The 142,951-nt window shown below is 41.1% G+C and overlaps 9 protein-coding genes across 11 annotated transcripts; 1 reads left to right on the forward strand and 8 right to left on the reverse strand.

The window, feature by feature from the left end:
- Nucleotides 1-16,468: 16,468 nt before the first annotated feature.
- LOC111226217 (transforming growth factor-beta receptor-associated protein 1-like) lies at nt 16,469-21,822 on the reverse strand. Its single transcript, XM_022751334.1, has 11 exons — nt 20,998-21,822; nt 20,610-20,804; nt 20,298-20,452; nt 19,241-19,323; nt 18,775-19,122; nt 18,607-18,664; nt 18,381-18,524; nt 18,056-18,190; nt 17,826-17,970; nt 17,326-17,747; nt 16,469-17,213 (listed from the first exon to the last, which is right to left on the reverse strand). The coding sequence occupies exons 1-11, from the start codon at nt 21,683-21,685 to the stop codon at nt 17,079-17,081; spliced, it is 2,508 nt and encodes an 835-aa protein (XP_022607055.1). The 5' UTR covers nt 21,686-21,822; the 3' UTR covers nt 16,469-17,078.
- A 970-nt stretch (nt 21,823-22,792) lies between these two features.
- Nucleotides 22,793-25,911, reverse strand: LOC111225524 (four and a half LIM domains protein 2-like). Its single transcript, XM_022750457.1, has 5 exons — nt 25,750-25,911; nt 25,303-25,477; nt 23,957-24,126; nt 23,603-23,789; nt 22,793-23,429 (listed from the first exon to the last, which is right to left on the reverse strand). The coding sequence occupies exons 1-5, from the start codon at nt 25,909-25,911 to the stop codon at nt 23,278-23,280; spliced, it is 846 nt and encodes a 281-aa protein (XP_022606178.1). The 3' UTR covers nt 22,793-23,277.
- Nucleotides 25,912-33,553: 7,642 nt separating this feature from the next.
- On the reverse strand, nt 33,554-39,375 carry fut9 (fucosyltransferase 9). Its single transcript, XM_022751079.1, has 3 exons — nt 39,126-39,375; nt 37,010-37,255; nt 33,554-36,717 (listed from the first exon to the last, which is right to left on the reverse strand). Exon 3 carries the CDS (start codon nt 36,707-36,709, stop codon nt 35,627-35,629), a length of 1,083 nt encoding a protein of 360 aa, XP_022606800.1. The 5' UTR covers nt 36,710-36,717; nt 37,010-37,255; nt 39,126-39,375; the 3' UTR covers nt 33,554-35,626.
- Nucleotides 39,376-42,089: 2,714 nt separating this feature from the next.
- On the reverse strand, nt 42,090-46,457 carry LOC111225671 (glycoprotein endo-alpha-1,2-mannosidase-like). 3 transcript variants are annotated; one of them, XM_022750680.1, is made up of 5 exons: nt 46,327-46,457; nt 44,650-45,268; nt 43,512-43,621; nt 43,262-43,338; nt 42,090-43,143 (listed from the first exon to the last, which is right to left on the reverse strand). In XM_022750680.1, the coding sequence occupies exons 2-5, from the start codon at nt 45,158-45,160 to the stop codon at nt 42,510-42,512; spliced, it is 1,332 nt and encodes a 443-aa protein (XP_022606401.1). In that variant the 5' UTR covers nt 45,161-45,268; nt 46,327-46,457; the 3' UTR covers nt 42,090-42,509. The 3 variants fall into 3 exon arrangements, with proteins under 3 accessions (XP_022606401.1, XP_022606400.1, XP_022606402.1); XM_022750679.1 differs by having other exon boundaries at nt 46,162-46,457; XM_022750681.1 differs by having other exon boundaries at nt 46,384-46,400.
- Nucleotides 46,458-47,549: 1,092 nt separating this feature from the next.
- Nucleotides 47,550-64,351, reverse strand: LOC111225507 (serine/threonine-protein phosphatase PP1-beta catalytic subunit-like). Its single transcript, XM_022750431.1, has 8 exons — nt 64,280-64,351; nt 57,171-57,302; nt 50,896-51,126; nt 50,700-50,804; nt 50,494-50,565; nt 50,034-50,185; nt 49,219-49,353; nt 47,550-49,102 (listed from the first exon to the last, which is right to left on the reverse strand). Exons 1-8 carry the CDS (start codon nt 64,329-64,331, stop codon nt 48,998-49,000), a joined length of 984 nt encoding a protein of 327 aa, XP_022606152.1. The 5' UTR covers nt 64,332-64,351; the 3' UTR covers nt 47,550-48,997.
- Nucleotides 64,352-65,456: 1,105 nt separating this feature from the next.
- plb1 (phospholipase B1) lies at nt 65,457-81,018 on the reverse strand. Its single transcript, XM_022750406.1, has 44 exons — nt 80,969-81,018; nt 79,281-79,464; nt 78,288-78,343; nt 78,108-78,171; nt 77,875-77,938; nt 77,739-77,773; nt 76,944-77,010; nt 76,764-76,812; nt 76,002-76,067; nt 75,848-75,913; nt 75,707-75,762; nt 75,523-75,595; nt 75,312-75,419; nt 75,113-75,166; nt 74,666-74,734; nt 74,343-74,429; nt 74,197-74,257; nt 74,038-74,096; nt 73,524-73,597; nt 73,381-73,424; nt 72,772-72,880; nt 72,607-72,658; nt 72,415-72,495; nt 71,798-71,863; nt 71,567-71,667; nt 71,390-71,471; nt 71,150-71,254; nt 70,960-71,055; nt 70,777-70,848; nt 70,582-70,659; nt 70,440-70,500; nt 70,289-70,347; nt 69,554-69,621; nt 69,418-69,461; nt 69,163-69,262; nt 69,018-69,069; nt 68,769-68,849; nt 67,835-67,900; nt 67,592-67,686; nt 67,251-67,332; nt 67,062-67,166; nt 66,834-66,929; nt 66,624-66,698; nt 65,457-66,482 (listed from the first exon to the last, which is right to left on the reverse strand). The coding sequence occupies exons 2-44, from the start codon at nt 79,342-79,344 to the stop codon at nt 66,162-66,164; spliced, it is 3,363 nt and encodes a 1,120-aa protein (XP_022606127.1). The 5' UTR covers nt 79,345-79,464; nt 80,969-81,018; the 3' UTR covers nt 65,457-66,161.
- A 1,765-nt stretch (nt 81,019-82,783) lies between these two features.
- Nucleotides 82,784-84,558, forward strand: LOC111225493 (protein yippee-like 5). Its single transcript, XM_022750407.1, has 3 exons — nt 82,784-82,944; nt 83,777-83,948; nt 84,071-84,558. Exons 2-3 carry the CDS (start codon nt 83,808-83,810, stop codon nt 84,293-84,295), a joined length of 366 nt encoding a protein of 121 aa, XP_022606128.1. The 5' UTR covers nt 82,784-82,944; nt 83,777-83,807; the 3' UTR covers nt 84,296-84,558.
- Nucleotides 84,559-88,895: 4,337 nt separating this feature from the next.
- Nucleotides 88,896-100,977, reverse strand: lclat1 (lysocardiolipin acyltransferase 1). Its single transcript, XM_022750209.1, has 6 exons — nt 100,662-100,977; nt 94,716-94,883; nt 94,045-94,243; nt 93,616-93,762; nt 92,309-92,425; nt 88,896-91,369 (listed from the first exon to the last, which is right to left on the reverse strand). Exons 2-6 carry the CDS (start codon nt 94,881-94,883, stop codon nt 90,843-90,845), a joined length of 1,158 nt encoding a protein of 385 aa, XP_022605930.1. The 5' UTR covers nt 100,662-100,977; the 3' UTR covers nt 88,896-90,842.
- A 7,300-nt stretch (nt 100,978-108,277) lies between these two features.
- Nucleotides 108,278-117,896, reverse strand: lbh (limb bud and heart development). Its single transcript, XM_022750210.1, has 3 exons — nt 117,653-117,896; nt 112,060-112,162; nt 108,278-109,158 (listed from the first exon to the last, which is right to left on the reverse strand). Exons 1-3 carry the CDS (start codon nt 117,679-117,681, stop codon nt 108,928-108,930), a joined length of 363 nt encoding a protein of 120 aa, XP_022605931.1. The 5' UTR covers nt 117,682-117,896; the 3' UTR covers nt 108,278-108,927.
- Nucleotides 117,897-142,951: the final 25,055 nt, after the last annotated feature.

The raw sequence follows: 142,951 nt of genomic DNA on the forward strand, positions 1-142,951 counted from the left end.
ATTTTGTCGTCTGACCTTCCTGCAGAGGACATATGCTGGCATTCTGAGGTCCTGCTCGCTGTTCAGGCCTTCATCCGTATCTAACAGCAGCCCATAGATTTCACTAAATTCCCCCGAGAGTACTGCTGGACAGTGTTACTGGCAATGTTGGTGATGTTTGTGCTTGTACTCTACAATGATAACAGTGTTTGAGGAAAGGTTTTCGCATTTTCTCTGTTTTTGTTCGCTCCACTGCCCAGGAATTGATGTTTCTGGTTTCTTTGCCTTGCTGACCGAAGCTCAACCCACACCCAAGAGGAGAACATAATTGGCGGTTGATGTAAGGGGACTCGACTGAGCACGTGAGTTAAGCAACGGCTAAAGATACACCATCACGGCTGGGATACAAATTTAATGTTTCAATAAACTCCATGGACCACTAAGAGCTACTTTAAACTTTATGAATGGCAGACTTGACGGGGGCCCTTGTGAGTGACTGGTGGGGAAATTACAGGGTCCTGAAAACAAACAGGGACCCAAATGGAGCCGGACGTGTAAAAGTAACTGAAAAATGGTGGTAGTGGCGGTAGCCTTAGAGATGAGGGCTGGTGTCTAGGAGATCACCAGTTTGAAACACCAGAAAGGCAGGAAAATGGGGGGATGAATGAGAAAGTAACAGTTGGGTGTTCGTCAACAACTGTCAGGTGTGAATGTTGTAGCTTGATGACTGTGGAGCAGGTTCCCTGGGCTTTGACAAACGGTGGCACACCAGTAAAGAAATAAGTTTAAAATTTTACTTTTAGGGTGTCCTGTTGTGTAAACACATGAAATTTACTTTGTAATTTAGTTGATAGGTTGTCAAGAAATGGAAATTTGTGCTCACGTGCTGCCTGCGATGTTATCACCAGTCGGAAAACAAGAGCTTGCTTATTGCCAGTCAACCAAGTCAAGTGCTGCTTTATCTGACTTGGTTGTTTCTGCTTTCATAGTTCAATTTGCTGTAAGTTTATTTCTGGAAAGGTCTGACTCAGCTTCTGGTTTGAGGCGGCTTTCTTGGCCTTTGTTTGGCCGAGGAAATCAGAGTTTCAGAGTTGCAGCAGCCAGAAACTAATTTAACAAGAAGTGCGCAGCCAGACGGTTTATGAGGTGCTGCAAAACAGCACTTGTGCACACAATGTACTACAAAAGGTAAGAAGGTCAGAATAACACATATAGATTTTTTTTTATTATTGTTTTTTTTCCTCTAGCAAGGAACCAATCTTTGCTGGTTATATTATAACTTTCCACTACTCTCTTTTTATCATCTCGCTTTGTTCCAGATCTCTGTTCAAAAGTAAGAAAAAAAAAATCCCAGTCAAACAGTAGACATACTACTCGAAGTGTCTGCTTATTATGGGATCATTTAAAGATATCAAAGTTAGATAAAACCACCTTAATGGGATTTCTGGTGCTTAAGTGTAGGTGGTGGAGTTCTGTATTTAAGGATAATGACTAATCCGCTACATCAAGCCTGCAAAAATGTAAGGTTTCACTGTCTGTATCAGGCAGCGCAAGCCATTTCACAACAAATGTCACAAAAAAAAAATAAAACACAACTTGTCAAGTCTTTGTGAAAGTCAGGAGGATGACAACGCTCAGCTCTCTTACCATAGAGTAAACTGCATCAGAGCAGAGGTGGGTTTATATTTGACTTGTCAGTTCACAATTACATTTGACACTTTCTGTGCCTGAAATGCAGAGTGACAACCAAGACAGTGTTTATACATCACAAAGTCACCTCACCATGGTTAGTGCTACACCATAATGACTGAGACAAGACAAGTGTTCTGCTCATTATATTTGGTATTTGGTTTTAGCCAATGTCTGCCTCTAAATAGGCTCTGGAGCTAAACTGTTAGTTAGTGCCCACACAATTTGCACATGTCTCCTCGTTCTGTTCATATATAAAGACGTGACCACAGGCAGTTAGCTCAAGTTTAACACACAGAATGTCCAAAACAATGCCGGGGTCGAGTCTCGGTCTGGTGCGGTTTAGAGGATTGTTTTGCTGGCTGATGGACACTGTGTGGGCTGATATTCTGACCAGAGCCAGAAACAGTGGCTTAACTGTGACTAAATGGGAATCATTCCACATTATGTAATATACACAAACAAAATCATCCTGTCTACTCTCCAGAAATAACATATTAATAGCTCAAAAAATGTGTTTTTCTCATTGTTTCTCATTGTGACTTTCACTGTGTGCAGAATGATGTATGTGCAAGGTTTGACACTTTAAGGCTGTTTTGATATTCATCTGCTGAAATGGTTTCTCTGTGCTCACATTAAATCTCAGTTTTTTAACAGTTGTATGTACAAATGTGATTTATGGCTCAGAGTTAGGAGGCAATCGTGGTCCAATATGCAACTTAAAAGAGTGTGATGTGGAGACTTGAAGCCTCTAGTGCACACACACTGAGAATGGACTTTTCAGTGAGGAAGACATTCTTGTTCACATTGATGTCCTATGTAATTCTGAGGTTTTTTCCCCACAGTGAAAAACAAATTAGTGAACAGTAAAAAGAACATAAAGGTTCCATGTGAAGTTTTCTTTAAATTTTTAACCTTATACTGAAAATTAAAAGAAGCTCTTGGCAAGACTGGCAAGTAAGCAGCTGTTAATGCTAACGTATAGCAATAGTCAAATTTACACATAGCTCATTTAAAGTTTTAAGTCTGTTGGAGCAAACATAATGCGGGAATGTCAATTTAAGGATTACGTTTTCTGCTAAAATATTGGCTCTTGCAGAGATCGGCATCTAAACTAGGAGATACTTGTGAGCAGGGAATGATTTATTGAGAATAGTTTTAGCACAGCATTAACCTGCCCAAGCATGCAGCACATATTAAACCATCTATTTAAGCCCTACTGGTTCAGCCCTCTGGTTGCCCCAGTTAGTGCACCTTTGGACCCTGGTATACCTGTTGGCATGTCTGGTTTTTGTGATTGGAATTAGAGGAATTAGAGAACAATCAAAGCCGCTTGGCTAAAATGTAATTGAAACATCAATAAAACCAATAACAAGTCACCAACTAATCTTTAGAGAATTAAAGTATTATAAAAATGGCAAATATGCAGCTGGTTTTTCAACCAAACTCAGATGTGACCAAGAAGTCTCTCCATAAAACCAACACCAAAGTACTCTATTGGCCTGCTCTTTGAAAGTATTAAAAAAAAAAAAAAAAAAAAAAAAAAAAAAACCCACACTCATTCAGTGACACGGTGCAGATGTTTTGGAGTTTGTTATTGGTAATCCACAGACACAAGAACATCCCAGAATAAATCAGGACAAACTGAAGTTTCATTCCATATGGTTTTCATGGTGGCAGCTGGCTCCTCATTGTGTTTGTTTAAGGGGTTCAGGGGACTAGACTTCGTATTTGCAGGATATTTTGAAGAGACGCGCCAAAGGTGGATGCTGAATGCAAAAACATTTGTGTTGTTAGTTTGTCCAGAGCCTCACGTGGCCTTTGATTGTGGACATGGAAAGCTGTCTGACACAGCATGGGTCCAGGGTATTTCTGACTTCACAGTATCTTTTGAACACCCACCATAAAGGAAACCATAGAGCATTAAACATGTCTAACCACAGGTCATCCGAGACTGGCCCTGACAAGCAGACAAAACAAATCTCAAGTCAAAGTGTAAAAAGGCTCACAGGCTAAATTTGATTTGTTTGGTGGACATTTACTCTGAAGTGTAACGGACACAGATCTTTGTGTTTGTAGTTCTGCAGGATGCTTTCAAATTACGAGTGATTTAAACTTTCTTTTCACAAAGAAAAATCATGGTTGAGTGCATCTTTAAAGGAGTTATTAGACCTGCATTTAAATTAAATGAGCCATAACCCCCCCTCCGTATTTGAACAGGTAATGCTGGCGTTCAGGATGATGTACAAGAAATGTGCACCCTTTTATTTCTCTAGCTTTTTACATGCACTTGTTAATAAAAGGCTTTTCATGAAAAGGTTAAGGCTGAGGCGTCTAATGGGCTGAAAACTGGTGTATGTGAGTCAGCTGCATTACATACATTAAAGCTATGGAAATGTAATTTCATAAATGCAAATCAGAGTAGCTTCTTGTGGGGTCTAGATGATTTATTTTCCTCACACAACTTCATAAATATACCAGCGTGGCCTTCCTCCTGCAGAATCTAGGCTTCATATTTCTCTTAGAGCTGATCAGCATACAATGACAGAAATAATAAATGCTTCCAGGTGGTCTGCAGGGCCAATGTTGCAAAGCAGAACAAAGAGTTTGTTATTTTGATGAGCCAACAGTTTCTCTGTGGAGAGCCTGTTTTACTGCGAGGGCTCGTCCCGGCCCGAGCAGAGCCAAGTGGTCTTAAACACAGAAGGAGTGTGAGTCATTGTGCTCTGTAATTTCGGCACACTGCAGCTGTCTTAAGTGACCGCGGCTGTAGACCTGTTAACCAGCCTGATCCACATGTAAAACTTTCCCTTCCTTCTAACATAATAATTATAATGTCACTTCCCAGAGCTCTCTCCCTCAATTGCAGCATGTATAGGTTTAACTGCAATGACAGCTTGCTGGAAGATCTTTCTAGGACAGGCCTGATGACTATTTTGGGTCTCTGACCTTGTTTCCCGACAAAGAGCCTCTGTTAATCTCTTCTATAATTCCTGTACCAAATCTCTTTTTTTCCTGGATAATGCAGCTACTGTAAATACCATTTTTCTAAGGTTACGAGCTTTGCTTTTAAGGCACATCTAAAGCCTGTAAGTATAGGCCTATGTCTTTCTCTCTAGAGCTGGGGCTGGACAGTCGAGTCTGGATGGCACAAGGTGAACTGCTAATTCTGCTTAATGGCACACATACTGTATGAGACTTTGAAGAGTTTCCAATTGGTATTTTTCTCAGCTATTTACAGTTCTATATTTTAAACAAAATCTCCAAATGTGGAAGTTTGAGGTCCTGTGGTAAAGGAAGAGAGAATTACAGCCCTAATACTGGTGCACTTTTTCTGCTGCAGTGTTTACATTGGTCTAGTCACATTCTGGTCAGTGTGCAACAGCTCGTGGTTGAATAAAACTGTGGTTGCAGCCGCTGCTTCAATCTCATCTTATGCCAGACAGACAGGTGGACACAGACAGTGTCTGGAAAATCCTGTAGCAGAATCTAAATGGCAGCCGCTTTCTCTAGTGGCTGTTTAATAAAGGGACAGACATTTGATCAAACATGTTTCCCAAAGATGGAAAAAGAAGGCCTCACTAACATGGTGAACTACTGGTGCGTGCATCTCACTCAGCCAAACCAGCCATTTCCAGGAGGCTGTAACCACTTTGGTTGTGGCAGTGAAAAAAAAATATTTTTTTGTTCAAAACCGTTTGTTATATTATTGTTGTATGTAACCGTTGTATTTCAACTAATTATTTGTTTTACAATATACAGATCATACATGATTATAGCATCTTGCTAATTATTTTGATAGAACAAGATTTTGTTTTTAGTTTTTAGTTTTAATAGTTTGGGGTTTGGAGCAAGTGATTTTGGTCCTTTTTAAACTGGGTGCACTTTTATGACTGATCTGAAATTTGGCCACGTTTGCTGCACAATGAGCAGCTTCAGACATGTTGTAAATTTAGCCAGATTGGGTTTATTAAAGTTTAATACGTCCCTCATACAATATAAACCTGAGCTACTAGAACTACACAAAACACTCTTCAACAGACCAACCCCACCACTATCCATCTGCGGTCATACTGTATTTCTAAAAGTGGAAGTTGGCTTACACAGCATCAGCAGTCATTGTGTGCAGCCTGAGATGAGAGAAAACGGAGGGAGCTGCTGCCTGCTGCAGGGACGGCAAACAGCAGCTGGATATAATATTCATATTTTATGGGGATAAAATTTGTTTTTGACTTTCTGTCTATCCCACATCTCCCTCCCATGCTCACAACTTCTCACGAAGAGGCTTAGACTATGTTAATTGGCTTGCTTGTTACCTACCCGAAGTGACCATATTTAAGCATGTACATAAACTTTTTATCAATACTATCAAGCATTCAGCCACATTTGCTAGCGAGCAAACACAGTATATGGACTGGACTTGCGCTTTACAAATTTATTATTGTCATATGGCCCGCCAGCTCCTCCATGGGCCCATCAGAAGGGTCTAAACATGCCCTGACAGAGTAAACACTTAAAGTACGTCACTACAGACGGGGTGTACCTCACTACAGACAGGGTGTACCTCGTTAGATCGGTTAGATTTTCGGTTAGATTTTGCGCTAACCATAAGCACATTTATCAATATCTACCAGCATTGTGTACCAGCGAGCCAGGTGACTGCCTACCTTTTAAACGTGTAGAACTCCGATTCTCGCTCCATTCCTCCGTTATTTGTACTCCTTTAGTCCGTAAGGGTCCACAGATCACAAAAATCAAAAGGGTTTCTTCATGAAAGTATTCCTGGTTATGAATATCGTCCAGAGAAGTCCAAAGTAGACGACCGAGCGATTCTGTCCGCTGCTCTTCCCTCATTTCTCCTCTGTCCCTCTCTGCGGCAGTATTAGCGGGTCTGCTGTTGTTTGTTAGCTTTCCGGCTACAAAATGGAGGCCTCCATGTAACGATCCAATCTGTTTTCACTTCAGGGGCTTCGGGGCAGAGCCCTTTGGGTCGGGAAGACAGCGATCATAACCGAACGTAAGACGTGATGACGTCTTTTCCGTCAGAAAAAGCCTGTTTTTTTTCCACAGCTTCTATCTACCTTGTAGATAGACATCTCCTCTGACCAATCAGAGCAAACTACGGGGGTGGGCACTTCAGAGAGCTTTTTTTTTTTTTTTTTTTACACCTCTTGACAACTGTTTGATACGTTGCGAACTTCACTCCTTTATCCGTCAAGAGCTAGAGCTGTCTCCTGTAGTGGAAAGCATCGCCAATATTAACTCTTGTCTCTACCACGTCTTTTCTTCTACTGAAGTTGGCAAGCTAACCAGCTAGCTCTGGACTGTCTCGTCAATTTCACCTCTCTCAGTATTTGGTCGTGTTGAAAAACGTGTTGTGTTGTAAAGACAACAATGTCCGAAGCTCTTGTCATTCCACAATCACTACTGCCCGCCCCCAGCAAAAAACCAGCGGTAGAGAAATCTTATAAATTGCCCCATTAAACCTGCATTAATTGAAGATTGGGGCAGAGCAACAGGAAGCTGACATACCTTAAATTTATGTAGAATTGTGTTTCTGGACATGATATTCTCCCTTCTTTTAACGCTAATATTTTGTTTTTTACCTGTTTAGTACTGGTGTTCACCTGTGGGTTGCTAACTGGTTGTTGCTGGGCAAGTGTACACTGGATTTTTAGAAATCTTTTCTTTCGCCCTCTGTGAAAATGATGCTGATGAGAGTGACTATAAAACAGAGACATCAAGCTAAAAGATCCTCTGTAGAGCTGAGTGGTAGTGCAGTCAGGTGAGTCAGGTGTGGGTTAGTCACTACAAAACCACACAGATTAGAACCCACTATGACTCCCTTTCAATTTACACATAGTAAAAGCATGGATTACAGCAGCTAATTCTGCTTAATGAACATTTGTCATTTGATATCAGGTCATGACAAATATCACTCAGATAATGAGTGCATGTATTTATTTCTGGTGTCATTGTGTTATTGCAGAGTGAACAATGACGGCCTGACGTCACAGCAGGTTGAAGTACTTCTAAAATAGTGTGGAGTCATCTTGAAAATATACACCACTGTACACCATCTCTTAACGTATGCTGATTATAACAATGCTAAATATATTTTTTGCTGAACAAGAGCATGCGAGGATTTTCAGCTAACCCAAACTTAATGGTTTATGAGGAATTACACACAGACGCAAAATGTTTGAAGTCAGGTTTTATGTTGCATTTCTAATGACAGATGATTGTCTTTGTCTCCTCCTGTTGCTCTGTTGTGAAATAAGAGATTTCAAACCTAAATGAGATTAGTTACATGTCTGGACTCTTTATCTCAAAGCCCTTCACTTTCACTTTATACACATACGTGAAGCCCCTCAGTTGATTGCACAGTTTGAGCCCACCTATACTTCACAGACAAGTGGTTTGCTTCATTGAAATTAAGCTAATTATATTCCACGCCTGTACACATGCAGTTACTGTAAGCTATATTTTCACTCGCTATTATCTCTCCAAGCTTTCGTGACTGTGAAACACCCATTCCAAATTAAAGGTCGGAAATGTGCCAAAACCTGACATTATGAGCTGAGGAGCTTTTTTTTGTTGGAGTAAAAAAAAAAAAACCTGCCCAGTTTCTCCAGTCTGTCAGTCTGTCCTGGTTTGACGTCAGCTGCCAATTGAGAGCTGAACATAAGCTTGAGCTTGTTGAGATCAGACTTCTCCTCCAGTCTGTGCAGAGAGCAGGAGAGCTGAGGTGAGCTCCTCTAGACGATTTAAGCTTTCTGCTCTGTGATGAAATGCAGCAATAAACTGTAAATGTCAGTAATCACCTGGGGATAAGAAAAGAGACTGGTATGTGCAGTCACACAGAGGTGCACAGACACACACGCACCTTGTCAAACACACTTTCAAAGCAGAAAGCTGGGAGGTATTTTTCAGCCTTTTTAAACCAACAACCATCATAAATAATTAATCACTATATTTATGATGCAGCTGAAGCTTTTCATTGAGTGTGGAGCATTTCTTTTTTTATCATTCACGATTTGGATGAAAAAAGTGCAACAATCAAAAGCAACAAAATGATTTGGACACAATCATCCTGCTGTAGGGAAAAGGGAATAGTAGGGAATTTTAGATGACAGAACGCAGACAAATAAAGCTATTTATAACAGTTCAGTATTGTATTTGGTGTCATTATGCATAAAGAGAAAGACTTGAAAGATTTTAAAATATCTGAAGCACTTTTTGCCTCAGGATTGGAGCAAATGTACTTCCCCAGGTTTTTATTGGCTTTAAGAACATGCTTATTCTGGTTTACTCATACATATAATAGTGGCTGTTGCTATGGTTTTGTTGCTTCATTAAGCAACATGTTAAGCATACAAAATGTTATGTTATAGAGCTCTGAGTTGGTTTCGGTGTTTAGACAATGGAAAGCGAGGGAGCTTTATTTAGGACGCTGTGATTCACCGTGCTGTCACCACAATGACGACTGCTCTTTGGTTTATTGTTGTATCTGGACCCACAGGGTTTGAGCATGTGCTGAAAACTGACTGAACGTATCAGTCAGCAAATGATCCATCATACTGTAGATAGCATGGGTTCGACCAAGCAGAGGTGGAAGTAGTATTCATTATCTTTTACTCAAGACCAGTAGAACACTGTAAAAATATTCCATTAAAAGTTAAAGTCCTGAAGTATTATCTGCAAAGTGTACATAAAGTTTGAAAAAATAAAAGTAAATGTTCTAATGTTTCTGTTGACTGATAATAAAAAATATATGCCATTGTTAAATTGTAAACACTGATGCATCAGTGTGCATGTTGCAACCAACCTGATGGGGGTCTGGCCTCGTCCGGAGGAGTTCAGGTTGGAGGACTCGTTGGAGGATGATTAATGGGGCAGAAAACAAGAAAAACTAAATTCTGCTGTACAAGTTTATACTTTCTCAGATCTTTGCTTTTTTGTGAAATATTGGACAATTTTATATCTTTGAGCGTCAACCTGTACTTCTATTTTCTAACAATTCTTGACATCTGATATATAACAAAAGGATTCAACCAGACTAGTGGTTCCCAATCTTCTCCAACACATGGCCCACTTGAAAATCTCAAAAATGTTGGAGACCCACTGCCATAACAATACAAGGGCCAAATTATGCATCCTCACTTTTTATTTTAATGATAACAATTAAACATTCAGGTATGAACTGAAAGCAGGGGAAGCTCAGTTTTTCCTATTTACTTGATATTAATTCTTCCTGTTGCTAACCATTTTGATACTCCAGTTTTTGCCATGGATGTAATCTTTTACACAATCTCAATCACAGTCAGACTGTGATAGCAAAGAAGTATACAATGTGGTGCGGCTGGCGACAACATAAAAGTTCATATCATTGGCAGTGACAGGACTTAATTTAGTTTAGTTTTTAACCAATTTTAATGTTTTTAAAGATCATTTCATTTTAAGATGTTTAAAACATTATCTAAAATTTTATCTTTATATTTTTTAATCTTTATAAGTACATCTTTTCACCAAAATTGTACTGTTTGCAAATGATTTGTCAGCCCGCTTTGCAATACTTTTGCAGCCCACCAGTGGGCCCCGGCTCACAGGTTGGGAGCAGTTGTCAGAAACAAAAACAATTAGGAATCACTGGTTTAATTTTTGTTGTTTAACAGTTGTTTTTACAAGGTCATCAAATGTTTAAGTAGAATTTTACTTTAATTTTTATTAGACTTTGTGCTTCTTCCTCTGAAGCCACAAAAGGCTTTACACAAGTTTTTCACATATGCAGTAGTCCTGCCCAAGACCTGTAAAGACTTTGATGTGTAAAACCGGCATGCTTCCTCTTTAAGTATAGTCTTTAAGTAAATGCACTTACATAGGTTACTGTCCACAACTGACACCAAGTTAACAGATACAGTGAGTAGAAGTGAATGTCACATAAATCCATTTAATTAGCAGAAATAGTGTACACTTTGGTTAGAGAGCATCTTGTACTCTTTTGGACGTGTTCTTTGCATTTTTTTTTTTAGATGCAAAGTGATGCTCAGGCGCTCCTGAAATACCCTCAAGTATGGGTATGTGTTGGTGCATGAAGCCACAAAATGCAGAGATGTCGTGCAGCTTCACGTCAGCTGAGAATCGTTCCATTCTGCTGCGCTCCAGGGTAGTTAAGGTTCATGAAAGACTTAATGAAAGCCTTGAAATATCCTTCATTCAATGCTTCCAGAGATGTTCGATCTGTAGAAATAGAATTGTAATTCTATGCTAAAACACAATATACCTCTAATTTGTGAGCTCTGATTCAAGCTTTGATTGCTATATATAAGTTTATGATAGTTCATGGGACTCTTTCTGCTCTAAAATACAGATTACTTAACATTTCTGCTGCAATTTCTTCAGCTCGATGATTGAATGAGGCCTTGTGGGGTTAGTATTGGATTTCATGTCACCCCCTGGGCCTTTATTGTGTGGGTTACAGTAAGTTCAGACCTAGATAGCAGAGGGAGGGCGTTTTAAACTCCAGTGGTTGATATCAGGGGACATTTTTAACTCCCTGGCCTATCTGTTGTGGTGAAGGGTGTGTTCATCTGTGGGGAGGACTGGCGCTAAATGTCTAATTATGCGTGATCCTATGTTCTCAACTTTCCCAGGGTATACTAACAGTAACTTAATGCAGCACATGCTCTATAATCAGTGATCTCAAACACCACACGAGGCACAGTCTCACAGATAGAGCTCAGAAACTAGGAACTAGGAACCCTGCGGCGCAAAACACACGTCCCTTCTGTTGTCAGAGCTTTAATTATGTTCATTTCACACGAGACAGACCATGAAGCCATTTTTGCGGGACTACATTCATCACCTGCAGCTTGCTAAATACACCTCTTTGAATATCAGCAATAGGATGCGCTGAATAAAAGATGTATTCGGCTTACTTGAAGATAAGAGTTGATGATATATGTGTTTAGCAGTGAAATTAATTCATAATGACAGGTGTGATCTAATTTGTTGTGCTGCTAAAACCTGACCATAATATAGATAATAAAATACACGAATAATGAATCAGTTAGACTGCCAGATTGCACTTCCAACTTTTGGACTACTGAGCTGAACTGAAACTCTGTTTCTGTTCCCAGAAACCCAAATGGTCCAGGGATGAAAGCTGCCAGACCTGGAAATGAGACACAAGCCTCCAGATTAAAAGAAAAAAACAGGTGGACGACCACAACTAGACCCCTTGGGCCGAGCACTTAACTCTCCACCTGAAATTCACTTTTAGAAAAGAGTGCTGTAAACACATGAAGCTGCCAAAAACCTTACACTTTACACTTTCCAAAAAATGAGCCCTCATTCTTCTTCCAAAATTGAGTCATTAGTCGTATACAGTACAGATCATTACGTTAATGCCTCTTAAGTTATTTAGGAATACATCTATTTATGGTCGACTTTGGGTCGGAGAAAGAAGTGAAGTTTCTGTGTTTGATGTTTCTGTGAGCTTTATGGCAAGTTCATTGAAAAATGGAATCTTTGAGAGTTACCTAAGAGTTTGCTTGAAAATTGCTGTGGTGTGAAGGCAGGCTGAACATAGTGTTTCACTTTTTTTTAAATTTTAACCTGCCTCCACACTCCCAACCGTCTGTTTCACTTTTTAAAATAGCAAGAACCCCTCATTTTACATATAAGGGAATATGGTTTTATGTGGAAACTGATATATAAACAAAACTTTAAAGCAGCTATGATTTATATTTTTTAAAATAACAACGTATCAAATGACAGTGGGTATGAGAGGCGTCACTCGTAGTTATTAACCTACACAGAATTATCATCCGATCTCTTGCTCCCCTCAGCTTTATAGAGCTTTATGGCGAGTTCCAGCTTGTTGCTTAGCAACTTCACAGTTTTAGTTCACTCTCACTTCTCTAATAGCATCATTTCAGCTGAAATGCTGTAAAAACCAATTGTACATCTGACCAGCACCAAACAGCAGACAAGCACAGTTAGAAACTAGCTGGACAACCAGAAGACAGTGAATATTGGACTTATATTTATCAGTTGGCCAGAAATACATCTTCAAATGCAAGATAATGTTGCTCCATATAAACGGTATGTGCGAATAAGTAACTGTTTCTACTGTTGGTTCTCCAGTAGTAGCAAACATTTGCACCAGTTGGTTCACCAAGTTGGTTCACCAACAACAACTTAAAAGGTGATGACATGTCAGCGTTGTTCCGCTGCCCTGAAGTGGCGACAAAGTGGCTATTGCATGTTAATGTCTCCTGGCTGCAGTTTGATTAACTGCAGAAGTGTGAGTGACTGTGTGAGTTAAAATCAGACCTGGACAGACATGCATGTACAACCTTTCACATATGATGTAAACAGACATGTCATGGCACACAACCATCTTTTTGATGTAATTTTTTTTCTTTCTTTCTTTTTTTTTTCACATAATAACGGACTGCTGTATTAAAATGTAAGAATGGGGAAGGAAAAAACAACCTGTCTCTGTTCCCCTCAAAAAGTCAGACTATATAACCATCAGTCAAAATAATACCCTCCCTTTTCTGACCACCTTCTCCCCCAAAATAATTTTCATACAATCTCTGAACACTTCACCCATATTTGTAATAATATAATTTACTTCTTGGGTAAACTAATTATCTTGAGGCAAATAAATTATATTTTGAGAGTAATGATATTTATTCTAAAAGGGCAGGTACATATTATATCCAGTCAAACAAACTGTTTTGAGCACTGAAAGAGACAAACAGTGAACAATATTGTCCCTGGAGACATGGTGTGACTTTCTGTACCATACAGTAGCTATGATGTATATAACCCATGCTTCCATGGAGCAGGGCAGGGTGGGTGTCTGTGGTCTCTGTCTCTGCCCTCTGTGTCTCCAGTGGGCCACCCTACACATTTCTCCCAGTGGCATTCTGCCAAACCCCAAGGTATCAAGTCATGAAAATGAGAACGTTGCCTTAGGAGTTAAAAAAAGATATGTTTTGATCATCCTCTTTGGCTATTTATTCCCATACTTGTTCTGCTACATCTACAGAATTAGTATTGCTGGGGAGAGTGGGAATTAAAGTTCAATCGTTTAGGTTTTCTGCTACCTTACCATTATTGCTACCATGAAGGGTTGCAAATTAAGATTCTCCTTGTCTTTCGCCAACCACTGAAAGACTGAAAAATGCGTCATAAGGGACATGATACAGTAATTTGTGGCTTTGACTATAAATATGATGCACGATGCACAGAGAAGCATTGTGTATTCATTTTTCCCATGGGCTTTATTTAGAGAGGTACCTGCTGCGGTTTTCATAATCCTGAGGCAGCATTTTCTTCATGGTCTATTTTTGAGCTGAGGCCAAAGAGTGCAAATGAAATCTATATATAACTTAATGATATTAAAAAAAATAATTGACTTAAAGGTACTAAATATTAAGACCACATATTTTCACCCTTGTGCTTTGCCAACGTTGTCTTCCTTGTGCTATATAACTGCAAAATCAACCCTTAAATATCTTTTTATCCTCTTCTGATTCTATTAAAACTCAATATGTAGAAAAGCACTGAGTTGGTAACCCTCTCCGTAAAGCAGTACCCTGAGCTTGTACATTTGATGAGTGTGACAAAAATACAGAAATGATTATGAAGCTGATTTATTACACCAAATAAGGGAATATTTCATTACTTTCTATATGTAAAATGGGATATCACTGTACAAATATATATTCATTTTGCTTGACAAAACGTTTTTACATGCAAAAAAAGTTCTTCACAGTTATCTTACTTAAAGTCATTTAGACCCCAGAGAGGTCTAACTCCCTTTTAGACCTCTTATAATCAAACAACTATAAAACTCACAGACATAGAGCATATAAAAAGTCATTGTATTAAACCATGTGTAGTTGTCTTTGAGACCCTAAATAGAGGCAAAACGCATCATTTTCTGTAGAAGACTTCTGTTCTGAAAATCTTTTCAAAATCACAGTCAATCAATACTCGTGTCATGAAGTACAAAAGGTAAAGTAAATTTTTTGAGCTGTTCAAGGGGGACCCCAAAACAGAAGATGTCAAAAACATACTGTATAGGCAAAAAGGCCCTTTGCATCTCACAACCCAACCACGTCCTTCACACTCCATATAAAACTATGTTAACATGTAAACAATTACATCCTACCCTCCAGACAGTCTGTATTTTTTCCTTTAAATTTAGAAAAGCACAAGAAGAAAATGTTCTTGTTTTCCCTCCTAGTACTGACTCTGTGGCGGCATGGATATTTATAATGGGAGACCAAAGTCTGGATGCCCACCATACTTTCCTTTATAACTGTTGATTTTTGCATCCATTCCATTCCCCTCATGTGTAAAATGACCATCTGGCCAGCACCCCATAGCACCCCAGGGCACCTCGCAGTGATCCAGAGTCCAGGCCTACTCAGGCACTTAACTCCAGATTACAAGGGAGAAGCATCTTGATGCATCAGATGAGAAAAGCTTTTAAAAAATCCTTTAAATGCACTAAATTGTTTAGGTATTTAGGTAGAAGAAAGTATATTTGCACTTGTGTCTGCTTATTTTTACCTTTGGGTTACTTATGGCTGTTGGTCAACATCAAAGATGAGAAAAACGTTTTTGAGGCACAGCATAACCTCAAGTGTTCAAAACAACATTAATGTTCCCTGAGGATGTCCGAGAGAGGGAAGGAGTGGACATAATCCTGTGGTCAATGGTCATCAGGCACGGCCCAAAGCTCAGCCAATCACACAGCAGCAGCCCTCGTAGCCAGTCCATATAAACTGTGAGAGGTTCCCTTCACATCTTAAATCAAGAAAATGAGGTGATGCTGTTTTTCTTTGCAGTGATACCTTTCAGCTGTGTTTACAATGACTGAACAGTATAGCGAAATGAAATGCCTACATTATCAAAATTACAAGGAGCTGATATGGAGGAGTGGACGTGGCAATTTTCCTGCAACCACATAAAAGAAAAAAAGCTAGGAATAAAGCTTTCTTGAGGTTTTCTGACCTATGATTCGGTCTGTTTATAGGAATCAGAGGTAAAATGTATGCACTCAAAGTGATAAATACCAAGTCAATTGTAGCTTTCTTTTAGCCCTTAATCCTAGTTGCACTCCCCAAAGGCGTCATAACACCCACACTGTGAAACATTCAATGAACACAACTCTCCATTGCCTTATAGACACTCAGTGAGAATGATGGGAAACTCCCACAAACGCCTCATTAGGAAGAAAAAATCTTGGCAAGGGCATCACAAAGAGATAATCCCATCCAACATGCTCATAATTCACTATTTATCTACATTGCAATTAGTCACTCGCCCCAGGCCAAAAACTCACAAGCAATCCAGCCAAGTCACTGTTCCAGCCCCCTTAGGCGTCTCCTTAACTTGTGTCCCAAAATGCATCAGGATAAAGAAGCACTTGCAGTTATGGTTAGCCTTAATGACTAAATTCTGACAGAAATAGACAAATATATCTTGAGTCCGGTGTCATCCGACTTAATGATATGTGTTTAAGTTTATTCGCAAGATTTCCATACTGTACATGCGGACACGCTGGAGTATGTGTGTTATTATTTTCAACACATGTCTGTGATGTTCCCTAATGATATAGGGATGATGTTGGTTAAAATTGCCTCTGATTTCATATTCCATGCAAAGCACAGACATGTCATTTAGTTGCTTGTAAAATTAGTTTATAACAGAAATGACCCAAAACTCTGCACTTCCTCGACCTTTTTGCTTTTCATTTTTAAACCTATAATTGTGGTTTTTTTTGTTTGTTTTGTTTTGTTTTTATTTTTTGGTCATAAATGTAAATTAATGCATAGATGGAATAAGAAAAGTCTCTCACGTGCAGCATGTTGACTTTCTCTTTCCAGCTGTATGCAGACAAATATACACAGTCAGTGGAAACCATGATGGTGGGGATGCATATATACAGCAGTGGAGGATGGTCAAATTCCCTCTGGTCATCAGGGTGACCACGGGTGGTTTCCATGTGAAACACCACTGTCTGATCAGTGAATATATATCCCTGAGTGTCCTCCACAATTCACTTTATAGCTATTGCTGTCTACAGTGTCTCTAGGAAATAACTCAGACATACCGCCCTGAAAAAGTGCACTGCATGCTCTTTTGCATTTTGAAACCAGTTATTTACACAATGTATTTTCTTTTTTCTAATTAGGGAACGTGTCTGGTCCAAGGTCCATGAATTGAATCCTTGTCAAGAGTTTTCCTAGATGACACAGTCTAATCTAGATAAATTATCAGGTAGGAAGCAGACACTTATCCAACTAGAAATTAATGTGATTGTCAAGAGCGCTAGAGACACACATATGTGCAAGAACAGGCCACAGGCTGGTTTATCAGTGTCTTTACGACTCAGCGCAGGTGGTGTGCATCACCTCGCCATGCAGGGTACAGGCAAACTGTGGCTCTGCAAGGTCTCTCTGACAAACCTTACACTTCTGCTCCTTGTCCAGTCCGACCTTTGTTTTTGAGGCTTGCATCTGTGAAGGGGAGAGTAAAAGGGCAACAGGGTTCGGAAAAAAAAACAAACGAAACAGGAATACACACGATGTTCACTGCAGTACAAAATGTGAAATATGTTATTAAACTCACCCAAGTGACCTTGTGCCTCATGAGCTCCGCCTGAGCCAGCGCCTTTTGCAGCATCGCCATCCGTCTCTGGTGGAAGGTCTCCCTGACAGATCCAACTAAGAACTGAGATACTAGTTGAACAGACCAGGAGTCAGGCAGGAGCTGGATGACCTTCTCAGCTGCAAAGACCTGAGGGTTGTTGTTGAGCAGATCCACCGCAGTGTTGGTGAAATCCTCAGAGCCCAGGTAGATTTGGAGCAGGGTGAGCAGCAGGGCCTGCCTGAACTGAGTGTCCCGGCCCTGGGCAGCCCTGCAGCAGTAGGCCTCTGCAGCCTGGACGTCTTGCTCCTGGTGAACGAGCACCTGCAGAGCCTGGGAGTGTTCCCCCGTCCTCCCGAGGAGAATGGCTTTCTCTGTGTGCAGGGTTGTTGACTTGACTCTCTCTGCAATGAGAAAAAAACAAGATATTAAGTGTAATTTGTTGATGATTCTATTTATGTTCTTATAAGGCATCCACACACCGTATACAGTGGAGATGTCATAGAATTTGGATTCCCATAGCAGCTGTTGAAGCTTCCCTCTGGTCGGCCTCAAATCTGTTTCCTCTTCTTCTTGCAGAGTCTGAGTAACATATGCCAAGGCCAGACGGTTGTGATGTCTCTCCTCCTGAGGGCAGATTTCACCAATCATGTCTCAGTGTATTTAATAAAGGAGTCAGGCTATTAGATTAGGTTGCTGCTGCTGTGCCTACCTCACTGCTCAAATCTTGGATTAAGAACTCAAGATACAAAACCAGCGCCAGTGGGTACTTCTCCAAGCAAACAAGGACGTTTTGTGTCTCCAGTCGATCATCTGGTGGACGCTTGGTGAAAATCTGCACACCTATCTTTTTCAAATAAAGGAAAACTTGTTTTTGGTGATTTAATAACCAATAATTGCCCCATAATCAAAGCAATTGAGTTAATGTGGTGGAGTGGGTCGCACTTTACAGTGTGTTTATATCTGAAACACATAATTGTATTGTGCAACTCTGCCCTCTGCAGTCAAGTTGAGAGCATGAAAAATGAAAAAAGCACCTCTTGGTTTCTTTGCAGAGTCCAGTCTGCAAATGTCCATACAGCATCTCTGTCTTCCAGCTGACTCAGAGTCCACACTATATGGCCATATACATCTGAGCAAGAGGGGTCCTTGTTGGGGCCCTCTGCAATCTTCACCCAAGTCTGGAAGGACGTAACAGGCTATAGCATGAAACATTTCTACATGTAGGTAGTGTGAAAGTATGGAGTTTTGGGGGAATGATACCTTTATTGCATCAGTTTGCTTCCCATGACTTTGATACAGGGAACCTAAAGCAAAAAATCTGAAAGATCAAGAAGCAGCAAATGGTCTGTTAGAAATTGTCTCGTAAATTATCATGATTTATAAGTGTGGTCACAAATCATGTATGTGAAAAACAATCTTTATTTTCACCTGCTGTGTTTCTCCAGAACAGGAACACAATGATCCAGGCTGCATTCGTTGGTAAATGTCACAAGCTGCTGCAGATTTTCACTGTCTCCCAGTTCTGCATACAGCCACAGGAGGGCGCAGTCCACCTCCGTAGCACACTTCAGGTCCTGCTCCGTCCCTCTGACTGCTCTGAGAAAATCTCCCAGGAAGGCCAAGTAATGATGAAATGTGTCTCTTTCCTCTTGCCAGAGCACCTGGAGATCCCTGCCCTTGTTCACTCGGTCAAGCCGGGACTGAAAGTCCTCGCTGAGACACGACTGCATGTCTGGGTAGAGGCGGATGATTTCTCTGGGGTCCAACTCACCTTTACTGCTCAAGTGAGAAATGAGTATTGATTTATGTCAGACAAAATTCACATATAGCACAGTTTACTGTAATTTATATTTCATTTTTTTGAATTTTGAGTGTTAGGGGGTTTTACTCTCACATGAATAGATCTCTGGCCTCAGAAAAACCCTCCTGGTAAAAATGAACAAATCCAGCCAAGCAAGCGATGGCCTTCTGCAGCTCCTGACAGTAAAAAAAAAATACTCAGGCATACATGACATGGAACAATATTTAATGCACCAATATGTGAGCTGAGGCAAAGGAATGCCCTTAAATCTCAAGGGCAATATTTTACACTTCAAAAAGCACAAAACACAAAAAAAATGACTAATGGCTCATCAGCATATTAATTCTAACATGTTCACCTCTAAACTGTAACCTGAGATATGGCACAGATTAGACTAAATCTCAGGCACCATCTGCTGTCCTCAATTGCATTCATCCAACTGGAATACACCTAGAGTAGCAGTTCACAATAATGTAGCCTGGACGTCCTGCTGCAATCTGTTCTACAGTGATGGAATATTAAATTCAAACGCTTCAATACAATGTCAGCTGGGGCTCTAATGCATACATGTTATCTACACATTAGTGCTGAGTATTATCTACAGTATGAAATGATGAAATTATGAAGCAAACCGCTAGACAGCAGGAAATGGTCATCAGCTACAGTGTTTACTGCTGATTCGCAAATGTTAGCATGCTAGCATTTGCTAATTCGCAGTAAACATGCTGGACTGAGACAGTGACCCTGGTTTACATTATGCCCTTTTAACATCAGGATGTTAGCATTGTTATAGTGACTGTGTTGACATGCTAAAGTGAGCATGCTACACTCTTCTATAGTCATGTTTCCTCTGTTTTCCTTTTTTTCTTTTTCTTTTCAAAAGATTTAGGAAAAAAACATTTTATAAGGTAAAACATCTGTCTGAAAAGTCTGGTATAGACCAGATATACAGTATATTTACTGTGGCAGGTTGTATTGTGTTTTTACATGATTAAATTAAAGAAAGGAGAAATAAAAGCAACTGGCGATGTAGTTATTCCCTAAAAGTTCTTTTTGTAACCTTTGAGAAGAAGAACTTCTTTGTTAAGAGACGGATTTCAAAGCAGGGACATGTTTGCACCATGCTGTATGACTACAATTTTCATTTCACCTTGTATGAGTCAAGTGGACAACGGCTTTGAACTCCATCCAGCAGTAGTAATGCCTCCTCGACCCTCTCTTGTCCTACAAGTGCCTGGATCTGCTCTTCGAATGGCACCAGACTCAGGCTGAAAATGTTTCTCTCTGTGAACACTAACACGCCATCTGAGGGGAGATTTGTTTTTTGGTTTCAGTGTGTAAAGAACAGTAGGTGCAAGAATGATTGAATGAATAAGTGCAAACAGACTTTTTAAAACAAAAGTACAGTTTGGCAGGCTCTGTGTCTACAATCTGCAAGGATTAGGTGGTGAGGCTGGTTTACCTGATGTGGAGAGCAGACCCTTCGCTCCATGGAGACTCACAGTCTGTTTGCACTGCTGATCTAACATGCTGTAGACAGACAACACTTGAGGCTGCAGGGTGAGGATGTAAGGGAAACATACTCCGGCTGCCAGCACCTCCAGAGGCCACTGCAGGGGAGGGCGCTGGCAAATCCCTGTCTTCATCACAAACATGCCTGAGGGATGAGGATGGAGAAGTGATATCTTGGCAAAACAAATATCCTCTGGCTAGATGAATATATGGGGGAGTGATATGAGATTATTAACTGTATAGCTGCTTTGGAAAGGAAGCATATATGACACATGGAGATGTCTGTGCTCAACAGCATGTAGAACAACATGTACCATAAACATTTTGGCAGCTCTTACCCAAAGATTCAGGCCCATTCAGGAGGAATTCCCCTCGTCCCACTGAGGTAACAATGACGCGCTGCCTGTTGCGACTGTGGGGAAAAAGCTCCTCTGTGTTCCCAGTTTTGACATCACAGAGGAGATACCTGTCGCAGGTAGCTACACACAGACTGATGCCATCTACTGCCAAGGCCACAGGATCCTGAAGCAGAGGGACTTCCTTCACAACCTCCCACCTGTCCACTCCCACCACGTGGACCCGGATCACCTTCCTGCGGCTGGAGGAAGTCACCATCTCCACACATTCTGCCTGAGCTGTGAGCGATGAGTCACACACCTCAAACAAAGACACATGCTGGATTTTCTTTAAAGCAGGAACAGGTTCTAAGGAGAACATGTTGAGGGCAGTAACGCTCCGGTCCCAGAGGACCAGCAGATGGTTGAAAAGTGGGACTACCCTCAGTTGGGCAACTGGGTTGCTTGAGCCTAGTTTCCTTGCCCTACCTTCTCTGGTTTTGCTTTGTCCTGGACTCAGATCTCCATTTGTGCTGCTTGGTAGGATGAGGTGCTGGACTGTTGCATATTTGGTCCCCATATACACATTTCGATCGTAGCACTCAAGGCATTCAATGCTGAATTTGTCCTTTTCTTTTGGGGCTTCTTGCCTTTCATAGACATGTGTTTGTGTGAATGCTTTGAAAGCCATTGCAGAAATGTATTAATGTTTTACTCTGGTTGTGCAACTCACATCAAGTGCTACTCAAGTAATAGCTCACCAGCAAGCAGAGAAGTTCCTCAGAAGTAATACTTTTCACTGTGAAAAGTCTTTACAGAAGGTATCTGCCTAAATCAAAGCCACAGCTCTACTTCAGTGAAATATGTAAAATAAGATGTCCCTACCTCTCTGCTGCTCCCCCTTACTCTTTGATTCCTCCACAGCTTTATGAAGTGTAAAGTAGTTCCACCTCCCCATGTGACTACATCCTGACAGGAAATCTATGTCAGCACTTTACGCCGCTCATCCTGCCATGTGAGGACACTTACACAACTCATCCAGCTGCCTCACCAAGAAAACCAACTTTTACAAGTATCAAAACATTAGGTATGGCAGAGAAGACGGATATTTTGAGGTGCCCACAGTTACGGTCACTTGTATTCTTGGCTTGTGAAAGAATACAAGTGGTGGCTTTGGTCAGTGGATAATGGACAAGTAGAAGAGCAAGTGATCTGCTGATCAAACCTTATATGGTCGCTCTTAGTTTGTTTACAATGGGCAATAAGCTGGGTGCTATGAGGTCAAGCGGCAACAGAAACACAGCAGACGTTTGTTTTATAGCGAAGGGTGACTGACAGGGGACAATATGGTCATAAAAACGATCTGGATTTTAAACCTACCATCACAGCTATATTTGTTGTTCTGAACTTTGTGTCTTCTGTCCTTCTGTACAAAGGAATTTCATATAAAGAAACATATGCACTCTCGTCCTCTGGATGGCATCATTGGAGTAAATAAAACATTAGGAACAGCAGGCACTAAAATGATATCCATCTCTGTGTGATGTATACAGAGTGGTGTTTATTGGAACAAGTATGAGGGAAGCATAAATCATGCATATTTTTCCTCAGTGTGAATAATGTTTCCATCAAACAAATATGCACTTAGCATAGAGAAATAGAAATAACATGTAAAATGAAAGTCAGACCAGGGCTACAACTAACCTTTATTTTCATTAACAATCTGCTTATTATTTTCTAAATTAATCTTGGTTTCCATAAAATGTCAGAAAATATAATATATCATTTTTTTCCTAAAGTTACATCCACAGATTGCTTGTTGTATTTGATCAACAGACAAAAACCAAAAAGATATTTTGTTTTTGTTAAATCGTATTTCCCGATAAGTTGAAACCAAGCATTTAGAGTTTTTGCATGAAAAACAACTAATGAATTATAAAAGTAGAATTAATTTTCTGTCAATTCACTAATCCACTACTTGACAAGTCACCCTCAGCTCTAATATGTCAAAAGTAAGAAGTAGTAAGAAGTATGCGAGGAAAAAAGAAACAAAGCAACATTCATCAATAACGGCACATATGGCGCCCTAATTTTAAATATACATGTGTGGCAGAGTTAGAGGACTAATGGTCATTTATAACAACAAAACAAGCATTTGACATTCAGCGTTTGTTTATGCATCAGACATGCTAAGAAGAAATATTCACAGGTCTACAGTATCTGTATCAGAATATGAAACCTCTGTTGTTATTTGGATTAAGCTGTGACCCCTCATTGGAAAGGTCACTTCTCCCTGCCGCAGTCGGTGCACAAGATGTTGTCACGCTGGGTGAGGAAGCCACGTCCTACCAGCGACATGGCGCACTGCACGCAGGTGAAACACTCGCTGTGCCACTGGCGCTCCTCGAACGAGATGTACTTGGCCCCTGCCAGACCTGCACACATCAAACATAGGTATTTACATAATGTTCAGGTTAATGCAAGATCTTCACCTTGTTTGTTTGACAGTTCTTACACAAATGCAAATAAAGGCATTAAATCTGAGCGGGACAGATGCATGAGCGGTGTCTGAGTGAATGAAAACATGAGCACACAACCAGTGACTCACTGGTGATGGGCTTGGTGCAGCCCACACACTTCTTTGCGTACAGGTTGCTGAAGCATTCGAGGCAATAGGGGTAGTTCTCCCTTGAGGTGAAGCGCTGACCCGACAGCTGCTTTCTACAGCCGATGCATAGGAAGCAATCGCGGTGCCAGGGCTTGTCTTGATAGGTCACTCCACCTGTTGTGATGGCCTAAAGGTAACACACAGACACACACCGAGAGACACATAATGACATTCTTCTCAATATGCATCCCTTTACTACACAGTCACAGCCTGAGTCATGTTAAAACACCAGGGTCAGGGGGATTGATTGCAGCAGTCAACATGCCCAGAGAGAACACTCAGCTGTAACACTACCTTCTTACAAGCACAGCACTGGTAGGCAAACTGCTTCTCGAAGCAGGGCACACAGAAGTAGCCGGTGTCTTTGGGGATGAAGGACTTGGTTCCTATTGGCTGCTGGCAGCGGTGGCACAGGAAGCAGGTCTCATGCCAGCTGTTCCCCTTGTATTCCATTTTGCGGGAACCTGGCACAGGGGACGAGAGCAGCTTAGTCAGCATATGGTACCTCCATGACAGAAACACACTGCGGCCCAAAATAGTCCTGCTTTATCTGTAGGGAGGGGACGATGCTGTCTTAATAATCTTGGAAAGCCTTTTGGGAGTGAAGGAAACTGCATTGCTGTCTAGTGTATTATATGAGCTTTATAGTTTTCATTTTTACATCCATGCACATCACTATAGATAAGCGTTAATTATTACATCATTTCTGATCAAACAATCTCACCAGAAAATCCATTGACTGGCTGTGAACTTTCAATTGTGTCACATGATCCCTGTTTGCAGATGCCTAGTTATCACGATATTGCAGATGTTCAAATTTCTATTCCTCTGAGAATTTATTTTCATCCATCTTTACTTAAAAGTTGAGACTGAAAGTTTGCTCTTGGTTTTAGAAAAAGTGGATTTGTCAAAACAATCGAACCACACGGTTTGTTTAGAAGCTGTTCTGGAGCTTTCAATCATATCACCAACAGCAGATGGAGTTTGCCCATTTGTGGACATTCAAAATCATCTTCTATCTTCAATCTCTATTTCATTCAATCTCAAGGCCAGCATGGACGAGAAGGTCTTTAAAATGTTCAGAAAAATGCAAATGTGATACTCCATGTCAACTGGACAAACTCCATCTGCTGAGAAAGACTGTGTGATATGATTGAAAGCTCCAGAGCAGCTACTAAATGGACCATGATGATAGATTATTTTGTTTTAAAACAAACTTGATTTTCTTTCATTTCTGGTATCATCATCATTATCATCACTGGCTGGACAATAAACCACATTATTGTACTACTGATAATATGGATTGAACGGTTCATACTTTAATTAAAGGAATAATTTGACATTTTTTGGAAGTTTGTTTCTTTCCGTCCTTCTTCTTTCTCTCTCTCTCTCTCCTACAGAACTGATCAGTTTGCTCAGATAGGCTCCATGGAGCTGGTGACGCCCAGGTTTCCATTTTGGAAAGTTTGATAGATCAGTCTTGAATTGGAGACAGCGGCAGAGTGAATGACTGAAAGCTCCAGGACAGCTACTAAATGGACCTTGTGGTGAGATAGTTTTGCATTCAACATTTCAAAGGTCAAGAATGAACTTGCAATCTCAATTTAATGTGATCAAAACAAAAGTGACAGTTTGTGTACCTGGCATGACGGTTTTCTTGCAGGTGGTACACTTGGAGGAGTAATCATGGGCGTAGCATTCAGTGCACAATAACAAATCATCCTTGGCGGCAAAGGCCTTCTCCACCAGAGAGCGGCTGCACTTGGCACACTTGAAGCACTGCTCGTGCCAATGGCGATCCTTATAGGACAAATCCTGTATAATATTTAACACATTATTTATCGCACTTGTTGTTATTCTGCAAGGTGAAGAAATAAATGGTTAGAAATAATTATGTTGGAATAACAACAGTAGCAATGATACGTTGGTGTTTTATATGGTCAACGTTAGCCAAAATGTGATCATAATATTAAATAAATATATCAAATGTTTCTCACCTTCAGATCAGAAACATTACATACATTCTTATCTTAGACATTGGTGATATCAGAGCCATTTCTCTTAGGGCAACACTGATGCTTCCTTACCTTGCAATTACAGCCAATTGGTGAAGAGCATCCCTCACAGCAGTTAGCGAACAGGTTCTCATAGCACTTAGTGCAGTACTGCGTGTCCTCTTTCATTATGTACTTCTTCCCCAGCAGGGAGTCTTTGCAGTAATGGCAGTCGAAACGCTCACTGGTGGACATTGTTATTTGCTTTTCTTAGCTGCAGGTCAAAGAGAGCAGGAGGAGCAAAACTGGACAATAAAGAAGAAAATGGAGAGATGGAAAATGCGCTTTAATGGTCCAGCCAATTTCTTACCCCTCTCATCAACCAAGTAAAGAGAACAAGCAATTTTTTTCTCTTCTTTCAAAAGAATCTGTAAAAAAAAAAAAAAAAAGAAGGAGTGTTGTATTGAGGAACTCTCTACCTCGGCTGTAATGGGGCGAGGATGAGGCTGAAGCTGGGGGCTGCAGAGAGAGAGCGGTCCAGGCACAGCGATAGGGCAGGGATGAAAGGGGGTGAGGCAGGATTAGGGGGTATCCACTGGGGGGGATCTTCTATAAATACTGGCCCTCTTATTAGCGATAATCTCTGGGGAGAATGGACATGCTCCACTACATCCTTCTGCACCTTTTAAGGGAGATGATGGTGCACAGAACACTAAGCCTTTGAACTGATTTAATCATTGTTGCTTCATCTCAAAAATGCGGAAAAAACGATGATGCATATGCAGTTTGATGACTAGAAGATAAATTATTGTCGGGCAACATGAGAATCTTCAGTGCAACTAATGCCAAGGCCAAACAATTTGATCAATTTCACACACACACACACACTCAGTAAAAGATTAGATTTAAGCTTAAAAGGTGCAAAATCACACATTTTGACACATTGTATCTTTGGATATAGCAAACACAGTTGACCATTTGGATGCTGTGACGTGTCTGGACACACTTGTGGCCTTTGTCAGTGCCTGCTACACACACAAGCAGTTGCAGATGGCTTATGAGAGGTAGGCGCCAGCAGCTTTGTGGTTGCCAGGTACTGAACTATATTGCCAGGACCTCTCAGTGGCTATTGAGAGTGCCTTGGCAGCACTTCAGAAGGGGAAAGCTGCAGGCCTGTGGATGTTCAATCCATCCACGGCAAAATAAAGGAGGAGCAGAAATGACAGCTTAATGGTGACCATCTTGTTGATAGCAATACTCTTGTAACCTCATTAAAAACCCACTCTTAGTGCGATGCTGTGGAAAAAAAGCTCCCTAGCTATGGTGCCCTGCCCATATCATTAGTACACAATAGATAATTCAAGTGCTTCATGTTCTTCTGAGTGAATGTTTGGCTCCATCAGCCACTCTAAGTAAAAGCAAAGTTGTAGGTGTCAAAAATGCATCCCTGAAAAAGAGCAGAGCCTCATTTTTCCACCTGGATGCTAATCCAAATTCTTCTGCATCTTTGACTGACAGTCGACTAATTACATTTGAATCTTGGAACATGCGCTCATATCGTTTTTCCAAAAGGATCAGGGGGCGGACATCTTCGTAAAAATAGCCTGGGAAGACCACCAGCCCAGCCCACAGGCTTAATCCCTCGTATACACACACAGGAAGGTCAGTGACAGGGATGAGGCTGAGAGGAATGCAACTCTGTCTGGATGAACTCTCTTCCCCTCTGTCTTCTCTCTACATTTGTTCAGTACCACTCCTTCTAAAACAATGTATCTAGAATTACTCTCTAGTAACAAATATATAAGGTGCAAAACATTTTTGGATCAACAAATGATGTTGGAACACGGTTCCGCTGTGTATGTAGGTGGTACCTACAGACCTCCAAGGAATAATGGAAGGCTATGTTATTTTTGACCTACAAGATGTATGTTATGTAAACCTGTCAGCACAAAATAACCATATCATACCAGGAACTCGGGTGCAGGAAAGGTTCTAGATTTGAAGCCATGCCATCCTTCAGGTTCCTCTTATTTCTAAGTAGGTGGATCCACCGGATTACACTGAGTTATCTGCTTGCCCTGGATTAAATTGCCACTGTATTGTACCCTTGCTCCCTGCTGTTGTCCAGATCAGTGACTGCAAATCACAAAGCAGTGTGGTGCAGACCCTAAATAAAGCCAGAACCAACTGTAGTACAAATATAGTCATTGCCTCTCAAAGGTCTCTAATCTTTGTTGCATTACTGCACAGTATGTCTGTCATCATGTGACATCAAGCCAGGGGTGGAGGTGACCCATATTCACCAGCAAACAAAAACTCTCATCTCATAGATTGAGCTGGCATAATATGGAAATCATGAAAAATTACTTGCATGTCAACAGTTAGCGCTATTTACTAATTATGAAAGCAGAGATTATTGTATAGTGTTCATATTGTCAGTATTAACCTGTTTTTCATGCATGCGTGTTTGTAACTTTATTATAACCCCTCTGATTCGTATCGGATAGATAACAGGTGCTGGTCTTTGTCTCTTGGATTATTAACATCTACACCAGACAGTGCCAACGCTGCAGAGCAAAAAGCTTGCTGATCTTGCATATTCCTTTTGCCTGCTTAATCCTCTGAAGTCAACTAGTGAGCAGCTGCCAACAGATTTCGTATGCGGCCTGTCTAGCCCCAATAAATAGGCCTTTATTTGACCTGGACTCGGGTGTCCTCTTATCTTAATGTATTCAGGCTTTACAATAAGGTGTCAGTGGCTGCCCCCCCCCCCCCTTAATCAAATGATCTCAGAGAAGAAGAGAAGCTTTTACTTTGGTGACTCCTTTGAGGTGGCGACTTGTTGTAGACTGAGACAGATCAACACGACACAGTTGCATTTCTCTGAAGCACAAAAGCCTCTCCACACCAGAGTTGACAGCCGGTTGGCATGGTGATGACAGCATAAGTGGGATCCATTAGGTTGAGAGGAGGGGCGGCTCTAGTAGTTAATGAGAGGACTCACACAAACCTGGCCCTTTGAGCAGGTCTCTGCTGTCTTCAGCAACATGCAGAGCTCGCTTTCAACGCTGCATATTCAACTGAACAGGATAGCCACATAGGGGGTTGCTGGGGGGCGAGGAGATACAATCTACTAAGTCTACAATCTCCCAAAACCTTACACCCCTTCAGGGAGGCCTTGGGTAATGCCTCCACTAACTCTGCCCCCACCCTCCCCCCAGTTCTCACCAAAGTGAGTCATGGTATGCGTGGGTGACAAGACCTGTCGCAGAGCCAGACATATGATCTCCACTGCTAAAGAGGAGAGAAAGTTGTCTACTCCAAGGAATGCACAACCCATTAAAATGTTCTTCTCTTCGATCCGTTGCCTCCTAGCTCACAGATTTCGTGGAGTTTGGATTAAGTGTGTAGGTGAACCTGCTGATTACCTTTTGGTGCCAGCAGCAGCAAGTCAGAGCACAAAACATACTTAAACATATGCCCTAAATAAGAACTTTACACCTAGAATTTGTAAGATGTGTTTGATAAGTCAGATAACGATCAATTATTCAAAGCAAAGATCACATTGAAAAGAAAAACACTGAAATGCTAACCTACCTGTGACAGGAAAAGTTAAAATCTTTAGAAAACTTCATACAGCTGCAGAGCCCAGAAAGAAGACTGCCTTTTTTCTCCAGCTCTCAAGTACACTGTCCAGGAATATTAACTTCTGCCTCAGTGCCTTGTGCTGAGACACTTTCCATTACACCAGTTCTGCAGCACAAATAAACAGGCTTAAGTTTACTGAAAATGCTCCAGATTCTTAGATGTTTCAAAACGCCCACCAGTCATCAATGTGTGGGAATCTAACACAATGATAACAATTGTCTACTAGGATTCTAATTTTTTTAAATGACAGCAATGACTGCTTTATGTCAAACCTATACATTGTTGTATATAAAGATTGATGTCACCCATAAGTTTCACCATGACCACACCACAGAGTGGGCTGCCCCTCCGTTGCCACCTTGGCAGTGTCTGACTCCACCTAACTCCTGGCTAATCCAAAAATGGGCAAAGAGGCGGAGCTGTAACTTAGACTAAGACTAACTAAGACTTAGATGCATGCCAGTTTGTGGCAAGTACATGCTCACCCACCTGCTTTAAACCTTAATAAAATATAAATGGGTGAGTAATATAAAAATTCACATACAGAAATTAGCTTTAAGGCCAAAGTTATTTCTTGTACCAGGCTGTAAACACGTTATATGATATTAACTAGCCTAGCAGTTTCCCCTGTTTCCTGTCTTTGAGCTAGGTTTAGATGAATACTGCTATATATTTACTGTATCAGAATAGTACGGTCTTCTCCTGTTACTTTTGGCAAGAAAGTGAAAAAGCACATTTCCCAAAATGTCAGATTATTCCTTGAAGAACAAGAGATGAAATCTATTGAGTAATATTCTGTAATGTATTTTAACCAAGCCAATGCAAAATTCACAGCTCAGGACAGTGACCTCTTCTGTGGAACTGTCTTGAGTCCTGCAAACTGGAGGGACAACCCGCCACCCTCCACCACCTGAACTTTTACATTAATCCGTGACTGACATCAATGGATTATTTGTGCCACTGATCCTGGCAACACAAACACTTATCACACACTTTGACCTGCGGCGTTGAGCGGAGGCAGTTGACAAAGATGTGTCATCTCTGCATGGTGGAGGAGATGACTGCAAATACCAGAGTGCTAGCTAGGATATGGGGTAACTAACAACAGCCGGAGGATCGAGGCGTAACCACCACAACACACTCTCTTCGCTCTCATCAATCACTTATCAAGGCTTTTGGATTGCTATTTATACCTCCGCCTGCATTACATGGCACTGTAGAACAGTGTGGGCATCAACTGTGGAAATTAAGTTTGACATAGATGCAAGAACACTGTATTAGGTGGCATCGTGTAAGATGTGTCAAGACCAACAAACTTTGTCTAACCTGAAGAACTCAAACTTTCAATGAAATGCTCCCATGTAAAGGAATGGTTTGACTATTGTCTCTTTTTTTGCCAAGTTACATGAGAAGATCAATACAACTTTCACATTTATACAGTAAATGTGTAGCTACAGCAGGTGCGGATCTAGAGAAAAATTCATGGGGTGGCAAGAGGATGGCAGAAGTATGTATGCTGATTTATTCATAAACAATCACATATATCGGTATTTGATTGGAAAAGTCCCCAAATGAAGATTTAAGATTTCTAACTCAAAATATTTTTGTGGCACGAGAAAAACATTGAAAAGACAAAAAAGCTGACTTGCCCTACCACAACATACTGTATTTTGCACTATTAGACCAATAGGGGCCACAAAATCTATGAAAAGACAGCTGCAATAATTACGCTAAACAACAAGCAAGTCTTGTTTGTATTGTTATGCAATTGCAGAAATAATGAGTTATTTCCATTCAGCTCTCAATTATAAGCCCAACTTGAGTGCAATAATCACATGATGAAGTGTGGTCGTGCTAAACACAGCAAATGGTGCTTTGATGAAGAATCTTCTGCCTCATCTTTATCTAACATAGCCATCGTTAGGTCATTGACAGGTTCAAAAGTCGTAAGTTTAGTAAGTAAGTTATAAATACAAATACTTAAGTACAGTACTCAAGAAAATGTAATTGCATCACTTATACTTTTGCATTTATACTTTTTACACATTTATTATTGCCAACGATGCAAGTTAGCCAGTGTTTATCCAGTAATGCTGATGAAATGGCAAATGTTTTTTTCTCTGAGCTTAAATTTGAAAATGTGGTGAGGGATTTTGGTACTTTTTAAACTGGGTGCTTTGCTATGTTGCACTTTTATGACTGATCTGAAATTTGGCCACGTTTGTCTGCACAATGAGCAGCTTCGGACATGTTGGTAGATTTAGCCAGATTGGGTTTATTAAAGTTTAATCCGTCCCTCATACAATCAAACCTGAGCTACTAGAACTAAACAAAACACTCCTCAACAGACCAACCCCACCACTATCCATCTGCGATCGTACTGTATTTCTACTAGTGGCAGTTGGCTTACACAGCATCAGCAGTCATTGTGTGTAGCCTGAGATGAGAGAAAACGGAGGGAGCTGCTGCCTGCTGCAGGGACGGCAAACAGCAGCTGGATAAAATCTTCATATTTTATGGGGATAAAATTAGTTTTTGACTTTTTGTCTATGTCTATCCCACATGTCCCTCCCATGCTCACAACTTCTCACACAGCTGCCTGTTAATTAGCTCACTTGTTACCTACCCGAACTGATCAGCCACATTTGCTAGCTAGCAAACACGGTATATGGTCTGGCCTGGCCTTGCACTTTACAACATTTTTCTAATTTATTAACTCATACGGCCTGATGGCTCGTCCACGGGTCCATCAGAAGGGTCTGAACATGCTCTGACAGAGTAAAGACTTAAAACGTATGTCAATATGTATAGATAAAAAGAACTGTAAAGTTCAATTAAACTATTAGGCCTAGAGGCCTTGAAGCTTCACAGAGCAGTTACTGTTACTGTTCTTGGTGAGTGCAACCCGTAGAACCTAGGGGTTCTGCATTCACTTGCAGCATGAGATGAACTGACATTTCTGCATTTTGGTTTTCATACGGTTTAAGCAAATGAGATGTAAGCTAACTTGTCAAGGTTATTGAATGCCTTATACTCCTTGTGCCTACGCAGGTAATCACAAGCCAGGCATGTGCTCTGCCCAGAAATAGGCCTTCTTCACTTTAAGTGCTGATGCCACTCAGAGTAACTGAGGTACATTTCCTCATTCTTGTCCAGGAGCAGCAGGTAATCAGCCAGCTCCTTGGCTGAGGTGAAGTTGTCCGCATGGATGAAGGCGTCTCCCTGGATAAAGTTCTTATAGTTGTTTCCCCCTGCTTTCAGCCAATATGCCAAGTTAAGCTAACACACCTTTGGTTTTTGCTATTTATTTGCTGTACCAGCACAAGACTGGTATTAATCTTCTGATAATCTCTGATAACTCTTGGCAAGTAAATAAGTATATTTGCCAAAATGTCAAACTATTATTTTCAAAGTGAGCAACAATCAGTTTTTATTGGAAAAATGGTTTCATCGTCAAATTATTTCAAACTATTACTATCAAATACATCATGAGCTCTATCTTTACAAAAAAAAGTTCAGAATACTTCCTTCGTGTTTGCTCATTTATCCATATCTTTATTTTTTTTTTTGACACTATCAGACATCTACAGTTAAAACACAACATTTGGCAAAATACATTGATTTGGCAAAAAACTTGTACTGATTGACTCACTGATCATTTCAGTGAACTGGCAGAAAATGAGCATTTTTGGAGAAATCTTCATGTTCGACCACACATGAAGATTTCGTCCTACTCAGTATACAGTGTTTTTAAGGACTCCAGCAATATCAGTGCCAGGTCAGACAGTATCCAGAGACATCCTGATTCACTCTCTGGTGCTGTGACACACTCACAGACTCAGACGGGGGTGGGGTGGGGGTGGGGGCTGGGAGCTGAGAAGCCACAGCTCCCCATTTTTGTTTTAGTGCGAAAAAAAAAAGAGAGAGAGAAAGGGAGAGAGGATGACAGAGACAGACAACACGCAGAAAAACAAATCTTTTGTTTCTTAAAGTCACCAACCACATTGGACAAGAAACCTTTGTTTTCATACATGAGATTGGACTGTACAATATGAAACCATGAGTGGCAGCTTCATAGTTAATCTGTGGGACAGGCTGAGGTCTTGGATGACAGTTTCTGAACTCACAAAAGCTCCATCTAAGACAGCCACCAGCACAGTGAGTCATACAACTCCACATGAATAAAAGTGCTATATCTCTGCTGCGATTTCGTACAACTTTTTCAATTGGGTCATGCCAACAGGATTACTGCCTAATCAGGAAAAAAAAAAAAAAAAAAACTTCTTCAGTGTAAAATTGCCTGATGAAATCGTCCACCTTACAACACTAAAACCATTGTCTCTGACGCTGGTTATCCTTTTCAAGTGTCTCTCTCCTTTCGTCTTGATTCACAGTCTCTCGAAGCACAAGCTTTACTTACAAAGATACAGCGAAATCACATTCACTGCCTGACAACACTTGCATGTTTCAAAGAGATTTGAACATTAAAAATATATACAACACACTGCTTCCTTTCTCCATGAATGCAACCACTGCAGGAGCTCCCTCAGTCTGGTTCAGATTCACAGACAGGACTGATCTGTGTTAGTGGGCTCATTGGATCCAGATGATGATTCAGTTTACAACAAGGTTTATATACAGGTTTTGTTATGGCATTTAGGGCCATATTTATATAAGAAAAATAATTGAATTCATCATAATTTACATCAATGGTCCCTTTGACAGTGAAGAAATATCAAAATGATAATAACCTGACACGTTAGAATATTTTAGAAGAAGCCACCGGTTTATCTTGCATAAAATGTTGACATGGTTTTGCACAGTTCTTGAGTAAAAACGTAACCATCGTGTCAATAGCTGCTGGGTGCTGTTGAGATGCATTGTTCAGTGAAATAGCTGTTTGACAACATTTACAAGTGGTGTGATATCAACAGATGAAGAGCTGTCTTTTTGTAGTGTGATCTTGAGTGGTGTTGTGCTGTAAACAGGATTGTATACGAACAAAAAAAAAAAAAAATCCAGAAGAATATCTTTCACATGCAACTGCCAACTCCCCAGGCAACATTGTGGTGTGATGATTCAAAGACAGAAACATGGATAATCCTACAGTAATCGTGAATATCTCCCATTTTTCCTTAACAGGTCCCAAACATGTGGGTAGAGCTCACATGGTCTGATCTGGTCAAATAGTTGAAAATATCAGTGTTCATTTTTAAAAGTCAAATTGTAGGATGAGAGTACAGTACACACAGAAAAATCGCTTAATAAAATGATTCAGTTATGTATAATTTTTATGCTCTTTCCCGTCACCGTATCAGTTAGAAATTACAGACTTTTGTAGATCGAATCAGAATGCAAAATAATGGGTTGAGTGGGACTTTCACATCGCAGTACAATGACTGTACTGTACTATCATCATCCACATGGGATCCAACTGCACTGTGACACATTACATGTGACAATGAACAATTCATAACATGATTAAAATAGTAACCTCCCTCTCACGGAGCAGAGTCACATCTGCTATTGGAGACTACCGGAGTAATGATCACCATATGTCATCAACAACCACATACTACGATGACCGTCTGTCTTACTGTACATATGTAAAGATAGGTAACAGTTGAATTAGAAGTGCAAATGCAAACATACAAAAATATGAAAAAATGACAGCTACATAATTCCAAAAGTACACAATATGTACATGACACAATTGACCTACTTTCACATTTGAGTTCAGTAAACACTGCATAGGTGACAGCATCACTAGCACAGATGAGATTGTTTTTATCATATAATGCCTCACTTGAATAAATATTACATAAATATTTTCACTTTTATGTCAGTCTCCTTCTGCAGCAAGGTCTGCTGTGTGCCACTTCATGAGAAGGTGATATTTAAAGAAAAAATGACAACCTTGCATCATGAATATTATCTGTTACACAGGAACATTCATACAATCAAGCATTCATACTAATAATACAACAAAAACATTAAAAATAGCAGCAAATGTGGTCATGTTAAGCAAAACATGGGTTGAAATAATTAAAAAAAATGTAGTGCATTTGTAATTCATAAAAAATAAATACAAATAATAACTGATAACTCAAAAGGCAAAGTAAGGCTTAGCAAAATTGGCTTGCAAATTAAAAAAAAAACAAACAAACAAGACAGACATCTCACCGGGCCACTGAACCAATAGAAAAACATCATTCGGGAGCTCTGGACAGAAGAGTAATGAACCTTCATGTCAACCGAAGGACAAAAATCTTAAAGCACTGCCTTCAACAACAAAACAAGCACTGCATAGCCCTTCAAAGCATTATCCACCCCAGTACCACTTATCAAGGTTATTGAATGCCTTATACTCCTTGTGCCTACGCAGGTAATCACAAGCCAGGCATGTGTGCTCTGCCCAGAAATAGGCCTTCTTTACTTTAAAGTGCCGCCGCCACTCAAAGTACCTGAGGTACATTTCCTCATTCTTGTCCAGGAGCAGCAGGTAATCAGCCAGCTCCTTGGGCGAGGTGAAGTCGTCCACATGGATGAAAGCGTCTCCCTGGATAAAGTTCTCGTAGTTCTGCCGGGGCGGGCCGAGAACCACTGGCACTGTCCCCACAGAGAGCGGGTTGTACAGTTTCTCAGTAATGTAGTCCTTGTGGATGGAGTTCTCAAAAGCCAGGTAGAACTTACAGCTGGCGATGGTGGGGAAGTAGTCTTGGTCAGAGATGTACTCCCCGAAGGCTTGTCCATACGCATGAACCTCGATGTGTTTGTACAGCTCATTGTAGTACTTCACCCGCACGTGATCCTGGTTCCAGTTGCTCACAATCCAGCAGATCAGCTTGTTTTTGCTGGGCGGGACAAAGTCCTCCTCGCCCTCCGCCGCTACGATGGACCCATAAGGCACTTCAATGTCAGCATCCTGACGGTAATTGAGAGTCAGATTGAACAGGTTCTCGATCCCAGGCAGCTGGGACGAGTGTGACGGCGACTCCAAGTTCATCCATATCCACTTCTGGAAGGATGGTCGCTGGAACGGCGGCAGGTTGGACAGGTCAGTGCAGATGTCTCGGTGATGGATGATGACCCCATCTGACTTATTGTAGAGGTTTCTGTCTGCAGTGATAAAACATCCCTCGATGTTGAAGAGAGAGCTGCAGACACTCAAGTCGTAGGTTTGTCCGAAAGGCCAGAGCCAGATCAGCACGGTGGTCACGTTTTTATCACTCTTGGTGGAGAAGAGGTTCTTAACCCGGTCTGTGGATGCTGTTGACTCTACGGGACCTGATAACCAGCTGGTGGATGGTTTAAAATACATCAAAAACAGAGTCACAAAGCATCCCAGGATGAACGTGCCGAGCAGAAGGGGTCGTAGGATTCTGTGAAAAGGTGCAGATGGCATACTCTGTCCTGAGAAGGGCAAAGCAAAGCAAAGCAAAAGCAAGAATAAAGTCAGGATCAAGTGGATTCAACAGCCAGAATATCACTGACTCATGTGCACGTGTTAATAGCATCTATTATACTGGATTGTTCTCTCTGAACATCATTTGTGCCTCACTTAAGTACACTTAGTTTGTGAGCATCTGCATGTGAGTGCAGTGCACCTCTTATCGCTATAATCTGTTGTGTATACGCCCTGGTATGGGATCAATACTCATAAAGAAAATTGTACTGCCTCCTCCCGGCACATTATAATACAAACCTGGTGGATTTGACTGAATGCTGAAATCCAAGCAAGAGTAGAGGTTGTGGGAATCGGAGGGAGCAGTTCCTACATCGGGTCGACGGTGGGATCAATCTTCGCTGTGATTCAGCGCTCATAGAAAAAAAACATTGCAGGTCACAGCTAAGAGATGGCTCTTTGCTCTTACGCAGAATGACAGTGATCCTTAATGATCTAATGAGGTGTGTTTGATCTTGAATGTACAGGTCTTCTTAATGATGCCTCCTTCACGTGAGCAGAGAGAGAGAATCAGAGAGAGAATCAATTAGGGCTAAGAGAGGGTAACGAAACAAACCATCACCACACACACACACACACAAAAAAACATGCATGTGTGGAGGTTATATGCAGGACAAAAACTTTATCTCCACTAACAAGTCTTCCAGATAAGCTGGAAAATAGAATAAAAACACTGAAGTTATTACAAATTTGCCAGTTAATCACGGATGTTGTTTCAAATTTGCCAGTTAAGCATGGGTGTCGGCTTCCAGCTGTTATTAGTTTTTGGCATACACCATGTATTGTAAGAGAATGCTGCCATCTTAAGGCTGAAGAGAGTAGAAAGACCCCCGGACTCTCCAGCTGTCTGGGGCTCTACACACCTGCATGTTGTATAAAGAGGCCATACAAGCAGGTCGAGTGCAGGAATGAACCTCGAGAGATGATTTTGTTTATTCCATGCATCTCTGAAAGACATGTGAATCAGAAATAGCAGCTCAAACGCTGATATTCTTCGCACCATCTGTCCAATATGCCTTATGATAATGGTTATGTACAGCAGCACCCCATCATCTCCTCCATCCACACCATCATCTGTGACTTCGGTACAGAGATCTGCAACCTAAGGCCAAATGAACTGGGGCCAGATGAGTGTGACTCCTTTTAAAGGCTTAGGGTATCAATATATTTTCATGTAAGCAAATCCTCTTACACCACTGAACCACACTTTCCGTAAGCAGCAGTGATAAGCTCTCAGCTCATACATACCTTCACATGTTGGTGTCAGGGATGTAAAACACAGTGTATGTTCAAAAAGGCTGCGCAGTGTACATTAGTGCAGGGATCAAAATCAGGCCTATTAAATATGCAGTGTGTGGTAAAGTTAATAGTCTCCATGGTGATGGTGCTGAGGTCAGAGTATGTAATATGAGAGGGTGATATGGCTGTACAGTTATTTTCCTCCTTCCTGTCCATCTGTGTGCCGACCAGAGTGAGACACGTGCAGGGCTCAAGCATTCATTCACATTTTAAATAACATAGCTGTTTTTTTTTTTGTCAAATGTATTGTGATGTATTTGGGACACGGAAGGAGCACAGCATGGGTGAGTAGTCTGCAGCGAGGCTACGTTTGCGATGACTGGAGAGAGGCAGGGAACCACACATTTTTGGAAGCATCAGCCACAGTAACGCATCAAATCCATGATGTGGTTTCAGTAACAGGTAGGCTAAAGGGCAGAAGGAAATACATCATGTAGGCTTTTTTTTTTTTAGATACTATGATTGATGTGTATACTGCCAGGAAGGCCACAGCACTGATTGTAAAAGGACACTCCATCCCAGGTGAGAATTAATTCCCAGCCATCGAGCACTGAAGGTCATTTTAAAACGCGATGCTATAGTGGAGCCAGTTTAAAATGGTTTCTCTTTCGGCTTGAAACTGCATTGAAGTTGATGAGAATAACTGGACATTCACTGGAATATTTCATGAGTTTCCTAACATAACAGCAACCCCCTTTTGCGCACCAGAAACGCGCAGAATATAAATAATAGCGTGGAGGATGATGCTGAAAAAACATGAACAGTGTTTGAGCTGCGAACACACAAGAGTGCAATCTAAATACAAGTCACATACATGGAGGAAAACCCTTTATATTCCCTATAGTATAAACTGTCCATGTGCATTTGAAATGTTAAAAAAAAATGCAGCGTAGAAATAAACACCTGAAAGAAAATGGAAATGCACCGGTCTGTGACATTCTTTTTTATGTAGACATCATTTCTAATTAGCTGGAGAGGATTTGCCGTCAAAAGCAGGTACTGCTGCTCAGCCATGGGGCGCAGTGGGGGGAAAAAAACAGCCATGCATTTCACTCACCATCTCGACAGGCGTGAGTCAAAATAGACCTTTCTTCTCATTTCCTCCGCTCCCTTTTCAAAGACACCTTGCAACATACGGAAGATGTGGATGCGTCTTGAATAAAAAAAAAGAAAAGAAAGAAAGAAGAATCGCGCCCGTCCGCCGTATTCGCAGGAATAGATCCGGATGAACCCACATCCATCGTCTTGATCCCGAAAAATGATGATACCTATCGTAGCAATGTGCGCTGAATCTTCCCCACTGCTGCACACCGACGCAGAGAATGATGGCTGCAAAAAATAAAAAAATAAAAAAATAAAAAAAGAGAGGAAAAAAAAAAAATTGGCGGCTACCCCGTCAGCCTGCACACTAAATTCATGGCTCGGTGTGTGAGGACGCCATGTATGCTCAGGGATGTGATGCGATGTGGAATAATTCCCTGCTGGCTGCCCATGCGCTACCTTGCTCTGTTTACCGTCAATGCAGCTGCAGGCTGTGGCGGAGCTCCAGTGTTGGTGTGTTGGTGTGTTGGTGTGTGTGTGTGTGTGTGTCTCTGTGTGTGTGTGTGTGTGTGTGTGTGTGTGTGTGTGTGTGTGTGTGTGTGTGTGTGTGGGATGCTGAGATTCCGCGTTAGTACATATTACACTTTAATCATCAGCTTAAGGTTGTCATTTGAATAAACAGGTGAATCATTTCTGCTGCGAGGAAGCGCGGATCAGAAGGTTCCCCCCTCGCTTGGCCTCTAACGGCTGAACATCCAAATAACAAAATAACAGGAGGTTTGTGTGATACATGGCTGCCTCTTAGTGATGTAGCGTCAAACCCGTGGTGTGACCGGTGTGACCACTATGACCGCCAGTTAGTGCTGATAATGCGCCACCATGAAACATCAGTTAAGCAGAGAAGTTTTATGCAAATTTGCATAACAAGACAATGCACATGAGCTGATAGGCTACAATAAACAAGAAGTCTCACTAAAGAAGGTGTTGAAATTATTCCACAGAGGTGAAAAATGTTATTATTTTGCACAATTAAAACTTAAAAATCAGGAGTAATGTATCAGCTCATTAATTAGGTTAGTCATTTAAAGGGCCACTCTAGTGATTTAGTGTTGTTCTTCCATTAAGTGTGGGGACCGGTGAGAGACTCCTTAAAAAGAAGGATGTTCAAAACCAGAGCTGCAGAGGCCGAGATATCCTGACTTTGCAACCAGTATCTTTCATCAGCGAGCAGACTGAAAACAGCCCTGCGTAAAAATAACGCTGTGTTGGCGGGGGTTTGTTGCTACAGGTACCTGTGAGACATGAAATAATAACAAAGTGCAGTATGGGTAACAGATGGGTTTGAAGGTTTATCAGATGCCAGAGCACTGCGCAATTTTTTATAATGCTATCAGACAGGATTTAACTGCTCTGGAAAGTTGTTGCAACAGAAGTTATTTATCTGTTGTCTCAACAGTAAACAGTAGAAATATGGGCGTTCATGTTACAAACTAATCCACCACAATGGAGTGGTTGCATGCATTTGATTAGTCACCCCATTGCTTTGCCAGATGACATTGTTGTATTGTAATCCCTGTAAAAACCTACACGCCCTGATGACATCATCGGGGTTATTTTCCCAGACCTAAAAGGAGCTATTTGTAAGTTTTGTTGTTGCTACATAGCCAACGTTAGCATCAACAGCTGTTTACTTACCAGTCTAGAAGAAACATTGTGAGTGCAGCATCAGACTTCAGCCCTTTGCTCTCCAAGAGCTGTCTCCAGATGTGGAAAGCAACACCAATGTCTCTATCACGTCTTTTCTTCTACTGTAGTTAGCACACTAATCAGCTAGCCCCGGTTGTCCTGTCACTTTCCAACAGCAGTTCACTGTAGCCTCCAATCCGCCTTGAAAACGTAGCGCTGCTCAGAGGGCGTATTATAACCTCTCGCAATAATGGCCGAAGCTCTTGTCAAGAAAACCACCCGCTCCCGGTTTGGTGGCAGAGAAAACATATAGCACCTTTAAGGCTACCCTGAGTTATTTTTTTTCTTTAGTTGTTTTAACCCCTAGTATTACTATTGAACAGGTTTTTTTTTAGCAGGTCTGCACATGCACACAGGTGACATAACACACATTCCTGCCAACCGTATCACACGATTCCACTGATCGACAGGTGTTGGTAAGGTGCCGAGAAACGTGGCCATTACGCCAACAAAGGTAGTGAAGAAGGCTGCAAGCGAGCAAACATCAATGTAAACAATTAAAATACTTAAAAAAATTTTTTTTTTTTAAATTAGCTTTGCAAATGTTTTGAGGAGGGAAATAAATTCATCAACTTTGGTACGTATCAAAAATATACATAGCACTTTTTTGGTGGGTAACAGTGAGTATAAACATATCTTTTGTTTCTTCCACAGGACACCTTTAAGAAAGTGTTTTCACAGGCTGAGTAGCACTAACTATGACAAGAGTCCTGATCTTAATGTGGAGAATCACTTAGGTGCTCTTTAGATAAGCGCATTTCTGCCAGTTTAAGTAGCACTTATATAAACTGCATCTTAATCTCATAATAGTGACGAGAAAACTGAATCTTCATATGTACTAAAGGGATTCCAAACATATATTTAGTGGTAGGGGGAATATGTTTTAAGTGATGCAAGCAGACATGTCACCACATGTTCCAGGTATGTATTAATGATAACAGGCCATGACAAAAAAAAAAAGGGGAGGATTCCAGGGATAAAAATGATCTTGATTTTACCCTGCACTCTGGCACTGAGCTGCTGCCTGATTCAATAACTGAAGTGCTGTCTTGCCATCCCTCTGCTGTTTGCATCACTGTGATTCATTTTAAGATTAAGCTTGACATGCCTTTGAAAAATCAAGATCTCTGTAGTGCTTTTTCTTTTCATGTTTTTTTGGTGTGAGACAGAGCTGGAAGCAGAGTGAGGCAACAGCTTTATACCACCAGACGGCTTTGTTTACTTGTGTCTTTCCAATCCTTTCCAGGGTGCACTTTTATTTATTTCTACTGAGGTTTATTATAGTCACAGATTACAGGAACGCAAATCATGCCAACCCACAGTTTCAGCTGGATACGTTGGAGACGGTGAGAAAACATGCTGATAAAGTTGTGAATCCCAAAGTGTGCAATGGCTGCGTAAACAGGAAATAATCAGTTACACATCAGTTAAATGAATAATAATTCACCCAAGTGTAAAAAATAACATACATTGCTGCAGCCAAAATTAAGATAATAAATTAGTTCACTTGCCAGTGGCTTTGCGAATCATTTGGCTTTTTTCATACAGTTATTCATCATTTGCATTTTGTTGTCCGTTAGGCAACTAGAACTTAGTTTTCATGTAATTATTTTATACAACCGTGAACAAATATTTGCTATGGCTCTTAGTCAGATCATTCCTGCCACTTCCGTCGCTCACCGCCAAATATCGCAGCCCACTTGCGAGTTATCTCCAGGTAAATTGCGGGTTTATTGGGCAGGTAGTCCAGATACACAGTCTGGCTTGTTTTGGGAATCGCCATTTCGATCTGAGTCCCCTCGTGCCATTCGTTAAAAGATGTTACAGAGATAAAATCTGGCCTGGCTTCTAACGCAGCACTCAGTGAGGTTTCATAGTATTTGCCGTTGACGCGGTTTCGAGTGTTTTGGAAGTTCCAGGGGCGAATGCTTGTGTCAATGTACCCCGGGCCCACGCTTGGAATGAATATCAGGTTGTTATCTTCGCAGAACGCTTTAATAGAGTCCCAGTTCCGCTGAGTTGACCCATAGGAGAACCCATTAGTAGCAAAGTAGGTGTAGATACCATCAAAACCTGCTGTCAGGATATCCCTCTTATGTTTCTCCTCTACCAGCAGGGCAATGAAGATGGCATCATATGGGGTATCCCTGATGCTGTTACTCTCTGTGTGTTTTAGCAGTTTGGTCCACTGCTCGGAGTTCATCAGATATGAGTCATACACATAGAAGAGCGGAAGAAGCTTGCCAGTGTTTGTACGGTACCTGAAGAAAGCAGGGTGCTCTCCATATCTGAGGAGATATGATGCAAACATGATCATTTTTGATTAATGCAATGAGTCACGACAGAATGATTCACTGAGAGAGTGTAAGATCATGAGACTGACAACAGTGAGGAAACTCTACTCACTTCTCTATGATGTATTTGACATTAGAGAACATACTGACTTCATCTCTCCCTTTGTACGGTTCAATGTGAAAAGCTACCTGCAAACACAGAAATGAGAGCAACATAAAAACTGGCAGCACACACATTCTTACTGGCATTAATATTTCAGATTTTTTGATTTAATCTTAAGAGACTGTATACATCAAACATTTGGTTAGCTACTGCTTGCAAAACAAATGGTTAAGAAACTCACTGCTGTCTTCATACAGACCTTAATATGGTATTTCTGTGCCAATCCCAGCAGTAAAGGCACAATGTCATCTGTTGGCTCACCGTTGTCATCCTTCGTATTAGGAGGATACCAGGAAACAGCAAGGACACCTGCGAATAAGCAGTTACAGGTCAAACATGAACCCCACACCTGAACGAAAGAAAACACTTACGTAACTGTTCATAAATATAAAAAAAATATACATATAATGTAAAGGTATTGTAGTGATATTAAATGTACGGTGGGAGCAATGCAGTAGGGTGCCACTGTGGCAGAAATGAAAATGCCAAAAATCATTATCTTCATTGTCTTAATATTTGGCTTCCACTAAGTGTGAAGTCCAAAAACCCACAAACAATAACAAAAGAATCTGTGGAATTCGAATGATTATTATGATTTAAGTATTACAGGGCTAGCCAATGGGTCAATAGTATTGCTTATCAACATATAGTAGTATAGTATAGTATAGTAGTATTATCCATATTAATGATTCCAAGTACAATGTAATCAAACATGAATGAAATTAGTTATTTGAGTTTTGTTTTATACTCTGTTTTATCTGATGCAATGCATAGCAGCGGAAAATAGTTCATTGCATTGAAGATTGGTTTGATTATTTTACCTTTGATTTACATACATCTGCAATACTGTAATATCTGATATTTTACAGGAAAATATTCTTAATAATAATGTGATGTCATTTCCTTTCCCTGATACTGATTCTGATACGTCAACTCATCTGCCAATTTTGAATACCAATCTCACACCAGTGCTGTCTTTTATTCTAATTTAAAATTTGTACACCTCCCTGCATGGATCTCATTGTTTGTATGGTGACGTGAGTCCAGGAACTACTGTCGCTCAAGTCAGTGGTTTGCTGTGAATGAATCAATGTATCCCATAACAAAAATACTGAATTTCATAATGATGCTGACGACACAGTATGTAATGTAGCTCGGTCAAACCAATACCCAGTTCACTTCATCAGAATGCAATAAACCACATTGCCTCCTCATATCCTTCCTAATATCAGAATATCATGATTTAATAACAAATTGGTTTCACTGGAAAAAAACAAGTGATGATATTAAATTACTGCCCCACCCTGGAATAAAATTCAGGCTAATTCCTCTCTTACCAATAGCTGCTGTACGTAGCTGCTGCATATGAGCCTCTATAACGTAGGGGTCCCTGGAACTGTAAGCTCCTAGAGAGGGATAGAAGTTGGACCCAATGTCATCAGGTGGGCTGTGTCTTCCTTGTGGATACCCCTGAGCCACCTTAAAGTCCCAGTGTGGCAGCTGCAGATGATCCCAGTGGACGTATTTGCCATCAAACTTGGGGTTCCCATACCATGTGTAGTAGAAGGCGTGGACATAGTAGTTTGGAGGAGGAAACTTCCTCAGTGTAGCCTCCAGTTCTTCATCTCTGTCTGACTTGGGAGAGTCATTCATTTTGATGTGGTCAGGTCTATTGTTGTTTTCTCTCGGCATCTGATTGTCATGCTCTCTGTCAGGAAACAGCTTGACACCCACAGGGCTGCTGAACGGAGAGTCCTCTGGTGTGAGCCCTTTCAAGACCAGTACAATGAGGACAAGCAACACCAAAGCAATTAATGTGATGCAAGATTTGCGTCTAAACCTTGCCATTCTTTAGTCTGTGCTTGAAGCTTTCCACAGTTCATTGTTGAGACAGCAGTGAAGGACTGTTGTTGGAGACGATGCCATTGAAACTCAGTCAAAGAGTTTTTGTTCAGCCTGGAAGTTTGAAGAAACAAAGGATCTACATCAATTAATCTGCCAGTTCTTGTCACAATTAATCAACTAATTGTTTGGTCTATAAAAGATCAGACAATTATTCCATTCCCATTAAAACCCAAAGATGATCAGTTTACAGATGAAACTAAGACTATTTTCTTGATTAATGGTTTAATCTATGAACATTAAAAATTAATCAACTTATTGTTTCAGTTTTTAAAAAATTTAGAAACACCAAGGCTGGATTACCAACCAGGCAAAGGAGACAACTGAGCAGGGGTGCTAGAACCTCAGAGGCCCCAAAATCTGAACCATTAAAGCACTATATCAACTATGATGGTGGATGATGGTCCTCCATCCTCCAATGTTATGGTCCCTAGTTAACATATTCCAATTTCTTGTTTTATCTAACCAGCTGTCAAAAATACAAAGATGTTGAGTTTATTATCACAAAAAAAGAAAAAAAGGAGAGAATTTAGTAAATATTCACATTTAAGGGGTGATAGTTGACATTTAGTCCTTCAGAAGAAGACTTAAACAATTACTGAATCATCAAACTTACTGTCAATTAATTTTAAATAACTCAATTAATCAACTAATCATCACTATTAATTGGTGTCTGGGTCCCTGGGTAAATAATGAAAGTGCATCATACAGTGGGGGTAAGTGGGGGCCCAACGACAAATCTGTGCCCTGTAGCCCCCCTATGAGCTTAATGCAGCCATGAGATAGACAGCTACGATGTAATGATGAATGACTGAAGCTATATGCGGAAGTAACAGTAGCAGTCGGTTACAATATGCTCACTTTGCTTTACCAACCACAATACAGCAGGTTAGCGATGCCTACAGACACAGTTAACAAGCCAACAACATTAGCTCCCGCAGCTCTACCTGCATTGATGAACTTTGGACTTGTCAACAGCTGCCACGAATAACCGGTGACACAACAAGCCATTAGTTTTGTCCTCCAAAAGCCAAACACTCCGTTTGCTTGCGTATTATAACTGTGTCTATTTCAAATGTAATGTATGACATTGAACGCAGCCCGTTATGTACCTCGAACGACTCATAAATTATTTCTCTCTGTATGTGATGCAGAGAACGGGACACAACCTGCACTTCTGGTTCAGTAGCGGTCCTGGCAAACGTAACAGATCTGTAAATACTCCACATGAGAAAGAGCAGTGACTGTGACCCATCCACGTTGTTTATCACGCTGACGTCAAGCGCTGCGTCACGTCCAGTCAACAGTCACTGAAGTAGTTTAACTGAATCACAGTGATAGATGTCGCCTCCCTTCGTTTGGGATGGTGTATTACACACACAAGAAAATCCTCACTAAAAAAGGCCAGTAAATTTAAGATATAAAAGGTATTAATGTAATATTATTAGGGCTGCAGCTAACTGCAATTGTGCCTTAATTCCTTGACTAATCAAAAGACTGTTTGTTCTATTAAATTGTAGAAAATTGTAAAAAACGCCATCGCAATTTTCTACAGCCCAAGATGTCTTTAAATATTAGTATTAGTATTGTCTTTCTAACGAAACTCAAATATGTTCAATAAAAGAGCAAAGGATCAAATACTCACACCGAAGAAGTCATGACTAGATCAACTAAATCAACATGGTAACATCAAAAGATGACAAGAGATTAACTTATTTATTTTTCATCTAATGGTTCGTCTCATCATCGGGAACTTTGTGAAGGTGAGTGAAGCAGACTACGGAAAGTAGTACCACAAATGAACATAATGGTTAGATTGGGTGTAGTGGAGCAAACTATACTGCCATCTTTTTTTATTTCTGATTATATTTCATAGTTGTCATAATCCACTTGGGCACACTCACATTACTGTGGAAGATGCATAGCTACAGAGGAGAACTGAAGGCCTCTCCTACCTGAGGTCTGATGACAGTGATGATAGGATGAAGCTGAAGCAGCGGATGTACAAGATGAACAGGTTAGGAAAGACAGGGTACCGCATCACAGACATGGTTAATTAGGCCTAAAATGAACCCATACCATATCCTCCATATCATATTCTGAAGGTTTTGAACTGGGTTATGATTCATCCACAGGCCCCTGCTGTGTGAACTGTCTTATTGGGTATGGTGTAATGACTATATAAGAATTTGCACTTAACCTGCAGTGTTTAAAGTACTGGTTGTATGTTGAGAAAAAGACTTTGCAATACTTCAAGTTTCCTGACAGTATAGAGACAAACATTGATGCATGAAAAAAGAAAAACCGACATAACAATTTTAGTTTCCATCCATTTTATTGAATTTATAGACTTTCAAACAAACTTGTACAAATTGCAAAACAGCTTTTGGTAACACCTCATTGTTTTCTTATTATCATTATTAGGAAATAAATTAAGTGAATAAAAAGTAAACAATGTGAAGAGAGAACATAGAAATACAACAGAAAGAAGAATACCACAAAGAGCAAAAAGAAAGAAAAAGAAGAGGCAACTGTTTTCCACAAAAAGTCAACTGCATCTCATTCGCAGTAGACTGAAGCTGAAGTGCTAACAAGGCTAATCACCGGTCAGCCAAATAGACAACGGAAGTACCTCCAACATTTTGTACTGGCATTGTAACGCAAAGCCCATCTTGAGCTGTCCAGTTTGAAATTGCAGCAATACAACATCAGATTTGTGCTACTTTGCACTGTAATACTGTATTTGCACACCAGGTGGCATCACTGTCACACAACAAAACTGGCTGGTCCTGCCACCCACTCCCAACTCCACCAGTGTTTTATATTCTGTGCCTGAACATTTTGGGTGATGGGAAAGGAGGGTGGCTGGCATTTTCACTATAAATCAACAGGATTATATGGGGGGAAATTATCTTGATGAGAACAAATAATAAATAGACCCAGGAAAACATCAATATCAGCTCTGTGTGAGAAGCGGCGTGTTTTTGTGTGGGTGTGGGGTTGAGGCACAGGGAGACATAACAGAGTGGAGGAATTGATCTCCACAGGGCGTTATGTTCGGTTATAGCGTGTCCACTGCCAGCAGCATCTCATTTAGCCTCTATAGTTCATACAAGCCAGTCTCTTCACATTCTTTGCAACTCACAGGGAGGTGCACTCTTTCATTGGTTAAATATACAAAATGTGCTTGTGCACAGCAACCGCAAAGTGCACTGCACAAGCTATAATGAGTTTGAACAGTTAAGCTGGAATATAAGAGATGCTGTTTGTGTCTACAGATTTAGCACTGCATGGAAATCTCAGTCTCATTGAAATACACTGGAAGGACTCTCTCTGCTTTTTGAGAGGTCAAGGCAAAACAAATTTTCAATCTCCATTTTGTTTTTCTTACACTGAAAAAGAATTCCTCGAACTCAAGTCACTTTGCCCCTCTACACAGAGAAGGCATTTCCTTACATGACACAGAACCTCAGAAAACCTCAAATGGAATTGGAAGTAAAACCACCAAAAAGATTATTTGTTAATAATATCAAAAATACCAACAAACAGGCAAAAAAAATAAAACAGATTGGTCACAGCAAATTTATGTACACATACACATTAAGAAAAGAGCTGTCAGTGGAGTTGGGGAGAAGGTGGGTGAGTGGGGAAGAAAGAGGAGAAAGACTTGGGCAATTAGATAAGCCCTGTATCTTTGCTATACAGGGGAGTTACAGGGGTTGCCATGATGGCAGACCAAGGACGGACAGGGTAAGAAGGAGCGGGAGAGCCAAGGCTGTATGTTCACCTCTTCTTGGGGGCTTGGGTGGTGCGGGGTGGGGTGACGGGTCGACCAGAATTTACACCACCATACTGGTACTTGGCCTTCTTCTCTGAGGGCTTTAGGATCTTCGGGACACAAACACAGACAGAGAGAGAGGACATACTGCATGTGTTAGTGCTTCTGAGATTTTGTGTGCAATATCAAAAGGCAATTAGCGTGAATGTACATGTTTTCACAGTACCTGGAAGGAGCACATGAGGGATTCATCGACGCTCATCATGCCGCCTGCATTGTCAAACTCCCCGCAGTAGTTTGGAGCAGAGAAAAGTGTGACCAGTTGGCGTTTGGCAAAGAACTCGTATCCATCCTCCACAACCTGTTAGAAGACACATGGCGTTATTCCAACGCCTACGGCAATCGATACTAAGAAACAGATCTTCGGCTAGTTTCAGACTCCAACTACGCTATCAAGGTTGAGTGTTCAAAACCACCTACACTTGAATCAATATGAAACTTCCAACGCAGAGCCAAAATAGCTGCAGCTAGTGCTTTAGTGCTAGTCGTTTAGTTGTTTAATCAATTAACAGAAAAGTTATAAATTCCAACTCTGATAATCGATTGTGTTTGGTCATTTATCAGGTAAATGTACTTGCTGCCTTGTGTTACAAATGAAAACAGTAGCTTTTCATTATTTCCATTTTTAAAAAAGCAAAAAAAAAAGAAGAAAAGATAATAACTGTGTGCTAAATAAAGTTAGAACAAATGATACATGGGGAAAAATAGACAAAATGGGAGCAGGAAATTGTGGGCTACACTGTCGCACTAGGTCTATTAATATGTGGTTGACTCGGGGATCAGTCTTTGTATCAGTCACAGTAATTACTTGTGCCGAAGAGACACAATCTAACGGAGGTGAGCTATCATTAAAGTGCATGGCCTACCGATTTCAAGCCCCTGTGAAAAAAAAACACTGTGCAAAATCAATTTGCTTGCTGTGTGCTTCTTGTGTCTACACTCCACATCCAGCCTCTCTACCTTAATTCCCATCGTAATTACCTGGTGGGCTCTGCAGATGAGGTCCAGGTCATGGCGGTTGAGGAACTTGCTGACCACGTCGGCCCCGAAGGTGAAGGAGACCCCGCGGTCGTTCTCTCCCCAGCCTTGTACATCCTTATCTGGGTCTGACCACAACAGGTCACACAGCAGGCCTGAGAGACACACACACACACACACACAGAGGAGAGGAGAGATGGGAGAGAAAGGGTCACATAAGTCACAAAGGAGATGAAAGAAGAGCATAGACAGATCCAGCTAACTTTGCTGATGTAAGACAGAAGATCAACTGATGTAATAGTTCAGGAAGAGAGGGGCTGGGTGTTTTCATTTAAAGGTAAACTTAAATTCCAAGCAGAAACCCAGGGGAAGTGAACATGTTCAGTTTCAAGAATGAGCATGCACCTAAGTACGTGCAGACACACACACACGCACGCACGCACGCACACACGCACACACACACCTGTATCAGGCACATCTGTTGGCCTCATGATCCTGCGAATCTGCTCCATCGACTGCAAATCAGGCGATAGTCCTGAAACAGAAATTAAAGATATTACCTTTGATTGGAGTTACAACAAATATATTTTTTTGAACAAAGCCATCAAAAAGCCACTGTTAAGATTTGGGAGAAGAACAAGAAATGAGTGCCAACAGTGGCTCTCTCACCTCCATGGCAGCAGAAGATCTTCTCATCAATAATAGCAGCAATGGGGAGGCAGTTAAAGCAGTCAGTGAAGGTCTTCCACAACTTAATGTTGAACCTGCGCTTACCTGTTGGAGCATGCAATGATATATTATTGTAACATGATTATATACATACGTCAGGGATGTTTGTGTGCAGGTTGAGTTTACTTCTACCCACACTCATCGTAGAAGCCGTAGATGCGGTTGATAGAAGCACACTCATGGTTGCCCCTGAGCAGGAAAAAGTTCTCTGGGTATTTGATCTTGTAGGCCAGCAGAAGGCAGATGGTTTCCAGGGACTGCTTCCCTCTGTCCACGTAGTCGCCCAGGAAAAGGTAGTTTGCCTCTGGAGGGAAGCCACCATACTCAAACAGCCTCAGCAGATCTGTGTACTGCCCATGGATATCACCTGAGGAGAGGATGTGAGGAGAGTCAGGGGGAAGACAAGGTGTTAATTCGACAGCTTACTGTAGAGGATAAAAGAACAGAAGAAAAAGAAGCAGAGATCATGAAAAGGTGCTAGAATATTGAATTTAACATAAAAGCTAATTGTCATATTCACCCCCAAGTATGCATACACATATACTCTTATCTCTCTGAAGCTTTTTTAATTTTAAGAACACACCCAGACATGTAGGTTGGTGGAGATGTATGACTGTGACTATGCTTTACTGGGACTGCAGCAGCAAGTGAATGGATGCACACACAAAAATGAGCCATTACAGTTGCCATCAGATCAATGCCCTGTAGCCCATGGGAAATGAGTGAGCAAGGGAAAGAACGCTTCGAATCCAGGCTAATCACAAAAAATAAAGGAAGCACATCCACACATCCGCAGAAACTAAGTTTAATTTGAACAGCTCTCCCAGGATTCAGGGTCACCCTCTCCTCTCTTTGACATCAGTCAGGCAGTGATGAGCTGGAGGCGCTCTCACCAAAGCATGGGATCTCTGCAGGGGAGCCTCACTTCATCACCTAGCCAAGACCTGCTTCCTTTTATATCCTCTTGCACCAACTTAAGAGCTGCTCTAATTTGGGCTAAGTGCTCCAGACCCAGATGACTGCAGAGAGCCTCGCCAGAATGGCTTGGACAATAATAACAGGCTTTATTGTGACCAAAAACGGAAAGCTAATTCATGGGCCACACTCTTTTTATGGCAATGCTTCATTACAAGATGGCACCAAATATAAATTAAAATGAAATAGGTCTTGTTAAGCTATGCAGCTGTCTGGCCTTGAGATTAAAATAACCAACAGAAATTGCAACTTTATGCTGGAGTCATGAGCGTGGCTGGCAGGGTTTTTCTATTTCATGGTGCCCGTCAGTGATCTAGGCACCAAAACGCAAACCACAACTGGCACCAACCAGGCCTTTTTTTTTTTTTTTTTTTTTTGCCTGGGTTCAAGGATGGCATGTAAAAGCACACTATTCTGTGCAAATGAATGATTAAACAAATAGTTCTGAATGTTTGAAGTCAAGCTCTGTCTTATACTCAGTGCTTATCTTTTCCAGTTGGATTGTTTCACCATCAATCTTTTTTTTTTTCTCTTCCTGGACAAGCAGCCCCCGCTTTCCATCTAGAGTTTTGATGCAAGTACTGGTAATGGTAGAAACTTCACAGGCCTTCACATTAATAATACAATATCAATACTTCAATAAAACAAGTTTTAAAGTATTAAGGCAGTGCTCCAACAACATAATCCAGGTCACTTATTTTAAATTTCACTTTTTAATAGGAGAGTGAAAAGTTGATGGTGGGTGGGGATCCCATGTGTCATGAGTATTTTACTAAAACATGAATTATCTTTGTTTTTATTATGATTTCAGTTTTGAAGCAAACGATTCTGGCACTATTTGAATGTTAGTCTGCCACAATAGCAAACTAGTCATGTCTTTGGGTATATAACAGTTTAGGTCTCCATTGTACAATCTAACCAATGCTGGCAACACATCTGTGAACTGCCAAAACCTACAAATACCACATAAAAAACAAGAAAACACCGACTTTGATCAACATAGATTTTTTTTGTCTTGGCAGTCAGAAAATGCGGTAAATACAGAGGACTGAGTAAACACCGAGGACATCACACAGAGAACAATAATTCTTGCTTGTGCCTGCAGCAAAACAAGAATGGACATGAAGCAATAAACAATTAACCTTGTTCATTTATGCTGCAATTTGCTCTGAAAAGCAAACATAGGAACAAAGCCACATTTGGATAATTTGGTAAACCCAGACACATGGCAACATAGACTGTAATCTCTGCAGCAACAGTTGGTGGTGAGTGAACCTTGTAACAGCACGGCTAAAACTTCAGCTGAGCTGTGGCTCTGTAGTAAAACCTGGATAAACTGGATTATAAAATAATGCTCTTTTATTCATGGCATACCAAATTATTTCTCAGCTAGTAGAGTGTTGTTTTTGCTTTTTTTCTCCTTCTCCCTCAGAATGATTTAACAGCCAGTATTTGAGTGTCTTCCTCCGGAAAAGAGACCTGAGCTTAGTTTTAGACCAACTACCATCAACTTCACACTAAGAGTTGTTGCATGAACTGGTGCAGTTATTGGTGAAGTTATTGCTGTGTACGTGAATTTGTGAGCCTCACCAAGACTTGCTCACCATTGGGTAGCCCCCCTGCCTGCCCTCTCTCACACAAGGAATTGTAGGATGACAGTGAATTATTTACTCAGCACTGCCTCTGCAGTGTCAAAACAGTCCGAGAATAGCAGCACAGAGATTTAGGGTTTAAAAAGCAGAGCTAAAGGTAGAAAGCTAAAAAAACAAAAGGAGCACTGAACTTCAGGTCAGTGTTTCAAATCAGCAAGATTCGTCTCAGAAAGACTAGATAATATAACAGCAAAGGTCATAACACAGCTCTACAATAATAAAAGTACACAATAGTGTATCTTATGCCACCCATGTGTGGTATTTAAATTGATTTTTTCATAGCAAAATATAGGAAATATTTTTACATTCATATTGCATTGCTGTTGTGTACTGAAAGGACAGGCTCATAGATAAATTAAATACTTAACGATTAGATAAAAAACAAAAAAATGCCTATGCCCTTACAATGTAAGGCCGTTATATTAGCATAGTACCAGTAGTATACACTGGTACTTAAGTACCAGTGTCCTAATGCGTGGCTGTAATCAAGCATGCTGTTGCATGACCTTGTGTAGTCAGACAATCAGCTGGCACCCACATAAAAATACAACCGTGACAGTGAGAAGAGCACTGTATAACACTGCTCAGAGCACTTTTCGAAGTGAAAACAACAAACACTGCTGACTGTCCATAACTGTAACATAGTCTGTCTTTGCTACTCCAGATGAAATGACACAAAAAACTGCAGAAATTCTATTTATGATATGAAAAATAATATATACAGTATTTTATTTCAAGTGTTATTTGAAACTTAAAAAGTTTACTTAATAAGAAATTAATACAGTTTGCCGACAATATCCTACTAAAATACAGCTGATGTAGTTAAATCTATTTTCGTATCATCAACTCAACAATAGGTATTTACCAATTTAGTATTGAAATATTTCAGGACAAATACACCAAAGTTGCTACAGTTAAGTCTCCTGCATCTGGAGCCACATGTGACCTTTCTGGCAGTGGATAAGCTTTCTTTCTCTGGACTCACTGTATACTACTCTCTACTTTCTCATTGTCTACTAACATTTGTAAAGATAAGTGATCAACTTTTCAACTTTTCTTAGAATAAAATCTAGTCAAATGGTCAAACAGTGATGCTGACTGATGCTGAATGTAAAACCAACTACAGTCAATGCATAGAAATAATCTAGTTTCAGCCTCTGAAGGTAATTTTGATCAAGAAAATAAGAGACCTATTAATTTAAGAAGAGGTTTACAGGTTTTTAAGTCTGTGTCCAACCCCATATCAACACTAAAACAGGTTTTTCTTACCATGATTATTCCTCCTGTTCATACTGGCTATTAACAAATCCCCTCTAAAAAAGTGATTTCAGTGGAAGTGATGGGGGACAAAATCCAAAGGCCTTGTAAAAATTGTATTCAGAAGTTAGTGTGAAGCTTAAATTATGCTCGAGCATTCTGAGTTGGGATTTCATCAGATCAAGCAGGTATCTTCCAAAGTAACAGTCGTTTTAGAACAAAATTCCCTATTTATGTTTCCCTGGACGGTGTTTTCATGCTGATGTGCAGTGAAAGGACTGCAACAACATAAGGGAACTTTGTAGCCTATCCTTTAACTTTTGCATTTGAAAACATCGTAGTACATTCTACAATGTTTTCATCTCTTTCTCTTTAGCCTGCGAACTGTTTGTGCTACTTTTCAGTCAGTACTTGTAGTCAAGAGAATAATTAAAAGGCATTCAATTCAACTCAGAAATAACACTGCTGACAGCTTAAATGATAAATGTTACCACAGAATGCAAAACTACACACAAACAGTAAAAACAGAACAGCCATGCTTGTGGTCTTTCTTCAGCTAATTCCACACACCAACGAATCGATTACACTTGTTCTAAATCAGTAAGGTTCTATTATGGTTAACATGTAAGTGCTTGGTCATTTTGCAGAGGATTGTGATTACAGGGCACTGTTAATCATGATCGTCTGTCCAGATTATTTTAGTAGCCAAATTACAATCTAAAACATCAACTCACATCAGTTTGATTGTTATTATTAGTATTATTGCACAAGGAACATCATTGTCAACAACAGTGTTGGAAAATCCAAATTTATATTATTCTGTTTAGATGAATAAGAAAAACAAACGCTAGCAAAAGATGCTGGCAAAATTGTGCCAGCAGCATTAAGGTCAACATGTGAGCAAGAGAGTAAGCGCAGAACCTGATCCATGTGACCTTAGTAAATAATTAAAGGCATCCACTGTTAGGTCTTTATAGTCTGTGATGGTGCTCACAGCCATGGGTTAAAGGCGAGTAATCAGCCTGGGGTTAAAGAAGCAGCAACAGAACAAAGAAAGTAAAAGAGAGACAAAGAAACGTCACACAGTGACAAATAACACCACCTCATACTCATGCATATTTTAGAGTAATGTGCCAGGGTTAGGTCCAAATGGATAAAGGCACTCCAGGCCTTTAAAACCAGTTATTCTGATCACTGTAGTGTCAAACACATGGATAACATCAGTCTCTCAAAATTCAATTTGACAAGAAACAAAATCTAATTACTGCTTCCTATTACCATGTTTATCACTTAAAACACAAATACAGCCATCAGAGGTTGATACAATGTGAGGGCTACATAACAACAATCAAACAAAGTAAATGTGTGTGGGAGGAAACTGGCATGAGGAGCGGCACAACTGAAGTACATTTATGCACCTGAGCATGTACAGTATATGAGCTTGTGCGCTGTACTTTCAAGGACTGGCACATATATTAGACCGCTCAGAGTTGGTTGCAGTTGCAGCACTACACTGGGGGAAGAGATAAAGCATGTGGGAGTGTGCTGAGATGTGCAGGAGCCTGCTAGAGATAGTGACAGTGGTAGCTAATTCAACTGCTGAGAGGGCACTAACTTGCGCATGTGAGGTTCTTTGCTCTACTTGGGTTTGTCTATGTTATGTGTGTAAGACAGTGATACAAAATCTCTTCTATTCCCCTACATGTATCCTTCTGTAACATACACAGGCCAGTCAGAGAATAACAGTGACTTAATATATGACCCAGACTGAGGCACTGTTATCCCGTCTTGTTACATAAGTAAACTCTGCGTCAAAGAAATAGATTGCTGCTCTGGGCTGAGCAACCCAGCCTGTGCTCTGCAGAGTGGGAGTTTGCCACTGGTGCACCCGACCCTTCAGAGTCAGAGCTTTCTGTTTGAGTTGCTCTTCAAAAATTAAGATTGCGTAGCCGTTTGATATTTGTCAAGGGTTATAGGCATATGTTCAAGCTGTATACAGTACTTGTAAAATCAATTACTGTACCACAGAAAAAAGCAAATGTAGAGAGTGCTGAAAGATGCTTATAAAAAGCGAAGAGGCTTTTGTGTTTGGTGCACAGTTTGTAGGCACTAGGCATGGCCATTTCTTATGTCTACTATAGCCTGCCATTACCTTTCATATGATTAATTGCTCACTTGAAGTGTAGTATGTCAATTCCAGCAGTGGGGGAACTGCACAGTGGAACTGCACACATTTTCTGGAATCAGTTATTTGGCTGGCAGCTAGTGCTTGTGTTGTAGTACTGTTTTTCATTTATTTATTTATTTTCTAAGACATTATTTTCAGATTATGCTTCTAATTTTCCTCCCTGTGCTTGTAAGCATCTCAGTTTATAAGGGCTTTAAAGACACAGTAGAGTACGTTACACAGCACAGAGGGAAACAAGAAGAAAAAGATGAACAAGCAAGTAAACAAGCAAAAATAAGCTTGTGGCTTGAGGTGGTGAGAAAATGACCTGAAACAAAGGCAGAAATACACAACACTGACCACAGATCTTCAGGGGTGCCTCAAGCTCCAGCAGGATGGGCTGACTGAGGAAGATCTCCCTGGATTTGATGCAGAGGCCCCGCACCTCTGCCTCGGTCATCTGGACTATCTTCCCCGGACGACATCCTCGCACTGAAGAGACAAGACAAGACACAGTCAGTGCTATACATTTTAATCATCATTGTAAGCGTTAATGCAGCAACTCTGTAAAACCCCAACACCACAAAGTTCATCAGAATGAGGTCACGATAGAATAATTTTTCACCCAAGGGGGAAAAAACTGTTGTGGCAGAGCCACAAAGCAATCTTAAAATCTGATGAGCTGTGGGCGTAATGGTTCTGTAGCTTATAGCTGCTAAGTCTCAGCCATACTTAAAAAACCCACTGCTTAGACTAGGAGAGCAGCTTGCATCTTCAGCAGTAGTGTGGGTTTATTGGCTGTGTAGTTGCACTGTTAGCTTAAGCCTGCTTTCTGGGGTTCTGCCACAGCTCTGGGTGCAGATTTATCTTATACCAATGAAAAGAGAAGTGAGAATTGCAAACGTTGGCCACAGTCAGCAGTTGAAATAGTAAGAGATATGAAAAGTGAGAATATATATAAAAACTGCTTCCTCATCATATTACCTGGAGGCCAGAGGATATGCCTAAAGCTAAAGCTTCATTTATTTAAAAAAAAAATCTGTGTCTTTATTTGTTTTATTTATGTTTTGTGTGTTTTATTTCAGTTTTAGACAGCCTGGTTGGTGCAATGCCTCTTAAAGATGGCATCAAAAGAGCACACAATCAGTCACATGGCATCATAGCTACACAACAACAAACTAGTGCTAATGGTAAACACAAGCTGACATGCAAATTAATGAGTACCAGGCAGAGGAATGGTCTTATAATACTGATATGATCAATTGTTCCCTGACACTTTAATTATACACAAATTGTAAATGGTAACTGGATTGCATTTACATAGCCTTTTTAACTGGAGTCTTGTTTGACGTCACTGCGTGAAGATGAACCATTGACGATAGAAACAAAAGTGATGAACAAATCCTTGACTGAGGAATTATGTAATAACTAACCATTTTGGTATTGCCTTAAAGCTTGACGCCCACTAAAGGATAGATGAGCCGGGTGAAACAAATGCGTCTTAGTCAGAGAGCAAGTTTTTTTTTTTAAAACCCTTTTCCCCCTTGTCTTTTTGTTGCCTTAAAGCAGGGGTCCCCAAACTACGGCCTGTGGGCCACATCCGGCCCGCCAAAGCAATTGGAGTGGCCCACTTAACGATCCCAGACAATCCCTCTAAACATCAACCAATTTTTATCAAATTGCATTTTCCTATCATAACATCATAACATATCCGTACTTAAAGGTTGGCATTCTAATTAAAATTGACCATAGTTATGAGCTATTTATAGTTAATAGTGGCTCATCTTCACCTCCTCACACAATGGTATATTCTGACGTGACTTTGATCGTGACCGAGCCAGCGTCAAGCTGCAAAGTTCTGAGGTGGGAATCTGTCATGAAGGTGGTTGTGTCCTGCATAAACTTCATCAGAGCAAACGGACTTAAACACAGGCAGTTCCAAGCCTTTCTCTCCGAGCTAGAATCAGCCCACGGAGACGTGCTTTACCACACTGAAGTCCGCTGGTTAAGCCGGGGCAGAGTTTTGAAGCGTTTTTACGACCTGCTACCCGAAATCAACGCCTTTCTCCTGACAAAGGGAAAAACTGTCCCAGAGCTGATCGACACAGAATGGAAATGGGACCTCGCCTTTATTAACAGATGTGTCAGAAATTTTAAACGGCCTTAACTTGCAGCTCCAAGGCAAGGGAAAACTAATCTGACATGTATTCCCACATCAAAGTATTTGAGCTTAAACTAGCGCTGCTTATTGGACAGGTGCAAAAACAAGACTTCACCCATCTCCCTGCTACTCGAAGCCTCTCAGCTGAGAAACCGGGCGGTCCGTTCCCAACCGAGAAGTGCAAGGACGCACTGGAAAAGCACTGAGGGCGGAGTTCGGTGTGGCGGTTCCCGTGAGCTTCAATGTCCACGGTTGAAAGAAAATCCGCACATTCCAGAACCCTTTTGCTGCCGGACATTGAAGGACAACCTTCTGGCCTTCTCTTCAATTTGAGCTGGCTGAGTTGCAGACCTGTGATGTTGCTCTTGAAAAAAGGGACCGTAATTCAGCCCACAAAGTCTGATAAGTACTATTGCTGCCCTCCCATAATGAGACCTACCCCACATAAGAAAAGCACGCACAATAGATGCCCAACAGTTTTGGGAGCAATATATCTGTGAGCAAACGTTTTTCACACAATGAGCGCTGATAAAAATTCGACGAGATCAAGTCTCAGCAAGATCAACCATCACCCTGCTCATCGTCCTGAGACTGGCCTGTAACTGTGAAGTGGAACCTGACATCGATCTCCTCACTCAGTCAGAAGCAGCCCACAGCTCACACCGTATATGGTAAGCAACTGATATCAATAGTCAATTAGATATTATAAAAAAATGTTATTATAGTAATTGCTCTTTTATAGGCAACATGTTCTGACCTGATCTTTGACCACTTATTCTGTATTAATATTATTTCACTACCTGTAAAGACAAGAACACTTTACCGTTTGTTAAACTCAAACTGTACCTGTTTACAAATCACATTCACCTCATCTTACTGAAATTACCCATAGTTTGGTGCCCCACCCCCCGGCACAGGCATTGCGCCCAACAAGCAGAGCTAGCCGTCCGCCGCGGGCCTCGGAGACGTTTAATGAGGCATCCCTTCCGAAGGGAGCGACTTAGAAGCCTGGGGCTGACATATGTTACTCAGCGTGACGAGCTGAGTCCGTAGACACCAAATTTGTGGACTTTCGAGAAAATTTTTGGGAAATTATTAAAACACAGAATTTAACCGTGTCCCCCGGCAGCATATGAGAGACCGCCCATGGCGGCCCTTCGGAAGGGAGCGACTCAGAAGGCTGGGGCTGACATATGTTACTCAGCGTGACGAGCCGAGTCCGTAGACACCAAACTTGTGGACTTTGGACAAACTTTTCCGTTGTGACATTCACACTAGTCTTAATGGTGTGGCACCTCAGCATATGAGAGATGACCCATGGCGGCCCGTTTGTGTTGTTATTTTCTATAAAATAAATGGAGTATCTGTGGTACTTCAAATAAACACATGTGAAGACTTTTTATTACTTTTTTTGGCAAATCAACAGGTGGTGCCAAAGCCAAACGAAGGGCAGCTACAACAAATTATCATTGTAATCTCCACAATAATACTGGTTGTCACCCTGGCCCATATCATTTCCTGTTATAGACTAACCTCGGCCCCCCATCTCAGAAAGGAAAGTTGATGTGGCCCCCACTGAAAAAAGTTTGGGGACCGCTGCCTTAAAGGATGACAAATTATAGAATGGCCAAACAGGGAGCAGTTTGAAATGGATTAACTGGTGTATTGGTGATGAATTCCCAACGCATAGTGAATGCATTTTTGTGCATACATAAACGCACACGTGTACACACACATGCTACTTACACACTACACTCAGACTACATCATTGTCACTGTCTCATTAGTCACGTAATCCAACCAAATCTGAGAGAAGAGAGTGAACCAGAGGAATATGGATCCTCACAGACGGTGAATCTGTGAGCCAAAAACTATTCTAGGGCTCCACCAGCCTTAATTAACTGTTGCTTTACGCCATCAATTTTCTTTATCACCCATCTACTGTAGCTGCACTCCTTCACATCCATGTGCTGCGCATAGTGTGAAGCATGAAATTGCAGAAGTAGGGCTCTTCAGTCAACGGCCAGGCCTCATCAGAGCGGAGTGAGTTAAGCTTGGATGCTTAGCCTGCTCGGCTTTAACACTGAACCATTCACTGTTCGCACTTCTGCAGGCTGGCACTTTTAAAAGAGATTACGTTCTTAAGAACATTGAGGGGCAAAGGCTAAAATGAAGCAATGACAAGGATTTGCCACCATCATAAATCAAATCACTGTTTGTGTGTGTGTGTCTAATTGTGTGATTGTACACGTGTCTGGAGAAAGCGACACAGTGTTTCTTAAGTTTTAATTCCAAAGAATAAGCACGCTCACTGACACTTGGGTTTCCTCAAGACTGCATTTTCTCAGACAGCAAAACATACAGTAAGCTATTATTTGATGTTTGGATGCAGAATGAGTCTTTTCAGATTTTCTCGTTTAGAAATTTCGCACTGGAGAATTATTAGTCTCTTGATATGGTACGTATGTACTGAGCATAAGGAAATACTAATGACTGTGTTTCACACCAAAACTGATTTTGTTACATCTATAATTATATTATGCCCATGAAAAACAGACAGGACTTTGTGGGAAAACATGTAAAGCTAATAAAATAATTCTCTTATTAGAGGGTCACACAAACCTAGAGTAAAATACTGAGAAAATAAACAAGACAACAATGAAACATACTGACAATTTTAAAGCCTGTTTTTCATCTGGGCTAAAATGCAGAGTGGATTTGAGATCTAATGATTATTATTTTTATCAGTGACCTCCCCATTACTTTCCTGATTATTCATTTGGTCTGTAAAATGTCAGAAACTGATGAAAAATGCCTATTTCAGTTTGATAAGGCCCAAGTTAACATCTTCAAATAACAACTTCAACAGTCCAAAACCAAAAAGCTTATTGATGTAATGTCACATGAGACAAAGACAGGCAGCAAATCCTCACACTTGAGAAAATGGATCTAGGATTTATTTGGTATTTAAGCTTGAAAGAATGACTCAAACTCGTTGCTGATTAATTTTTGGTTGTGAGACTAGTAAATTAATAATTGTAATCATTTCAGCTCTGGCACATTTTCCTTGTTAGATTCACTGAACGTTTTAGAATAAAAGTTTTCAGACCAGGCACAAGACCACAACTTTATTTTCTTGCATTTATTCCCTTTGGATCCAGACTTTATTAATAAATATCACAGCCTCTCATACAAATCAACTAGTAAATACTTCTGCTCTGGTGGTGGAATTTCACTGGTAGTCATTTCTTGTAGGGAGACAACCAACATAGAATCTGGGATGCAAGACTTGTTTTCTATTTGGCATTTATAATACTCCTAAATGATGTGCTCATTAGGTTAAATTTCATCATACAACACCAACAACCCATACTTGATTCTAACTCTTTATTAAGTTCACACCACTAACCACAAAGCTGAACAATTATGTAAGAAGCCTGTGGGATGATAAGATCTAAATCAATTAGTCATGTGCAGTCACTTGCTTTATTAGCGTGATAAAAGGAGAGAGACACCATCACCACTGTACACCAACAAGATCACAACAAAGCTGACCACTTGTGAGAGACGCCTATGCCAAGTCCAACTTGTATCAGAAATATGAGCAACACAATCAACAAGTCACCACAGTCTGAGCTAAGTGCCGAGGGAATCACAGCGTGTGGAGGACCAACAAGCCTTCTAGATGAGAAAAATGGCAAGCCACAAGTCGCAGTCACTAGCTGTCAAATAGCAATTACCGCAAAGCTTCAGATGACTGATGATCATGATTGTGTAACACTACAGACTTATGTTTCACAGTTGAGAGTGGAAAATGGGCAAGAAGTTGATTGCAGGCAGTTAAGAAATGTTATTTATTTTCAATTATTTTGACCATGTAGGAGCTATGTTAACTCATTTAAAAATTAAACTGCAAGAAACACAAGGCAGTTGCAGAGTGACAGCATTTTCCAGCAATAATTATAAATACCAAATCTTAACATTTCAGTGCTGGCATAGTGTTTCATCTCCAACAGAGTCGCAGATACTGCTGGAAAGTGTGCCAAGGACAGCTGAATTTGCCTTAGTGGTCTGGTCTGACTCAAAGGAGATCTCACAGGGGAACAGAAAACTCCCCGCCTTCTCTATGGAAGGTGGACAGCCAACACAAAAGGATTTTTGCACATCCCTATCTCTGCCAAATTCAAAAACCTGCTCCACACGCCCCAACAAAAATTCCTTTGATTTACCAAGTACAAAAGCAATTATGTGACTGTGAACACAGCAGTGCAAGACAATTAGTTTAACCTGTAGATATGAACAATTTTGAGAACAGGTCAGAGAAACACATGGTGCTTCTTCTACCTCTTCTAATTTTGCAATGTCCTACATTTGTGCATTGTTACTCACCTGTACTAACAGACTGACAGTGAAAGTGTGTGCATCATGGGCCCTGTGTGTATGAGTACACTGAATCACAGCAACCTGCCCACTAAAACACACCTACAAACCCAGTGAGGAGTGGGCAACACAAGGTAAAATTGCCTTACAGAAATTATACTACCTTACAAGTCAAATTTGTCCAGGATGTAGTGATAAAAACATTCAATATGTGATGAAAGGATTATGTTTATATTTGAGCTTTAATCTTAAATACAGGTCTATTTCTACAGTTGCTTTATCTGTTGAGAGATTCCTCTTCGCAATAATGTGATATTAACCAGGTCACTATCAGAAATTGAACGACAACTCTCAGTACCGCGGATATGGAGCAAAAATTAACCGTGTCAAGGACAAGAGCACTGCTGAACATCGGTGTTGATGGCTTAGGAAAAAAAACTTAACCTGCGTGATCGATGCGAACGTTAACGCCATGACCAATGATTCTAGCTTTGATATTAATGTTACTTCGAACAGGACAAACGTCCCAGCCCCTCCTCGATACATACCAACCGTACATAATATGGCAAATAAATGAGCCAGAATACAGCGAAAAAACACAAGGCAGAAAGTTAAATTACATGCTAAAGTAAAGACCACGACACGATAAAAATAAGTTGCCAAGGGTAACGTAGCTATTACTGCGAAAACTGAGAAATGTAGGCGTTTACCGCTGACAGTGTTTATAAACATGGCCAGCTAACGGTAATGTTAACCAGAGCTAGCCTGGGATACACCGTTACGATTGGCTGACGTTAGCCCCACTAGCTAACACTTTCCTGCGTTTTCTGAGGCAACCGCGGTAGTTAAAGAATAAATCTGACGCCGGGCTTATTGAACCCAAACCGCTAACTCTGTACAATGCTACAGACTGTGATAAAGTTGTTCACCTTCCAGGAGCCGAGAGATGAGGCTGTCCACGTTCAATTCACCCTCCGCCATCTTCAAACTGATGTTGTACAGTGTGGGCCGGTTCGATTCTCCCTCACAAACACCAAGAGGCGCTGTTGTCAAGAAAACAGTAACGGTAGATGATGGAGTAACTACTTTACACCCACTTTTTTTTTTTAAATGACCTAAAATACAGGCGTACTTTCCCTTGTGTCTGCAGTGGTATTCAGAATCCTTTACCTTTACAAGAAAAATGAAACGAATAAAATCTTTAAAATCTTAAACTACTAAAGAGTTGTCAGCAAAGTGTACCTCTGCTGTAAGAGTTATTACACTCAATGGCCATTTTATAAGGGACTCAGGTGCTATCTGTTGCATTTCAAACTGAAACAGGCCTGCCATAAATTCTACCTTTACAAAGTTTATAATGATTTTGCACACACTGTTGGATGTGTATAAATTCAAGTATATGCTTACTGCATAGTATTAGAAACACTTCTTAATATAATGCAGTTCACTAAAACATCATCACTGTGACCTCAGTGCTAAAAAAAAAAGAAAACCTGAATATTATAGGCATTATAAATAGTTGTATTAGATTCTATGTAAGGTCATTATATGATTGGATTATTATTACTAATGCAGAAAAATGTAAAAACAAAAAAATGCATTTGAATGTTATTGCTGGTCCAAGTGGAGCTAATTTGAGTTTAATCTGTACCAGTGCATTGTGTTTTATAAAGTTATAATGAAAGTGAAAATAGCAGAAAATGCACTTTCCACTACTGTGTGTTGATGACTATTATCAGAAGCAGTCGGTGGCTTTTATCATTGTAAGGAGGTCATAAAATAACCTTTTATGTTTTATCAGTAGGCTATATCATTGATAAAGCTAATAAATGCTGGCTGATGTGTGCTATGCTCCAAAAGTAACTTATGCATGCACGGTTTGGGTTATTTATGATGTGGTGACATTCTACATTTCACGTGTATCTAAAATAAATACCATTAAGTTGTAATGGTGATGATTTCCTGGACAGGCAGGCTACATCATCAGCCCAGGACTGGTTGACGTCCGATTTTACAGATGTCACTTGAGCAGTCACACCAGATAACAGTTTATATGAATTATTGCAAATTATTTATTGTAAGTTACAAAAACAAACAAAGCTACAATCACAGGTGACAAGGTTATTTAAAAAAAAATTCAAGAATGTTTAATTATATTGTCTTTTCTATCAAAGTTTATCATTGCATATAATGACAACACACCTACAACAAGTGTACTGTTGTTACATCCAGAAAGAGTAACTAAGTACATTTCATTCAAGTACTTAAAAATTTGAGTCGAGTATTGTGTGTGTGACTCCATTTTACATTACATACATTTTCACAGTAATAACATTAAACATACAACAGCAGAAAACTTCCTGTGGTTGATTTATATTGGTTGTAGATTGTCATTTTTCATTAAGTCAGTTGTTAGACCAGCTACAACATTTAAATACACCTTCCTGGTTGATGCAACAGTGATATAAAAATGTGAAGGGAACCATCCTTCATGAGTACTAAATACTCTAACACAATTACAATAAATTTTTTCCACCCTTTGACTTCTGTAAGGTTTAAATCCAAGACTTCACTAGGTTATCTTATTTACTGCTTTACTTAAGACCAGTGTACCTTTTCCAATCTCTGCATCCACTCACATTTTCTGTGGTTCTAGGAAAATAATTATCTTCTCTAGACAGTGCAGATGTCATGTCTTATGAAAAACTGCCTTATCACCACAAACAATGTGCTTTCTACAATCACTTTAAACATTGTTTTGTATTTTTTTTTCCTCAAATAGTTCAGCACAAAAATACAGTAAGTAGCACTTTAAAACACAGTGCCATTCATCTCCACTGCAGCCGTCATTTTCCTCTTGCTTCTCTTGGCTCTGCAGGAAAGGAGGAGCCAGGTGACACCCCAGCCAATGAGAAGACCAATAACTGCCAGCACAGCAGCGAGCCATACTGGCACGCTGTCCAAGCAATCAGAAGTGAGAGGCAGGGCTGTGCTGTGCGTTGTGGGTGCTGGGGTGGGGGTGGTGGTGGTGGTGGTGGAGGTGAGAGGAAAGGTGGTGCTGTCGGTTTTAGGTGCTGTAGTGGTGGTCGAACTGGGCAAGCTGTTCGCCTTTGTGAAGATGTATGGATGCTCCTGGAACATAACATTAAGAAGGCCATAGACTAAGTCAAATTCACTTGCATGGACCATGTCATTATGCACAAATTGTACAGACAAAATCACAACTGGGTCAGCAGCAGCATGTGAGGGGTTTTTGTGCGGCAGCTTTCTTACCTCAGTGGGGCATTTGATGTTATTTCTGGCGTTTGTGAAATTGTTGTACGTCTGTTTTTTACCCACTGGCTCCAACTAGAGATAAAACAGAAATACATCTTTCCTCAGTTCATGACCAAACTGCAGTGAGACGTGGTAATTTAGACCATCCAAAAACCTTCCACTGTCCAGCTCAATTAGCCTTTCACCATCCCGCCTTGCCAGACTCACCATGTTATTCCACAGAGCTGTAGCCATGTCAGCATGTCCACGCTCACTGAAGTGGAAACAGTCTTCAGAGAAGTAAGTAGTATCAGGTCTGCCATCCTGGAGAAGAAAACAATACAGCATCAGTGTCTGTACACTGAGGGGAAGGGCTTGTTACTGAGCTACAGTATATGTTTTTCGACAGTATATGTGGAGAGTGGAGGGGGGTGTTCGGGGTGGGAGATAACTTACAGCATTCAAAGGAACGATAGAGTTCTGAAAAAAGGGCTGTACAACCACAGCAAAGTCCTCTCTGCCGTCATAGCGGCCTCCGTACACCAGATTTTCTGTCTCAATCTGAAAGAAAGACCACAACATGCTGTTGTTATTACAGCTAATGTAACGATCCTGTCTCAACACTCACTGTTCTAGTCAATTAACCTGTAGTTCTCGATTGATCCGTTTCACTTCAGCCAGCTCTGGGGAATCCTCTCCGGGCAACAAGAAGCATGGGCAGACATACCTGAGGATCAAAGGTGAAAATTAACAGCTGATTTTTGAAAATAAAATGCTTTCATGAATGTTGAATCATCACTGTTTTTGGATGAGCTAGTCCTTTATTAAATAGCAAAATGTTATATATTTCTTTGCAGATAGACAAGGTATAAAATCAATATTAAGACAAGTGCTGATGAGTCAAGAGACCAATCCCCCCCCCCCCCGGACTCAGTGGTCTTGGTTCATGTAGAACTGATTTGGCATGAGTGGATCAATGAGCGTACTTTTGTAACACACTGCACCCAAGACTATCCCTTTTGATCCTGCGAAGACCTTCAATCTCCAGGATCTCCAAGACGTTAACTATCGTCCTGGGAACCTGTGGCCAAAAGAAAGAGTTTCAAAGAATTCAGAATTCAGAATTGATCCTTTTAGGCATCAATGAAAAGTGAACCTGCGTTTTCAGTGCAGGATCTCTGAAAATATTTTAAAGCTTCCATTTTTTTTAGAAGATAACAGCTCTTTACCTCTTTGTACAACATGTCCAGGCTTGTCATCATATGATAGCTGTAGTTCTGAGGTGACAAAGAGGCCTGCAGTTTTGGAACACACAATGTACAAGGCTATTTATTAATTCATAGTGAGCACATGTACACATAAGCCCACTTACGCCTTTTTGTTGTGGCCAGTAAAAAGCAGAATAATTAAGGCACATTTGGGGGAAACTTGCCAGGTTTGTATCTAAAAAGCCCATTTCATCCAAAAGAGCCAACGTCATGCAACATGTATGAGTGTGCACGCAACAACTAACCCTAAGCTGTCACTATCACAGTCTCAGGGGCTCATCTTAAATTGATGCTGGGCTTTGATATTCTGCTTCAAAGCACAAAACATTAAAAGAGTGGAGTGAGTAATGGAGAGAGAGAGCAAAAAAAAAAAAGAGGAAGGCGGGGGGAGAGGTTTGGAGGCAAAATGAGAAAGGAGAAAGAAAGAAAGAGACGGAAGGAGTGAGACAGAGACAGGATGAAGAGAGTCTGGGTTGACTTCTGTGTTGTTTATGCCTCTTAGAGAACAAGGCCTGTCACTGTGCCCCGTGTGCTTGTTTAATGCAGACAGAGGCTCAGATAGAGGAGGGGTGTGTGTTTTGTGTTGGAGGGGCAAAGTGACAGTGAATGTGCTCATTGAAAAGAAACCATGTCTGCTCTCATCTCACTCTGACACAATAAAACAATTAGGGGAGGGCTGCTCACAAAGCTTGATTATTCTGCTCCAGTGCTTAGTCCCATTTGGAGAGTGATATCATGAGACAGCTCTACACAACACGGGGCATCGCACAACCACTGCAGGATGTTTAACCACCATCCCATGGTAGGAGATTTACTTAAAGCGAGTGCTTTGAAAATGTCCTTCATCCGTTGGATCATCCTGTATTTCCTGTGACGGCCTCTTAAAGCAGCTCACCCGGTCGTTGCAGTACTGACACAGGTCATTGCCTCCAATGAAGAGGGTCACCAGCTTCCAGTCATTCTGGAAATCCACTGACTGTTTTCCATTAAATGGATGCACAGAGAATAAAAGAGACAGACATAAATAGATGGAACAAAGATTACATTTTTTTGTTTATCATGTACATTATTTTAACATCATTTGTGGTCATGAAATTAGTGGAAATGCGTTTGAATCTGTTAATATATGATCTCCTAAACTCACAGAGTCATTCTTAATGGTATCAATCAGACGTCGGACCTGCCCTGGGATTCCTCTGTAGAAAATTAGAGGTATTCATGAGTGCACAATATCTCTGAAAGCGAACGATTTGATCCTGAAAACAGATCAAAGAAATGTTACAACTCACGATATTTTAGCCCCTGTTACAGCCATGTTTAAGCCAGTCTGCCTTTTCCCTTGTCCCTTTGACACTCCTTTGATTTTAGGATTGAACTTCTTAAGGATATCTGATGTAAAAAGAAAAAAAAGAAGAAGAAGAAGGGATATTACTGCACAAGAAAGGAAATTTGTTTGGAATTTGTTACAGTCCAAATCTGACATCTAGTGGTGCTAATCTGCACTACACTTCGAGAAGGGCACAATAGAAACAGAAGAGGCTTACTGGGTAATGTTGTGACAGTCTCGAGTTTTTTGTCTCCTCCAATGCTGTTTAATGAAAAAAACAAGCAATGAATGAAATGTTTACAATGCAATGAATATGCACTTGTTGTGTATAAACTTTGCGTGCAGTCTCTCACCTCCATGACACGCCTCTGTACTCGGTTCTTAGCTGCAGCAAAATCTTTGCCTTCGCACCAAACCCAGTCTGCATGCAGGAAAAAAAAGGTGGTTATATTATTCAGAAATTTCCAGACACATTTTCCTCTGTTTCTCTCCCTGACTCATTAAATTGATAATGTTCTTTCTGCTTATTAATTTAACTTAACACCATTGATCCACAAGTGGATCCTGGCTCTGGTGGAGATCACAAAGATACAAAATGTGACAAGCTGGCTTTTGCAGAAATGATGTGTAGAAAATGATGCCCACAGCATAAAAAGATGTAACAATAATACTGTCTAAAAAATTCATTACATTGTCATTACTCGCACAAATCATCTATTCTAACCCTCCATTGAAATTATTATCACAGTCCCAGTGACACCACTTATGAGATAATAACCATTGGATAATAATAATGGGATGTTACTACAGTGTTACTTTCTGGTCTCTAATTTTTAGTCTATTAGCAAATAAACTTTTCAAAACAGAAAAGTACTTTAAAAATATACATGTAAAACAAGGCATATGGCAGTATACAGCAAAAGCAAAAGAACACAAATGGGTTTTAGACCTTGCAGACAGTAATCTCAAAAACCATCATGAGGAAGACTGAGAGGCAACTGAAAACTCTGGGGAGCTTTTGGTCAGTGTGTCTTTAGTCAGGATATTTTTATCAGACTATTTGGTCACATTCTGGTGTTCAAACTTACCGTTATAGAGTCTCCCAGAGCAGCCACCACCTTGATGTCTGCTGGCCGTATCCTGTGAGCTAACAAAAGATCAACATGAGCATATTTTACATCTAATCCCTCTATTTCACTTGTGGTACTACTGTACCTGAGTAGCACCTAGAAAGCTTACCTGAAGTGGGCACAGAGTTGGACGGAGCTGTGTTCACACAGGAAAAGTCACTTCCCCAGTTCTAAAGAATGACAGAGACATATTTTAGGCATTTATAGTCACAGTCTATTACCTGGCATCATGCAGAAATTCCATGACCTACAGTAACAGGAGCAGGTGTGGGTAGAGGGCCTGGAAAGGTGTAGTTGCTGTTGATAGCAGTCCTGAAGAATGGGTTGATCTAATAAAGAAATAAAATAAAAACACAAGTACACCAAAATTATTAAAACATCATGTAATGTATATTTTTGATTAAAAAAAAGTTGGACTCAGAGAATGTTGCTGGATGCGAAGTTACCTCAGAGGGACACTTCAAATCAACGCCTGCTGTGAAGTCTTGCGTAAAAGTCTTGTTGCCCACTGGCTCTAACTAAGAGATTGTAAAAGTCAGTGCTCTATTTTGGATCATTATAACAGAAATAAAAACCACATGTGCCAAATTACGAATGTAGGAAATGTCGTCTAATAAAGTAAATCCTACCATGTTGTTCCAAAGAGCACGAGCCATGAGAGTGTGAGCTTTCTGGCTGAGATGAAAACAGTCGGGTGAAAAGTACGAGCGATCGGGCCAGCCATCCTTTTAAAAAGAAGGAATAGGAGGGAAGACATTTAAAAAAAGAAACGAAAACACAATTGGAAATATTAAATGTTTCAAGTGCGTGAGCTCTTACCTCTAACAGGGGAAGGAAAACCTCCCTGAAGAAGGGCTGCAGTACCACAGTGAAGTTGTCGTGTGTGTCATACCGCCCAGAGTCGATTAGCTCTCTCATAGCATGCTGGGAGGAAAGGAAGTGGAAAAAAGAAGTGGAAACAGGTGTGTCTGACTTTTCAGTGACAAGTATTTTGAGTTGACAGTGTCATGATGGGAGCCCTGCACTCACAGAACTGATTTAGTCTTTATTTTTTTGTACCTGATAAGCTCTGTTGAAGTCATTGACAGTCTGGAGTTCAGAGGATCCCTGTTTAGGCTTCAGTATGCAGGGGCAAACTAAACTGAAACACAAACATCAAAACTGTTAAGTGATGACTTGATCAGTTTTTGGTTTTGATCAAACTGTTTGTGTTCCATACAACCAAGAGGGACTAACCTTACAAACCAGGTGGGGCAGCCCAGAGTGCTATCTCTGTGCAGATCACGCAGTGTTACAATGTTTAACAGCTCGACCAGATTGACGATGGCACGGGGAACCTGGGAGGTATGAAAAATTAAGTTCACAGGCTGTCTGTATTTTGGATTGTGACTTTCAAATTGCTAACATGCAGTGAAGTTGTAAGTTTGTGTGAGCTAGGTGCAAGAAGATAGATTGAAGAAAACATACTTCACTGTGGAGTATGTCCAGAGCTTGGCGGATACGCGTGATCACATTCCTGGGTGAGAAGAAAGCCTGTGGAAAAAACGTGAGATGGAATCTGTGCATGCATGAATATGAAACTAATTAAAGCTCGAACAATTGGTCAATTAATCAATTAGTTCAGTGAGAGAAAAAGATTGATCAGCAACTCTATTGAGTAAAAACGCTAAATAATTGCTGCTTCTCAAATGTCAGGATTTGCTGCTTTTTTCATCTTTGATGAGGTTTTTGGACTGTTGATAGATCAAAACAACCAATTTACATATAAATATGGCGTTAGGATATTGTCATGGCTATTTGTAACTATTTTCTGACAACATATTGACAAAACATCTAATTGAGAAAGTAATCATCAGATGAACTAATAATGATAAATACTGTTGTTTACAGCCCAAAACAAACAGCTTATAATGTTTTGGATGAGCAATATGACAAGTAAATGATAAAGTAGATCTTGAACTATATTGTTTGAAATGTCAACAGATCCTAAATCTATATTTTTGTCATCTGTGGTGATCTAAGACAGTTCAGCAATCACATATTAATAAGAGAAAAAAATTACAAAAAAAAGTATAAAATCTCACGCTGTCTGTGCAGAAGTCACAAATGTCGTTGCCTCCAATAAACATGGTGATAACTTTCCAGTCATTGTGGAAATCAATGCGCTGTAAAGAAGATAAGAAGTAAATGTTCTGTTAATGTTGTATGTGTGAGCTGAGACAAAGGTTACACGAGAGCACATCTGTATGTGTTTCTACTGTAGTTTACTGCCTTACCGAATCATTTTTCATTTTGTCCACTAGGACGCGCACCTGTCGCACCATATCACTGAGAAGAGAAACAGAAAGGTTTTCAGTGCATATTCTTTGTTGTGGTTTAAGACTATTTACTCCAACGCTTTATGAGTGTGGACTCAAAAGTAAGTAAAGAACGTGACTGACCCACTCTTAGCTCCTGCCACAGCCTGGTTGAGAAAGGCCTGAGGAGATTTCTCGTTACCTATTCCCTGTGAGAAGCCGGTCAGGGAGGGGTTGAACTCCCTCAGGATGTCTTCAAACCACAATCACAGGGAAGGTTAGCAAGACTAAAGTAGAGATTTAACTGATAAACAACATTGTGTACATTCTATATTATGTCACAGACATGGTCATATGTAAATTATATTCTATTCCTCATCTAATCAGTAATTCATATTTTTTGGTGAAGAAAGTTCTCTTCATATCATGTTACTCTATGATTTATTGCATTCCTGTAGTGATTATTTACAGCTTGTGATTTGTGAATTTTATCTCAGAACTGTAAGATAAATGTTTTAAAGATGGCAACTTAATATTGATTATCGAAATTGATTGAGATTGTAAGCTGGCATGAAAGGCAGGTGTGTCAGACAGTCAGGCCCTTAATGTTAGTGATAAGATACTGTAATATAGATGTTATCAAGCGTAACTTCAGTTGGCCAATGATGGACATAAAAGAAATCTCAAGTAAGCATTTTCTTTTTTGTGATTTTGTAATTTGATTTGATAAAATAACATAAAAGTCAAACATACTTGGCAGAGTGGTTACAGTGGTAATGTTTGCATCACCACCAATGCTGAAAATGACAGAAACAGCCTGTTAGTTTTACATGCAGCTCGCAGAATCACCAAATTAACTCTTGAAGTAATTTCTCACACTATCAAAACAAACTTACCTCCATGACAGTCCTCTGTACTCATTAATCACTAACAGGAGGTTGTCTGCCTTTGCACCCACACCATTGGCTGCCTGCAGAAAACATCAGTTTGATGATACTAAGAACATGTGAACCAGAGGAAATATTTATCAAATCAGAAGTGTATATTTTGGGTGCTGCAAGCCTGGGTGTGTAAACAGCCACAAATCATCTCTCAGTATTAAAGTCAGAATTCGATAACCATTTGGGCACATTTGTAAAATTAGTATAAATGTGTTAATTATGAATCATTACATAGTTTATTCAGTGTATTAAATGAATGCCAAATGCTGCTTTTAACTGCAAATTTCCTGCAGTCATGGAAGGTTCTGAGATGATGGGCACAGACATGTAAAAGGGGCAAGACATCCATGATATATGCTTTTTTACTGAGATAAGTTTGACTTTTTCCAAAGTAGTGCAGGTATAAATTTTAAGAAAGAAAAAGTAATCTTGGTAGTAGCTAAGAAAGTAGGAGAATAGAGATACTCACTGTCAGAGAGTCGCCTACTGCTGCCACAACCTTGATGTCTCCAGGTCTGAGTTCATGAACTTACACAGGAAAGAGAATAAAGCAGATGACAATACATTTCCAAAAATATATATGAGCAGAAAACTGAAGAAGAGCCAAAAGAATATTGTTTTTTTTTACCAGAGGCTGGTGTAGTGGGAGATGGACTGCGGTCTGCGCAAGGTATCTCAGTGCCCATAACCTGACAACAGACAGTACTCTTCAATAAGTTTTACTGTATGTGCTGTCATGCTACTGTGGTGCTGAAGCTGAGCTGAAAGACTTACAGGATCTGTGAGTGTAGAGGCTTTGCTGTGAACTGTCTTTTCTCTGTCAGTGGGAGAATTTCTCCGTGTCCGCAGTAAAGGTCGTTCCTGAGATAAGAGTGGAAAAAGAAACGAGTCACAGTATTAACCATAGTATAAGTATCAGATTTAAATCTTATATTTAAAGCCTGCTTTGTTATTTGGAGAGCCTGGTGTTGATAGCTGAGCTCTGCTGCAAAACATTTAGTTCTTTTCTCTTTGTGACATTTTTGCATCAAAGCTAGAACACAACTCATTGTACTGTTGTGACTTTGAATAGACTGTTATGTGACGGCATGCCTCACCTGGGTAGGGCAAGGAATAGCAATGACATTGTTGTCCATGACCTCTGTCTGACCTGTCATTGGTTGAAGCTGGAGAAGGAAAAGCGATCATTGGTTAAGATTTGAGGGTTCACGTGGGGCCATTCTGCACAGCCAATAATCACAGTGTCTAACAGTACTGATTACACAAGTCTTCAGTTCGTAAACACGAACAATGCTGGAGAAAGCCATCAAGATAATCTTTACATCTCTTATCTAATCTCTTGTCAGAGCAGCAAATGTTCACTGTAATCATTGTTCCATCTCAGTTTTTATTTTGAGGGATCATGGTGACTCGTCCCTGTTGTCTCATTTTACAACTCGGACACAAGTTCAGTGTCAGAACAGCAGAATGTAGATCAATGCTGAAGGTTTTCAGCATTCAAACACTGCACATTTAATTCATGACGTTGATTTCTAAAAACTTACCATGTTTGTCCACAGCTGAACAGCAAGTTGGTTTAATTCAGACTGTGCGTTATCCTACAAAGAAGAACATGCTAGTTACACATTAGCCATTTAAGGGTCTTTCACGTATTGTTACTGGAAGGAAGGCTGTATATTTTACAGTTGTTTGTCGCTTTATTGTTGTATAACTGGCATCTGGCAGTAGCTTTTCTTTACTCACAGAATCTGAGTTGGGTTCAAGGATAACTGGGGCAGGCTGGAGCATGGCGGTGAAGTCTGCACTTTTGCTGTGCCACCTCGGATTTTCCAAGACATGACTTAGAGAGTCCTGAAGACACGACAAATGGATAAATGTAATGTAATGTAAGCAGCCAAATATGGTTCAGATGAACAAGAGAACATGATTTTTTTTTTTTTTTTTTTTTTTTTACCTGCAGTGTTTTTAGCAGAGTTGCTTTATGTAGGCGTTGGTTTATACTTTCATCTCTCATACACTCACACCTGCTAGAAAATAAAAGGAAAGCACATCAGTGTAACATGCCTTTTACAGTCAGCAAGATCATAACACTACAAGATAGATACATATACATACATAAAAAAAATTAAAACACTCACTTGTCCTGCTGAAGATATGTGCTCCACACTGTGACATGAACTAAAGCCCGACGTAACTGTAAACATACACCAAGCATTTTAGGTTGTTTTCCATTTTATATTTGTTCATGGCAAAATTCTAATCAACAAAAAGTACCGTACCCTTTTTTGCAATATCTGCAGAGCTGCTTCCACATCCTGCACAACAGCTTCAACATCTGCAGCAACCTGAAGCACAAAGAGACAGTTACACGCTCTTATCATCGTTTACAAAATTGTGTAATTAGACGACCTTGTATGAAATGAAGAATCTTACATGTGGTGAGCAGGCACACATGGAGTCTGCCGGGACAAACAGCAGCACGAACTTCCAGTCTGAGACCTTCAAGAATAGATGATGGATAGGTAAGGTATGGGAAAGATGTGAGATGTGGGTGAGGAAAAGCTATGTGGACTGTAAGTTAAGATTATCTAAAACTAGAAACTGTTAGAGAAGATACAGTGTATAACAATTACTAGATTATGGTTTTCCAGTCACTGCCATGAAATGAAATTAGTTTAAAAGGTGATAAAGGAACAGTTTGACATTTTTGGAAAATCATTCATTTGGGTTCTTGCTGATAGTTAGGTAGATAAGAAGATTGCTACCACTATTAAGTACAGTATATGGCCATTAAATATGAAGCTACGGCCAGGAGACGGTTAGCTTAGCATTCTGGAGCCTGGGGGAAACAGCTGGCCTGGCTCTGTCCACAGGTGAAAGGTTCTGCCCACCAGACCAACTAAAGCTCACCACTCAACATGTTATATCTTCCTTGTTTAACTTGTATAAAAACTAACATGTAAAATTCACAAGTTGAGGTTTTACGGGGTTATTTGGGGGACTATTTCTTGAGCCAGAGCAGTGACTTCTTGGAGTCTTGTTTTGCATTTATCTCAAATTGAGGAAATACATGTTGTACACACTTGTCCTCCAAAACTTTGACAGAGCTGTAAAGATAAACTCACTCAGGGTTGAATTGCCTGTACTGATATAATAAAATGTTTAAAATACATAAAACATTGTTTTTGTGTTCACCTGATGTGACAAGGAAAGAGACAGTTCCTCAGCTTCCTCCAATAAACTCCTGCAACACAAACACTCATATTACATAAGTGCAGCAATCTAATTAAATGGCATTTATGCATGTATGTCCGTGTGTGTCCCTGTGTGTGTCATGTGTGTGTGTGTGTGTGTGTGTGTGTGTGTGTGTGTTACTTTGGCTGCGCTGAGGTCTGATCCACATGTTGAGTGATCATGTCAGGATTAAACATGGACAGCAACTCTATTACAGACACACAGACACAATTCCAATAAAGACATTAGTAATTTTACAGTATGTTTAATCAGACAGTGAATTGTGTACATGATGTGTTAATTGCTGCTGTGGAAAAAAAAAAGAGTTTGCTTAATTTCTTTTGAAATGAGGGTCAACAATCTCTGTTTATGGCCCACTGTCTTATCCTTAGAGATAAACGCAACTAAACTATAAGATTATTGTTCTCAGGAGTTATTCATCAAAGTGTCTTTGTATCTGGTATTTCTTGAGCCATGGTCTTGACTTTTAACTGAAATCTGCTCGAGTTAATAAGTGACAGAGCCAGATTATTGTGCTTAACTAAAACAAAATCAGTGAACAGGACTGGGCCTGAGAATGTAACCAGAACATTCAACATAAGAAAAAAAAAATCAAAATTCAGCAAAAGTGCTGATTATGTCTGTTTTCTAAGAATCATAGAATAGCATGAGACTTTTTCAACTGAAGATAAAGGTGGATTCACTATAACTATCCTTTATTTTCTAACAATGCAACAATATGATAAGACGATGGCAAATCAAGAATCCCTCAACTACTTTGTGACTGCAAATAGTAAATGCAAAAGTGGGCAAAGAAAGTAGAAGACTTCATTAAGTCACCTTGGTAGTCTAGACAATTACACACTTTTGTCTTTCCACTTGATGGTAGAAATACTCAGTGGTGGGAAAGTGCAGTTCGTGAATTTATAGACTTACCAGTCAGCCTACTGGCCACTCTGGATGCTTCATCCCTAATGATTAAGACATACATGTTGTTAGATACAGTTAAGTTTTGTAAAGATTTAAAACTCCAGCTCTGGAAAACACTGGATAAGTCACGTCCAGTGATTACCTGTGTGAGAACGGCATTCCCAGAGTGTAAACAGCTGAGATATCAGCAGGTCTGAGAGTATCAACTGATGGTGAGAAAACAAAAGGTAATTCAATGGTCGGCAAAGTTATGATACAACACTGGACAATGTATTTTAGAGAAATGGGCTTGAATTTGAGTAAATAAGAGGCCTGATGTTTATGTGTATTCACAGAAATAACTCAAATTGGAAGAGATCAGGAGAAACTGCCTACCTGAAGAGGACGGAGACCAGGGGCCAGGTGCTGGTGAGCAAAGTATTGGCATGTAACTTTCTGTCTGTAACAGAAATACAATTCCTCAGACTCATTATCACAGTATCTATACAGAGCAAATGACTGGTACATACTCTAATTTAAATGAACACTAAAGCATATTAACTGACAGTACAGTACCTTGTCTGATATTTCTGTTGAGGGTTCATATTCTCTTACACCAGTGTTGACAGTGTCTAAATGTGACATGAGAAACAAAAAAACTGTACTCAGTACCAAAATGAACTCACAGGAGAGATATTGAGTTGAAAACTAAAGTAAAAATTAATGGTAAGTTTTTTTTAACAGTTAATCAAGTGTAAAAAACAAAGTATGCAGCTAAAAATGCAGTAAAACTATAACATTTTCCCCCTAAACTGGTAATTTGGTGAATAAAATTTGGTATAATGGCTCATTCTTTTGTTTTGTTAAACAATAACTGATTCATGAAGAATTCACTGATTTCACTTTTAGTCACCACTTGCCGCATAGAGCTGTGTAATAAACTGTGGTGTCATAAACTTTTGTTGTAGTTTACTCTTTTTGCATTTGCAGCCCAAAGTCCTTTGACCACAGTGGTGTTTTATATCTAACTAACTATGTAACTAACAGACCCATTGTAAACTTTCTTTCAAAAACCCACACTACTTATTTATAGTCCCTATTTAGCATTTATAAGCAGTACATAAACATCAAACATGAATGATTAATAACACTTTATAATGTCGTTGTAAGCAGATATAAGTGTTTTTTAGTGTATATGTCAATTGTTGACAAATACTGGGCATTAATCAACATTTATAAATGTATTAAAGCTATATTCAACTACATTATAGTATGTTATGAACCATTTATGAAATATCAGTATAGGGCCTTAAAGTGTTACCTTTACATCACATAATGCATGAGAAAGCTCAAACTTAAGCAACAGGCACTGTGTAGATGAGAGTGTAAACTATTCTCATCCACATTTTGGTAAAAGGCTCACAAGTGCTAAATTAGGTGCAACATGCAGTAACCAACATGAGAGAACATGACCATGACAAACCTTCAAAGAAGCAGAGCAGCTTTGCATTGGAAGTACTTAAATCTGTCAAACTGATAGTGAATATATCATTATGGCCTGTACTTTACCTGTGAATGGAGCGCAGGATCCAACCAGGGCCGCCAGAAACAGGAGTGCAGATCTAGTCGTCATGATGTGGTGAGATACTGAGTGCCTTCCACACTGAGGGGTTTGTGTGTAATGCCCTCTTCTTTTTTTTCCCCTCAGCCTCAGAGAAAGAATGAGTGTCAGCTCTCACTGACAGCACTGTACCTGTAAAGGGGGTGGAGAGGGAAAAGAGGGCAAAGTTAAAAAGGAAAAAAAAAGAAGGAAGAGGAAAACCACCCTTCATGCAAAAAAGAAAAATCTTCATTCCTGCTATTTTTTTTCAGCCACTCTGTTTTATTCTCAGTCATATCTTCCTTTTATCAGTCTATCTGGATAACAATCAACCAAACAACTAGTCACACCTGGGTCACCTACAGTTTATCCAGTAAATCTAAAGAATATCTTCATGTTTTGCAACAGACCAAGTGGGCACATAATGGAGGGTCAGTGAAATGTTAGGTCAGGACCATGATATTTATGAATCATCCATAAACCCTGACATCATACATTTAATGGGTGAAAGAGACAGAAACACCGTCTTCATAATTCATATTTTGGTTTATGCATTCTGACAATATTGAGTCAGAAATTAACACACAATACTATCCAAGATATAAACATACACTAGAATGTCATTGTATATCAGTAATTAGCATCTTAGTTTTAACACCGATTGATTCAATCCAAATGAGACATAAATTCTCTAGATTTTCTGTTTTCAGTTGATCTACTGTATCATTCGGTGTCAAAACACTGTAAATCAAACAAAATTGTATTTTGCCCATATAAATATCACCTAAGTATTAAAAAAAAGGGATAAAACTGCAAGTTTTAACATATTTTGAAGATGTTGCTCCATCATTTCAAGTAGTAGGGCTTTGTTTATGAGTATATATGAGTTTGTGGACACAGTGATAGTAACCACAGTGATTTTCCAGGGAAATGAGTACATTTCTGTTTAATAATAAAACTCATTTGGGTGTAAAAGCTCAAACAACCATAAATATTCTGCCTCTTAATCAGGTAGTAATAACAACACACAACTATGCATTGACTTAACAGTCCATGTAACCATACAATTTTATTTGTGTTGCTTTCTAATTTAAAGTTGTGCTAGTTTTTCACTGAAAGAACATTCAGAGGACACTTCCTGACCTGTGATGATGAATGTAACTGCCAACTTTCACTTGGGAGTGTTTCATATATTTCTCCAGGGTTACATAATAGTATGTTAACAACCAGCAATCTAGTAAATCAGGATCAGTTTTGGAGATGTGATGAGATATGATTAGACTGCTAAATACTTTATGAGTTTGTCCTTAGATTGGTTTTGCAGATAGCCTGACCCTTGGAATCAAGAGAGTAAAAGTTATCTGGATGTTGTGTTGACTTATCAGATTTCATTTATGTGGTTTTTTATGGTTTATAACGTTTTGATGCATTGCATCATCCATCAAAATGTTCTGTTGACCCAGCACATTATTAACTTTAAGGTAATTTGGTTTTTCCTTTTATTTGTCTATATATTCTACCACAAGAATAGGGATTTGGTCATAGGGGGCTGCAATCACTTAGAACTGCTATATCTAGGACTGCTATAGTATTTCTGTTTTGTCCAGTATTTCAGTGCCGGTTTATTTGGTAGATTGGCAAATGTCTGTGTGTGTACCTGAATGTATCACAGGATTGCACGTCATTCCTTCCATCATCATATCAACGATTATGGCTTTGTTACATTCAAGTGTCCCAATAAGCCATGACGGCGTGACAGAGTCAACATGCACATCACCAGGACCCTGAAAAAGAAGCAGCCAAATGGCATTCAGCAACTATGTCAACTTAAGAAAACACATGCAAAGACACATACACGCTGAAATACAGAAAACATCTTCATCGATCGATACGCTTCAAAAACTCACACCACATGCAAATACACAAACGCCAAGCTAGCCGCTTTCGCGGGTAGCTAGTTTGCTGGCTGGGCGCATAGTCTATTGGGGGCAAGCTAGCCGCCTCCCCCGGCAGCTAGCATTAGCATTAGCGAGCTTACTGGCATTGCACGTTGATGAATGAATTAAACGATTTCAACATAAAACTGCAAAATAACAAAATGTAAAAAATATACAAGTTAGTTCTGACCAAGTAATTTGATTGGACGAGAGAAATTCCATGAGTGCTGATATAGAGTACAACAGCACTGCGACTTTTAACTACATGTATCACTCCGCTTCACAGGGCTTCTATCTAACCATTAATCATCGTTACATTAACTGTCGTTATCTATCTTAGATTGCAACAAACTTTGCAAAGAATAATATATTTCCAGAAATAACATTTGAATTAAATTACGTATGGTCGTCAGAAGAGAATGAAGAGAAGAACCCTGGATACTTCGGCGCACTCCTGAGGTAACGTGTAGATAAAGTAGCAAGCTAGTGTGCACTGTGTAGGTCAGGAAAAATGTTTATGTATTGCTTAGTTCTCAAATAAAAGATGAAATAAACAAACAAATCGTAATCTCTTGTTGCTTATTTAACGACTACAGCGCTCATAGAACTGTTGTATAAAAGCAATATCACACTCGAGGTCGTGAGGGAGGGAGTGGCGAGAGGGAGTGATATACGGAATATAACACGGCTGTGATTGTGTTCGTTACTACTTATTTATGTAATCTCAGACTGGATATTTACTATAACGTATGTGGTAGTTGTCGTTCCCTTTATGCTACTCACCAGTCTAAACAGTAAATGAATTAATAAATAAGATGTCATAAAAAAAACTATTTTTATGGAGGAGTCTCATCTTGTTGTACAACTCTGTGTCAAATGATAAATAAATTAACCTTGTAACCTTAAACTTTGTTAGTATTGTGCATTATGACATATTCCTTATCAGTGTGAGTTTGCTGTTCTAGTGACTGTGCAGGACTAATGAAGATAACTGCCAGCCGATTATAGCCTACATGAAGAAAATACTAATTATGGCGTAAACGGCAAATGGACTGAATGATTATTATAGTCAACTCAATGGTGAAGAAATTACACCAGTTATCTCTCTACAGGTTGGATGGGTATAAAATGTGGTCTGCTTACAATTTATCTTCAGTACCCTGCTTCAATTCCCTCAGTCTGCAACATCAGTGTGTACTGTCGCCATGGCAACGTGTGCCGGTTTAATAGCTAACGTGGAATTTTGTTTGTGTATATGCAGATCCGATATATATTAGCAAGACATTTTTGTGAGTTTACAAATGTATTTTTTATATTTGTGGAAGGTGTATATGTTTACAGATCACACATTTACACACGGATTGTCAATCTGTTCACACAAAAAATACTGAGACAAATCTACCTCCATAGTGTATTTGAACTTTTTACATACAGTTTTTGTATTTGAAGCCATTCTCGTCCATGTGGAGGTTTTGCTCGGCTCTGCTGACACCTGGTGGAGCACAGACAAGCCGTCATAACCGGATGTTGATACTCTCTGGGAGCACAGCTCAGACAGGAACAGCTGAAAAAGAACAACAAAGCCACGACGACGACGACGGTACAAACAACAGATGTTCGTCTAAAATATACGTCAAATATTGGTGACATCGTCGCTGGTGGGGACATTTTGTGCCACTTGAACAAATCAGAAACGGTAGGAAGCCGTCATTTGGAGCTAAGCAGAAGTATCCGTTTTGTTGTTGTTCTCTTGGTCCTAGCCCGTTAATATTATGGCTGTTAGCTGAACGGCTAACCTGACGTTAGCTTCCTTTTTCTTCTAGATAAGTCAGTGCGACGCCACACAGCCAAATTATCCTGAACCGCAATGAAAACCAGCCAATGTGTCTCATGTTACCACTCAGTCGAAAGTGTTAGTGTTTCAAATAGAGTGTATTCGTCAGTATTCGTCATAATGGCTTTTTATTTTTCAGCACTATTCAAAGCTGCCACCTACAGTCAACAGTAGGCTACTCACGACAAATCAGTCAGGAACAAAAAGTACTTGTTGAAGTCAAAGCTACTGTGGCAGCGGCAGGAAACAATACCTCAAAATATAAGACAGTAAATACCTATTTGAGCTCACAATGTTTGTTTTTTGAGACTCTAAACTTTAAAGTTACGATGTTTCTGTATTGTGCACATTGTACTGCTCGGCAAATTTACATATCAAAGAAGGCAATTGCAAGAGACGAACAGAGCTCAAAAGTCAACCTGCACCAGGTTCGACAGAAAGACAGGACTTTTTCTTCATATTATCTTAAAGAATAGAGTCTATAAGTGACTGTGAAGTTGAGTTCAACTGAAACATATTTAACTTGTAGTGAAAGTCACCATGACACAGTTCTGCACATTGATTTACAACATTGTCATTCAACTCTAGGGTATTCTGTTGTCCATTGCCTATATGCAGTTTATGTTCAAGTTTTGTTTTTAGTTCACTTTCCAGCAATGAATAGTTTTCTTCTGCTTGTTTTCTCCTACATTAGCTGTAGTTGAGTCACTCCTAGAGATTAAACAATGGGACGTATCTTCTTGGACCACATTGGTGGAACACGCCTCTTCTCCTGTGCCAACTGTGACACCATCCTGACTAATCGGTCAGAGCTTATCTCAACACGTTTCACAGGAGCCACGGGCAGAGCGTTCCTCTTCAATAAGGTACAGTTAAAAGCCATGAAATCAAGGAGGATTATGTACTCCTAAATCAGACAGGATACACAAATTCAGTATCTCATTCCTTGCTTGAAAACCTGTGTGCATGCTTGTTTCTCACCCTACAGGTGGTGAACCTGCAGTACAGCGAGGTTCAGGACAGAGTGATGCTTACCGGCAGGCACATGGTGAGAGACGTTAGCTGCAAGAACTGCAACAGCAAGCTGGGTTGGATCTATGAGTTTGCTACTGAGGACAGTCAGCGGTACAAGGAGGGACGTGTCATCCTGGAGAGGGCGCTGGTTAGGGAGAGTGAGGGCTTTGAAGAGCATGTCCCCTCAGACAACTCATGAGCCCCTAAAGTTGGATTAATTGATATGGGAAGGCTCACTCCTTTGTCCTCCTTTCCCTCTCCCTTATCCCTTTGCCTCTGTGCTGCATACTGCCACCTGCAGACTTAGTGGTCAGTGAAGTTTTGCCTTCACTCCCCGTACCCCCTCCCTGTCTCTGGCCTATGACTCTAGACCTCTGCTGATTAGAAGATTGGTTTGCTGGATCTGTTCTTGCTGAATAGGCTTCCCCAAAATACTCCCTGATTTATGTGTCACAGGGTACCCCCCCCCCCCCCCCCCTTCCCTTCCCTTCCCCTTCCCCTCCCCCCTCTATCAAAACAGCTGGGGACACTGTTAGGAGTTGTAACTTCACGTGTTTAAGTGTTCATGCACGGTCACACACAATTTTCATCATCGCTGCACAAGGCATGCTCCACACATTTTCATATGGTAGTTAAATACATGCATGATAATAGACATGGTCAGTCACATCAACAAAACATCACCTGGTTGTTTTGTTTATTTAGATAAGTGGAGGTAGTAGAGCTGAGTATGTTCATCATCCAACCCAGTCTACACTGCTGTGTCAAATGAACCAGTGGAGGTGTCACTCTACATGTTTTGTTCATGGGGCTTGTGCTTCTGTGTTGTGAACTTTGTCTCAATGTATTTGTCATGTCGTGAGCCCTGAACACAATTAAGACAATGATAGTTGTAATTTCTATATCGGTTACCTTTTATTAGCTGGTAGTGTAAAGAATGTAGTTGTGTTTCAAATCTCTGTTCTCATTCAAATGATACCGTAAGAACCGCACAGAATGATGTCATATTTAAGTATTCATCGTTGTGTTTGATGATGATAATAGCAGTTTTCTTTAGGTTTGGCTCACATGATGTGCAATTATTTTGATTGACATGACATTTTTGAAATATACAGAGTGACTTTAATGTCCCATTTTTGCAGTTCACGGTATGGAAGCGAGCTCCTAAACAGAAGAAAATAGTTGAATTACTCCTACAGTTTTATTAATTTCTATCAATCAGCATCTGATACCATGGATTGTGTGCCTTTGTGTGTGTGCCGTGTGAAGAGCAACATGTCACTTCGGTGATATATCAGGAGCATGTACCTTCCAGCCATGTGACAGAGGAGGAATGTGTCTGAGGTGTGATGGACACATTCTCTGGCTGCCTGCTGGCTTAAGGACAGGATTATGAGAGGATGGGTCAATACAGGCATTCAAAATGAGCTGGGTGACAGTGAGGGACAAACTAACAGCCTCTGAAGGAATAACTTGAACCACAACAAAATAGGGATTCAGCAAACAGTCTTTTCTGTAACACAGCACATTGTTGGAAACGACAACAAACCAAAAATAAGTTTTCAATTAAGCTTGAGTCTGATTTTTGAACTGTTTTTTGTGTAAATTCATTTTAGCAGTTGAATGCTGAGGCTGACCCCGAGGGTCAAATTACTCCTAAGATAGTGACCTTTCTCTTTTTATAATCCTGGGCTTAGAGCACATTTGGTCACAAGATGACTTGTTCCTTACAACACAAAGCCAAACAAGCTTTGGTGGAGTAATATGTCTTTAAAGTCAAGTCTGACTCTCTGACTAGGCCAGAGCCTCATTTTTATATCGTCAGTGAAGATTTCAAAATGTCAAATTGTTAGAAAAAAAAAAAAAAAAAAAAAAATCTCAGTTTTCATGACATTTGAGGTTATTTTTGGACTGGGTTGTTGCCCAGCATCATGGCCCTGGTGTAACATTGTGCAATTTCAGATGGTGAATGCCTGCAGGCGTTACCAGAATGGTCCAGCCTTCACAAGTGACACTGTTAATGTTTTTGCATGCCTTTACAAGGTCATGCAAGACTGTGCAAAGTTGTCATTTCTACAAAAAAATGCCATATTAAATATATTCAGGCCACTGACATCATCCATATCCCCAGGTCAAGTGCAGTGTACAGTCAATGGCCATGACAGAATATAGTTATCATATATTGTTCACTTTTAGCATTTTATTGGTAGGCCAACTGTTTTTATTTGCTTTACTCTATATTATTATTTTATTGACTGATGCATTTATCTTGAATATTTTCCTGATTGGAGGTTTGAAGAAAATGTTTTCTTGTATGGTTATAGCAAGATTTTCTCTGATGTGATTTCTAAATAAAGATATAGTCTTGCTGGGTTAAATGATTTGTCATGTTTGTGCTTATTTTGTAGCTTAGTATGTCATTTTTATCAAGAACGCAAGAACAAACACCAAACACATGCCAAATTATATATTTTTTCCTCTCTAAAGAAAATTTTTTGCACTTAGACATTTGCTTTTTAGATTTCCAACTATGGCTTAAACCTAGTGCTCAAGGCAAATGAGTTCAGTATTTGAATATTGACATGTTCATGTAGGTGAGGGGAGGATAATGCCACTTCTGATTAGAACCAAAGCTTTCGACCTCTAGGTGGCAGCAGCCTACTGAGTAACAGGATGATGCTGAGTCTTGCCTGCCTCTGACATTAGCCTGCTTAGCATGGTCTGTGGAGCTTCACTGCAGGCTTGAAATACATGATGTTACTCCCTGGAAGAGAGAAAATGAATGAACTCCTCTGAATTATTTAAAGTCAAACATATGCCCAAAATAGGCAAAAACTGAATGAGTTGTAAGGAGAAAGTGTGAAAGGAAAAGCAAACATTTGTGTCCAGTAACATACCACATCTTGACTAAATCCTGTTTCATCCTACCTATTCAGCACTCACTGTGAATCATCCACAATGCAGAGGTTTGACTGCATTTTGGTTTATAAATAGGCAGTGACGATTCACCCCTAATCCACCCACTAATGTTGCAGTGCTGCCGTAGAGTTATTTATAGCTCGGATCCCGTTGGAGGGCTTTTTTGTCGGCATATCTGTGCGGGTCTATGTCACAGTGGTGGAATCAACAACAGGTCTGCTTTTCCTGCAGCCACTCCTGGAGGCATCCTGCACTGAACACGCAGCAGTGAACTTAGTTTGCACAAATATTAATTAAGGTTGATGAACAAAACAAACTGTTCTGGTCTATTTTTGTATTCACTGCAGTTGCTTCTTTTCTCTCTCTTTTTTCTTTTTTTTTTTAGGGATCTAAAGCATTAATGGATTGAGAAGACTGAAGTTTTTATGACTATACCTAGTGCCATTTAAATGCCGGACATGACTAGAGACAAAAAGGAGGCTCCAGCTCCAGAGAACTGACTGTCCTGCTTTATAATTCATAGTAGTCTTTGACTTTGTCCCTGCATAACCTCAGGATTGTCTGCTGTCTTTATTGAAAAAGCCATCTGGCCAGATAAGGATAATTACACTGCCTTGTTGATCCTATTAGTCTGCATGCAATTGGAAAGACATAGCACAAATCTAGATGTGACAGTCTTTATGTGTGTGTGTTCACAGCCAGAGCTATTTTTCCATTAGCCTTCAGAGACTCCCACAGTGCTCTTAGGCAGGACCAGGGACAACACTGAGATTCTCTAAAGACTTTAACCTCAGGCTCCTATACACTCATTCAACTATTCTGTTGCTGAGCGAGTCTTGTAGGAAAATCTAATAATAGGGAAAAAAAAGATGCACTAGTGAAGTGATGCTCTCATGTGTCTCATACTGAATGATGGAGTCTGTGTGTATCATCCATCTTCCTTCCACCCACTGTCAAACCTATCAGAGCAAATTTGAAGTTATATTCATACGCAGAGGACAATTTGGGGGGGGGGGGACCAAAAAGGGAACTCAGAGCATAATTGCACCCTTAATTGGCCCATGATTCATCATCCCCGGACAGCTATTTTAGTTTATCCTCGCCTTTTGTCTTTCCTTTATTCGGCGGGATGTCAGCATCACACCCCCTCTCTATCCCCTCAGGAGAGCAGCGATATAGAATATAGAAATAAACTTCTCCCTTTCCACCACTCTCTCCTTACACACACACAAACACACACATACACAAAAGAGTGACATCATTCTGTCAGCAGGAGAAAATAGCATGCTTTCCATTGACATCACTCCACATCCCGTTGCTAGGAGACAGGGGAGTCAACATTAGTTACTATGGCGACTGCACTTCACCTTCAAAGCTCCTGACCTTTTTAGTTGTCTATGGTAGACTAAAATGTATGTGTGTGTGTGTGTACAAAACAGACAAGGCAAACTATAGCCCCACTGTTGTGTAACACGAGCGTTGAAGGTCTTGTTGACTCATTCACTGCAGTGTGGTGATTGTTACAGTACATTCTAGATTAAAGCACTGCCGAGACAATGCACAAGATGCCCTGCAGCAACTAAAAATGTCAGTGTGAAAACATATCACGAAGTAATGGGAGTGTTGCTCTACGTGAGTGGAATGATGAATGAAATCAAAGAAAACCTGTCACAATTCCTATGTAATGCAATGACGTCACACTAGCTGTGTGTGTGTGTGTGTAACATTTCAAACTGATGATACTATCAATCTAATGACATGAGCTGTTACAACATTTACCCAAAGATCACATGAGCAGACAAGCAGCAGCAGCAAAGTCAGAGGTCATCATTTCCTAAGTTGGTCATAAAACTTGAAAGAACAATGTTTGGAAACATGAATGAGTTGATATCATATATTTATTCAGATATATATTTCTTCCTTTAAGAGACTGACTTGTGACAGTGTCCACTGTGTTTACCTGAGGACAGTGACTTTAAAGAGGTCCAGCATCGGCAAGTGATTGTAAAATGAGCAACACAAAACAGCACAGGTGAACGGGTAATACATGTAGATTCTAGCTGGTTCAGGAGTTTCAGATGGGTTGAAGAAAATGGATATAGTACCACGTCTGGTAAACTACAACATGCTGATGATTAGATTGTTAACACAGCTGATCACAGTGACTGGAAGAAGCCCCTTTTACACTTTAACTACAGGAGCTTCAATATCATATAAACAAGAAAGATGCTACAGTCACCTTTCTAATGTGTGGTCGACCATGAAATTTATCTCACAGAACAGGGTTGAGGTGGATAGCTAGAACACACTGCACAGTGTTACTGAAACTGCTAAAGATTGTCCAAGACACAAATGCTCCCTGACTCCCAGAATTAACAATGTTTGAAATGGTATTGAGCTCAGTGGCAAGGAGAGACAGTGGCTAAAAGTGTGGTTGAAGCGCCACTCCAATCTTATTTCCATTTCTGTCCTTTTTTGGCACAATTGGAGAAGCTTTCTCAGCTGTCACTTGCTAATTGAGTTTAGCAGGCGCATCAATGCCAGTCCTCTAGAGTGACACAGGCAGAGGTGGGCATTACAGGGCTTTTTTGGATTAGGTTGAGTTCAGCGCCAGTTTTCCACTCCAAGTCTGGTCCTCTGTGCCACCCTGCACATCGAAGGGTAATGTTGTCCCAACAGGACATTCTTCCACCCCTGCACCACCCACATCCTGCCTCTACAAGGCATCCCTTCATTGCCATAAAGGGCACAAAGCTCATCTGCTTCTACAGTTATCCAGAGAAAAGAGTTCAGTCAGATCTTTGACCTTGATGAGTTGATGATTATGAACGTTGTCTCTGTGTAACTGCAGACAACCTCGCCAATGGTGGGTGAAGCTGCCCTTTCCTGACAGGACAGACTACATTCTGTTTGGTTACCTTTTTACATCATTTCTGCTTTTCTCAACTTTGGCTTTTATGTGCAAAAGCTACTTGAGCAAACAAGCAGAGTAACATATTGTATGTTTCAAGACCAACACAGTAATAAACATCACCACACAAGTTATCTCTAAGGACTAACTGGGAAAATTCATTCCCCAATTTGTATAAAAGGGTAATTATACCCATTAAAGGTAAACAGTGGTACATATATACCTGTATACTCCTCAATAATTCTCTGGGAATTATATTTGTCCTTTCTTTTCCTTGCTGGAGAATATTAATGGAAACTGATTCAATTAACTAGTTCCATCAGTTTTATCCAGCTAACTACGGTAATCCAGCTACAACTACAGTGCTGATTTGAATATTGTTTAGAGTCAAGTCATCATATGTACAGGTGGTCTGTACTATGGCTCTGCTCCATAATTTATGACAATGATATAAAACAAAGGGCAACATAACATACACTAAAACCAGTTTCAAGGACATGGCAACAGTATAAAAAATACTAACAGCATTGTTTTGTGACATGTCCACACTGAGGTTCTGAACAAACAATCATAACACTAACAACATAAAACAGAGGCAAGCTAATTGACAGTGATTATACGTGAAGAGAAATACAGGGCATTTGACACATCATGTATGATGAATTCCTTGAACCCAACACAGATACAAATGCACATAACATTCCTCTTTTTTTCTTCAATAGAAAAGTAAGCTCTCTCCACTGAAGCCATGCATAGGGGGTGCACTTATTACTCCCTTTCTAAGGCATGGAGCTCCGGGTCCCTCTAAGGGATCCTCTAGCCCACTTGACTGAACAGGCTAAGACAACAGAATCCTGTGTCCTTGCTGAGAACAGGTGGAAACATGTCATTGTCCAGTCAACCCTGTATTCCATCCTCACTGCATCTTCCCATCCAGCACCTTATTCTTCTCACCCACGTCAGCAGCCATGGACTTCCAGTATCGATGGCAGGACAACTCCAGCAGCTCCACCCCTCCAACCAGCTTCTGCTGGGCCATAAACACTCCAACCATGACCAGGAAATAGACCCTGAATGGAGCCCACATCCACAGGCCAGTGAAGCACAGAGCAATGAAGCTGCTCCAGTACAGCAGTGAGGCAGCTTTGATCAGAGCCACTCGCAGCTCTGACTTACAAGGTGGCACACGTGCAACACCATCCCTTTCAAAGCCACGGGGCTGGCCTGAGTAGAAGTCACGGAGACGGACCTCCTTCTCAGCCCAGCGTTCTCGACACCAAGACTCTAGGTCTGAGGATGAGGAGGGCAGTGAAGCCACTGGATAGCGGCGGACGTGGAAGTGGATCTCACGGGGGAAAAGCCCCAAGATGAGGTGGCGTTCTGTCTGAGGGATGTTCTTGGGGTAGGCCACGGTAATATCATGGACGGCATCCAGGTTGTCTCCTAGGAAAAGAGACAGAATTTTTAAGTTATCAAAAGGTAGAATACTATAATAGTTTGATAAAAGAAAAGCAAGACATGATTTAGACTTGATGAAAACCTGACACGACAAGGACACTTAATATTTCCACATCCAAACTGGTTGTTCACAGTGTATTATGCACCCTTCAAAAACACAGCTCTTAAATCAAATACACATGTACCTCTAATTATCCATGGGAGCTTCATTCCTACAGAACTACCATGAGCTCTATACCATCGTCAATGAACTACAATGCCCTTACAACACACAGGGAGAGTTGAATGAGGTATCAAGTGGACAGGATGACACCTGCCAGCGCCTGCTCCTGCACAGCTCAGCAACGGTAAAAATAGAGCTCAGAGGGGCACAGTGGACTTGGACAAAGACAACATGCACAGCATGTCTGTCAGCGGTGCAGAGAGAGGGAGAGGAGAATTAGCTAAGTCTGATGACATCACACTGATTCACAACACCTGCTTGGAAGAGTTAGTGCCATGCTCAGCATCCAGGGCGGGTGGGGTTTGAGACGGCAGGGCCAGAGGTGGTATTTAAGAACTCTGGAGGGCTGCCAGAATTAGCTCATAGGGAACCTGAGAATCTCAGGGGTGCTGTAATGGCTGGCAGTAGGATGAAGCATAGGTCTGACACTTGGAAAAATAGCAGGTATGATCCCTCTTCTACAAACAGTGTCAGTGGAATAACTACAGTCATTATGGTAGCTATAATTTTCCCTTGGTTATGCTGATAAAACATTTCCTTAATAATGACAAGCTTTGTGCTCTACTATTTTCTTTGCAAATAATGCTAATCATAAAAGATGAATTAACACATAATACATGTCTGCTGTTTGACTGCCAACCAACCACAACATTTTCCGCAGTTTTTTAACCATTATGTTTAATATAGACATTTCAGCTCACCTTTACGTAGTCTGTCCACAATAAATGTGAATCCAGTGGTTCGGGGATGCAGCACGTACTCAAATTTCGGCAGGCTGTTCTGTGCAGCAAAAGTATCACTCCTCGCTCTTGTATTTTCTGCAGGAGACACAGACACTCAGTAATTAAACCTCTGGCAGCTACAATCACCCAAGAAGCGATTGGAAGTGATACATGCATGTTAACTATTACGATGTGTTACAAATGTAGCAAAACAACACTTGTATTAGGTAAACAGCAGTAATAACAATAATAATAATAATAATAACAACAACAACAACAACAACAACGTTGATAAAGGGATATGACTACATTTATGAAATACATCCTCCAGTGACAAACGCTTACACATTTGTATAAACCACAGGGGTACATAAACACAGGAAATATGAGTGTTTATTAACCAAACAATTCCTCAGGAACTTGTTGCAGGAACGTGTAAACTATATCATGACTCATCAGTCATATTATGCAACAAGTAGCTCCTTCGGAAAGACTTGTAGTAGCAAAGAACTCTGGACGGACCTCTGTTGATCAGGCCTCTGCTCTCCAAGGGGGACAAATATCCAACTTGTCTTTCTTATACAATCTCTCAGTCAATGCACACAAGCTTCAAAAGGGTTTAATTTGCAGAGGGTTTTAAGTGCATAGAGAGCCTGATCCTGTAGATGGAGGTCTCTATTTGGGTTTCTAGAATAAGTATTAGGGAGAAAAGAGCAGAATAACTTCCATATAAGACGACAGAACATACTGTATACACCCTTGTTTCTTGCGTCAAATTAAGCTGTGAGGGTTTAAGAGGCTTAAATGCAAACGTGTGCACATGCAAACACACACATGCAGAAGTGCAAACACAACATCAATAGTGAAACAATCTTTAAAGCCCTAAAGCTGCTGGCAAATTATGATGTAACTACACTGGACCCCCCATGACATCATGATATGTAAAGAGAGGTTAAGCTTCTCTGAGAACAGCTACTCAGGAATTTGATTGGCTTACTTCTGATCTGAAAGGGCTTTAGACACTGGTGTCACTATTGCTCGGATTGAAAGATCAGAGCATTCTTGCTCAAATGACTGTGTGGGGTGTGTGGCCAGGGATTTGGCTATGCCTTATCACTTTGAAATTGTGTTTGCATAACAGTGTCAGTGCAAAGGCGCAAGACAGGTGTAGGGTCACACTGAGCTCTAGAAACCGGTTGGTGGGCAAACACATTCTGAGAATAACAACTGAAATGTGGGCAAATTGTCATATGCATGGATGGAGCGATGCATTCTTTAGTTCTCACCAGTGAGGTCTGTGCCCTCCGGGAACAGCAGCAGCTGCAGAGGCTCTCTGATGTCACAGAAGTAGTCCAGCATGTTCTCCAAATGTTTCTTGTCATTCTCCCAACGACGCTGAATAAAGACAAAGCAGGCCACCTGCATTGCCCAGCCTGGAAAATACATTCAAAGTCTTTACACGTGTAATTGATTACTTCTCATGTGCAACTGATTCTGCAAGACTTTTCAAAGCAGGCAGAAAACAATGTTTCTCAAGACCTGAGACTGGGCCTTTTGCATTAGGGTACCTATGCTCTGTAATAACCTGCCTTTGGAAATCCTCCTCTTAAAAGTAAAAACTGCTTTGCAATAATAATTTTTGAGGAAATTCTGTGCAAAGGACATTAGTGACAAATCTGACAGCTGTATAGGCAGGGCACCAACAGCATACCCACCAAAGCCAGGCACAGCCTTGAGGGCAGCCTTGAGGCAGATCTTCTCCAGACGAAGGTAGCTGTACCTGAGCAGACAACACCAAAGGAACATCCAGTCTAGACGCGTACGGTGGTTCATGATGATCACACTGCGCTCCCCCGGAATGAAGCCATCACCTGTTATTACCACCTTCACCCCAAATACCAGCTCTAGCAAGGACTATAGAGGGGAGAGTAGTGGGGATAGATGACGGAAAAAAGATAAAGTGCAAGGGGAGGAAGAATGGAAAAAACAGTGAGGGTGAGAGATTGAGAAAAGAAATGGAGTGGTGCATGATCAAGGGGAGAAAAGAATGATGATTTAAAAAGGATGTAGAGGGAGAGAGGAGGGACTGGGAAGAGGAAAGTTTGTAGGATGAATTTAAGAAAGAGAAAAGAGTCAGACGAAAATAAATAAATAATGCCATCAAATTCTGGGGTCACTCTAAACAAGATTTATATAATTGATCTCAACAGCAGTCTGGATAAATGAAGTGTACTTCTGACAAAAATAAAATCTGATTAAATAGGGAGGCATAAATAAGGTGGAGATGACACAGATTATTGGGACCGTGTTAAACACAGGTAACTTAAGACCATATGGCACACACACACACAGGCAGGCTAAGTAAAGGCTAGGCTGGTGTACACACCACAGGCAGGGTGAGCCAGGTAGCAACGATGCGATCAGTGATCCAGCGGTACCAAGCAGGAGACAACAGCATCAGGGGCAAAACTGGACCCAGCATGAAGACGCTTCCAAAGAAACTACCCAAAAACAGGGTCACCACAAAGTACAGGCCTCGCACCGACACAGCCATCTGTGGAGAGATGAATGAGACAGGATTAGCTTGAACATAAGTCACAGTTAGATAAATGAAATGGTCTTAAGCAGTCATAGCCTGAGCTGAAGTTGTTGTATTAAGAAGGGGGAAAAAAATGATGATGTTTATGGAATTTATTCCTGATTTGTATCTCCACTATGGAAAGCTGAAGTGGAGCAACTCTGTAACATGAAACAAACAGGATTATCGACACTCTCATCAATAGCAAAGCCTGCTGTTCTGTGGTTCTTCTGACATATTTTCCCACAAACATTGGAAAATCCAGGGCAGACATTCCTAGTGTGGAATGTAAATAGAACCTTTATGTGGGTAACAAATTGTGGGTGCATGGTCACTAAATCAAGTGTGGCTGTGGCTTTGAAATGATTTACTGAATGTACAGTCTGTAAACTGGTGTGAATTTTAAGTTACATTTTCTAACATTCTTGACATATAACATGGTAATAAAATATCACAACTATATCCACCAAAGCTCTTAAATCTTGTTAGTAACTCTTAAATTTAACTGGAAAATTCAACAATGGCTGCCTTGTCATTTTCTCAATCAAAATACTGTAAAATGGGCATAGTCAATATGTAAATATACACTCACTGATCACTTTATTAGGAACACCATACTAATACTGAGTAAGGCCTCCCTTAGCTCTAAAAACAGCCTAATTGTTCATGTCATGGATTTTGATTTTGATATACTGCTAATGTCGATCATTTCTGCAGAATTGTCTGCTAAACATTCGTGCTGCCAATCTCCCATTCTACCACATTCCAAAGGGGTTCTACTGGATTCAGATCTGGTGACTTGGGAAGCCATTGAATTACAATGAATTCATTGTCATGTTCATGAAAACATTTTAAGAAATTCATATTCAAATGTTTCCTCATTCTGATATGTGATGTGAACATTAACTGAAGCTCCTGAGCTGCATCTGCATGATTTTATGCACTGCACTGCTGCCACATGATTGGATAAACACACGACTAAGCGGGTGTACATGTTTCTAATAAAATACTGTGAACGTATACCATGAGAATAGATTTCTCCATTAACAGTTTCTTAGTGACCAAAATGACCATAATAGCATGTTCCCTAACGTCTGAAGGATATGACTTATAGGCAGGGGTATCTCTGTCATGGTATGGTGCGACCATTTTTACCTTGATCCAAAAAAATTGAAGCTACTTCAATTTGGATATTACATTTGGCCATATTGCGATTACAATAATATTTCGATTGTTCGATTGTTCAGCCCTATTACTGGGATAGAGGATTTCATCCATATTGTCAATCCTACCTGGAACAGTCCAGGAGGTATGGTGATAGTCTTTAACCAAGTACCATCAAAAGCAAAGTGTACAGAGGATCATATTCTCACTTGCAATGGGCATATGTAATACAACTGGCTGCTTTAATTAGTTGTGGTCATTTAAATCAAAAATTGGAATTTTGGTAGGCTTGTTAGGTTAAAATAAAAGCATAAAAAAATTAAAAAAAAAAACCTTCATAAGGGATCCGTTTTTGTGGTGGAAGAATGCCAAAAACTACAACCCTGGCATTAGGAGTGAAACTAAAAAATTACATAATAACACCATGTGAAGGTACAACTTAACTGATGAACTTTATTGTGCTTTGATAAAGACATGAAAGATTTGATAACAACCTTAGTCAGATAATTATCCTTATGATTCATTACAAGCCTGTGCACCATTTATCATTCACACTGATGTAAGCATGACTAGGCAATATTTAAAAAAAAAAGTTGATTTGAAATAAAAATACATACAAACTGCATAGACAACATTGTTATAGATGAACGTCAATGGAAAACATTTAAGCACACAGAACACTGCTTAAGTAAGTTCGTAAGAGTAGCTGCAACATAGCAGAAATAACTTATGTTAATTGGATCCCTGAGGGAAGTGAAATCATCCTATAATCCTTACGAAATTCAAAACCAAGTGACAGGACCTTCAATTGTCCATGACATATCTGCTAAGTTTAAAGGGGCTCATCTGGACATACCAATCTGGATGCCTTGTCATTTCAATGACATCAGTGGTGACCACTGCAGCTGCCAATGGTAATGTTACACGTGTGGAATATGTCCCTCGCGAAAATCCCTACATAACTACGGTACGCTTGACAGTGGTGATTTAACTTACTGTATGCTTGACTGACATCTCCCCCAATGTCCTGTTCATCTTGTTGCACCTGCTTTGATGTACTTTATAATTACACAAACTTTGGTGACCTCATGTAGTTCCTATGGCTCCACCAAACCCAAGAGGAGGTCTATTTAGCCATAATAATTCAAAACCTGTGTGATGCCTTTAAAAAAGTATCCAAATGGGGGCATCAAGTGGCGCAGTGGGTTGAGCAGGCGCCCCATTTATATACAGGCTACGGTCCTCGCTGCAGCAGGCCCCGGTTCGAATCCCGCATCGGACGGCCCTTTACTGCATGTCATTCCCCCTCTCTCTGCCTCCCCATTTCCTGTCTCTCTCAACTACCCTGTCCAATAAAGGCACAAAAGCCCAAAAGACTATACTTTAAAAAAAAAAAAAAAAAAAAAAAAGTATCCAAATAAAAAACTGAGCAAAGTCAACCATAAAAGACCAATTTACTTCCATTTAGTCAAACCACAAGATTAAAATCTGGGGCAAAGGGATAAATAACACTCTCTCAATGGTCATTTAAATGTCAAATGTTTTGATGTGCTGCACACTTTTACATGCCCAGACACTCGTGATGAAGGACTATGTAAATACATTTGATTTGATGATCTGAAAAACAGTGAACATGTCTATTCATGTAAGTTGCATCTGGATCTAGTTTGTGTGACTATATGAATGAGAAATGATATACATGTCGAAAAAAACTTTTAAAAAACGCAACTTTTTTGAAACAACCAAGACAAACAGTTAAGATTCAAGAATCAAGAACCAGTTGATTACAAGCAAGTCCCCTGAGGTGAAGGTTAAAAGGGGAAACACAGTGAGTCTTGATCTAATTACACCCTGGCCTTGCTGACGCAGAGAGTCTGAGCTGATGCTGCAAGGAGCTATTTCATCCAGCAGGTGTTTTCTTCTCTTGAACTGCGGTTCACACCTTTCCACCTCAATTACTATTATGATTGCACAAGCCTTTGGTTCAGACTACCTGCCCCCAACACACCTATCATCTTGCACTCGTTGACAACCTCTGCAGCACCATGACACAGCAAGTCTAATGGCAGCAACCAAAGTGGCTGAAGGTGCATTTAAAAAATGCAAGTGTGTTCGCGTGCATGATTACACTGGCAATAAGGGTTTAAGGGTTACTGGCTTTAACAACGGAAAATGTGAGGCATAAGAGAGGTGAGGAAACAGGCTTGCTCAGCACAATTGCCACAATTAGGCTATGTCCCCACACACACAAAAAAAACACACCCTTGGGTGGCTGCTGGAACAATCAGGCAAGCCAATTCATACGTGCAGCAAAAAGACATGACACACCTGGAGCAAGAGATGCGAGAAGTGAATGGAATTATGAACATTAAAGTGTTAAATAAACATGTTTTTTTTCCTGCTTGGCATGGGCACCAGGGACCTAACTCTATTTATGTAAGGCATCCACGGAAACGCTTTTGTTTTCATACTCCAAGGCTCGTACCTCTTGTGAGTTTGATTTAGTCCCATCCATCTGGGTTGGTTTAACATTTATTTAATCACCATAGTAATGATCCTGAAAGCACTTCCCCAAACACACCACCACAGGCAATGCACAGCATACTACTCATAGTCCAAGTCTGAATTCTCTGGCAATCATTTTGCATTCCTCACTTTAAGCCAAGACCAGACATCCCAACAGAGAAAAGCAGAGCGAAGAGGTCAAGCATGTCTAGGATAAACAGTGTGCTCAAGTGGTGTGTGTATGTGTGTGTAAAAGACAGACGGAGAGAGAAGAGGGAGAAAAGTATGAAATAGATGATTAAACTGCAAATAGATTTACGTTCTGGTCTATTTGTTATAAGTTATATTATTTTCTAATCTCCTCCAGAACTGAACAACTGACAAACTTGTTATCACCCAACAACTATCACTCATTTTTAAAACTGATTCAATTTCTTGACTTGGCAAACTTACATAACATTTTGGATATCCTTTTGACAAACAGACATCAAAGAGGAATGAAACAGAGTAAGGCTGAATGGCACATACATAGAGCTGCAACAGTAACTCCATTAGTAGATTAATCAGCAACTATTTTGATAATCAACACATTGTTTTAGTTATTTCTGAAGTACAATTTCTAAAGCTGGTAAAATCTTGGTATGATTTGCTGCTTTCCTTTGACATTTCTGATTGTAAACTGAATATTCTGGGGTTTAAAACTGTTGGTGAAATAAAATAAGATGTCTGAATAAATAATCTCAGGCTTTGGGAAATTGCAGTGGGCACCTTTCATTATATTCTGATATTTTACATTATATTCTGATATTTTACAGACAAAAACGATTAATCAGGAAAATAACTGACCAATTAATTCATAATGAAAATAACATTTAGTTGCAGCTGATTAAGCTTTGTGGACAACTGGATGAAATATGGAAGGCTTAACAGAGTGAGATGATGATACTGTAATCAATTTGGACAGAGTTGAAAATCTGCTTTTCAGGGATAACATTTCCTTGACAATGTCCCTTAGTGTCACCAACAATTCTGACAATAATTCAGTATAAGCAAGTCTCTATATTAGATCAGGGGGAAATTTCGATCACATGCTGTCTGACATACTGCCCGAAATTATCTGAGTATATGAGTAAATGTGTCTGAATTAGTCCAAATTAGCCCTATGGACAAAGTAATGAGTTTGGGTTATGGGTTAAGGTTCAAGGTGCACGCCAGTGACTGCGTCGCGGACCTTCACTATCCACCATCTCAATTAACTCAATAATGCAGGGTATTTTCTGTGATTAAATCAGCCCGCATTAGGAAACGTGGACTAAATAGGCCACGCCTCATAGATGCAATCTAATCAAGAAGTAGCTAATACACAACATTATTTACCGTACATATTTTCCATTATCCCAGGGTGTGGCAAAGACAGATCATGGACTTTAACCAGAGAGTCAACACGGGTTAGCCAAAGTTTAACTTTAAGCTAAGTGGTTACACAAACAGGCCTTAAACGAGATCTGCTATGTCCTGTCTGTAAATAATCATCCCTCTGGTTTGCATGTTGCTTCGTAAATAATTACTTAACCTTGCCTTACATGCAAATAAGCGTCAATCTTAAAGATAATGGTGAGATACGTATGCAGGACAGTATGCAAAGCTAATGTTACGAATTAACATGTCATAACGTTAACGTCATGAGCATGTGTCCATCCAGTTTTATCGACCATGAACAGCTCAGAGCAGCATTAATAAACGTTATCACCTGTGTATCATAACTTGGAAACTTAGTATCACTCAACCATGAAGTTGTGCTGACCGCAAAATAACGTTTGTGTATTACGTTCACTGAGACACATACGCCGACAAGGCTCTGCTATCAGTATAAACGATGGCTGCAGTGCAGTTTATATTTACGCTAATTGCTATTAACAACCAGGCTGACACAAACAACAACGTGGATGCCGATTTCGCAAGCCAAATCTAACGTTAACATAAAACACAAGCTAGCACGTTAGCCGACGTTATATTGCTCAATTGGCTAATGCACCAACTACTGTCGAACACTTACTACATACGGTTGGATGACAACATACCCACCTTTCGTATTTTTCCTCCAGAATCAGTTTGTTTGGGATGAGCTAGCTACGTTAGCTCCAGTAAGTCCAAACACTCGGTTGCGACATAGCAACTCAGCAAGCTAACTAGCAGCTTGCTAGCGAGAGCTAACTATCGAAGCTTATCAACAACTGCGTTACCAGCCGTTACCAGACGTTAAAGCTGACGCCTTTCGCGAGATATTAGCTGAGCCAGCCACGGCAGTTTCGCTTTCTTTGAGTGCATTTACATAGCATTTAGTGCAGCAAAAGTGTAGCCGCCTTGCCGTTTTGCTAACACGACCTCTCAACTTGTCACCTCTCACCTGTCTTTTCAACCAGACGCCAACGGGAGGCGCTGTTCGTGCAAGCTGCAGTCATCGAGTAGGTGACGGCAAACTGCAGACACAGCATGTGGAGCATAATTAGCTACGGTGTGTATAGAGATGCGCTCTCATACTGAATGCTATGTAGATTTCACATGTTTATATTGACTATGTTTGACGTATTTATTATATTTCAACAGTAGTCAAAATATTTGCATACATGAAGTTTAAGTAGAAGTTTCAAAGGGAGATAGGTAGACAATGGGGTGGGGGACTATCCATTTAGGCCTACCACTTGTGGAGGAAATGTTCAGATCTTTAAATGAGCAATTCCACAATGTAAAAATACTCAATTCTAAGTAAAGATCCTGCATTAAAAATCTTGCTGAAGTAAGAGTTTAGAGTTGTTGTTTGCAAAATGTACTGAAAGTACCTGTGACTTATGTATTATATATCACAATATTACAGATGCATCAGTGACTGAGCAGCATGTTTATTACTGTCAGTGATGGAGATGGTGCTAGCTTTGAACTACTTTACACTGTTGAGATGTTAAATCTTTAACAATGCATCATGTTCTACAATTTGAACTAAAGATAATCTGCAAAGTAAATTGTAGCTATAGCTTTCAGATAAATGTGGAGTAAAAGGAACAATATTTTCATTCAAAATGTAGTACAGAAGAAGAATAAGGTAGCATGAATGGAAATAAGTAAGTTATAAGTACCTAACAATTGTACCTAAGTTAAGCACTTTATCAGCTGAGCCTCAGTACATAAACAAAAAAAAAAGTTCATTAGCACAGTTTATCCTTCACAGCATCACCATTTAAATGAACTTTTTTGTTTTTGTTTAGAATTTTAGTAATTTACCAAATTAACTAATTAAACACTATCCTTTTAATCATTAATGCTGGTTAACAATGAACAAGACAAGTGTAGGACACTACATTGAGAAGAAGTTCATCATTCATACCCTCTGGTTTAAAGAGTGAATAAGCAGTGGGCTTCACATTGTGTCAACAGACTCTACCCACTTCATTTCAGGAAGTTTACCCTTTGCAGTGACCTGAATATCTGTAAACACTGACAGGTATACCTATAGTTCATGCCTCTGTTTTCTAACTCACTAGCTCACTTTATCCTCTTTCCAGCACTTGAGAAGTTTTACTCATGATGCAGTGTTCCTCCCCAAGATCCCCCATGTTAATAATATGTCAGAAGTCATTCAAATCTCAAGAATGGTATTGATGATATACTTCTTGACTTGAGTCCCCCAACATAGCCTTTTAAAGTAGTGTAAATCCTAGCATGTGTCATTTGTTTCTTTTACCCACAGTTATGAGCTGTTCTACTGTTACAAATTACCTCAGCATTCAGTGATGTGTGAGTGCGTAGATTGGTCAATGTGTCTGAGTGTATCCAAGTATGTACTCTCTTGTGTGTATGCATGTGGCTGTGTGTGTGTGTGTGGCGAGTGAGGTAGAGAAGGAGTGACAGACAGGGTAAAAGAGAGAGTGCACTTAGTCAAACTCAAGACTTTTCCATGACCTGCTCCCTATGGCATGCACTCTATCTGAGAGACTGAGTGAACTATATAGCTTTATCAGTATAAACTTCTCAAGGGTCAACGCATCACTTCAGAGGGGAACGGAAAAACTTTGCTTTGAAACAAGCTCTCTTTTTTTTTCTTTTTTTTTTTACAGTTTGGTGCCAACTCACCTTCAAAAGAGAAGCACATCCACATGATTAATGATGCCTGTCCAAGATAATTTAGCAGAAGCAATATGATCGGGTACTTCTAATCATATTCCCTTTAAGAATTCCAAATATCTAAGCTTTCTGCTAAGAATCACAGTCATTTTAATCCATGAAAAACAAAAAAAAAAAGTTATGTTTTCCAGATAAGTACGACATGGGAGCTAAGCCAAGTTAAATGCAACTTGTTTTACAGCAAGGTTCGGATCAATTTACCAGATAAATGCAGTGACCACAGAGACATTAATTCATGTTAGACATGCCGTTCCACTTATGTAAGTCCATTTGAGAGAGTGACTTTTTTCGGGCATTGTACACTGTGTTTTGGTTTATTTTGAATAGAGTCTATTGATAGCTCTCTAACAAGGCTTTATTGAAGAAAAAAAGAACTCATCTAGTTTGCTTTTTTAAACATTCTTGCCTCTAATGACCTTGTGTGCTTTTTTGGTAGTTCAAAGAGGGGGCATGGATGATTTAACTTAAGTCTTCTTCTCTTCTTCTCTTTCAGTTCACTTCCTCTTCATGTTGACGGCATGTCTCACCCTCACACTTGTAACAGCACATGACATTCCTGTCTTTCTTGCTGTCAACTCCAGTTTTGCATCCTAATCTCTGTGAGTTTATCTCCATCTGTGTCTCTGGTCCTATCCGCCCGTCTCTCTTTCTTCATTTTTTCCACCCTCATCTCAAAGCAATAAGGAGTAGAGTGGCGGGGCCATAAGCTGTCTATTTATATCAACAACAGCCTATGGAAGAGCAGCAGCCTGTGGCTTAGCACATTAACACACAAAAGTACAGTATAAAGCGGATGCCATCAGACTTGTATTGATCAAAGCTTTAATAGCTTGAGGATGAGATGGAGATGTACCTTACATCACCCTGTTAAATAGAGAATGAGTCCCAGGGTACTCAGACTCATCCATCCAAATATGTGCTATAGTTGTGAGTCCAGCAGTTGCATTATGTCTTCAAAGGCTGGTCTGCAGACGTGCAGGTACAGAGAGCAGTTTGGCAGAGCGTCAAGTGCGCTTGGCTCTGATTAATTTTGAAGCTGTGGAGGCTTTGTTTTGAATAGCAATCACTACTCTGTGGTCCTCTTTTCTGGATTCATGTATCACACGGCGCTGTGGGGTTTTCAAATGTCAAATACATTCAGAGAAAGGACACAGTACAACAAAATGATTTGCCTCACTGACTTCCAGAGGTCTCATGCAAGTTTTTCCATGCATGTTATTTGTAATGTCATTTGGAAAGTACATTATGAGGGCATGGTGACACCAAGCAAGTTCCAGAGTGTCATTTTTGCTATTGCTGCATTTTAACCTTATCTCACCGAGTCTTATCTAAGTTGGCCACTAACACAGACAATCTCTCTTTAATCTGCGATTGACCCATGTTACAATGTAGGTGTTCTTTGTGCTGTACCTCCTCAACATCCTTCTTTTTTCCTTCCCTGACTCCTTCACCTTTTAATCCTCCCTCCTTGTTGTATGCCTCTCAGCGTGTCTTATTCTAGCTCTTCTCTTGTTGACAGTGCCAGATATGTGTCTACGCTTGGTGGGCCGTCTCCAGACAGGTTATAAATAACTAGCAGGGTTTTTGCTTCATGTCCTGAGAGCTCTACTTTCTTCTCACACTTGAGGAACCATGGGAAAAGAATCTTTCCCTTACGCACATGGCACTCATAATAACAGATACGGTTATACATAAAACCTCCAAGCACATGCGCCTGTTTGCTCGCTTTGCACAAACACACAGACAGAAAGTTATGCATGCACACACAGGATAAACCTGGGTGGCTTATACAGTAAGGTTGCAGTGCTAAAATAGGAAGGTTATAGGAACAGGGGCACTGTTTGTAATAAAATCTTAACTTAAATTACATAACCTGCACTGTGGGAATGCAGAGAACATTTCTACTGTCATGTAAGTATGGGAAACTTGCAGAAACAACAGAATGGGATAAAAGTCTGGGACAGCGAAAAATAGAAAGAACAAGAAAACAACTACATTGGAGAGAAAAGTAAAATGGGGAGGGAGTGGAAAAAGAGTTCATCGGATAAGCATTATTTTTCTCCTCTTGACAGACAAGGGGGGGGGGGGGTTATGTTATGGGTACATGAAGGGGTTGGTGTGAGTTTATGTGTAGAGGAGTGACAGAGAAACAGTGTTAATGTGGACTATTGCTGGGAGTCAGGGAGAATTCAGGGGTTGGCAGGTCAGACTCTGCCGACACACTGGGATCAGCGATGGGATTGTTTCCATTGGAAAGAATTCCAAGAATGAGCTAGAAGAGCTATCAGTGACTTCACTCAGAGGACTCTGACAACAGTTTTAATACACGGCCAGGCACACACGCTCTCGCACACATTTAAAGATACTGCGTCTCACGCCAACGGTGGTGTGTGAGACGCTTTCCGTTCCCCTATGTCACCGAGCTCCTACTCATCTATGCCAGCTGCAAAATGAATGCCTTCACCTCTGACCACCAGTAGGGTAGTTAATTAGCGGGTTTACAGGGTAAAGAAATAACTTTTACACAAGAGATAAAGAGGATCAAATCTTTACTTAAGTCAACTAAGAGGGAGCATGTTTACAGAGCAACATAAAAGTAAAGGCCCGGAAAACTTGATTTCAAATTGAGAAAAGTTTTCTTGTTACACAAAATTGCCACAACTAAATAAGCCACCATTTAATTTCAGGGGAAGGAAAAAAACATCTGTAGGACTTATTAAACAATTAGTGGGACATTTTATGAAATATGCTTATTCACGATCCTGCCGAGAATTACATAAGAAGATTGATAAGACTCTCAAGACAGTGTGGTAAATGTAAAGTCAGAGCCAGTAGATGGTTAGCTAAGCTTAACTTATCCTAGTAGTTATGTAAAGACAATCAAGATTTAACATGTTAACTAGCGAGCTTTAGATGTGAGTTTTATTATCTGTGTGATGCTGTCACAGGTAAGTGCCCCCACAAAGCCAGACTAGCAGTTTTCCCATTTACAGCCAAAGTAAATTGTAATGATTGATTACAGTCAAAAAGTCTTCAGTTGCTAAGGTAAGGAACCCAAGTGAATCGGCTGAGAAGTGGCTGAAGAAGAAGAGCAGAATATAAGAGGTACTCAAAATGTCTAAATGCCAAGGTGATGATGCTCCAGGAATTCCTGTCATATCTCCTTTAGCCTAAAAAATACAGGGCTTTATTAAACTGAAGTATATTGCTTTCTCCAGCAATATTTGAAAGATGACACAAAGTTCAGAGGTTTCTGGCTGACGTCACATTATTGCGTAGCTGGATGCGAGGTCGGTTAGTGTCTCTAAGGACTGTAATCTGTCCTTTCCTAACTTCTTATGAGTTGTTCTTTCCATGATCTCATGACTTTTTCCATTGAGATCAAGGGACAATCATTAAGAAGGGGACAAAGGACCTTCATTTTTTAGCCTATTCAGAACTAGCCACAAGCTACCTGGGCCAGATGCACTCACTGCTGCTGACCACCTTTATCAGCTGGGGGGTATTAATAACTCTTCATGCTCCAGTTTTTTCCAGGAAGGAGGAAGCAGGATAGAATGTCAGTTCATTGTTCTCCTTCCAGGAAGTGACCATAAGGCCCTGAAAGTACCACCTTGACCAATGTATGGGGCCCTTGGCCCTTAAAGGCCCTACCACAGCAACTCTGATGGACTATTCCCAGTACTCAGCTATTAAACTTGACCTAGTGGGTCACTAATACAGTACATTGCAGCAAATCACCTGAGAGGTTTCCATTGTAACCGTGATCAGAAAGCTTTGTTTATTCCTGTAAAATCCCCCAGTTCCCCATTAGAGCTTTTCCACTCAACCACATTTTATTAGTCTTGCATCATTGTGGTGAGTGTTTATGGGTAGAGCGTGAGGAGTTGCTTCCACAGCCTTTTATACCCTCTACTATCTTTAATACTTCTGCAATTGTAAAGGCTCTAAAAGAGTGGTAGGTCAAACCAGTGTTCTCCATATTGCTGAATGGCATCATTTAATATCTTAAAGACATACCATTTTTAGAATGTAGAAATTAAAGCTGCTTAGTGTTAAGGAATAAGATTTTGTTGTAACAAGGAGCGAAACTGTTCTTATTTGTGTGCGAGTTGAACACAGGAAGTAGCATGTGGCCTGCTCTCGCTTCTATATTTACACGTATTTGATACATGCATCTGTATTCGTAGAGAGATTCTGTATGTGAAAGGTGCTGTGCAGGAAGTAATACTGCTTTTTCTCTAACCACTGCAGGTGAAGTGAGTGGGGAAAAGAGATGTGTGTTGGGGAGGGGGTTCACATGAAGGAAAATGAAAGTAAACACAAAAGTAAAGTCTCTTGCAAACACTACTTTAAATGCATTGAAGGATCACCATTGTAAAAGACTAATTTACTTCACCATTAAAATGGCAGTAATTCTTCATAGTCAATTATTCTCACAGCAGTCACAGCTGGATAGCAAATTCAAATGTTTATTTACAGCCTCTGCAATAGTCAGAGAAAAGTGGTCTAAATACAAAAGAAAAAAAACAAACAAAAAAAAACAAAAACAAGAGAAAGATGGCGGCTAATCTCCCTGAGCTTTACAAAAACAATGTGGGACCTGTGGGTGACAGAGGAGGAAAGAGAGATGTTCTGTACACAGCCCTAATGCCACTCAAATTAAAAATTACAAGAACAGAGACATAGTATATCAGTCATGCTTGTACAACAGTATTTCGGATTGTGTACACAAAAAGTGAAATCTTTTCCACATATTGACAAGACTTTTTTCAAACAATAAGTTGCAATTTAAAGAGTTAAAAAAAAAACCAAAAAAAAAAAAAAAAAAAAAAACCCCCCCAACTTTTGAAATTGCAATACAGGTGAATGAAATGACATTACTACTAGAAAGCAAATAAGATTCCCCATTATTAGCTTTTGGCAAACATGACTAATGTTGTGAGTGGAGTGATTGCCTGTATCCTTGATTGTGAACTCTGTCCTATAGTGTGAATTCCCCCATGACCTGAACTTTGCAATGTCAAATGTATGGCTGTTTTCAAAAAGAACAGGAAGACTAGGAAAGACAGCTTTGAGTTCAGGTGTGTACAGCTCAGAGCGATTCTCCATCTGTCTTTCTTAAAAAAAAAAAAAGAAAAAAAAGAAAATAGAGAATAAGTATTTACATATCCTTCATTGGGACTGTACATTGCTTTTCCAAAAAAATTATAATTTCCCCCCCATTCTTATTCAACTCTCCTTTTGAACAACACCCTGCTTGCTTTGTCATTTAACTACAGTTTGTCACTAGGCTTACAGGAGGCCGACGTGATGAGAGGATCATAGCACGACTATTTACCATGGCACGGCTCCCCCCCCCCCCTTCACTTTCTTATCTCTTCTCTAAAATGATTCCATGTTGCTTTTTAAAAAAAAAAAAAAAAAAATTATTTATTGTAAATGCTGACAAGGCCACAAAAATATAATTTAGACGAATCCTGCGATGAGAAAAAAAAAAAAAAAAAAAAAAAAATCCCAGTAACTTTTTGCACAAAATACCCACTTCTCAAAAAACGGACAAATCACAAAACATTCACGTGTCACAAACAGACACATCTATGGACAGCAGTGGCAATCACAATAATTAACATATCAATCCAGAAACTGAAACACAAGTGTAGACAGTGTGCTGTGGACAATAATCCCCACGGGTACCACAGTAGTTCTGTACGGAGTATAAAGCCTCTGGGGTCATGACGCCAGCCATTTTGGAGTAAAGTACAAAGCAGTAGTCACCCCCTGCAGTGCAAGACCTGTCCATGGGGCACTGAGCTGCCGCTGTCCAACGGGACATCCGTTCTGGGCCGAGACACGCACGGTGGTAGGCATTGTAGGAAGTGGGTGTAGGTTAGACTTGTGCGTGTCAGGTCTTTTCAAGTCTGTTTGGGTGGATGTGAAGTCCAGAAGGATAAATTATTGTGTGAGAAAGTATGTGTGCATGTATGTATTGCTTCTCTTGTGGGAGTGATGCTTTGGTGTCGAGGGCAACGAGATGGCATCGCGGGACACTGAATGCGTGTCCGCCAGTCGAGTCTGCTGAGTGCTGAGGTGAAGTGTAAACCAGTGTGTGAAAGGGAGAGTCGATTAGAAAGAAACAGAACAAGAGAGTATGGGTGCTGCAACACGGCCTCTAGTGCTGAGAATTCTGTGTGGGCTGTCCGTTTTGGATGCTGCCATTGTTGTGCTCCTCCTCCTCCTCCTCTTCGTCATCGTCCTCCTCCTCCTCACTGACCAGGAACTCCTCTGGAGGCCAGCGAAGCTCTCCGCTCTCGACTTCTCCCTCTGTCGGCTCAACAACGATGGATGGCAGGCGATCTTTGAGTTTACAGCAGCGGTCAAAATCTGATGGGTCGGGAAATATCTAAAAAGCAGAGACAAGGGTAAAAAGTTGGTTAGGGCTCTTTCATTAACCTCGGAGTTAATACAAAGCTGTCCCCTGCTGTAAAGCTAGAAATTATTCATGAGCATATTTCTGATCAGTACTAAGTGTGCAGCACGCTCTGGGACACCAGAACTTGTAGAAGTGTTGCAGGCACCACTACAAGGCTAAACAACTGTGAAGGAAGTGATGTGAAGACTAAACATCTGTCATGGGAAGTGGTTGCTAAAAATCCCAGTGGCATACCTGCACTTGCCCTTCCCATATTCCCCCAACAGCCAAGCTTGCTTTCCGCATACATAGGTGCTCACCCAAAAATACACTGCACAAGGAAGAGTTACATCAGTGGCTGTGTATGGGTAAATGAGGCATGTCCAGGGAGACTTGCCGTAAATGCTGCATCATGTTAAATCTAAATGCTTTGGAAGGCATTGTGCCAAGCAGCTTGTAGCTGCTTATGAACTCATCCAGTACCACATCACCCACTACTCAGAAGATTATACAAGAGTGTAATCATTGCATTTCAAATCAGTAAGGTGAAAAACATAAAAAAGGTGAAGGGTTTACTGGCACATGATTTGTTTATAGATAGAACAGCCATCCCTATTACAGGCAGCATTTAGTGTTGAATACTTCATATTCCTGCTGAGATGGAGTCAGAAAAAAAAGGTTTAGGAAAGAACACGAAATCGGCCGAGTTATCTGCAAATCCAGACTGATATGTCTGCTTATAAACGCAGCGTGCCACTCTCAAATGTTTGGATCTAAACTGAAGGGCATGAGAGACATTCTGACAAGAGAGATTACATGCATTCCCTGTCCTGGCAAGATTGGACATCAACCTCTGACTTTCTCTGTTCTCAGGAACCAGAGAAATGGCCCAGGGGAAAAAGCCTGCCACTCCTGGTCCAAGAACAGCATTTTTGCTGTTGTTTGGATAAAGTGGATGAATATTTTTAGACCTGCATATTTCACTCCAAGACATTGGAGGGAAGGGGGGGGGGGCAATGTCGCTGTCTGGGCAAAGAGCCGAGTGGAAAGAAAGCATTAGATGAGGCAGGAGAGAGACTGAGACAAGAAGAGATAGAGGGGATCCAGCTGTGTCCAAGTCTGCATGAATTCCATAGGAGACAGATGAGACGGGAGGAAAAAGATATGTCTTGTGAATGTGAGAATTTGTCAAGTTATGAAAACATGTATGCCACTACATTCTCTGAAAACAGCTGCGTATAGAACCACGCCAAGAGGTGTGATTATATGTGTGTAATTATATGTATGAGCATGCCTGTGTTCATGTCTAATGCCTGCGTGCATCTGCATTTCCTGGCCCGCATCGCCAATCCTCACTGTGCGTCAGCACCAAGGGGAGTTAGGCAGCGAGTGACCTTGCCTTTGGACCCTTAGCTAACACATGTCATAACTTGTTTCACTTCCAGTGGCAGGAAGCGACGACACATCATCAGCCAGGCACAATGCTGGCTATTTTAAGATCTTCTGGAGTGTGCGGTTTGGAGGGGAGGGGATGCACGCTATACGCCTGAATCATGACATTGCCTTTTGAGATGATAATTGAGTAAACAATTAACTATTTACTCATCCTTTTCCACCATTAAGGTCACATTCATTTCAATACTTTTTATTATTAGGTGCAGCTGGAATTGAATGGCCACACAATTTGTGTCAAAGCCACGGCACACATAATGGAGGAAGTGACTGGTGTAACGTCACTCCTTCATACTGTGCATCTCTGAGGAGTGGCTTGGACCTTGGGCAAATGGCCAAGGTGAGCAATACAGAGTGGGGATGGAAAGAGTGCAGAAGTGGCACACTGGCGCCCTCCTTTTCACCCACCTCCCGCCCTTTATCCGCTCCTCTCATCCTCTCAGACAGACTCACAGCTGGGGTGTGAACTGTGAGGAGGAAGCCAGCCTTTTCCTTTTGGGTCAGTCTACATCCTCAGTCAATGTCTGCATCCAGCATGGCATTATCAAACCACCGTATTATATTTAGAAATATATGGAATATGTATCTATATGCAGATAATTATATCAAATCGTATATGAAATGATCTTTCTACAGGACTTGCCCCGTGGGTGGTAAAAGTCTCAGCAGGTGGCCCAAGTGCTGAAGAATAATTTGGTACCCATGACCAACCCTGGCCAAATACAATGCTTTTGACTTAAACTATTTTACTGTGGAAGGTGCTGAAATTAAGCATTAACATAGGGCCCTTTAATTCTTTTTCCATCCTTGGCATAAATGTGACACTAAACAAGCAAGCAGCTGCGTGTTTAAGTAGTTTTGTTTCCAAGATGGCCCTGTTGAGCTGACAGTGAAACAAAGCTGCAGGCAACAACTTGTCAAGACCACCTGATGGCTGCGTCTCTCATCTCTCTGAATCTGCAGGGTTTATTTTTGTGACAAGGCACAGTAGATTACAGACAATTTCCACTACATACATTTCCCCTGTATATTTAAAGTTATGCCCACCCATGACCACCAATGTTTTACAGGATAAAAATAGGAGGGTGAATGTTTTCTTAGAATTGTAATTCTGTATGAAGTAGCAGGTGGGTGTATAACCACTCAGATCAGTAAAATACTCTTTATGCCATTACACCTCAATGACAAAATCATTTTGTTAGCCTCATAACTAAACATGGTCAAACTGTATGACATTTGTATGTATAATGCAGCAGCTGTTCCCAAATCACAAAACGCAGTGGCAGCTCCCTCCAGTCCATGCTGACGTCAGTCCAATTAATGATAATGAATGGATGAAGACAGGTATAAAATGGCCATGCCACATGAAAATGTACCGGTAGGGAATTCAGATGGAGGCAGTGTTTCACTGTCGTGCATGTGTGGGCGTGTGTGTCCTACCTGGAAGGAGAGTCTGTCCTTGCTGGGGCTGAGCCTCATGTCCTCCATGGGGGTGCTGTTGATCATCACCTCAGTCATATCTCGGCTGGGCACAAACACTGGGCTGCAGGGTTGACAGAAGAAGAGAAGAAGCCATGTATTTAGACACAGTGATGATCATGGCCCATTGGAAGTGCAGTATCAAAATGTTTCCAATCAACATAAATGTGGTCCCAATTTGTTTTGTACCAGATATTCTAGGGGAGTCCAGTTGTACACAATGATTAAAAAGTGTCAGTGATCACATGTAACAAAAACAAACCATCACACGCCATACATAAACCACCCACCTGCATACACACACACACAGTCTCAAAGTCATGGTTGTTTTACCTCCCTGGATGTGTGCTGGTTTTGTTTATAAATCAGCACATCTTGACCACAACACACCAAGCATCAAGTCCATTCTCTGCTGCGCCAATGCACTGCAAAGCTGCACAGCTCATGATGTGGCTTTTATACAAAAGGTGGCCACTTCTAAATACAGGATGATGTGCTCTTGCAACAGCAACCAGAGAACAGTCATTGTGAGAGTGTGCTGGGGGCGTGCTGTGGTATTTGACTGGGGTGGAACTCGATGCACTCAGTTCCATAAAAGCTTGGCCAAACTTTCCATTTTAGATAAAGTAACAAGCGCTTGTTTATCCATGTTCAGTGAATTCACTATCCAACTTTGATGTAGTAAAGATTTTTTTTTTTTTTTACAAAATGACTTGAAGCAGGTCCCAGGACCGACATAGATGCTGTCTTGAGACAAGATGCTGAGCGGCCTTCTCACGCTCTCTATTTAAAGCCTGGTGCCTTGTGGTCAGTGGCCAAAGGCTTGTGGTTTGTGTGGTCACTGGCTATATAGGACAAAAAACAGAACACGACAAGAAGCAAACTCACATCCACTCATTATCTGATTCAATGGACGCGTGTGTTTTATTTGGGGGGTGGGGGGTGGCACTGACCTACTTTGAATCTTGAATAAAAGTGTTTTGGGTATAGCAGAATGCTGGAAATTAGACAGTCATAGTAATTAAAACATGGTTCAAATAAGGAGCGCCAATGTAAATTCAGTGTCTGAACCATTTACCACAGTCTCTGACCCTTTTGCTTCAAAATCTATTAGATAAGATAACAGGAGAAAAACGAACGCACTGAACCATTTTAGTGTTTTGAAATTAAAAATAAACAGTCAAAACCTACAACACTTGCTTCATCGGCCAAAGACAACATAAAACATTCTGTAGAATTCCGACAAAGTGCAGCACTGTCTCAATTTATGACTCATACAAAACTCAGCACGCAGAGAATGGTCTTTAAAAGAAATCTATTCATCTCTGTTTCCTGCAACATGAATTACTTTACAGTAAATTAAAGGTTTATTGATTATATTCTATCTCACAAACTTACACACTACCCATGCAAGTTAAGATTAAATTCTGGCCAAGTTTGCTGGAGAAATAAAAACTTTCAGAAATCACACACACAGTCTTCTTAGAAATCAAATTCTAATTCATAAACAATAAACTGCGCTCTTGCTGCGTTCAGTGCACTAGGGGGTTTTCCTGCTGCAGCCTTACTTGGTGGTTAACATTGGCAGACTTTACATTGAGGTTGCTGTGTTACAGTTTGCTATCTTTGCGGCTCTTCTAATTGGGCCACATTTACACTACATTTTAGCATGAAACATTATCCTGTCACTTATGTGGATCAGGGCTCAGATCATTAACTACTGTAAATTCAATAATTCCTGATAGGACTAGAACCATTTTTAGACCTCCACATTGTTTATTTATAGTATTTTGAAGCATTGTCAATCAAATTGCTGATGTTTTGAGTTGAACATTTCTATTCAAAATGCACCTCACTATAGAAGAAGCTGAATTAACACACATTAATCCTCAGGAGAGAATTGAGTGGCATGAGTCACTCAGTACAGGCAGATCATTAACCCCTGAAGCAATGGCAATTTATCAGTTTTTCCGTCCCTAAATTCACACACACCCCTTGTGACTTTCAGGAGGAAACACTGACATCACAGCAGGGTGTAGGGTGACTCTAAAAATGTGAAAATTGAAAAGCTTCTGGCTTAATCACCATGAAGTAACCTTTACTGCACCATTCAGACCACACGGTATACTTGGCTGAAACAATAGCGGGATATCCAAAAATAAAAGATAGAGGAGGCTTGGAGGATACGCAAGATTTAACATGGAAAAAATAATGTCAGCTGAACTTATTTCATCCTTGAGTGGGGTGCAGAGGAGGGTGAGGCAGGCATGCAAAAAGCAGCGGAGGAGGGGACAGAGGGATGAACAGTGACAGTGAAGACCTGAGCAGAGGAGGCGAAGGGGAGAGAGGGAGGGAAGGGAAAGAAAGATAAACACCCAGGCCTTGCCAGTCATATTTCTGTTCGGGGATCGTATAAACATCCTGCTCGGCTAAGAATAACAGAACATCGGCCTAATAAAACATAAAGGGGGCACAATGAGGAGGAAGTGGGGGTGCACAAGCAACAAGTCGACCTGGGAGGGAGGAAACAAACATACACAGACTACAGTCACATTCATTACTGCTTCAAGTGTCAAGCTGGGCTGAACAACGTGTCCCTCTCTCAACGTGGAATGATTCCTAGAGATGGCATGTTAAAGAGCTCTATAAGTAACCAACCTGTAAATGTACGACATAAAAATCAGAACGGAGCACAGTTAGTTAACCAGTGTCTGTGGTCAAGGGCACACATTTAGCAGTCATGTCTGAATGTGGTTATGCCTCAGCTGCACATAATACACAAAACACTTACAATGGCCAGATTGCTTGATTCTGTGGGCGAGCGTCAACACGCACGTCTTAAAAGCAAACGGCTCTCGTTGATTAATTCGTGAGGCTGGTGTGGCAGATGGCAGTAAACCTCTTTACCTCTTGACCCAATCAACATTAGGCGTACCTGGTCCTGCCAGCTTCCTAATGCCACGTCCAGCCAGGGCACAGATGGACGACAGGTAATGGCACAAGACACACAGTCATGTACCATGAGTCCAAAGTGTGTTATCGGGAAGGATTACTAGAGTCTAGAGCTGAAACTGTTTGTCGTTTAATGGATTAGGTCAACAGAAGATTTAACAGCAACAATTAAAAAATTTATTTAATTTTTTTTTTTTTTTTTTTTTTTTTTTTTTTAATCATTTGAATTCAATGGTTCCAGCTTCTTAAATGTGGGTATTTTTGGCTTTCTGGTCCTGTCTATGAAAAAGCTAATTTTATATTTGGGTTTAACATAAAACAAGCAATCTGGAAGCATCCTATTGCTCTTTGAGAAATGGTTATGGGCACTTTTAGAATATAATTGAGGAAATGTTTGGCAGATTTTTTTTTTTTTTTTTTATAAAATGCTGCAGCTCTACAACATTTTCAGATGCTACAATTGCATGAAAGATGACTATGTTCATCTGTGATGCTCTTTTCAGTGGATTTTTAAAATCATCCTAGCATGAAAGCACCGTTTCAGACAAATGCACTGACCCAGTGACCAGTGGAGGAGCAGATATAAAGTGGAGGAGTATACATGCCGCGTTTGAGTCTCCTCCTGTTTTGCTTTATTTAACATCTCCCTGACCTCATTAAATATAGTGACCATATTCCTACTGACTTTATGTTACAGCCTTTTCATATAATAGTAGGCAGCAGTGACATGTTAAAATCTGTAAAGCCTTCAGCCACACCAGCCTTAGAGATGCCCAAAGTCTTAAGGCATCACCTCAGACTGACACCAGTTTCATCCACCTGTCCACCTGGCCATCCTATCCGCTTGTGTGTCTGTGCTGCAGTGGTGCTGACAGGACCCCAGAGCCCAAGGCGGTCTCTGCAACAGTCTCACTGCACAAGAGGGGAATCTGCGCCTTGCGTTATCAACATCGTTTCCCCTCTGCCACCCCGCTGTTCTTACTACTACTATCATAAATCTCTGCCTGTGTGGCGACAGGGCAAAGCTGCTGACATTCCATGCCAACGCTGAGCTTTCCACCAGCCGAGTCACACAGCTCTGCAGGTATGTGGGTGGTGGCAGTGGGGGAAGAGGGGGGGGGGGAGACCCCCTGGAGTGAGCTGGAATGAAATGGTTGTATGCAGATTCCTCTGGGTTGAGTCTGCCACTGAAAACACATCATGGATCAGTTACCACTCCAGTGCTTAAAAGGTAATCTAAGCAAAGGGTATGGGAGTGAAACTCTTACAGACTTTACATGTTCAGCCACAAAAGTTTTCTATATATGTTGTTATGTACAGAGTGTATGGGAAATGTGCAGCTATGTTGGGTGAGCTCCAGCTGCTGTTGTGAGAAAAATGTCTTCCTGTTTGCACAGATAGAAAGCCACAGTGCAGATGGTGGAAGATTTTAGTGAAACTTGCAGCATGCAGCTCCAAATCAAATGCAGCAAAAATGGGACTTTCTAATCATACCTTTGAAATATATATATTTTTTTTTTTAAAGTAACGCTGAAGAAAAGCGAAACTATATATTTTTGGAACTCTCAAAGAAGCAGCCTTACAGAAGGGAGAAGCATAGGTCTAGTGTAAGTAAGAACAGGAGGCAAAGTGTGGTTACAGTAAAGAGGTCGATTCTGAACTTCCTGGTAGACACAGCTTGAAGCCTGCTGAGGTTTGAACAGTGCTCGCGAAAAAACAATGTTTCAAAACGACTTGCATATCCTCTCTACAGACAGGAAAGCAGTCGACAGATAAGGCTTCAAATGAACAAAGATGCACTCACTAGGCCTGTGTCAAGTACATCAAGGAGTTAGGTAATTATGATAAAAATGACACTACAGTAATAGATAGGAGCAGAGTGCAGCCATCCTTCTCCAGTTGCACTGCACCTGCAGCACTAAAGACTGAAGGATGAAAGCAGTGCATTACTCAAAATGTTTAAGAACAAAGCAAAGTAAGTCTGTGTGCTTGCTATTAAAAAAAAAAAAAAAAAACAGGATCTTGAAAAGGGGAATAAAGCGCATTTCATCTCTAAATAGAAATAGGCTGAAATAAAGCTGTGACCACTGTGACCTTTCTGAATTGGCACAAGCACAAAACATTTATCAAGCTGGTGCCTGTCAAAAAAAAAATTAGCTAAAAAATAAAATCACACACACACACACACACACACACACACACACACACACACACACACACACACACACACACACACACACACACACACACACACACACACACACAAGACCCAGAAATGTGTTGTTTTTTTTCCAATCCGTGTGCTGTGACATTTTCAATTTCAGGGGCAACACCCCATAAAAAATCTCAAAGGAAACATGAGTGGGTGTAGCAACAAAAAGGTGGCTGCTTCGGAAAGGGAAATCACCAACCAAAACACACCACCACTATATACTTCAATGTTCTTACCTGTCAGATGGAAAACCACCACATCTACTGTTAGATACTTGATTTAGTCTTTTCTAATCAAGCGAGAGAGCAGCCTCAAAAAAAAAAAAAAAAAAAAAAAAAAACCATCAACGAAGACGTGAGCAAGTGAAAGTGGGAAAGATGCAGTACTCACCAGTATATCTGCGGGGAAAATACAGACATGAATTCACACCTGCTGCCAATTCTGCTGATTAGGGAATCTAATTACAGCCTCTGACTTCTCTCTACTTTTGCTGTCTGTTTCTTTTTTTCTTTCTTTCTTTCTTTCTTTCTTCCTTAACCCTCCAAGGCTGCACAGGACGCTCGCGCAAAACGAAAGTAACAATGGCAAGCCTAACGACCAGGGAGGTAAAACGCAGCTCTTTAAATTGGTGCGTCTGTCTGATCAGCACCACAGTTGTGTTGAGTATTTATGCGAGAGGCGTGTGCTTGTGCAGCCAGGAGACACACCTCCTCTCTGACCGGGCCAGAAATCCTCAATGGCAGCTCATTATCGGCAGGAGCCAATCAGAGCACAGGTGACTCGGCCCTCCTCCTAACCCCCCCACCCCCCACCCCTCCAACCTCCCCAACCCTGATGACGACAGCAGCGGTTGAACCTTCTCATTGGGAATGGACAAGAAGATACTGCATGATGCTATTGATTTGTAGTCTCCAAGGCAACAAAATGACAGTCTTACCTCCTCTTGAATGACAAAAAACACCCTGATTCGCCCGTTAGCTAATCCGTGACATTTATCCAAATGAGGAGAGGGAGGAGGAGACTGAGCTCCTCTGCTTGGGCTCATTCACAAATATATTCCAAGGGCAAGTCAATGTCTGCGTATTCCAGAAATAAAGAATGGCCCTCCTGCAGGGTTTTGCTTTTTTTGATATGCCACATAAAACAAAGCTGGAACAAAGCATGCACAGCACATGTCTGATACAAACTGCTAACTGCTCAAATCTGATCGTTTCATGAATGTCAAAATTGTGTAGAAGTGTGGTAAGCCTGAATTTTTGATGACTTCAACATATTTATGTTGTGGTCAGGACTTCTGGCACATAGTTGACCTTCACGCCTCATAAAGTGCCCAGTTGTCTTTGTCCCTGCACACAGTGCACTGTTCATTTGGCTCAGAGAAAGCAGGTGCTCAGGGCGCTCTGCAGTTTTAAGGTAAATGGTAAAATGCCAGAAGGCCTCTACTGCCACCTTGTGACTTATTAAGGATGAGTGCTTATTGACTCATTCACAACAATGGACATAACAGCGAATATATCATTTGCACAAAAAAAGCATTTTATTAAGAGTAAATGTTAATATTCCCTCATTTTCTTTGTGGTGGCATAAACAGCACTTTATCATGCAACTGACAGCTTCGGTGAATCTAATGAATGAATGTATTAAAAGCTCTTGGGTGGTAGCAGATGGCATGCATGCCTGGCATAGAGCAAACAGTGAGGAAATAAACACCCTGTGTGTCTGATTTTGAAATACTCCACAAGAGTGTCCTCAAAGCCTCTTAACCAGCAGCAGCCAGCTGATGAGCCAGTGATTAAAACTCATGCTTTTTGTTCAAATGTAGGATTTTTTTTTTTTTTTTTAATTCTAGGCCAGATCCCACATTTCCCACTCAGCAACAAAATATGTCTACGCTGAAGTTAGGTGCGAATGCTTCAATCAGGTGGTGATGTTCAAGATTCAGAATCCTGGATAAACTGGGGCTGAAATTAACAGTATTTAGCAGCGATGTGCAGCGTATTATGTGCAAGTTGTGGTTTTTCTGCAGGAGCACTGATAGTATTTATGCGTAATGTGTCATAGGGGTTTTGTTTAGCAATAGCTTTGTGACTCAGCCAGTGCCATCGTCACATCATGACGTGATGATGTCATGAGCTGCTGCTCTGCAGTTTTTGGCAAAACTTGTCAGCCTGGCATGAACTGCTGCAAGCCTATGGAATGGAAGCTATGGAAGCTTATAATGACAAAAATCTAAGACATTATAAGGGACTATTAATCCCTTTGTTTTTCAAGCATTTACTGTACTGTAACCTTGCAAACCGCATGTGCAGCTGTGTCGGACTTTGGCACCCCCTAGCAAGAAATGGAAAAATAACAGGGAATAAAAACCAGAAACATTTATTTTGAAAGAGCCATTGACACATAATGACCACAGGATGTCGCTCGTGTCTTTGAAATTGACTGGAGGCTGCAGAGCCCTACATGAGCTGTTAGGGAGGTTCGATTAACATTTACTACATTAACCAATTAAAATTAAAATTAATTTGTAGTATTCTCTTTAACTACAGCTATAATAAAAATTGTAACTTGTAATTGTAATGCATGGTGGATTTATAATGTAAGTGGGACTTGTTTATCTCCCTGCTTGAACATGATGCATCGATCTTTCCATCTTCCTAATTACACCTTAAAGCTGTGTGTCAGTCTATAAAATGATGCTGAATATATAATGTCCATCCTGTTTTGTGGTTTCTTCTTCATTCATCATGACACCCCAGCTCATCAAGGAATCCAAAGAACACACAAACTTTCATAAAAAATCCCTAGAAACACCACTTGCAACAACATAATAATAATAACACACAGTGTCCTTTTGCTTTAAATGGTTAAACAGCTAGGCATTAAGTTAATAAACTGAACCTGTTGTAAGTGAAATCAGATTATCTCAGTCAGTATGTCCAGAAAATGGCGACCCCCTCTGTTCACTTTGCAGATGTGCAGGCCAGCTGCTTTTATCGCTGCTCCACATAAACAGCTGCACATCTGGGCAGGCAGGGATGCCTCGGGGGAGCAGAGGGGAGGCCGAGGATCGACTGCACAACGTGTAAATGAACGAGGCCCTGAAGGGGACGGCAGTCGACAAGCACCCGTTGTCCTCTTGGCTCCTTTTCGAAGTAGGCTTAAGTTTCTTTTTGGACCCTGACAGTTGCAAGTAGTGGCTTTTTCTTCTGTGAACTTTTTTCTTTCTTTTGTTCTCCCTCTTCATCATAGCGGTTCTCTGCTTTCGCTGATTGTTTCAAGAAGGAGTGTAACATGTATTCTTTGTTCTGTGGAGCTGCAAAGGTGAATCTAACTTTTCCATTTCAGTACGGCCTTATACAGAAAGCTATCAGAGAATCATTGCACATAAAGATTTTCAATGAAAATCCTTCTGCAATCTGTAGAAATGCTCTGTAGTACAAGCAGGAAATACATTTTTGTAGACATCCCCGCCTCCCACATCAGTTTGAGTGTTTCCATGTTCACAGTGTTTTTTGTTGTATGTGTTTATGTCCATTAGTGTAAGCATGTGCAGGCCTACAGGTTTATCCTGTGCGGGGACATTGGCGATCATATTTTTTTCTCATGCGTACATGTGTGTGTTTGTGCATGTGTGTTCTGAGGGACATCTGATCTCCGGGCTCGCCGCACGCCACGCTTGCTTGCAGGTGGTCTGTCTGCACTTGGGGGCCAAGCAGATTTAATATTTCATAGGAGCACAGCACACCCCTGGACGCCATCATTGAGTCCACATGGCCGGCCGGAAAGCTGCTCTGTGAACGCTGGGCTGAAATATGCGGCCTGCCAGCCCCCTCTCCACCATGCTGCTCGCTTACTCGCTGGGCCTCACAATTAAAAGCTAACCACAGCTACAGATGTTGGCAGCTGTCTTTAACCCATTGGATGCCACTCCCTATCGTCCAGTCTGCCAATCCCCACTGTGTGAAGTGCTAAAAGCCACTAATAAAGGTTGGACGGTTGCTGTATTGGCTTCGTGAACGAAGAGGTCATGCGTCAAAGAAAAGGCAGAAACAAAAGCAGAAAGAAAAAGCTGGAGAAGAAATAAAGAGGAGAAACAGCAAGAACTGGCCAAAGCATTTCATTATGACACGTTCCAGGTCTAGTATGCCAACTAAACCCTCAGCTCCTCCAGTTTTAATGCCTGCCCCCCTTCACCTTTATACACCATATAAACAGGAAACCAAAACCAAAAGTGTTTTTGACCGCCTTGCAAAATCCAGTGCGAGGAATTCAAGTTCAGGTCACAATTCATCAGATTCCAGTGAGGCCGAACCTAGTTCAGTGTTTGCCGTCATGTATGGTGTGGAGTTGGACTTCGGCCAAAGAGTACAGAGAGAACTTCACCAGCACCATTATTCAACAAGGTCAAACCCGATTTAGATTTGAAACCAAAGCCAAAACAGGGCATCTTGAAGCTGTTAGGAAACTATTCCAGATCTTAAACAGACCAGGGGGACTGTGTACATCTCCCTAATTGCACATGTCAATTTATGTATAAGCGCTTGGTTTAGTCAAGCTCCATTACTCCCCCTCTTCCTTCTCTCATGCTGTTTACCTGTCACCTTCTCCCTCTCTTATCCCACCTCATCTTTTACACATACACACTCAGCTTTCTGAGACAAGAAAATTCACAGGTTTGAGTGTGTGCTGTCATAAATGTTGCAACCGGCATGCTTCTACAGAGGCATATTCACACACACACACACACACACACAACACACACACACACACACACACACACACACTCACACACTCACACACACACACACACTCACACACTCACACACACAGAATGTTAGGCAAACCAACAACAAGTCACTGAGACAAACCATGTCAGTTCACAGCTTGACAGCTTGTTAATGTTGTGTGACTTCTCCGGGAACAAAAGATGCATTGCAGAAACTCAAGACTGCATGTAATTAATCCAATCCCAGCAATAACTCTCTCAAATATTTACTGTATTCCACTATCAGCGGTGAGGGAGACAAATGAAGAGCTTGACAAAGACCTCACACATCCATGGGAGTCTCGCTGGTTCCAGAGACTGTGGCGAGCAGGGCAGGTGAAAAGAGTTGTTACTCACGTCTCGACCGTCAGGGCCTATATAATGTTTTAACACACTGACCTTAACCCTACAGGGACCCAGCTACAATAATGCTGTCATCACCTGGTTTGAGAGTCGAGGCTTGATTGTGTGACACAACCATCCAGTGTCCATGGGAGAGTGACCAAGGCAAACACAAAGCAGAGAGCACGCCGACTTCTCCGTATGATATTTCAGTCTTTACAGCTATCTCAGTTTTTTTGGGGGGTTTTTTTGGGGTCAGTTGGTGGCAGCAGAACAAACTGAAAACACAATATCTGACTTCGTATCACTTTATGAAGTTGTGAGGTCAGCAAACAGCTGCTTATTGACACAAACGTCAGACATGGAGCAATATTACAATCCATTTGGAATCAAATTTTCACTCTCTTTTCTGCTCTGGTCGCTTTCCACCAAAATTTTGACTTTAGCTGCCCGATGTTTCACCACCTTCACCAGCTTGTCACTAAGCTGGCTGCTGCAGCTAGAAACAAAGAGTGGATTTTGAGATACTGTAAAACAAACTGTACGGAGCCGAGGGGAACTGCGAAGTGTTAATTCACAAGTCCGCCTGTGTGGGTTCATCACTACAAGCAACACCTTTAAGTCAAATTTAGAGTTTTTTTCAAAAGCAGAGATGTTGATGTAAAGAAAAAATAGACCAAATTCCATTTACCTATCTCACAAAAACCTCTCTCATTTCTCTCTTGTTTATTGGCTCAGGTCAGTGCTACTTTAGGCACTAGAATGTATGTATGATGTTATAGTTCTGCTTGAACTTTACTCCTTCAAATGATTTACTACATCACATCATACATAGCCCTCTCTGCACTGGGGCAAAGGGGAAAGTGGTCATCTCCATAAAAAAAGAATCTTTTCGCAATAGCTGTTCAGTCTCTGCAAGCTGGCTATTTTGGATATAAGTAAATAGCCATGTTTTGAAAGCAATCATCTGGCAAACACTTTTTGTGCCCAGTTGGATGATGAAAGCGAACTGAGGCTCATGCAAAGACCCCCTGACTAGGAATAGCCAAAGTTGTGCAGCTGGTCTCATCTATTTCTCTGCATCTGGCTCTGAAAGACTTAATAAAACTAAATTAATGTGTGTGTTTAATGTTTAGTGTTTAATTAATACCCGTAACTGCAAGCAGGAACGGTCATCGGTGAAGCTGTTAGATTATTTTATCGTTTGTGGTTTCCATCAGGCGGCAACAGGTTGTAATGGTCTGACAGTCATTTCCCAGATGCAGCTTTGGTGTGAAAACACGGCTCTAATTGAGCCATGATTAATCCTTGTTAGTGTGGAGGGGAGACTTTCAAAGTCTTGTTGTGAGCCATAATGACTTTAAACACTAGAGGGTAGCCTGTTCAAGCTGGATTAGCTGTTTTCCACTTCACAGAGATAAAATTACCCTGCCCCACCAAATATTTCAATAGTGGGGAGATAGGGCCATTAAAATACCTTTAAAAGGTCACAGAAAGCCAGCTTCAAGGTTTGTTGTCTCACCAGTTCTGAGTTACACTGAGAGGCGGTGGGGATGTCTTATGGGCTTTGCAAAGAGGGGGGTCCTGCCATTCTACAGGTTCACAGGAAAGATGGCCAAACATGTTTGCTCATGCCATGGGACACAATGTTTTCCGAGGAACAGCAGGAGCAGTGGAGGGGGCGAAGGGTAGGTGGGTGGGTGGGTGGGTGGGGTGGGGGGGGGTGGGGGGTTTAGGAAGGAGGAGGGAGCAGGAAAAAGGTCTGAAGGGGTCTGGTGGCCACATGTCGCAGTTGCCGCTCAGCGCTAGGATACTGCAGGCTTTCGTGCTAAACATCGACGCAGAGGCTGAAAATAAGCCCTGTCCAAATACAGGGGTTGGGTGGTGGACTGCTGAAGACGGGCCCCAGATGACACTTCCACCAACAACCTCCCCCCGTCTGATCCAGCTTGGGTCCCATCAGGGCCGAACATCGACCCTGACCTTCAGCCCTGACTCCCAACTTCCAACTCCAATCAGCTAAGGGACTGTATGAAAATTACTGGTATGGAGAGGTGGGGTTGACTCTTTGACTATTTCATTTGTTGAAAAGCCAGACCCTTTATATACTTCAAGTTTTGAGTTAATCTTTCAGTGTTTTTGTTGGACCCTTTCACAGCAGTATCTCAAAGTAATATATTTATGGGAAACACAACAGAATTGTGAATAAGGAGGTGCTAAACAAACAGTTATTACAGGCACAAAAAAAGAAGGAACCCTCCCCTACTTTAACTCCCTGTCCTCCCCTAATAATTTTTCTCCAGTCCCTCAGGCTGTGTGAATAGTTATTTTTCTGTTCTTTTTGTGTGTCTGTTTCAAATATAAAAGATTGAAACATCATTCATGTCACTATATTTTTCTTTTTTTGAGACTGCAACAGCAACAATAGCAGATACGTCATGAGCAGACATGTCTATATTAGTGTCAGAGACACCCAGAGGTATGTCACATTACCACACAGTAAAACAGGTTAAAGAGGACCTTAATTGCTCGGTTGCTGTCCTTTGAAAAGCTCTGCTCAAACTTTCCAAAAGCAGACGAGCCGAGGCCGAGGCAGAAGGAGAGAACCACATCAAAAGAGGAGTGTGCATGAATCTGTCAGCAATGAAGGGCTATTACTACAGTAGCAGCACCCTGCCTTAGGGAATATGCTGTCAGCTTTCTCATTAAAAGACTGACCTGGGCAGGAGAGAGCCTGAGGTTAGCTCACATTTTCAGGTTGAAACTGTTGCTGTTTGTCAGTCGTTTAAAAAAAAAAAAAAAATCTACTCAATATGAATGAAAATAGATCTTGTGTGATTTTAACATTACATTTTGTTTAATTTCAAACAGAATGTGTGCGTGTGTACGTGGTAGAGGGAGAGAGGCCAAGAGTGAGATAAACAGCGCATGCGTGTCTGTGAAATTAGAAACACAAACACATTAGATCTTAAACAAGCTTACCACATCCAACCTCTGCGAGCAATTAGAAAAGCATCAACGCCATTACACACGGACTCTGACATGCTATGCCTAGACCCTTCACCTTTTCCTATGAGTAAACAAACACATTGGTGATAAAACTAATGGGGCTCCTGCAAACGAGCCAGATGAGAAGGGAGAGAGAGAGAGAGAGAGAGAGAGAGAGAGAGAGAGAGAGCGATCCATCTCCATAGTGGGTGACCATCACCAGAGTCCAGCCCGGAGACAGAGGAACCACCACAGAGGTTGTGCAGTAGTTAGTGAACCTGTCTGTCTCCTGTCAGACTGCTGTCACACACACATCGAGCCAAGCATCAATACACACTGGCCCTCCCCCTTGGTTTTTCAGGTCTATATGCACTGAACGCACATGTTTTGATTGCTGACGGCCATGTCAGGAGTCAAGTAGAGCCTCTTAAAATGTGGCCTAAGGGCAAGGGTCATCCACTAATGAGTAAAAGCTTTTTTTTCCCCCTTTGTTGGCAGGGAGGGAGTAAGGAAATGTGCTCACTAGGTGGTAGGTAGGTGAGGAGGGGGAGGGAGGGGAGGAGAGAATGTGTGAAGGGATGGGTAGTGGCAGGGGAGAGGAAGGGTGAAAGGGCCGGGTGGGTGGAGGGAGGGGGTGTCAGGAAGTAGAGCGAGAGGGGAGGCAAGAGGTGAGGTCTCAGGTGAGAGGGGGTGATAATGATAAACTGTGTTTTTCTGTGGTGTCTGACCGAGAAACAGAGATGGAGGAAGAAGAATAGAATTAAAAGTGACCTCATTATCAAGAAAAAACATTTTCAAGCTCTGTTTCTTTATTCAAACAAAATTACATGTTTAAATCAAATTATTCAATATTTAGGGATAATATTAATATTTAGGATTTAGAAAGGGTCAGAACTTAAGTTTGACTATTTCATTTAGAGTACAAATTCTACTCATGCAATTTGAATAAGTAATGTCTCCCCCTAAAGCCCTTTGTGACATAATGATTTTTGTCTGCATAAATCAAACTAACTTGATATGACTAGTTTAATGGCAGTTCAAGTGTTGCTGAATGGACGGGGCCCTTCAGACAAACATGGCAGAGGACATTTCTATCTCTGACAACCAGGGGTCTTTACTTTTGTTTTTCCATTTAATTTTTTTTTTTATCTGTCAATTTATTGATAATTATTTTGAATATCCTCTGAAAAATCTGCTGAGCACTGAATGGAAGAAAATGAAAATACATCATTTCAGCTAGAAAATCTGACTGTAAAACCACCTGCAATGCAAAATGTGTTTAATGCTGTATAGTTGACATATCAAATGACTTGAATCAAACGAAAACAGAAATGGAAAAATGTGTGAAAAGCAACACCTTTACTATGTAATGGGGGACTACTCTTCTTATTGTTAATACTTCTGTAAAGTAGAAAATACAGAGTCTGTGTTTTTGGAACATCTGTCACACAAGAATTTTAAAGAAGAATTTTTTTTCAAATTGAAAAAGCTTCTTTTTTCTGGTGACATTAGAACATGAGACTGACATTTTCAAATGCCCCCACTTTGGACAGCGCTTTTGGTGGTCCGAAAACAAGAGATTTTAGATTTGTCTCCATTAGCGTGGACGCTGTCTAGATCTCCAGTTGTCGTGTCATTCGTCAATGTTTTTTCACTTTTGTTTTGAATCTTTTCTTTTCTTTCCTTCTCTTTAAGCAGGTTTGCCAGCAGCTGCGTCCATCTTTAAAACACCCACATCATCTCATCTATAACCATTTATCATACATCCACATGCACATGCAGTGAATGGGTTTCCCTCCTCACTGAACTCTGGGTGTAGTATGAGCTTGTCGGAGGCCAGACAGCCTGACCCTGACATGCTGAAATTGTTTCACGAGAAGCTCCTTCTGCCCCCTGGCTTTCTCTGTGTCCTGGTGGGCCTGGGACCCTGGCAGGGCGGCACACATATGAGGATGTGTCGATGAGACACTGGCGGAGAAGAAAGCCAGCCCTTGTGCTCGGAGAGTTAACCTTAAGTGATGCAATACCATCGAGCGCAAAGAGACGCTCTTTGTTCCCTCCGCTCATCTCATCTCGACTTTACCTCTGCAGCCAAGAGATGTGTGTGTGTGTGTGTGTGTGTGTGTGTGGGTGTTTGTGTTAGAAGTGGCGGGCTGTTTGAAGCCGCTCTGATGGTTCTTTTGGTGCTCTCCAGGAAACGTTTGTCTGTGCATTGGATGAGCTCCTCCAGATGTTCCCATAATTCCACTGGGTGTGTATGTGCATGCCTGGCTGTGTGAGTATATCTGAATGTGTGAGTGTACGTGTGTGTGTGTGTATGTGCGTGCAGGTCTGTGTGTTTAGATAGAAAGAGGAGGGAGGGGGGCCATGTTCCAATTAGAGATGGGTAAACTGTTGATGTAAAAGAAACTAAAGCTAACATTTACAGGCCATGACTCTGTGATGTCTCCCATTGTGACTTCAGTCTGCACTGTGGCATCGAGCCTAAAGCACTGTGCGGACAAGAGACGGGCCTGGAGGATTGTTTTAAATTCCACATTATAGTTTCCAAAGTGCACTCCAGTGATCTAAACACATTTTAATGTACAATCACTGTAGAAAACACTTAAGAGGCACATTGTCCTGTGTGAACTTTAACTGCCCTGCTGAAGTGTCGATGAGCAAGACACAAAATCCCATCCAGCTCCGGGCAACGCTGATCTGTGGCCGACCTGGGACCTTGACCTCCCTATGGACAGGAGAGCAAGTTAATATATGATCTTCCTTTGTGAAAACAGAGCACTGCAAAACAGCCATAAAATCACTCGCCGCTTAATGGCCAATAAGAGACAAACCTGAAAGCACAAAGGGCGCACATACACAGACAGCTGCTGTATTAAGAGGGACAGTGAGAACAAGTACAATCTCAGTTCCTTAGTCAGTTTAAAAACACTTCATATGAAGGAGAAAAAAATTCTCATCAGTGTCGCTTTTGTGGAATACAAATTTATCAACATGAAAGTAGCACAATCTCCCTTCAAGATCCTCTTATATGCTTGTTCTGGGGCTTTCGACTAAATTTTATGTTCTTTATCTGCAGGTAGAGTTTGCTCAGTTGTTATTGGAATTGTAAATGTTAAAACTGACCATTATTCTGAAAACTTTTTGGAATTGAGCAGGAATTTATTCTTGACCTTAGAATAATTCATTAATACTGCAATAATTCATTCTGGACCATTTAAAGCTGGGGTACATAATCCTGGAGATGTTAGCATGAGTTAGCTAAACTTTGAAGCTGTACAACCAAAGAAATCCCACCCACCCTCCAAGAGAATTGAAAGAAATATAACGAAAAACGCTTCTCAAACTCATCCAGTATCAGTAATGGAAGGTTTTCATAACTGAGCAAACTTACTCTGTTAATGAAGACCATGTGATGCACCTGAAAGCTCCAGTGAAAAGTAAGGAAGCGAACTTAAGTGGAGACTGTTCTCCATCCAGTGGGTTCCCCTCTGAAACTGGTTGTGCCTGATCTGACTTCAGGTGCACATGAGAGGTCAAAGGGTTGATTCACCTGAATTACAAAATAAAACAGTGGTATCTAACCACGCAGTCAGTCTTGGTTTCGTGTGTCCAAGTTTTGAGCCATCTGCAACAGCGCGTCAACGCAAAGTATGTTTTATTTCATTTGTGGTCCTCACACTGTCACCCAGTAGATTTCAGTGGAACCACCCTCTTCTGCAGTAGGAAACAGGAAAAGCAGAATGTGACACCAGGTTCCTCAGAAAAACATCTCTTTCTGGGAATTGCAATGTATCAAACCCTTTTAAAAAAACCCCAAAAAAACCTTTGTGTCTTTGTTTGTATCATCACTTCTTGTTAAGTAAAACAGACAAGATGTGACTAATACCTCTGGATGGGATACCAAAGAACTTCCCTGGAGGATGGACACAATGAGTGATTCAAAAGCACAGGAAATATCGTAAGGAAAATACCTGCATGAGCCCGTCAAAGGTACAGAACAATAACACTAGTTGAGGGGGGTTTATCTTGCGATGTGCTCATCTGTCAGTGTTTTTGTGCATCTCTGTGGCTTGTATTGCCATTGCCAGTACAGCAAATAAAGATTTTTCACCGTGCTTGTGTTTGTGTGCTACATTATTTCTTCAAGACTTAAGTGAAGGAGCAGGTTGGAAAAGGAAGAGCTGCGCATCTAGTTATAATCACCTGACATCTTATGTTCATTTCTCATCCGTATTAAAGATTAGCCACTTTAAAGTTTCACCTTCCTTGTTCACATGAAGTTTGAAAATCTGGTTACCGAAGACGTTCAGTGCATCTTTTGGTTAGGCGCAAACTAGCTGAACATTACTGTCCGTCCAATGGTGTGTGCATGGTTGCATATGTGTGCAACCTTCCTCCGCTTCTGAAGAGCCACACTTGAGCTGTGACCTCATTTGGATGGTGAGCACCTGTGGAGTGCAAACAATTATCCCATTAGTGCTAAGAGGGGCTGCCCCCTGCTCACCTACAGGAGCCCTTATCCCCGCCCATACCTCCTGCACCACCGCATCAACCCTCCTCCACAAACCCCTCCATTCTCCAGACAGCTTTGGTTTCTCGCAGCTCCCACATCTGAAGGTGGGGAGTATCTCGGAGGTGTGGTAGCACTCTGAGGAGGACAGGGGGGTGGGGGTGGGTGGGAGGAGTCATGGGATCAATGGTGTTCTCCTGGTTGACAAAGCTCAGACAAAAAGGGCCTTCTCTGGCTGAGACAGACGGGCCAGCCCACACACACCTGGATGGCCAGGGGAATTATAAGAAGGCTCGCAGTGCTTCAAAGCCACTCTGCCACCTGTGCTCATTGCGGCGAATAAGGAGGGGTGTGTGTATGTGTGTGAGGATGTGACACACACACACACACACACACATACACCAAAGGATTTAAATGTTAAGTCTCAGCGACTGAAGTCCCACTTATCTCAAAGTGATAGATACACACAGACACCGACACAAGCAGCTATACATCCACATGTACAGACCAAACAAACACTTAGCCACACACCCCCCCCCCCCCCCACACACACACACACACACACACACACACACACACACACACACATGCATATAACCATCCGTGCACACACCGATATAAACACACACACACACACACACAGCTCCATGGTGAGGCTGGGAACCTGGGTGCAGGGCTGCTGTAGGAGCTGTTTGAAGCCAGCTGTCACAACCTGACAGCCTGTTGTTTTAGAGGCCTTTGGTATGGCCGAGGGGCCGAGGGGAGAAAAACAACACCAGGAATGTGTACAAGTCAGGACCCAACAGTAAATCCTTCGTCCGTTTCCTTTCTCCCAATGCAGACAGAGGGGAGCAGGGTCGTCCAAAGGAGAGAGCAGAGGGACGTGGGAGCGCCTCGAGTCTCCCGGACGAGCCACTGAAGTGACCTGCATCTCCCTCACATTCTCGGCTTTTTCTCACACCTTTTTACCCTTGTCTTCTCTTGTGTCATCTCTTGTTTTGCCTTTTTTTTTGTATTCTCTCAGTCTCTTTTTGTTCTCCTGCTCTATCCCTTCCTCTCTCCCCTATATGCATCACATATGTGCTCAACTGTGATTGTTTTTATCATGCGGCTGTTTATCCTGTGGCTGTATTCATTAAGAGCAGACACACACAAACAACCGCTTACAAGGAGAAAGAAAGAAAAGGGTGGGGAGTTTACAGACGCACAAATACGTTCAACACACATATTCTCTGAGTAATGGATGCAAACACACCCACGAAACTTCGCTAATCCAGCTAACGTAATACAAATATGAACACAAAAACATACAGTATCATCCGAGTGCCTGCGTGATGAGCGCATAGTGGACGCTGCACAGATGTGGATACACGACCTGCCTCTTTTCTCATATGGCAAAATAGGTCCTGCTCCAACAGTATGCAAATAAAGTCAATAACATGCGTGGTCACAAAACACGAGAGCAAGCAGACACAAGACTCTGCACATTGAGGAGGACACAACAAAAGTACCATGTTTCATGAAAGCATCCTGGGAATTGAGAGTGATGTTGCATTGAGAGCTTACCTCAAGGTTTAACATTCCCCAAAATGGTTGTTTACTTGCTGCAAAGTACAAAAAAAAAAAAAAAAAAGACACTTTTGGAGAAAACTTGAATTGCTGCAGTGGTTTTGAACTCCACAGAAAAAGCATCTCCATTCCTCTTCTGGTACATCTTCGTGCAAACATCTCGTGATACATTCAGAGTCTTATATCCTGCTTTGAATTTAGTCGACAGACCTCACATCCTGAATCTGATCTTTTCTCACTCAGTGTTGTTGTTCCGCTCTGAGTTTTCGGTCACTGTTTTTTTCCAGTACATTACTCTGGCCTCTTTAATCTTAATGCATCCCCATTGGTGTACAGTATAAATAAATGAACAAAGCCACAGTGAGTATACACAAAGTTTCACATGACATCAAGTTTCTGTTTTGGTCAAGTTGAAGTACAGCTTCCTGAAAGAGGCACTCCACCAATTTTACACATCAACTTCAGTTAACTAGTCATGAGGAGTATTACTCAGCCAGTGAAAACAGGTCAGTAATATATTGTGTGGCTCTGGAGGGGGGTTTCCAAGTCTGAAAAAAAAGAATGATGTCATTAGCACATGCATACAGCAGAAAATGTAGTTTCAGTTTTATTCAATGCCATTATCTAGTGATAATATTTAACCCTGCTTTGCCAAACAGGCCCCTGTTTGTCTTGTTTAGTATTTATGCAGGACAAAGTGATGTCATTCTAGATGTCATTAATATTGTTGTAAGATTTGTTGCCTCTAATCTTTGCTTGTTGTCTGATAATAATGTTTGTCAGATTATCAACATTTATGATTAGTTTTACCAGAATTAAAGTATAATAGAAGCACTGAAATAATGACCAGGTTGTTACAAAAGTCAATTCCTCCACTACGCAATACTATTAATGATTGTTTTGTGTTCTGGGAGCATTTGTCTTTTCACACACACACACACACACACACACACACACACACACACACACACACACACACACACACACACACACACACACACCGAGAAGGGGTACACCAAAGCCATGACCCTGGTGGTCCAGTCTGCTATACATCATCGTCCTCAACACTCCTCGAACTCCTCTCTGTGCTTTGAACTGAACACGGTTCACTGAACAAGCTGCTGCCTCCCTATAGGGATACACAGAGAAACCCAGAAAATCACCACAAAACTCTGAGGTGAAACTTTATGGGGCTCTCAAAGGAAAGCCCAACAGATGTTCAAAGACGCTTTTTTTCCCCAACACCATTGTCCAGGCAGGTCTCTACTTTCTCTGGTGTATATCTCAGTGAACTGCCTTACAGTCAAATATTGTATTTCGAAACATCCTTGGCTTTGGTTTTTGAAAATCATTTTGTGGTTGTGATTGGAATTCATTAAATAAGAGCAGATAAAATTCTGGTTCAGCCTCATGAAGTGGTAAATCTCATTTTGTGGTTGTGTCCTCTCCAAGTCTCTCAATGACTAATTAAGTGCCTTGGTAATTACATCATGGCCATGAGAGAAAGGGGAGTGGAGGCGTGGTGGAAGGTCTGAGAGTAATATTGCTGTTTACACAATTAGAGGGATACTTCTTGGTTATGTGTGTATGTGTGGTTTGTGTGTGTGTGTGTGGTCGGTGAACATTTGTTTCCTCCCTACCCTACATGTAAATACAGTGTAAGTGAGTGTCCTGACAATCAAGCACCTGAGCCAACATTACTCCCTTTTCTCCTCCTGGACTGACTGGACAGAATGAGATATTGAGACAAAGACAGAAAGAGAGAGAGAGAGAGAGAGAGAGAGAGAGATTGAAAAAAAGAAAGTCAAAATTAAAGCAGAGAAACAGGAGAGATGGAGATGGTCCATTTTCTTAAAGGATACCCAACATACGAAAACACTGGCAGGGGAATGTTTTCATGTTCAACATTCTTTCTTCTTAATGTTTATACATTATACTGTAATGCACAGAATGAACTTCTTCTGATTCTCTGTATTTTTCATGCTGTTTATGTATTGTTATATTTTCTTACTTTTTATGTATATTCTTTGTATTTTTGACCATAACACCACACTAAAAGTGTGTCTTTGCAGTGCTAGTGTCTTTGATTGGGCTGTAAGTATTTTATGTGAATATTATATCTTAAAATGCAGTGCATTGAGCTCTCATGGCCACCGTACCCCCCCCCCCCTTCCCATGAAGCTGACCAATCAGTGCGCACTGGCCTCTTCTCTGGTTCCGCCCACATCTTGCTTCCTTTCGCAGGTGTAAACAATCGTTTGCCCGTAAAAATGGCGTCTGCGTTATCGGTTTCACCCAGAGTCCGATCTTGAACAAGAAGATGACAGACCCATACCACTTTTGCCAGCTAGACCGGAGTGAGATAACTAGCATGCTACTGCAAATAAAGTCGCTGGACAGTCTGCACTGGACTTCATGTGACCTGGAATCACCTGGAATCACCTGGAATACTTTTATGAAATGCCCTTTTGACTTTTGTCGTGGACCCTGATGGACTAAAGGAATATGACTAATCGAGGAATGGACAGACCATCATGACTGCATCAAGGGTAGGGGTCGCCATGTTTCACTGTCTTGCTGGTTTATGATGCTGGTAAATCTGAATTAATTACAATGCTAGTAGATCTAAATTAATTATACTTTTGCGCTCATAGATACTGAAAAGTGAATTGAATGGTTAAATTGTGGATAATTTATCCGAGCTAAGGATGTATGACATGTCAATATTGACAAATATTTAAGCTGTATATCTTTGTGTGTTGCTATGTTGCTTCACACCAGGGAACAAGTCGCTGGCGACCCGGTTAAACATCACAAAGCCATAAATAATAATGCATACTGACAAATTGTGAGCCTGAGTCTCCTGATAGGTGACATAGAGTGGGAACTGGCCCGCCCCGATTCCCACTGAGGCCTTTCGCGCACTTGGTTTGGTGTACTTTGAGCTTTGCCACTTTGTAGACCATTTACATGCTCAACTCAAAAAGCTCCGGGAAAACTCAGAAAAGCATAATAGGTCCTCTTTAATACACTCTTCTACTTCAACTTAATAACTTTTGCCTGAATTTATGCAGTTAGGCTAACTAATGTTAGCTACCTGATAGTGTCCACTGTCATTTCAAATGTTGGCTTGGCATTTCATCACCAAGATAAAATGTCATATATTGTCTGATTTTAGTAAAGAATGGTGCTCAGTCAAGAGCTGTGACACAATGGAGGAGTAGTTGATATAGAGATATGTTTTGATACCAGTATAGAGTTTATTATTTCATTTTAATAGTCTTGTGTGTGGCTGTGATGGTTTAGTTACTTACCCTTTTTATTTTAGCTTTTGTAATAAGGAGCCCCTTTGTTTTCACTCAGGAATGCAGGTTACCTGGTTGTGTAATTGAAATCCACGTGTGCTGAAGATCAAGTAATTGTATTAGCAGTGGTGGAAATTGTGTACATTTACTCTGACAATTTTGAGGTGGAGGAGTGAAGGAGCAGAGACTGACAGACCACCATTCAGTTTAACATGGACAGTCGTGATGGAAAAACAAGCAGTCTGGTGCAGCTGTGACAGTCACTAGAAGCACATTTATGGCCCTTTGAGAAAGTGACTGTGTGGATGCCTGTGTTGTAGCTGAGCAGCTTTGTGATGAGAGGCTCTCCAGTGTGTGTGTCTGGGCGGGGAGTATCGGTACTTAGCTGTAGCCAGCTTTTTATTTTATCTTATCAAGGTTAACATGGCTGTTCGTCAGCCCTAAATGTTCAAATTAGACCTCTGAGTTTTGCCTATTTTTCGGGCCACACGGTTCGGCTGAACCAAACTTTCAAATCCAGACAGAAAGTGGCTAACTCTGAGCAGAATAACACATTTTACCATACAGATGATTTTTCCAGCCAAATATTGTATGTACGAATTTTGTTTGAGGAATCACCTGTATCAACATCATATGCTAACAAAAAAAAGGTGTAGTTACTCTTTAAAATGAATTGAGTTTTTGTCCGTAATGTTATTCCAATAAATGCTGTGGTAGAAACCCTTAGGCCAAAGAAGCAAAGACGGGATCCCGCAGAAAACTCATATCATGTAAAACTTTCACTGATGAATTTTTGTGAATAAATGTAATTCCCAGCCTCCCTTCAGAATGCCAATGACCTGTCTACAATCTGACCTACATACAGAATGTATTTATTTACAAAGAGTAGGTAGCCAACTATTTCACAGCCACATTCTTAACCATGATGTCAATCCCTCTACAGGGACATCGATAATAAACACGTACCACTAGGACACTGCATGCTCTCTTGACAGCTGCTCTCGCTTGTTTATGTGCGGCTTGTACATAAATGCTAACACGGGGGTCTACAAGTTTCCAGTCCCATATCAGAGCATGACCTTAAATTTGAACCCCCTTCCCAGACTGCTGCACTGGGCTTGGCCCTGTGGGAGGACTGCATGGCCTTTGGGGCTGCCCCCTGGCCCGAGGTACACCCCCCCCCCCTCAGGCCCCTGCATTGCCTTGTGCAGCTTCAGTCCTGTGGGAGCCATGTTAAGCAACCCCCTCCGTCCGTGGTTCTCTCACCACCAGGAAACAGGGGCCTTCTTCTGCACCTCTCGGCTGCAGCGTTTGACAGCTAATATTTTTCTGCCGAATCTGCGTCTGTAATCCGCACTTCCATGTAGGGATCCCGTTACGACCTGTCTTGAGTAGGCCAGCTGTTCAAACAGGGTGATTAATTAAAGGAATTCTGTTTGTAAAACAATCCCCGACCTTACTCTCTCTCCCTCCATCTCATACTCTCTCTTCCTCCATCCTGCACGCTCGCTCTCTCTCTTCATCATCACTCATTCACACTCTCTCTCTCTCTCCCTCACTCTGGTTTTCTCCCCTCAGACTCCCGATGCAGCTCTGGCCAAGCTCGGCAAGTGGTTAGTCCTTATTAAGACCACAGAGCGCAGAGTTTGCGGTCTCCTTGCATTAAGTCTGATTCTCCCTGAGGTACTGCACATTAGCAAGACAAACATCTCAAATAAAGCAGGTTGAGCTAGCATGTGTGTGTGTTTGCATGTGTCTGTGGATATGATAGTGGTAGTTTGGGGGGTTGGAGCTCTCAGGGAGGCAGGAGGGGAAGTTTGCAGGGAGGCTGTTTTTTTTTTTTTTTTTTTATTGTTCCATGCCTTGTAGCAGGTGAGGTCTCTTGTTGCCAATTTCAGAGCTGGACACTCATTTTCTTTCCTCCCCTCCTCTCCATCTCTCAATCGCACTGGTTTTCGTGAGTAGTGCAGGTGCTTGCTATTCATCACGGCCGAGACAGATGCCTGAACTCCCATCAGGCTGAGGCGTATGGTGACCTTGCTCATTCACACCGTCCTGCAGCGTCAGGGCAAAGGGTCACGAGGGCTATGAGCAGAACCAAGGCGGCCTGCGCATACGTGTGCATTTTTTTCTAAATGTACACACACTCTGTTATACAGCTGTCTCATCACGGGGTCCCTGGAGCACATAAACCCCTGACTAAAGTGCTTGGAGAAACTAGAGAGGCTCGAGTGCTCATAGGACATGTACCAATCTGGTGAAAGCACAGACTGCGTCCAAGATGTAAACAGCTTGGGCCGCACCTAGTACACACGAGACATGTATGCACCCGGTGCTCTCAACTGTAGTCTGTCCACAAATGTGCACAGATGTTTCATCGCAGGACACAAAAGAGGCCATAAAACCAATTGGACCAAAACCCATAGCACACACGACCTTACACATGCCTCACAATCGGTTCTCCTCCTAAAAAGCCATCAGGGAGTTTTTGAAACTATTTCTATTAGGAGTCTGGGTTTTGTCTGTCTAACAACATCTGTTGTGAAAAAGGACTTGGTGAAAGAATTAAGGCAAGGCCTCGGATAAGGGGCCTCGCTACCAGGGTTACTGAACAGTTCGGCTTGTGAACAGTGACTACGCCACCGTGTCAGCTCAGATCTTACACACATCCTGTCACTGGGTTGAGGGCTGAGATCCTGCACCTGACCTCCTTCACACCAGGGCCCAGTCTCGGGAGCAGAGGCTGTGCCAAGTGCCTGCTTTAAATTCTTGTATCCGGCCTTAAGTTTACAGAAAGAATGCCCAAACTTGTTATGAATGAGGATAAATCATGGGAAAAGTATGAATTAAAATGAGAAGTGGGGAAGTCATATGGTTAGGGATTTTGCTGATTTGTAAAACTGGATAACTCACTTGATCTTTCTATTCTTGTCAGTGAAATCCACTGTTATTTCCTTCATCTGAGCTAAGACGGCAGACAGAGGGATATGGAGCCTGATGCTAAGCCAACAGAGCTTAATACGGAGAGGTGAAACTTAAAAGTAGAATTACATCGCTGGTGTGTGGCTTATACCAGCCTGAGCTCTTCCACAACTCTGGATTCCAAACCACTGAGATTCCAGGGAGGTATTAGGTGACTCTAACCGGAAATCCCCTCTCTGTGACCGCTGGCGTTTGTTTTCCTTAGCTGAGCTCCGAGATGGGTGGCATTGTGGGCCTCACTCATTCTCTCTCTCCCACTTCCAGATGCCTAGGAGGGGAATCGTTAGAGCTGCCTTCATGCCCGGCTGGCATTGTGTGGATCGGGTCCAGCTTCTAACATGCTGGGCTGCCTGGTTACAGTTTACACTCCTCCCTCGGTCCCTCCCTTCCTCCATCCCTCCCTCTCCCTTTTCCATTTGGCCCTGCGGCCAAGGCTGTACCACCAGAAAGGAGGTTCACCATTCTCTCTATGGCTGAGAACCTGAAAGACCCTTCCTGCGTAATTACAAACAGACACATATTCACAATTTTTGGCAAATTGATGATCTCACACCTTTGCTCTGCTGGCTGCCTGACTGATCCTCAGGAGTGAGCCAAAGGGCAGGCACCGTCAAGAGGCGTATATGAGTGAGGCTTTGGGCTGGGTTCCTGGCTGGATGGGGCAGTTGGAGGGGAAAGGATCCTGTGTTAATTAAGGCAAAGGACAAACCCTGTGTGGTGGTAATAGTGACTTGTTTTCTCCTTTTTTGAAAGCAAGATATGTTGAGAAGGAAATAGGTCAGTATGGAGGAAACGTAAGTGAAAAGTGGGCAACAAATATAAGTAAAACATGGAATTAGAGGATATGAGAAGAAAGGGGAAAACAAGAAAGGAGAGGGAAGGAGCTGGTTGGGGGGGGGGGAAGAGAGAGGGGAAAAACATCTTGAGTTGGAAGCGTTCCTTTATCCTGGCCAATCTCGGCTGCACCTGTGATGACAACCCCTTGTGTGCAGTGCAGTGATTGTGTAACCTGGAATGAAAGGAAGGGGGAGGCTGTGGATGGTGTAAGGGGCTACAGAGGGGGAGAAAATGACATAAAGTGTTCCCCCAACTTGTAAATCCATGACAAGACCCAGACAGTCACCCTGAAACCCCCACCCAGCGTCCCCCTGCAGGGCATAGATGGGAGAAAGAAGGGAGGGTGCCGGGGCACAAATCCAACGCGCTCCCTCCCTACTCCTGTTACCCTTACCCCCCCCCCCCCCCCCCCCCCCTCTTTCCCACTGATACACACACACGCACACACACACACACGCACACACACACACACACACACACACACACACACACACACACACACTCTGCTGGGCAGTGCGTTTCTTCCATTCCGCACAAGCTGTTGTTTTAAATCATAATAGTAACCAGACTGTAATCACATTATTGCACACATGGTGATTTTGACAAGTGGTGGGAGTCATGTGCTGAGGCTTTGGCAGGGTTAGCACACCATTCTCCCAGCTGTGAGCTCAGCCCCAACCCACCCCCCTACACACACACACACACACACACACACACAGACACACACACACACACACACACACACAGACACACACACACACTACCTCTATTACTCTCTACCCCCTCCCAGGCAATATGTTGCTCCGCTCCGTTCCACTGTAACCTGCATGCATTAGTGCAGCCTAATCTAAATCAGATTTCTGTAAATTGTAGTTACACATGTGCCTTGAGACTGTCCTCTCCAGAAAAAGCATTTGTTGTTTTGTTCAAACACTTACATTGCATTCAAGTGTTCAGACCCCTTACATATTTTCACATTTTGTTATGTTGCATGCTTGCAGCAAATGCTAAAATAATTTTAAAAAATCCCTGTTCAGTCTACACTTAATATCCTATAAGGACCAAGTGAAAACAAGAAAACTGAAATATCACATTGACAGGGGTATTCAGACCCTTTGCTGTGACACTTGAAATTCAGCTCAGGTTCCTCCGATTTCTCTTGATCATGTCTCTCAGATGTTTCTGCATCTTGATTGCAGTCCACCTCTGGTGAACTCAATTGATTGACATGATTTGGAAAGGCACACACCTGTCTATATGAGGTCTCACAGCTGACAGTGCATATCAGAGCAAAAACCAAGCCAGGAGGTGGAAGGAACTGCCTGCAGAGCTCAGAGACAGGATTGTGTTGAGGCGCAGATCTGGGGAAGGATACAAAAAAAAAACTATCCTGCACTGTAGGTTCCCAAGAGCACAGTGGCCTCCATAATTCTTAAATTTTGGAAAAACCAGGAGTCTTCCTAGAGCTGGCCGCCTGGCCAAACTGAGCAACTGGGGGAAAAAGGGCCTTGGCAACAGAGGGGACCAAGAACCCGATGGTCACTCTAGCTGAGCCCCAGAGATCCTGTGTGGAGACGGGAGAAACTTCCAGAAAGTGGCTGAACTTTAAAAACAGTGATGAAATATCAGTGACACTGCGAGTGCACTTGCACTGCAGCCTGTAGCCTGTTTTTTAAATATATTTTTAGCTGTGTTTTGAGACCTAATATAGATATAGTGTTATCATAACCAACAGAACTGTTGGTTGCTACTGTGCCACAGGTGTCCGATGACACGCGTCTATTGATACAACATACGCCGCAGTGTAACATTGGAGTCAGAGGAAGCGAGTCATTGAACACCTGTAGCACAGACATTGAACACCTGTAGCACAGACATGAGTAGTGAAGGTACGGCTGCTGGGATGTTAGAATCTGGAGAGCCAGTCTGATAGAGTTGCTTCTTTTCTGGAGTGTTCGGGTGTGTTGACACTGTGAAATAGGATGTGGCCTCTACTGACACTTAAAGATGATGCCATTGTAAGGCGCAGTGTTGTGAGATGCATCATATGCAAACAAGTGCGTGTTGTGTTTATGATGCAAAGTGTTGGACTTTGACACTGGAGATTGTGGTTCACATCAAGCAAGGTTGGTTTCTTTTAATCATATCTGTAATTTTTCTGTTATCTCAGAGGACTTGTTTCAGTTGCCGAAACCTGATCAAACTGTAATCATGTGAGTGGCAGATCAGAAGAGGCTCTTTATGAATAGTTTGTGTACCAGTCATATGAATTGTTTTTGTCGTGTCGTTCTTCTGATAGTGGTGCCAGATCAGGAAACACTCGTTCGTATTGTCTTGGAAAGCAGTAAACAACCTATTTAACTGACTATGATAAGGGCCTGTTGTGGGCCGTCTATGGATAGCCTGTTTTTTAGTAAACACATACGTCTCACTGCCTCACAAGATGTTGGTTATTATAATGTTGACTGATTAAGACATCATTTGATCAGCCAGCAACCTCTGTGTTGATGCATCCAAGCGTACATCTGTTTGTGCCCACACACATGGCAGAATGAATGAACAGGAGGGGGGGGGTGTCCTAAGAACACCATGGCGAGGCATCAGGCAGGCGAAACGACCGCAGAACCCCGGTCCACGCCTCAATATAATATGAGAGATGAGGGGTCGAACCCAGAGCACTGCTTTCTTTCTGTCCCATCTTTTCGTTCTGTTTCTTCTGAGGTGTGGCTGCGCTCTGCACCGCACCACTAACAAGATCAGGCTGCGGGGTGGGCCTCATCCAGCTGGCTCTTTGTATGTGTGTGTGTGTGTGTGTGTGTGTGTGTGTGTGTGTGTGTGTGTGTGTGTGTGTGTTTGGAACAGTGTTGGTTATTGAAAATAGTTGTAAGAGAAACTATACTGAAAACAGCATTGTGTGTGTGTGTATGTGTGTGTGTGTGAGAGAGAGAGGGGGAAGAGAGAAACTACCAAAATAATAGCTTATCCAATCTTTCCACAGTTTTAATACCAATCAGGCAGCGGGCAAACTGTTCAAAGTCAGAGAGGAAGAATGACGGAGGGTAAATTGATGATATCCACCACAATTTCCCTAAAACATTTAGTTAACAAGCAGGATGATTTTAATCATTTATACTAACAAGGGCATGCTATTCCCCTTCATCCCTCCTCAGTGTGTACTTCCTGAAACAAGCATGCCAAGTGTTTTGAAAATATAGACATCTTAAATGATGAATAGCTGAGGCTGACAGACAGACAGACAGACAAGGAGTCAGCACAAACAAATGTATGAAAGCATAAACACAGACGCTGCTATTGCCAGTGAGATGTACAACAGAGCTGTGCTGTCCCTGACTTTTATTCACTGTGCCATTGTGGTCTCTGATTTATAGCGGAAGAAAAAGATGAGAGAGAACATTTCTCTCTAAACAAAGAAAGCAGATGTACTTTATAAACCCGCGGCACTAAAAAACATACCGTCCTCTAAGTTGTTAAGGGCTTTTGCTTGACACGTCAAAAACATTGTGTGCAACTCCAAATGCTCAGATGTTCAGACCCCATCTTTAAAAGATTGCAGGTTGCCTCCTTTTTTTTGCACTCGTGGACGGTGGTCCAAGCAGCAGATAATACTCAGAGCCCAGGAATCCCTGGAATGGTTTTGTTTAACTTTGCCTCCAGGGAGAAATATATTGTGACAGTCCTTGGAAATATGATGCCCATATTTGCCTCATATCTGAGAAGACCCACAGTGAAACCATCACTCCATCAAATTTTTAAGAACCGAAACGAGATCGTAACGGTTTGTAGCATAGTGATGGGAATACAGACTGAGAGCGTAGCTGTTAACATTTTGAACTTTCACAGGCTGTTATCTGGTCTCCTACATGCAGGATTGGCACAGTGCATGTCGCTAATCTCAGATGGTAAAGCTGAAGAGAAAAAAACGTGAGGAAAAAACATCTTCTCATCTTAGCATTTATTCAAGCACAACATTAATGAATATGAATGATATATGTGCATTTTTGTGTGCACAACATTGTTAGCCTCATTAGATAAAGGATTGTGTATGCAACAATCGTAAAGAGAATTCACCTGAATTTTAAAGAAATACACCCCTCTGCCTCAGAAATGAGAGGAAAAACAATGGCTTTGGACTGCAAGAAAAACATGTGTTTCATTGGTTTTTGTATTTGCCTGTTTTGTATTTGCGGGTGTATTTATTTCAGATGAAGGAGAGCCAAGGAGAGAGCCAAGGAGAGTATGCCAGGCCCCAGTTAGTATGCAGGCTATAATTTCTGCTTCCTTTGAAGTTTATGTATGTGTGTGTTGAGTGTGTATGTGTGTCCATTGTGGTGTTGGGGTATGTAGTGTGGCTGCTCTGAAATATACTT

Source organism: Seriola dumerili, unplaced genomic scaffold, assembly GCF_002260705.1.
Source record: "Seriola dumerili isolate Sdu_G_001 unplaced genomic scaffold, Sdu_1.0 BDQW01000149.1, whole genome shotgun sequence".
Lineage (NCBI taxonomy): Eukaryota > Metazoa > Chordata > Actinopteri > Carangiformes > Carangidae > Seriola > Seriola dumerili.

What these genes read in the sequence shown, in the direction of transcription:
- LOC111225524 (XM_022750457.1), bottom strand. Translation starts at nt 25,911, where the DNA reads ATGTCCACCAGTGAGCGTTTCGACTGCCATTACTGCAAAGACTCCCTG. An exon ending in CAAGAAAACCGTCATGCCAG is followed by an intron (nt 24,127 to 25,302) that starts GTACACAAACTG and finishes CCCCTGTGCCAG; the next exon opens with GTTCCCGCAAAATGGAATAC. An exon ending in CTGCACCAAGCCCATCACCA is followed by an intron (nt 23,430 to 23,602) that starts GTGAGTCACTGG and finishes TGATGTGTGCAG; the next exon opens with GTCTGGCAGGGGCCAAGTAC.
- plb1 (XM_022750406.1), bottom strand. Translation starts at nt 79,344, where the DNA reads ATGACGACTAGATCTGCACTCCTGTTTCTGGCGGCCCTGGTTGGATCC. An exon ending in CAGTAGGCGACTCTCTGACA is followed by an intron (nt 73,598 to 74,037) that starts GTGAGTATCTCT and finishes TGTTTTCTGCAG; the next exon opens with GCAGCCAATGGTGTGGGTGC. An exon ending in CAACTCTGTGCCCACTTCAG is followed by an intron (nt 70,348 to 70,439) that starts GTAAGCTTTCTA and finishes ATCTTTTGTTAG; the next exon opens with CTCACAGGATACGGCCAGCA.
- LOC111226217 (XM_022751334.1), bottom strand. Translation starts at nt 21,685, where the DNA reads ATGGCTTTCAAAGCATTCACACAAACACATGTCTATGAAAGGCAAGAA. An exon ending in AGCAAACTGATGCAATAAAG is followed by an intron (nt 18,525 to 18,606) that starts GTATCATTCCCC and finishes ACGTCCTTCCAG; the next exon opens with ACTTGGGTGAAGATTGCAGA. An exon ending in TGACATCTCCACTGTATACG is followed by an intron (nt 17,748 to 17,825) that starts GTGTGTGGATGC and finishes TTCTCATTGCAG; the next exon opens with AGAGAGTCAAGTCAACAACC.
- fut9 (XM_022751079.1), bottom strand. Translation starts at nt 36,709, where the DNA reads ATGCCATCTGCACCTTTTCACAGAATCCTACGACCCCTTCTGCTCGGC.
- LOC111225671 (XM_022750680.1), bottom strand. Translation starts at nt 45,160, where the DNA reads ATGGCAAGGTTTAGACGCAAATCTTGCATCACATTAATTGCTTTGGTG. An exon ending in CACAGAAATACCATATTAAG is followed by an intron (nt 43,339 to 43,511) that starts GTCTGTATGAAG and finishes CTGTGTTTGCAG; the next exon opens with GTAGCTTTTCACATTGAACC. An exon ending in GTCAAATACATCATAGAGAA is followed by an intron (nt 43,144 to 43,261) that starts GTGAGTAGAGTT and finishes ATATCTCCTCAG; the next exon opens with ATATGGAGAGCACCCTGCTT.
- LOC111225493 (XM_022750407.1), top strand. Translation starts at nt 83,808, where the DNA reads ATGGGACGTATCTTCTTGGACCACATTGGTGGAACACGCCTCTTCTCC. An exon ending in GAGCGTTCCTCTTCAATAAG is followed by an intron (nt 83,949 to 84,070) that starts GTACAGTTAAAA and finishes CTCACCCTACAG; the next exon opens with GTGGTGAACCTGCAGTACAG.
- lbh (XM_022750210.1), bottom strand. Translation starts at nt 117,681, where the DNA reads ATGTCTGTATTTTCCCCGCAGATATACTG. An exon ending in TTTTCCCCGCAGATATACTG is followed by an intron (nt 112,163 to 117,652) that starts GTGAGTACTGCA and finishes TCAACCCTGCAG; the next exon opens with CCCAGTGTTTGTGCCCAGCC. An exon ending in AGGACAGACTCTCCTTCCAG is followed by an intron (nt 109,159 to 112,059) that starts GTAGGACACACA and finishes TCTGCTTTTTAG; the next exon opens with ATATTTCCCGACCCATCAGA.
- LOC111225507 (XM_022750431.1), bottom strand. Translation starts at nt 64,331, where the DNA reads ATGGCGGAGGGTGAATTGAACGTGGACAGCCTCATCTCTCGGCTCCTG. An exon ending in CATCTCTCGGCTCCTGGAAG is followed by an intron (nt 57,303 to 64,279) that starts GTGAACAACTTT and finishes TTGTCTCTTCAG; the next exon opens with TGCGAGGATGTCGTCCGGGG. An exon ending in GATCTTCTGCTGCCATGGAG is followed by an intron (nt 50,566 to 50,699) that starts GTGAGAGAGCCA and finishes TTTCTGTTTCAG; the next exon opens with GACTATCGCCTGATTTGCAG.
- lclat1 (XM_022750209.1), bottom strand. Translation starts at nt 94,883, where the DNA reads ATGGCTGTGTCGGTGCGAGGCCTGTACTTTGTGGTGACCCTGTTTTTG. An exon ending in GGAGGGCACAGACCTCACTG is followed by an intron (nt 92,426 to 93,615) that starts GTGAGAACTAAA and finishes TGTCTCCTGCAG; the next exon opens with AAAATACAAGAGCGAGGAGT. An exon ending in TGTGGACAGACTACGTAAAG is followed by an intron (nt 91,370 to 92,308) that starts GTGAGCTGAAAT and finishes CTCTTTTCCTAG; the next exon opens with GAGACAACCTGGATGCCGTC.